Source organism: Aythya fuligula, chromosome 3 (genome assembly GCF_009819795.1).
Source record: "Aythya fuligula isolate bAytFul2 chromosome 3, bAytFul2.pri, whole genome shotgun sequence".
NCBI lineage: Eukaryota > Metazoa > Chordata > Aves > Anseriformes > Anatidae > Aythya > Aythya fuligula.
In genome coordinates this window covers 94,918,533-95,062,711 of record NC_045561.1, presented here as the reverse complement: position 1 = coordinate 95,062,711, position 144,179 = coordinate 94,918,533, and the positions used below count along the sequence as shown (strand labels likewise).

Genomic DNA, 144,179 nt, shown 5'->3' with positions numbered 1-144,179 from the left:
AAGTAAGATACCAGGGTTCTGTTGTTTTATGACTGACTCTGTGACCTACTAATTATCACATCAGCCCATAGCAGTTAAAAAAGGGACAACAGTGGATTTCTGCATTTAAAATTGCATAGTCATTTTATAAAAGCAGTCATGTTTCTATATACAGATTATGTATGGGGTTGTGAATCTCTTCATTGAACATGCAGGGACTGCAACTGTCTAATAGAACATTGTAAATCTGTTTTTCAGTCATGCATGCCTGAGCTATACTATACCTTTTCACAATTTGTTGATTGTCATAGTAAGACAGAATTCCTGTTGTGCTGGCCATTCTAATTTCAAACACAAAGTATTTATGATAGAATGAAGTATATAAAGCTCTTGTCATTTTGTCAAGCTAACCCTCCATCACTTGATTTGCAGAACTAACTATGAAATAAGAATCTACACAACGACATTATACAACATTTCTATGATTCACATTGTGAATCATAGAATCACAGAATGGTTTGTGTTGGAAGCAACTTTGAAGATCACCCAGTTCCAACCCCCCTGCCCTGGTCAGGGACACCTTCCACTAGACCAGTGGAAGCCCCACCCAACCTGGCCTTGAACACTTCCAGGGATGCAGCATCCACAGATTCTCTGGGAAATTTATTGGCTTCCTATACTCAGTACTGTGGTAAGGTTTTTTTTTGTTTGTTTGTTTGTTTTTTTGGGGGGTGGAGGGGTTAAGAACCCCCAAAATGAACCAGCCTGCCACACTGTTAAGTATGGCAGAAACACAAGGAAAAAAATGTCTTCTATCCCAAAGACAAGTGCAAGAGAAAAGGTGACATGCTGGCAGATGGAACTGAGGAGACACATAAGCTGTCTTTTTACATCAGTTTAATCAATGAGAATCATATCTGGAGAAATAGTCTCCAGCTATTGAATAAGATTAGAAATATGGGCATATTACATGAAATCTCAACTAACAGGTTTTACTATTTGATTGGCTTCTGGACAACTACCTACCTGGACCAGTTTCAAAATAACTGGGCAGAGCCAAGAAAACATTTAATCACAACAGCTTTATATACTTCATGTTGCCACACCACACTGAGAGGAATAAATGAGAGAAAAAGAAGAAAGAAGAATCTAAAATCTCTGGAGTCCTTTCAGTAAATCTGTATCTCAGTCAAGCAAATATTTCCTTTTTATTGTCTGCAATTAGCATACAACAAATCCAACGGAGAACAGGATCAATAAGTAATTGGTAAAGTAATCACTGAAAGTAATGACTGAAAGTGAAGCTTTGCAACCTTCTTTGTGTTTCAAATATTTAATTCTTGTCAGTTCCCAAATTCACTAGGTTTAAGCATGTGCTTCCCAAACTCCAAATACCTTAGTCAGTTTTGTAATAATACATTCCCTGAGGAGGCAGGTGAATATATTGTTTCATGATATTATTATTATTATTGTGTGCAGATGCACACAATAAAAATTACAAGAACCCTTACTGATGGCTTTAAAGAAAACCAAGTTTGATTTCATCCTAAGTAATTAAAACACAGAAAGCAGAAATTAAAAAGAAGCACATATACACACATAGAGACTGAAAAGACTTGCAGAAGTAGCTTTCATTAGAGACAACAAAAATGTTTCACTTCTAAGGAAAATTAAGAGAAACTTATAGAGAGATATGGTTCAACAGAACAGGTGAAAACGAACCATCTATTTATGCTTAAGACTTTGTAGGTAATCATTACACCTTCTAAGGGTTAACTTATACAAGAGGTCGCCCATATGCATATAAAGCACAAAAAAGTGTGATACTGCATTTTGACATGTATTCAGATAATATATATAGAAAATGTTGAATAGGAATGACAGTTCCCATGAATTGTTCCTTCCCTTGCTACTAAAATGCAATGTGAATTGGGGCAAGCCCTTTACCTTAAATGATGCTATTTTTCCATTTCTAACATACAATTCTTAGCAGGATTATTCTCTATGAAATTTTACTTAATGCTTCTAAAGCTTTCTGGTATTCTTTAATGAAAAACAAGGCATTAAAAAATTCAGATATCAGTAAACCCAACAAATAAGTGACATCTAACATGAAAAAAATACATATTGTAGGCACATTTAATTTTAAATATTTACGTGTTTTCCTGAATTGGTTCACATTTATTTTGCCATTCTGCATTTTAAGATAATGTTATTTGGAAGTTGTGGGAGATATGTAATATTTAGGAAACTGCATCAGCATATTTTTCTAGATTTATTTTCCTGGAAAAGCCTTTTGGCAGGTAGGTAGATAGTTTATGAAATACTTGTACATAGGAAAAATAGACCATAGAAAAGTTTTTTTCTGGCTAAAATTTTCATTTTTTTTTTCTTTCTTCGTCTTTTTTTTTTTTTTTTAATCATTCAAAGTTTATGAGAAAGAATCCACAATTTTGGTTCATATCTTTAACACTATGGCTTTAAATAAAAACTAAAATCCCAAATAATCCCAAATAACCCCACATTCTTCCTGCCCAAAATGCCAGACAAATTGCTATGCATTTTTGAACATATTGCACACAAGTGTTACAACCTGTATGGATATAACTTCATGGTATCTACAAAATGAAGAATTAATAAGAACAGAAAAATTGCCTTTGTTGTTGTTTTGTTTTATTTTAAAGCTCTCTCATCTGCTACAGCCCACAGACACAGACTCTGTGCCCTAACATTCTTTGAAAACTCATTCTGTATTTGAGACTAAGAAAAATGAATATTTTAAAAATAGTAGGAATAACAGAAAGAAATAATGTATTGCATAGTCCATAATCTTTGTCACCAAGATCCTAACAGTGAACTAACTGATCGAGTTGGCTAGCACAAAATATGATTTGCACTAATCAGCCAGAAGCAAAGGGAGCATAAAATAAATTAGTTGTGGTAATTTCATGTTTTATAACATATATTTACCCACAATACAACAGCAGCAACAACAACAACAACGAAAAGATCTCACAAGATCCATTGTAGTAGTTGTAGTAATAAATTCATGATGATTCCTACTCAATTGAAACACTTTCATTTTCTGCAGAATATGTTAAAATGTATTGCAATCTGGAGTATTTGAATAGCCTATTTATTTCTAGGCAGCCCAGCACAGACTTTACAGAAATACTTAGAGAAACTTGACATGGACCCTTTTTGTGCATTTAATTTTTTCCCCACTTGTACCCATGATTGAAGTATATAAATTATAGCAGTGAATTTTCATGGGCAGAGCTGTAGGCTGATAGAGTCTATTTAATAAAAGGGGCTATACATTTTAGGAAAATTTCACATCACATTATTTACTGGTTGCACAGTTCATTAGAAAATCTAGTTATCTGAGAAATATTTATATAAATTAAAGAAAATGTTGATAATCAACTCTAATAATGTCTAGATGTTTGAAACAGAGACCTAATTGTTTCTTTGTTATTAAATATCTCAGGATTATGTTTCTAGAAGTTAGATTATCAGGACATGCAAATTAATTAGGGTACTAAATACAAATTATTCCTTTTAAATAACACCAAATTGAACACATCCATCATTTCTCTTTAAAAATAAATAATGCAAGATAAACAGATTGGTGTCATTTTTATGTGCTCTTATTTGTGCTAAGAATATTGATGATTCTGTACCATTAAATATGAAAACCTAACCAAAACCAATCACCTCCCCAGATGAGTCCTTTTAGTTTTGATTTGTGTTGAAATTCATCTACCTGACCCATAGCCATATGCTGGAGGTCAGCATCAGTGTTAAAGTGTATGATAAATGGAAATCTGCCAAAGAAAAAGCTGGACAGAGCTATCACTTAAATTTTTAAAAGTATAGATTTTAGAGATTTTCCTGTTCATTAACCTAAACTGAGGTAGAAGTCTATAGTACCACTTCATCAGCTAGAGCTCTCTCCAGTGTTAGGCTGATGCCATTTATCAAAAGAACATTTATTTTAAATAACAGATGAGTATCACTTGCTTACTGCCAAGTTCATAAAACAGTTATGATACCAAATAACACCAAAGCTCAGTCTCCTTTCTTTTCTTTTCCACAACAACTAAGGAAAAAGAATGTCATTTAAAGTTCAAGAGCTCTTATAAAGATTGAGGAAGTGAATAGTCTGCAAATTAGCCTTAGAGAACAGTTTCATCTGTCTAATTCTACTTTAAGCAAAGAATCTCAGATTACCTGCAGTTTATGGAAGCTCAGTTTAAGAAAACAGAAGAGGGTAAATGTTGAATCTGTCTAGATGTTTTTGTTGTTGTTGTTGTGTTTTTTGTTTGTTTTTGTTGTGAACTCAAAAATTTCACATAGTAAGGAGAAGAAAACAACTAGTTAGATGCCAGTGGCCAAAATACAAAATTTGGTATTTATTTTTTAAATAAAAACTGTATTGAAACCAGACTACCAGACTTTTCCAAGCTTATCCCAAACTTGTCTTTTAAAACCCAAATCCCACACTTTGCTAGACAACACTGAAATCGAATACTTTTCAAATGAAGCAAGCACCCAAAGCTTATCAGCTACCAAATAAAATGTGCATCTTCCTTATTTCATGGCAGTTATCATCTGTCAGGAGATTGAGAAGTGTGAAATTTTAATCAGTGATTGCTGTGTGACTGCCACTCTTGAGTGTTTGCAGATCTAGACCAGTTCCTCTGTGTACTTCACGAGGTATGGGAGGGCCATCCCAGATCTCTGGTGCAAGGGTAGAGAGCTTCAGGCTTCAGCTGGCAGAACAGGGAGTCACACCTGGATCCAAGACAATGTATTGATGTTTTTGATGGTATTGATCTGTCCGCAAGGTCTCTGGTTTTGTGCCGCTTACTGTCCTACAAGTCATGGAAGCCTGAAGCTCCCTAACCTCCTAGAGTCCCTAAACTCCCTCAATATTACACGTAGAGAAACTGTGATAGGAATGAAGTGATTTACTCTGAGGCTACAGGAAAGTTCAGAGTCAAAACTTTAATCCAATCATTGCTCTGAGGCCCCAAGACTGTTTGTTAGTGCAAGCTATTCCATGACTGCAGGTTTACACATTTCTAAACAAGACTGTCAGGCCCAAGCAAAGGAACTTTGGATCTGGCTGCCCACAATCTGTTCTGGTCTGGTTGGTCTGTTCAAGATCTGTCATCAGTTCAACACGTTCAACAGAGTAATAGTGAAGTGCATACAATTCTGCCAAAAGAATAAAGAACAGAGCAAGCCAGGTTGCATATCCATCTTTGAAAGCTATGGACACCCACCAAATCAGATCCCTTTCTAAGCAGTCAGTAATGCCACATGGCACTGCACCAGGGAATTCAGCAGTGTGGTCATTCTTTTCAATGACCCAGCAAGAATTTTATGAGCTGTTTGAATCATCTGCTTATCAAGTTCAGCCAAGGGCAAGAGGTTAGACATCAGAGACATCAGAGACACCTGAGACATCAATTACAAACTGATATTTAAAGGGAAAATATTGCATCAAGAGGAAAGGATCCACACAGCATAAAAAATTTAATGCAGCCAGTCCCATTCACAGACCCGCCTCATTCAGAGGTTGTCTCCCAAGACCCTGACAGAATATTTTCAAATGGGTCGACAAATGAACAGAGCACTGTAAAGTTTTCAAAGTAGCAACATTATCTTCAAAGTTTTAAGGGTTTTAAAGGAAAGTAAGCCAACCACTGGTAAACTACAAAGAGTCTTCTATTCAAAACATTTTTAAGACTTGCTATGTGGTTTTCTATTCACAACTGTATGCATGTATATGCCTCTAAGCTGAAATAGATAAAAGTCACAGCTCAAGAGTATTTTTTCAGTAGTAATAAATGTCAGGTGATCTTTAACTTTGAATGTGGCAGAATTTTAAAATCAGAGTAAGATAAACATATATATGCATGCATATAAACAGATTAAATTAAATAGTTGTTACATTATTCATCTGAAGCAAAGTTTGTGTTTTCATTGTGTTGAATAATAAACCCAATTCAGGTGGTTATGGGTTTGAGAGAGCACATTAATACTATTTAAAAGTATTTGCCATAATATTCACCACAAGTAAGCTATCATTACTAATATGCAAATATCTTTCCCACAATTATTCTACAAACAGCATCATAAATGTTAGGATTTTAATGACCTCTGGATCTTTTACAGACATGTTTTAGTAATCTTAGCTCCCAGGCCTATTTTTTTAAATGGTGTTTGAAACACCACAGAAAGAAAATACGACAGAAGTTTTTAAGTTAATATCTGAACTTCTCATGCTATTATCTGGAACATCAACTTATTTCAGCTCTATCTGATTTTTGAAACGATCACTTTTGACAGTGTCATTTTCCATTTTATAACTAGCTTCTGTTGCAGGCAACTGAAATAGATATTATTTCTTCCTTACTTCCTGCTAAATTCAGTTAACTTATAAGCTTATAAGCCTTTAAGTTTCTCTTCTCTTCTTTTTGTTCTCATATTAAAACAATATTTTTTCCCTTGAGTGTTTCCTTTGCCTGCTTTCAGACAATGTTTCTGCTCTGTAAAACCTAACACTAATATTATCATGTATCTGTTCATTTTCTCTTATCATTAACCTTTTCTCGTCTTTTCAATACACATTTATGCACTAGACTTAGTATATTTTTAAGAATTACTGTTTTCTCTCTATGATCCTCCCAGTAATTAACTGTTAAATTAACTGTTTAGGTTATCATTAAGCTAGCAGGAATACTGTAATGTATGCAACGTTTAATAAGAGCATCTGCAGCTTGGCTGTGCCTTTGTCTTTATAGAAGAAGATGCACTTTGCAATGTGCAATGTATACAAACAATAAGCTAATGTTAGCAGATAAAACTAATGCAGTACACAATGGTTTCCAAGTAAAGTGGTATTGTTGGCCTTTTTTGACTCTGGTAAGTTAGCCAGACTTTTTTTTTTTTCTTTTCCCCTAGGCTTTTCCTATGAGGAAGAAAAACTAGTGATGGAAGCAAGTATCTTCTTTGTGCTTATTTTTAAGGTATAAAACCAAGGTTCCTGGAACACAGCAGAAAATAGATGAAGAGGCCTCGCCTTTACATCCTGCCTCTGAGGCAGCATTCAGCACTCACCTCTCAGGAAGATACCTTTCCTGAGAGGTAAAGGAACCATTCGTGTCTCTCACCCCCTCTGGCCTAACTACTGCCAGTAGGAGTGTACTTGAATGTGAGGTTCAGTTCTCACAACCAGAAGACAAATGCTTTTGCCTGGAGAGTGTGAACTTAGTGTGAATTTACAAAAACTAACAATCGATGGGGCAGCACTGAGCAGAGGCAGGAGCAGGCAGACACTAGGGGACAAATTAAACTGGATTTGCCATTCAAGCCAGCTTGACATGGAACAGCCTGAAGTTAACATTCTAACTGCGATCGTTCACATTGTTTAATGTCCTTTAATTAATGCACAGTAGTCTATATCGTTAGCTATTTGTCTTAATTTTCCTAAGTGTTCCCATACAAATAAGTTTTCATTATACCAACCTAAGCAGCAAGATGCGAAAGCTTTGATCATTTGATCATAAGCACAATTCTAGGATGTTGTATCATGATTTTGAATAAAGTCAGGGAAATATTACTTCCAGAGAAAGAATATGAGGTAAATGACAGTGATAGAAAACCAAACCAAACCAAAACGAAACAAAAACCACCAATGTAGCTGAAAAGAAACAACCTAAGTTCCTTTCAAATCAGTAATTACACATGGCCATTAACTGGAATGGTAAGAGGAACTACAGTCAGAAATTTCACAGGAAAATATATTTTGCACAACTAGGTCAAAATCTTTAGAAAAATGCATGGTATAGTATGGTATGGTATGGTTTGGTATGGTATGGTATAATGGTATAATGGTATAATTTTCATCAGTAATATTAAAGTAAATTGATGCTGAATTGTTCACTTTCACTGTTATGATACTGTATTACTCTCAGATATGAAGGACGAATTGTGTCATTTTTGAACATGTAGTTTATTTCTAGCTGACAATATCATTTGTATTGGGTATCAAAAATACATTTGGACTACGGATAACTGTGTGGGGTATTAGTTTCCTGTTCCAGTCTATCCAAGTATAAGAAAGAGACCTTTGAAGGCTGCATAGACTCAGAACTCCTATGTGCAAATACTGCATGGTTCCATGTTTTAATTAGGAACATGATTTTCCCTGTTAGTTAAGGTTTGAGGGAATACATTTTTTTAAAAAAAATGAATATTCCTATAGAGCTCAGAATATATCAGAAAGCTAAATACTAAATGATAGTGCAGGTATGATTGCTAGGGAATATCACCGTATTACCATATTATTCTCTTCCATAAACATCCACCATGTGCAATTGTCAGATACAGATTTAGAAAAAAAAAATTAAAAAAATGATTAAATAGATACTTGATTTGGTCTTGAACTGCCCTTCTTGCTCTTGACTTAGTTAATCGCAATTAATGAGACAATTTTTTTATTGATCTTTACTTAAAGTTATTAAGAAAGCCTGTGGTAGACTAACGATTTCAAGATGACGCAAAATGTTATTGGTGAACAAAGTCTTTCAGCAGCAATACTTTAAATTTTAAACAACAACAAAAAAATAAAATAATAACATTCAAGATAGATGAGATAGATGTCACTCCCTGATTGATATCAATTGACATCTGAACAGATAATTGACTGATGTATCATTTAATTTGCTTTTTTTGGTAAAATATAATATATATACTTTATATATACATTATATATATATAAATAAATATAATATATATAATATAAATATATATAATATAAATATATATATGTTATATATATAATATATATTTTATATATACATGTATATTTTATGTGTATATGTATATGTATATACATATATATATGTATATTATACATATATTTATATATAAATAAATACATGTAACATATATAATATAAATATATATATTATATATAATATATTATATACATAAATATATATATAATATATACATAAATATATATATATTATATACTTTATATATATATAAAACTATATAAAATGATAACAAATCATCAATGGGCAACCTAAATATGCTTACATAAATAGCTCTAATAAACATAGAAGTTTAGGGTTGGGGTCTAACATGGTCATCTAATCCATTTAATTTCTTCAGAGTGCTGCAACATTTTAATATGAAGGGAAGAAATTTTAAAAATGTACACAGCATTTGTTCTTGCCAAACTTTTCTTCCTCGGACAGCCCTTGTGATGCATTAGTAATGTATTCTGTTCAATAAAGCTAGTGCTAAAGATTTAAACACCAGTGATAGGACTTGTGGGAAAGGTGTTAAGCTGAGGCAGGGGAAGTTTAGGCTTGACATCAGGAAGAGGTTCTTCACCGAGAGGGTGGTTGCACACTGGAACAGGCTTCCCAGGGACGTAATCACCACACCAAGCCTGTCTGAATTTAAAAAGCTATTGGACTGTGCATTTAGTCACATGGTCTAAACTTTTCGGTAGACCTGTGCGGTGTCAGGAGTTGGACTTGATGATCCTTATGGGTCCCTTCCAACTCAGGATATTCTATGATTCTATTCTATTCTATGACTTGAAAGTTATATCTTGAATACCGCTAAGCAAAAACTGGCAATTTGAGGAAGAATCTCAGTTTCATGGAATTACTTGGTGTAAGTCAGTTTTAACTCTCTGAAAAGTACATGATTTTGGGACTCTTCCTTTAGCTGAGGAAGCGTACCTCAACCTACCTGCTATCTTCCCATCCTAACATGCTTAAATATTCTACATTAATATAGTGTAAGAATTTATTAGCACCTGAGTTCTGATTGCTGTTGTTACAAATACCAAAGGAGATAGGAGTGGGTTGTATTGTGCTTTAAACTGTCAACACAGTTGTACAGTTACAAGAGCAATCAATAATGCCCTATAATATTTTTTTCAGCAAAGCTGAAACTACAGCAAGAACAAGTTCTTTGTCTACAATTTACAAAATGAAGTTCTTACATATGGCAGAAGAGACAACTTAGGAGGCAATTAATAGTTTATTATGAATCTTTTTTACCTAACAGAGATTTCCATGGATATTTTCAGTATGATTGTTTATGACTGTAATACAATAGGGGAAATGTAACTTTGTTATAAGCAATCACATTCTAAAATTTCAAGTTTGATGACACCACTGTAAGATATTTGGAGTGGGCAAAGCATTAGATAGATCAATACAATCTTCTAGGTAATGGTAATATCTTCTGTTTTCTACTTTCTCATTTTAAGAGAGTTAATTGTCCCCCAGTGTCTCATGGATTTAAGACTTATGTTTTATTGAGGAGTGATCTATGAAAAATTATAGAAGGGAAAAACTTAATGAAGCATAATGAAATTTAGTTAAAACCACGTTTGCTACTTCATTTTTATTTTAAACCTGATTTCAGACTCCAGTTTAGAGTGTTCAATTTCAGTTACCAGAAATCTTTGATTCTTGCTATCAGCACCTGGCAGATAGCTGAAATGTGCAAAGACAGAGATTTCAAAGTGTACAGCAATTTCTTCTGGCAGAGTTAAAAATACATATAGTACAAGGTGAACTGTTTACTCTGTACTTTATTTCATGCATTTGAGCAATAATTCCAAAAGTCTAACACCAGCCCTCTGTTTCCTGTAAGACAACTGCTTTAGCAGAGAAGAGAAGATTGTTCTCTCTCTGGATAGCTTTATATTACTGAGAAATTAAAGAGCACTTTTGTGAAATGAAAGAACAAAATTCCAGGTTAATGTCTAAATTAGCATAGTACCTCCCAAAGCTGTAACTCCCAACCTCTTTTTGGCCTGTTTTTACTGAAGATGTCCTTTTTTTTTTTTTTTTTTTTTTTTTTTTTTTTTTTTTTTTTTCCTTCAAGAAAAAAGGCAGCTAAATATACTCTATCCTTTCAGTAGCATACAGATTTCAGGAAGATTAATTCCCAGTATAGGGAAGGACATGATTTTCAAAGCAAAGAACAGGGTCAGTCTAACTAAATACTTTCTTCTGACCAGTTTTTGCAGCTGCACAAAGTTTTACAAGATCTTATAGAAAATTGGGTGGAACTTTTAATAAACCATTATTTTAAAGGTATAATTCCACTGGTATAAGATTACTTGTCAAGAAAAATCTTATAGTATTTTCATTACAGTAGAACTAACAAGGTCTCTTTTGAATCTCTTCAGAGCAAAAGGCCTATTGAAGAGAAAGCCCTCATGACAATTTTTAAACTACTGTATAGAATGCAAGAAAATGCATATCAGTCCAAACAGAGTCAATAAATCAGTGCTTTGAAGGAGAAAAAATCTGTTGCAGTAAATGGGATTTACTTTGCAGACAGCTGTCTAGAAAAAAAAAAAAAAAAAAAAAGTAAAAAAGTAAGTAAATTTACAAAAATTAAGAAAAAAATCTGAGTCCTACACAGTGCTTTCTCATTATAACTCTTACTGCCTTGGGAAAGGATTTATATCAAGGCAATTAGGGTCCATACTGGCTCACACTGGCATGAGTTAGTCAGCTAATAGCCCAGCACTGTCATATTCTTTTTTTTATTTCTGTAGTTGGTGTCTTTTTGCATCCTAAACATAAGTTTTCCTATGGAGACCAATTAAGCTTTTGGGGTTTGTCTCAGTCCTCAAAGCTAGAGTAGTTCTTTCTCCAAGAAAAGCCTCAGAGAAAATCAAATGTATACTTATTTATTTATTTATTTATTTATTAAGCCATGATCCAGCTGTGGCAGTGAAGACTTCATATTAAGGCAACACTGAGGTCTGAACTTTGAGTGGCATTAAATCTCTAAATATAATTGATTAATAAGAAATAATAATAAAAATGGAATGCAAGAAGTCCATTGGGGACAGTGGAATTTTAAATAGATATTTTACATGTGAAATCTACCTTTTTGCTGAGGGAAAAATTAAAAGTGTTTTTTGAACTCTCTTCATTTCCTTCCTATTTATCGGGGTTCCTTTTACTCTGTTGCCATATATTCCAAGCTTCAGACACACTCCAATATATTCATAGGTTAGTGGCTCTTTGTTATAATTAATCTCATACCCTTAATCAGTTCACTATTCAGCTCTCTCCACACAAGAATTAGCCTACAAGATTTTCTCAAATCATCAGTTAATTTTTCACCCCACTACAGCCATGTATCACCAGCTGCACTCTGTGGACTGCTGGAAATTTAAAGCTCAAGGCAGAAAAATGGGAATCTGTGAAATTACGACTGTGAAAACATGACTTTTGAAAGGAGGAAAAGTCTGCTTATGCTCTTTCCTCCTTTCCTTGTAGTCTTCCTGACTCTTGTGGGGTTATGTTTTTCAGGGGAGATGTGCATCTCTGCATGAAAGCGTTTCACAAACAAAGCTTTCAAGCTCTGTTGAGGAGTAAGTACTTGAGGAAGAAGATTCATTGTCTCAGGATGAATCCTAGCACAATGTTTCATTCCTACTGTCTACCTAACCTGTTCTTCCTATACAGAAACCATTCCCAATAAGTTTTCTGTTGGCCAGGTTTAACTTTCCTACTGAAGCCGGTTAAATTCCTCTAGCATTTTACCAGAACAGGCACATGCATGTGTGTACACTAAAACCTGAGAGTCACATATTTGGAAACAGGTGAAAAGAGATTTAGAATTAAGAAAGGAGAGCCATGGGGATTGGATGTTCTGGGGATTGGATTTAGGATTCTTGCAGCTGGCTTTCTGAGGCAGGAAAAGGAAAGGGAAAGGAGCTCAATGGGCCATGACTGTTGAAGGGCACACAGACAGACTGGCTGTGCTGAAAGGCGCAGTACTTAGCCCAGAACACATTGGTCTAGGAAATGTAGTCTTGTGAGCCAACGTGCAGTGATAAATAAACTGTCTGACCTTGCATTAGTACAAAAGCTGTAAGAAATTTAAGATCTTACAAAGCTGCAGTATAATACTTCATCTAAAAATGATAGAATTTTCAGAGAAAAAACAAACAAACAAACAAAAAAAAACAACAACATAGGATACTCATGATTTCCACATCTACAACATTACAGTATCATTATTTTTAATTACCAAATGTCAGTCCAGCAGCTAAATAGTGTCTTAATTGCCTGATTGCTTAATAAGGAAATAAACAAATAATTTATTTATTTATTTTTACTTAAGATTTCAAGGGGAAAAAATCAATTATTCTAAATTCAATAGTTATTTACTTGGTAATCATCTACCAGTTTTGGAAATATTAGGCTTCAGAGTCAGCTTTGTTTGGGTTAATTGAATATTCTTAATTAAAACAGCTGAACCCAATCCTTATAACTTTAAATGCAGCCCCAAAGGCAACACTTGGTTAAAAAAAGTTCAAAGAAAATTAATATTTGAAGTACAGCGTATACTCTGTTGGTTTGCCAGTTGAATTAGTACAGAGGTTAATAATCACACTTTAGAAAACATTGACATAAGTTTAATTCCCTTTTTTGGAAGAGGTTACTAGTCAAATTAATTGGTGCCATTCCCTAAGAAGGGCAAAAATAGTAACTTCATTATTTATAATAGCATTTCACAGAGATAACTCTAAACGCATGAAAAGATTATACTCTCAGAAAGTACATGTTTTGCTACTGCAGCATGATAAACTTATGTTACGCTTCTTCAGAAGACATGTAAATATTATCTTTTTACAAACAAAAATGCTGCTTCCTACTGCAAAAAATCAAGATGTGTGAAACAAGTAAAAGTTCAAATGTTTCTCAAAGATACTGAATCAGTTACTTTATCTTTTGCCCTTTATTTGATATCTACAAGTACAAAGAAAATTTTGTTTCCAAAAAAGTGCAGGGAAAAAAATACCACGATGATTCATGAGAAAATGCTCATGAAGGCATGTTAAAACATTGTGTGATTTTGAGTCTGGAGGAGAGTATTTGTAAGAAGAGCACAAGAGAGGTAACATGAAAAAAGGTTATGAAAATGCTGCTGTCTGGATATGTTTATTCTTTATGCCAGTCCCTAAGGTATTTATATTTGGCCCACCAGTACAGAATGCGTTTCTTAGCATGTTTCAAAGCAGCAAGCTTTGAAATGCACTTTGAGATCCCAAGAACACAGTGAGACAGACTCTACCTATTAGAGAAAAACAAGTCTGTTTTGTAAATTTTTTGTTTCCTCTGTGCAGAGAGGATCTTTTTTTTTTCTTTCTTTCTTTTTTTTTTTTTTTCCTGGTGTTACAGTAAAAGATCCCAACAATAGCAAGCAAACAATATGCTAATTGTCAGGTTCCAAACTACTGTAATCTTTATGCATTGATTCACACTGTTCAACAAAAAATTATTTGCTTCAGCTAACTCTGAATACAGAAGAGACCCTTAGGTTACCTAACCTGACCTGCAGATTTGAGATAATATAATTTAATCAATTGCATTCAGGTATACCTCTTTGAAGCCTAATAACTGGTATTTGATTGAGGCATATATATGCTGTGAATTCAAGAAAAATCACTTCTGATGAAGTGAATATGAAGATACTTGAGATCCAATATTTTCCTTTATGCTTTTTGTAACTATTGATCACCTTTACAATTTAAAAAGTCTTACTTATCACTCATTTGAATTCCTTTTATCTTTGTATATCAGATTAAAGACACACTTTGTAAACAGGATTTCTCTGGCCTGTAAAGATAAATAATAACCAGAGCACCTTTCAGCCTTTTATTTATAACAGATAAAGAATGAGTATATACAAGTATATATGAGTATATAACCCCAAATTATATTATAATTTAGTTTGAAAGAACGTTATCTAATCCAACCACGTGCCCAAAACAGGGCTATCTTCAACAATGATGATCAGGTTCATCAGGGCTTGTCCAGCCAAGTTTTGGCTTGAATATATTGATATGAAGGACTGAGATTTCACAGCCTCTCCTGGAAGCCTGTTCCAATGTTTGCTATCTCTTACAGTGAAAATATTTTTATACCTATTTTTGAATTCCACCAGAATGCTAGTGTTCTGTTATAAGGATGATCGATACTGCTAAATCATGTAACTGACCATGTCCTTCCTGTCTGCTTCTTTCTTTTTGCCATTATGTCACACCAGGTGCATTTGTTGTGCTCCATGGCCATTATGGCTGTCATATCCTATTTCAGTTATTGTTGTTCAGGGTACATAACACATAACGCACAACAGTCTGCAGTCACTGGTCTTAGATGTATAGTTCTCACTGTTTGAAAACACATTTTGTTTGAAGCCTTGCAATTACTGAAAAAAAATAAAATCATCTGAGATAGTTGATTATGGACACAGATTCATCACTATTTGTCATTTTCTTAATTTTATTCTACCAACACTATTTTAAAATACATTGAATTTGTAATGGCAACAAATATATATTTAGTTCTGCCTTACTCACAAAAGCATTTGTTAACATTTTGCCTAGCACTGACTCCTGAAAAAAACCTCAAGTAGAAGTATATTGTTTGGTGGAAATTGTCAAAGGACATGCTTTAATCCATTAAATGTATGTTCTGTTACTACTGTTCAGTCTTACTTTAATATTGTAATGTCATGGGTTATTAAGTCTTTACAAAATCCCTTCCCATTTATGTAAACCATAACCAATGCATTACTGGGAAAATACAGTATCCAGGCTTTATCTAATACCCTTTTTTCAGTAAAACCACGTTTATTGACATTAATTATGTTCTTGTACTTTAATTCTTTATTGACTAAACCATAAATCAGCATTTTCAACGTTTTCCTTTGGTCTGATGCTAGACAAAGTAATCTGCAATAATCTTTACAAGTGTTCTGTTTAAGAAGTCACAGTTTGTGGTTTTGCAGCCTTCTGAAATTTACCTATTCATCTGTGACCTAATAGTAAAAATGATTTTGTAAATATCAAAACATATTGCCTTTCATGTTACCATAATCTGTGGGTGCCTACTTTATGTAATTGTAATTGAAAATTAAAATCACTTTTTCCAATATTAGAAAGAAAAATAGAATAATAGAATCATAGAACATCCTGAGTTGGAAGGGATCCACAAGAATCATTGAATACTGGCTCCACACAGGGCCATTCAGAAATCAGACCCTATATCTGAGAGTTTTCTTCCTGAGTTCGGTTCCATGACCACTGCCCTTGGGAGCTTGTTCCAGTGCACAACCACCTTGTCAGTGAAGAATTTTTTCCTAACACCAGGCCTGAACATCCCCTGTCACAGCTTCATGTCATTCCCTCAAGTTCTGTCACTGGTTACCAGAGAGAAAAGACCAGTGCCAGTCCCTGCCCCTCTGCTCCCCTTTTGAGGTATTAAAGTACATGAGGTATGAAAGAAATCTATAGCTATTCAGACTGCTACTTTTGAAAAATATGTTGCTATGATAATATGATGTTGAATATAAATATTTTTGCCACATTCATTTAAAGCAAATTGGACATAATTTAGATTATCTTCATATAACATGATTGTATTACATTTATTACACTAGTAAGAATTTTGGTATCATTAAACACTCTATAAACTGTGATACAAGTGATAAAAGGCAGATTGTCCTTTAGTTTATTATTTAATATACATAGTCCATGTTGAGGTCTATAACTTGAAACTATATTAGTAAGAATCAAGTAGACAGAAACATTAGCTAAGCTAATCTGCAGTGAAATTAAAAACAAACAAACAAACAAACAAAAACAATAATAATAATAAAAAGGCTATTTTTTATCTTAGTTGTTTTATATATATTCATTAATTATTTTAATTATGCCAAATAAAGCTCAAAAGGTTTACCTCTGAGTGCCAGCTAGATATTAGTACTTCAAGACAGAAAATCTTTGAACCTTTTGAGGATTTCCCTATGGTAGCTATTTCTTAAATAGCCTTCTGGTTCTTGTTATCATTGGTGAAATCAAATCAGAACTGCATGAAAATTAGAAAATCATCTTTGCAGTGTCAGTGCTTAGAGTTCTATCCTTATAGGTGGATAAAAAATGTCAGTTTGGGCATTTTAGGGTCCCAACTCTTACTAGAAGTTAATATTCTTGAATCATTCAGAAACAACAGAAGACCTGGTGCTGTGATTTTCTGCTTTTTGTTGACATATTTGGCATCGTGGGTAGATCTGATAAGAGCTTGTGGAATGAAAACAAAAATGGAAGACAAAAAGAGTGAGTAAAGGGAAATGGGGAAATCAGATATTTGTAGAGCTTAGAAAAACTTCTTCTTTTATGCTCTTGCTAAAATATTTTGAGAACCAAACATGTGAGTCACCATGCAAGTTGGGAAACCTGAGTGGTTTTCAATGAAATTTGTTTCATTCAAAGAATGAGGATTTTAGCTTTTCATTATGACATTCAGATTGAATAACAGGAACTGAGGATGTGATATATTTGTGCTAAATTCCAGTGATTTCCAGGAATATATTTTTTTTTTTTGTGGTTGATAGCTGTTGCATATTACTGCTTCACGCACTGTTATTTGACTGTTGCTTGATTATCTGAAAGCATGAAACTGCAGAGAAATTATTGAGAGAAGAGAAAAAATATGTTATCCAGGCATTCTTCCACGAGTAGAGGATTGTTCCTAGTTTTTCTTTCTGTAGTTCAGAAAGAGAAGGAAAAAGATTCTTTGGCTAATTGGAAAGACTGAAGGAGTAGCTTGATACTCTGTAAATTGTAAATCTAAATCATTTACTCTGTACAAAAAGAAAGTAAGATAGTACTGCTGGATAAAGACCAAAGGATAGTTGTATGCTAAAAACTTCTGGAAACTAATGGCTGTGTAAACACCTTGAATATTCCAAGTCATTAGACTGTTCAGCTTCAATTATTTAATTGTTCAGCAGGGACAAATACTCAGAAAGAGTCAATACATCTCTATTTAAAGATGTTTTATAACTTGAGAAAATATGAACTTGCATTACAGTTAGAATGTAGCAAACAACTGTTCACCTCCTAATTAGTAATTATGTAGTTTATGTAATAAGAGTAGTTTTTAAGAATCAAGATGCTGGAAAGATGCCGGAATAAAATAAAACATTACTATGAAAATACTGCCAGAGTTGTGGCAAGTAGCAAGCTTAGAAACTAGTTCCCTAGAATAGTGGAAGAGAAATGTGCAATTAATCACCCTTAATTGGCAAATGTATCATTAACATAAATTCAATATCCAAGGTAAGTTCTCACTACCTGGAAGTACTGACATTTACTGAAAAACAAGTTTTGTCTTTCATTTAGTCTACAAAAACAGTAGCTAATGGTTTGTGGTAGAATATATAGTATAGTATGAGAGTATTTTAGGAACAGGATATTTCAATATAAATTAGTAAATGTCCTTTATTAAAAATATTCTCTCTCATAGGCAGATGATATGTTACAAAAATGCACTTAACACAGAATGTATTGGTAACTATACATATATTTCTAATTTAATTAAAAAAAAATCTTCAACTGGGATACTGGTTTCAAATTTGTTTAATGTCTGAGAAACACCTGGCTTTTGAGGTTGATACATGTATATAGATACTCATGGCTTTACATACTCAGTAGAAATCATCAGCACGTGATCTTGCATCTGAATGCTGAACAAAACCAGTATTCAGTCAACCAATAATGAAGGGATATTGCCAGATGGATCCTGCCAGGTGTTAGCAATTAATTATTGATATATTTGGGGAATATTTAAAGGGATATTGAAATATAGAGTAGTCTTCCTGCATGAGATCGCTGCATTATATTGATGGTTGCTGATTATATGAGTTTTCCTTTTCTGCCTAACACAAAATGTTCAAAACAGATCCTTCTGAAGAAACCAAAGACATGCCTTCTGGCAGGCTATTATGTGGCCTGTCAAAATCAGGGTTTGAAGATGATTTCAGGTTGTGTTTTAAAAAGGAACAATAACCACACAGAAATGTATTTTACATTCTCAGCTTATTTGCAAGGTTTTCTCTTCTCTCTTGTTTAAATGTGTATTTCAATATGAACCATGAGAAACTAATATAAACTTAAGATAAAATTTACAAGTGCAACTTCTTGTTAACAATCTGATTATGTTTTTAAAGTGCTGAAGGACAAATGGAAATGCAATTTAACCAACCTATGATTTACAATATATGATGTAATAGTTCAGCTGACACCACTACAGATTGATGCTGTCTGTTTCACAGAGTAGGGACAGCAGTAGAAAAGCCACCATAGAGGCTTTTTCATACTTTACTGGTAATGCAATGTTTGTCAAGCTTGTCCTTGGTACTGTAGTTCATTCTTTGCCAGCTCAATTTCAGAGTCTCGGCTGGATGGAAAACAGCAGTGACAGTGGTTTTTGTGATATGAATATTTGTCTATAACATCTAACCTGTGGTAGCTGGGCATAGACCACCTCATAGGTTTCCAATCAAATTTAGAACTGATATAGTGATGTGACCGAATGAACTTTAACACATTTCATTTTTGTTACTAGCTGGTAAAACCAATGAATTTTATTTTATTTATTTATTGCAAGACCTGAAAGTGCTCTTTGAGCCTATCTCTACTTCAATGTACCTTTGAAAGAATGTTAAAATAGTTAGGGTGAGACACAAATTCCACTTCTTTAAGAAACAATCTTCACAGCTTTTCCTTTCATTGTATCTTCTTTGTGCAGAAGAAGAAAAGGTGGGATTCGTTTCACCTAATCTTGGCATCTAGAATTTGAGAAGGCTAAGCCTAACCTGGTAAAATTTGTGTTCTTTTTTAATAAATAGAGAAAAATAGGCACATCTTATAGATGTAAATAATTAATTAGACCTATCTCATAATCCTCTTTTACACTGAAATGATTTTCCTTCTGGATCTTTACATTGTCTATGTAAGGAGTCCAGGAGATCTTACTTAGTTTTAGTATATTTTTTGTACTTTCATGTGGTGAATTATTTTATCTCTAGATAACTTGAAAAAAAAATCTGTATTACCTCAAAAAGAGCTCACAAAACGTTTTGTCTCATGTTATGCTGCCCATGAAGGAAGGATTGTCTGTCATTTCATCATTTTAAACCAGTTCATACCTTTCTATAATAAATACAACAGAGAGAAATTATGAGGTTCATACTCAAATCATATTCAAATTTGGTGGCTCACATTACAGGGAGGGTCAGGCAAGAGGAAAAATTCAGTTCATCTGTCTACACATATATATCTGCACAGATATCTCCCAATAGAAAGATCTAGGCATCAATTTCTTTGTCCAGTGAGATTTTACATGCCCTAGGGTCTCCTGTGCAGGATCTCTCTACAGTTCTTCAAGGGCATGAGTCTAACATACACCCCATGTCACATCTACAGATATACCTCAGGGTATCTCAAATGACCATAGATGTTTTTGCAGTTAAAATTAAATCTCTAGGTAATATAGCCAGTGGAACCTAAGGAATAATTTATCTAAACCTAATTGTAATGACTGTGTGATTGGTTGCCCTAATGTAGGCATCCAGTAGGATGCCCAGTATTATCCAAGATATCTGCAGGTGGCTAACAGGTAGAAAAGAGGGCTTATGGGAGGGCTGTGACCTTCTGGTGCACAATTCCACTGAGAGGCTGGATATGGTCAGCTGAACTGCTTTCAAGGATCTTCTGAATTTATTGACTTAGCTTCCATTGGCTTTAATGAGGTGTTGAGCTCCCAGCATGGGAGTGAATAATGACATATAGACCCCTAACTCTGTTAACCTTTAGCCAAATTCTACTCTTGAAAAAACTTTTTAAGGGTGCCTATTAATTTCCAGACTTCAGAGCTCATGTTCCACGCTTTCCAAATCACATTAAAACTGAAAAGGGAATGGACAGAATCAGAAATAGTATTGTCCCCTATCTACTTGTTCAAGCTAGGAAAACAATTCATGGGGTTTTATGTTGGTGCATCACAGCAAAGGAGCTAGAAACCCACCAGGCATCTGGAAACTCCCCAGGCATAAGAATTTATCTAGCAGGCACAGAGTCAACACAGCCAGCTTTCTCATCATCCTCCCCTTTTTAAAAATAAATGAATAAATAAATAAATGACCTTGTCTGTGATAAAGTGGACATGGACAGCACACTGCTCTGCTCCAATGATTTCTTGGCAAGATTTTAGCCCTCCGGGGCTCTACCTAACTGTAGCAGCTTGACCAGTCCTGAAGTTCTCTTGTAATTCTGAAAGTTTAATTACATATAGAATGCATACTGATGTCTGTGTTTAAAGCGGCCTGAATATTTGCATCCTAGAGGGCCATTCTGAGTGTCTTTGAAGTCTCAGTGAACATATTTAGAGAGAATAATATAATTCTTCCTATAAGAAAGCCTTCAGCGCTCTCTTTTTGAGCCTCAAGACTCAGAAGGAGAAGGTGTGATATTTGGAGCTATTTAGTCTAAACTAACTTCCGTATGACAACATCTCGAAAATTAGGGATGTGGCATCAACAGGGTGATTCAGAGAGTAGAAATGGAGAGTTTAGTATGGCTGTACCATCAATGGGGAGATTTAGGAGTCCCTGAAAGATACAAATTCCACTCACATACAACAACAAAGACCTTAAATAACTGAGTTTGAGATGTGTCACTCCTTGAAGCCTATGTGACTAAATCAGGATTGAACATTTGCTGCCTGCGTCTATTCCATTGTTTTAATGAATAAAGCTAATTGGATGTTTCCCTTTTTATGGCTGAAGGGGGAAATGAACTTCTGAATAAGTGCTTCTTATCTAGGTTGTATATGAAAGTCACCTGAGCTGAGATCTTTTGTTGCTGCCAGCAGATGCAGTGGTCTCACTCAGCTACTGGGTTCCTCTTCCCTTCCTGCTCCTGTCTCCCATTTTTCAGTTTGCCTTCTCTTTTACCTGAGCTCTGGCACTCAAAATAGGACAGGAACTTTCTTTTCACAATAGCAGATCAAGTCTCTCAATTTTACCTATCGTAAAATACACACACGTGCGACTGTTCCTTCATACTGAGACTAATGGGATGGAAGAGCAAGTTCCATATTATTAAACTCTCTTACTCTCCGAAAGGGTCACATCTAAACAGCTTGCTGGGAATGGCCTTTAGTCTGTGCTAAATTCCTAACTAAGCCAGGCTATAGATAGTCCTTCAATAGTACCCCCCACTACGGCTGTATTCATCCACTGTGCTACCACGTGCAATGAAATCGTGGAAGCAGAGGAGAACAAACAGCAGAGTACAATTCTTCAGCTCATTGACTCACTCTTTCTGCTTGACTTACTCTCTTCTTACAGGCTTTGGCTTTTTTGATTTCCACCCTGGAACTGGTTAAACAAATTCTCAAAGGAAAATCTGTATTACAATTTCTGGTCGCAGGTACATTTCTGAATGACTTACTGAAGCTCAGTCTGCATTTGGCAGATTGCTAACATTGTAAAAATATATAGCTTTATTAAAAATTCCGCTATTTAGTTGTTGTAATTCTTTTTTATTTCTCAATGTCCATGTTTTTATTTCTGTGCCCATGTCTGATTTAATTCTGTATGTATGCAATGACAAAGCAATTTATCATTATCTGTAATATTGTATGAAATGACATTGCACACTCTTAAAGGTACCTGGCAACTGGTCCTGAGAGTGTGGTCATGCCATCACATAGTGAAGGTCATTTGCACTGATTACACAACTTTTTCCTACCTTTGCATACTTGCCTTGATGCAGAGAATAGTGTTCTTACTTCAATGCCCCATAGACCAGTAAATCCACTCTTCATTATCATACCACCCTGAACAGAGTCAGGAACCGAACCTACAGAATCACAGAATCACAGAATTTTCTAGGTTGGAAGAGACCTCAAGATCATCGAGTCCAACCTCTGACCTAACGCTAACAGTCCCCACTAAACCATTTCCCTAAGCTCTACATCTAAACGTCTTTTAAAGACTTCCAGGGATGGTGACTCCACCACTTCCCTGGGCAGCCTGTTCCAGTGCCTCACAACACTTTCAGTGAAGAAGTTCTTCCTAACATCTAACCTAAAACTCCCCTGGCTCAACTTAAGCCCATTCCCCCTCGTCCTGTCACCAGGCACGTGGGAGAACAGGCCAACCCCCACCTCACTACAGCCTCCCTTGAGGTACCCATAGAGAGCGATAAGGTCGCCCTTGAGCCTCCTCTTCTCCAGGCTGAACAAGCCCAGCTCCCTCAGCCGCTCCTCGTAGGACTTGTTCTCCAGGCCCCTCACCAGCTTCGTCGCCCTTCTCTGCACCCGCTCAAGCACCTCCATGTCCTTCTTGTAGCGAGGGGCCCAAAACTGAACACAGTACTCGAGGTGCAGCCTCACCAGAGCTGAGTACAGGGGGACGATCACCTCCCTAGCCCTGCTGGTCACACTGTTCCTGATACAAGCCAGGATGCCGTTGGCCTTCTTGGCCACCTGAGCACACTGCTGGCTCATATTCAGCCGACTATCCACCATCACTCCCAGGTCCTTCTCTGCCTGGCAGCTCTCCAACCATTCCTCTCCCAGCCTGTAGCTCTGCTTGGGGTTATTGCGCCCCAGGTGCAGGACCCGGCACTTGGCCTTGTTGAACTTCATGCAGTTGACCTCAGCCCATCGGTGCAGCCTATCCAGATCCTCCTGCAGAGCTTTCCTACCCTCAAGCAGATCGACACACGCACCTAACTTGGTGTCATCTGCGAACTTACTGAGGGTGCACTCGATGCCCTCGTCCAGATCATTGATGAAGATATTAAAGAGGACCGGCCCCAGCACCGAGCCCTGGGGGATGCCACTAGTGACTGGCCTCCAACTGGACTTGGCTCCATTCACCACGACTCTTTGGGCCCGGCTATCCAGCCAGTTTCTAACCCAACGAAGCGTGCGCCAGTCCAAGCCAAGAGCAGCCAGTTTCTTGAGGAGAATGCTGTGGGAGACGGTGTCAAAAGCCTTGCTGAAGTCAAGGTAGACCACATCCACAGCCTTTCCCTCGTCCACCCAGCGCGTCACTTTGTCATAGAAGGAGATCAGGTTCGTCAGGCATGACCTGCCTTTCATAAAGCCATGCTGACTGGGCCTGATCACCTGCTTCCCCTGCAAGTGCTGCATGATGACTCTCAGGAGGATCTGCTCCATGAGCTTTCCTGGCACTGAGGTCAAACTGACAGGCCTGTAGTTTCCCGGGTCTGCCCTCCGGCCCTTCTTGTAGATGGGCGTCACGTTTGCTAGCTGCCAGTCGATTGGGACCTCCCCCGATAGCCAGGACTGCTGATAAATGATGGATAGTGGCTTGGCCAGCTCCTCTGCCAGTTCCCCCAGTACCCTTGGGTGGATCCCATCCGGCCCCATCGACTTGTGCACATCTAAGTGCTGTAGCAGGTCACCAACCAGTTCTTCATGGATAATGAGGGCCACTTCCTGCTCCCCATTCCCTTCCACCAGCTCAGGGTACTGAGTATCCAGAGAACATCCGGTATTGCCGCTAAAGACTGAGGCAAAGAAGGCATTGAGCACCTCCGCCTTTTCCTCATCTCTTGTAACTAAGTTTCCCCCCGCATCCAGTAAAGGATGGAGATTCTCCTTAGTCCTCCTTTTTGTGTTGATGTATTTATAGAAACGTTTTTTGTTATCTTTAACGGCAGTAGCCAGATTGAGCTCCAGATGAGCTTTGGCCTTCCTAATTTTGTCCCTGCACAGCCTCACTACCTCTTTAAAGTCCTCCTTAGTGGCCTGCCCACTTTTCCAAAGCTTATAAACCCTCTTTTTCCTCCTAAGATCAAGCCACAATTCTCTGTTGAGCCAGGCCGGTCTTCTTCCCCGCCAGCTCGTCTTTGGGCACGTGGGGACAGACCGTTCCTGCGCCATTAAGACTTCCCTCTTGAAGAGCGCCCAGCCTTCCTGGACTCCTCTGCCCTTCAGAACCGCCTCCCAAGGGACTCCACCAACCAGTGTCCTGAGCAGCTCAAAGTCAGCCCTCCGAAAGTCCAATACAGTGGTTTTACTGGTCCCCTTCCTGGCCTTGCCAAGAATAGTGAACTCCACCATTGCGTGGTCACTCTGCCCAAGACAGCTCCCGACAATCACGTCCTACACCAGTCCTTCTCTGTTTGTGAAGAGAAGGTCTAGCGGGGCACCACCCCTGGTAGGTTCACTAACCAGCTGCGTCAGGAAGCTATCTTCCACGCTCTCCAGAAACCTCCTAGACTGCTTTCTCAGGGCTGTGTTGTGCTTCCAGGATATGTCAGGGAAGTTGAAGTCCCCCACGAGTACAAGAGCTGACGATTTTGCAACCTCTGTCAGCTGCCTGTAGAATTCCTCATCCGTCTCCTCATCCTGGTTCAGCGGTCTATAGCAGACCCCGACCAGGACACTAGCCTTGTTGTCCCTGCCGATCCGAACCCAAAGGGACTCGACCTTGTCATTCCCAACCTCGAGTTCTACAACCTTGAAAGACTCTCTAATATAGAGAGCCACACCACCACCCCTTCTATGCTGCCTGTCCCTTCTATAGAGCTTATAGCCAGGCATTGCAGCACTCCAGTCATGAGACTGGTCCCACCACGTCTCCGTGATGGCAACCAAGTCGTAGCCTGCCTGCCGCACAATGGCTTCCAGCTCCTCCTGTTTGTTACCCATGCTGCGTGCATTGGTGTAGATGCACTTCAGCTGGGCCATTGCCTTATCCTCCGGCCTTGCCATTGTTCCCCCTGGCACAGCCCCAACAATCCTAGCTTCAGCCCCATCCCCCTTCCTACCTAGTTTAAAGCCCTCTCAATGAGCCCTGCCAGTTCCTGGCCCAGGATCCTTTTTCCCCTAAAAGATAGGGAGCCGTCTGCGGCCATCAGGCCAGGTGCTGAGTAAAGTGCCCCATGATCAAAAAAAACAAGATTTCTGCGTTGGCACCAGCCCCGGAGCCACGTGTTTAACAGGTGGGCTTTCCGTGTCCTCTCTGAACCCCTCCCTGCCACCATAGGGATGGACGAAAACACCACCTGCACTCCCGCTCCATCTACTAACTGACCCAGTCCCCTAAAGTCCCTTTTGATAGCCTTGAGGCTTCTCTCTTCGATGTTATCACTGCCCGCCTGGACTATTAAAAGGGGGTAATAGTCAGAGGGGCGTACCAGGTTAGGAAGCTTCCTGGCAACGTCCCTGACCCTGGCCCCAGGGAGACAGCAGACTTCCCTACGGGTAGGGTCAGGCCGACAAATAGGGCCCTCTGTTCCCCTAAGAATCGAGTCTCCAACAACAATAACCCTCCTGCCTTTCTTGGTGGAGGCAGTCCTGAGGCGCGGAGTTGACCTCCTCGCCCCAGGCATCCTCCTGGGAACATTTGCTACCTCTTCCTCACACACCGGCCTCTCAATCTCTAGGGCCTCAAACCTGTTGCGTAAGGGCACCTGGGAAGGTGGGGCCGGAAGGGGAGGGCATCGCCTGCGATGTTGAGCAGGGACCTGTTTCCATTCCTCCTCAGCTCCCAGATCCCCTCCCTCTGCCCGACGGGGACAGGGCGGGGGGTCCGTCCCCATTTGAGGAGTCTCACCTCGGCACCTCCCCTTGAGGCCCTGCAGGGAGTTACTCCAGAAGTCTATCTCCCGCTCACACTCCCTTATGGCCCTCAACCTCTCCACCTCCTCCTTGAGCTCCGCCACCATGCGGACCAGATCATCCACCTGCTTGCACCTCACGCACGCAGTTTCTCTGCCTCCCGCCGATGGCAGCAACAGGCTCAGACACTCCTTGCATCCGGTGACCTGAACTGCTGCATTTTTTAACGGGTAGTCGGTCTGCGTGTGTACCGACTTTCTGGAGAGCGCGCTGTGCCTGGTGGCGACCATTATCACCTAGTTACGGCTGTTGTTAAGGAGGTGTTGTTTGTGTGTAGGGGGAGCGCTCTGCCCTTCCTGCGCGCCCTGCCTGCGCGAACTGCCGCGCCACTCCCTTCTGACGCGCCACGCCCTGTTTGCCCGCCCTGTTCGCCGCGCTCCTGGTCGCTCGCGCTCCCTAGGGGCAGCTTTTGAACGGCTGGGGAGGGGGCGCTGCTGACTCCGCCTTCGCCTCGTCAGCCTCCCTCACGAGGGCTGCCGGGTCCTGGCGGCTCCCTCAAGTAGGCTCGATGCCGGAAAAAATTAGCCCTGCCTGGCCCGATCCCCTGCTCCGCTGCAGAACGCGTCTGCCCCGGAGCCGATCGCCTCGGCAAATGAACCTGTGTGATAGTGTGTAGGATGGTATAGAGTCTCTCCAGTTAAAAATCCAATGCATTTTTATCTGACACTGAAATGGGATATAGTCTAATTGAAATCACAGAATCACAGAATTGAAGGGGTTGGAAGGGACCTCAAAAGATCATCAGATCCACCCCCCCTGCCAAAGTAGGTTCCTTAGAGCAGGCTGCCCAGGTAGGGCCTTGAATATCTCCAGAGAAGGAGACTCCACAGCCTCCCTGGGCAGCCTATTCCAGTGCTCTGTCACCCTCACTGTGAAGTTCTTTCACATGTTGGTGCGGAACTTCCTGTGCTCCATCTTGTGGCCATTACCCCTTGTCCTGTCCCCACAAACCACTGAAAAGAGGTTGGCCAAATCCCTCTGTCTCCCACACCTCAGGTATTTATACACATTGATGAGATCCCCTCTTAGCCTTCTTTTCTCCAGGCTGAATAGACCCAGGTCTCTCAGCCTTTCCTCATAGGGAAGATGCTCCAGGTCCCATATCATCTTTGTGGCCTTCCAATCTAAATGATCTAAGTCGCAAGAAGAGTACTGATGAACATGACTGTAAACAGCCAGTTTTGTCTTCCACCTTTTTTACCAAGTGAAAAAATGAGAACAACAAAATAAACAAAATCAAAAACAACCCCCCAACAGTAAAACTGCTTTACTGTGTATCACACAATTGACAAAATCTAAAGGCAGCTTCATATTATATCACACAAGTCACGTCTTTTCTGTAGTCATCATACTCAAGGTGCATTTTCAACAGACGTTTGAACCATGCTCCATGACAGAATCTCTTCTTTTGATACTTTTCCTTTAAATTTCCCCCCAAATTTTAAAGCTTTCATGCTTTTGCAGTTGTGCACAAGTTATTCCAAAGACAAGGAGCCTTCTCAAAATACAGCTGTCCTATTGCACCAGTGTTCTGTCAGACAAGTTAATTGCATAACATTCTATGGTTTTGTGTTGTTGTTTTTTATCCCTGACTCACCTAATACCATGTAGAAATTAAACAGTAAGCAACAAATATCTGAAGCAGTAAATAGCAAATGGAATAATATAAAATTAATTCTTATCACATTTATAATTTGTTCAATGTATGTACATATTGAGAATAATGCCGGTGACATGTAAATGTAGAAGAAGTTTATTTAATGAATGATTAGTAAACAATTCACCACTGTCTCTTTCATTACCTGAACTAAGATTCAACAGAAATATACCACAGGTAGAAATACAGATACAGAGAGCAGTGAAAGAATATTAAACCAATATGCACAAGACTCATATTGAAAAGGCAATTTTAACTTAGGCATTCATTTATTTTTGAGTGCTTTGCTCAGCAGTCAGGCTATTGTTGCTATTGCTCTTTCTACCAAATCGACAAGAAAAAAATGTCTACCTTTTATAATGTAATTTATATACATCCAGTGTATGCATTTTGTGGTAGGATTAAAATATATTTTTAAAATCTGAAAATCCACCTTGAATTATCCATGTTGTCATGGAAAAAAAATGAATGTAGAAAGTCATGTTTAAACCATATTTGATATTAAGTCGTTTGATATTTTTTAGCTGAAAATGCTTTGACTTGTAAGTTTTAGAAACGGACCAATTTTTAAAATTAAGAAAAAAAAAATAGTTTTATCTGTCTCTGATATATACAAGTAGAATAAACCATTTTCCCCCATGTTTTGCTTTTTGTGTTTTATTTCCCCTGCTATAATTTCAAGTTCCACCTGCAAACATATCTTGATATACAGTGTATATCTTGCTATATTCCATAAGCATTGATGTAGCTTTTTTTACTTCAAGGCATTGAATTATTCCTGATGAGAATCAAAACTATTGCATGTAATTGTTTTGAAATTCAAAATTTAGGGGGATGGTTACATCAGATGATCTTTGAGGTCTTTTCCCACCTTAAGGATTCTATGATTCTGTGTAGTTTTATGAAACAGGATATATGTTACTCTGAATAGAGGTCTTAAAGTAGAGTAGAATGAAATAAATTACATTAATTTTGCTTTAGATAGTAGGACAAATGACTACACTTCCACAAAGCATTATTAACAAAATGACCAGATAACAAGAAAATTTAGACTCTCAGGTAGAAGAGAAAATATGACAGTAAAACAAACATGTTATTAAGATAACTTGATTTGGACATACAAAGTTTCCAAAGAAAAGATGCCTGAAACTATAGCAACAATAATTGGGAACCTTTGTGTCATCTTATTGAAATTAATGGAGACACCTGTCTCGTAGATAAAGCTGATTAACTTTCACATTAACTAATGTGAGAGGTTTATCAAGCTATATTTGTAAAGAAGGTTTGCCAAAATAGCATGAAATCAATCAATGCATAAAAACACTCATCAAATGTCCACTGAAGCCAATGGGAAACTTTACAGTGATTTCAGGGAGCTTTACTTCCAGTGTTGAAACATAAAGGTCTTCACAGAGAATAAATACTGGTACTAGAATCCTTATTTATTTATTTATTTGCTTTGCAAGCAACAGTACACAATTACACTGTAGGTTGACTCTGACACTAACTGCTCGTCTGTTGACTGGCATTCCAGATTTTCAAGAAATGGTTCTAATTATGCCAGTACACTCATTTGTACTTTTACCACTGATTCACCTGCTCCTGGTGTGACACTAACATCCCATAGAAATGCATGGTAGCAATGACTTCAATGGCTGCCTCCCTGTTTTTCTTTACAAAATGGATTGTTTAGCATTGCTTGTGTTTGGAAATTCAGCTAATAACAGAAGGGATAGTTAAAGAACTCATGGTTGGCTTGCAGGGATGTTTGCATTTGGTAACACGATTAGTGAAGCATATATATAGGAATCATTGAAAGTGAATATAAAATACAAAAGCTATAAAAATTAACAGATATTTATTGATATGCGTGTATAAGTTTCTTCGGTTTATGTGGCAAGGGCTTGGTAGCAGGGGACTGTAAGGGTGGCCTCTGTGAACAGAGCCCAGCAGCTGCCCCATGTCAGCTCAGAGCCCACTCCAGGTGACTCCAACGGGGACCTGCTGCTGGCCAGAGCCGAGCCACAGAGTGATGCTGGGTGAGACTGTGGGAGAGCTGATTGAAGGAAGGGAAAAAATGGTGTGCTACAGAAGCTGGGAGTCGGGAGAGAGAAAATATGGAGGGAACCAGCCCTACAGCCCTGAAGGTCAGTACAGAAGGAGGGCAGGAGGCGCTCCAGACACGCAGCAGAAGCTCCCCTGCAGCCTGTGGAGAGGCCCCTGGCAGAGCAGGCCGTCCCCCTGCAGCCCATGGGTCCCACATGGAGCAGATCTCCACAATGCAGCGCCCTGGTGGAGGAGCCCCCAGTGGAGCAGGTGGATGTGGCCTGGGGGAGGCTGCGGCCCATGGAGAGCCCCCACAGGAGCAGGTCCCAGCCGGAGCTGCAGCCCGTGGAGAGGAGCCCACGCAGGAGCAGGGTGTCTGGGGGGAGTTGCCACCCATGGGGGACCCGTGCTGGAGCAGTTTGCTCGTGGGGGATGGACCCCGTGGTATGGAGCCATGTGGGAGCAGTTCTTGGAGAGCTGCTGCCTGTGGACAGCCCCTGCAGGCTCAGCTGGGGAAGGATGGCATCCCGTGGGAGGGACGCCATGGGGAGCAGGGGCAGGGAGTGACCATGGAGTCAATGGCTGACCGCAGCACCCATGACCCATTTCCCTTTGCTGCTCGCAAGAGAGGAGGTAGGAGAGGGTGGATGGGAAGGGGTCAGGGGGGAGAAGTATGTTTAGTTTTATTTTAGTTTCTCACTGCTGTAGTCCACAAATGATAGGCAGTAAATTACATTAATCTCCCTATTCTGAGCCTGTTTTGCCCATGACCATAATTGTTGAGTGAGCTCCCTGTCATTATTTCAGCCCTTGAGACCTTTTCATCATATTTTCTCCCCTTTTTTACTTTGAGGAGGGAGAGTGAGAGAGAGGTTGTAGTGGAGTTCAGCTGCATAGCAGGGTAAATCCAGCAGAATAAGATAAATATGCTGCACTAGAAAGAGCAAATCCACTGATACTTAAATAAATAATTAATCATTACTGAAATCTTGATTTTTTTGCTTTATCTGATTTAATAAATTATGTAGTGAGGTCCAAAAGGTCACTTAAGGCAGTATAACTGATGTGTGGAGCTGAGCCTGGGAAACTAAAGAAAATTATAATACATTGTTTGATTAGTTTCTGTCCTGATTTCAGCTGAGATAGAGTTAATTTTTCTCCTAGTAGCTGGTATGGTGCTGTGTTTTGGACTTAGAATGAGAATAATGCTGATAACACATCGATGTTTTAGTTGCTGCAGAGCAGTGCTCACACAGAGCCAAGGACTTTTCATCTTCTCATGCTGCCCTGCCAGCGAAGGGAGTAGGGATGCTCAAGGAGCTGGGAGGGGACAGCCAGAACAGCTGGCCCAGGCTGGCCAAAGGGACGTCCCATAGCATGCAGCATCTTGTTGAGCAATAAAACTGGGCAGGGGGAGCACTGCTTGGGAGCAGTGCTGGGAATTTGTCAGAGAGTGGCAAGCAATTGCATTGTGTATCTCTTGCTTTGTATATTCTTTTATCATTATTATTATTCCATTCCTTTTCTGTCCCATTTAACTGTCTTTATCTCAGCCTATGATTTTTTACCTTTGTTTGTTTGTTTGTTTGTTTTTATTTTGTTTTGTTTTGATTGTCCCCTCCATCCTATGGGAGGTGGGGAGGAGTAAACAAACAGCTGTGTGGTGTTCAGCTGCCTGCTGGGTTAAAGCACAACATTTCCAACCTTAATGATTCTATGATTCTATGATTCTAAATAAACTTTTTTCCTTTGGTAATAGCAAAACCTTCTGCTGCTTTATAGGTAAGTAAAAATAATCCTAAAGTTAAAATTGCTTACATCTCTATCAACTCCTCCTTGTTTTTCCCTAAGAATAACTAAGACATTTCAATTTTGCTTTTATTTGACCTTAACAGAACTGTTCTCTTAGCTCCGCAAACTCTCTTCCATTTGTGTTTCTTAGGCAACATAATTTGCTTCAGTTCACTTCTTATACACATTTTGACATTTGTCAACTGGTAAATAAGACCATCTAGTAAAGGTAAATGAACAATCATTACTGAAAAACTTTCTTTCCTCTTGTTGATTAATCCTTGATTAATATGCTCTGTATTGTAACTCAGGTATCACCATTTTGCTTCTGGTGTCATGCTTCTGAAAACAATACAGATCTGAAGATTGTTTTGCTCTTTCTTGCCATTTTCAAGTTTGCTTTTCTGATTTGCTCATTACAGACCTGTTTGCATTAGTCTGCACCAATGAAAGCAGAATTGTTTACTATTTACAGCAGAGCCATCTCTAGGCTTATCTAAAATTCATTCAGACTAACACTTTGTGGCACTTTCCCAGAAGTTAAGCTGTTTTCTTAAATAGCTTCTCAGGGTAAAAGTGGCCTGTCTTAATCCCAGAGTTATTCTCAGTAACAAGACAGATACTGTGAGAAACTAAATAGAATCCTCTAAACTGTGGATTGTAATGCTTTTGAATACCATCATCACAATTTTGAGACCTAATATTAGCCAAAAAACATTAGAGATTTCTTTTATTATCAAGTACAATTAAAACCTTCCTGAAAGAGTTAACATTTCCTGTGTATAATTTCCTAGTGTATAATTCCTGCCAATTGTTTCAGAAAATAAATAAATAAATAAATAAATAAGGCCAAATGTTGGTATAAGCTTCAAATATCAACATCTCTACATCTCTGAAGTATTCTCTGTAGAAATATAATATTCATAGGAAAAATTCATTGTTTAGAGTAAAGGGATAACTGCTCCCTATACATATGTCTTTCTCCCTCTCCTTAGTCTTGTCATTAAGAGACAGTACTGAGATGCTGAAGAACATTTGCAGCAATGGAAATTACAGTTTATAAATATTTCACACAACCTAATGATTACACTTGATTAATTAGTTTTCAAGAAGTAAGTTAAAAGCCATGAAAACAACAACAAAACCTCACTGAATAATTTCTTGAAGAGAATATCAGTAAGCAGATATCCCTTTCAAAACATCAGTATTACCAATTGCATGGGACACTTACCACAAATACATGTATTAAAATTAAAAGAAAGGTTACTTTACTGGGTATTTTACATAATTTAATGCTTTTAATCCCAAGAGAAAAACACATGAACACATATAAACATGAACACTTTTTGGGCTGAACCATAATTTTAGTTTTAAGTTATTTTTAAAATACTGTCTGCCACATAATGGGACTTTTCTTCTTAAAATTGCATCTGAAATCTCTTAAGCTCACTAAATATTTATGATAGATATCAATATTAATATTTTCCCACATCCATCAGGATCATTCAATATCCAATGAACAATTCCCATGAAAGTCCAGTAGTAGATAAAAGGGACGTTAGAACCCATGCAGTTACTGTAAAGATGTATAGGATCTTTCTCACATGTTTAAAACAGAAATTTCAAGAAAACATTAGACTTTGTTTTTCCTATTAGAAATTTAGTTCTAATTAGGCTTAGCGTATAATCATGTTGAACACACTTCAATCTCCAAATTTTGCTTTCTTATAGGAAAGGCTAAAGAGTCCACAAGTCTGCAGTGAGAAAACAATTCAAAGACAGGCTGTTTGCATTCCAACTGAGCCAGCAGCAGCAACATAAGAGGCAGAACTTTCAATTGCACTAGCTAAAAGATTAAGTTTCCTAACTGAAACACACAGTAAAAGAGGGCAAATTGCATTTTATCCTAATGCAGAGTAAGAGCTGCATTCTTTTCTAATTAATGCATAAAATGAATTTTAAATCTGGTAACACTGAAATGCATTTCTCTGATAGGGAAAGAAATGAAAATGGAACAGTCTGCAGGATGTGCATACATGTAGAATGATTATTTTGAGAAGGAAAAAATCCATTATGGAAGAAAGATAATTGCTGGTATATGTTAAAGTTCAAATTTCAGGGGAAGCGTTTCTACAAGCACAGTCCTACAGCTCTGATGGAACTGAATTCTTGGGAATACAGTTAATTCTAGGGAATAAAGTTACATCTATTTTAATAACACTTTTTTTCTTACCTAGATGATTATAAGCCATGAAACAGAAGTAGATGGTGGTCTTCAAAACTGGAGGAAATGATCCTAACAGAAAGAAAAGAATAAAAGACAATAGTTAAAAGCCACAGACAATCTTCATCTTATATATTTTAATTTACATAAGAAGCAAGACTCAACAGATATAAGCTGGATTTAGCAAAAGCAGTTAGATTTATTTATTTGTGTTTGAATAAATTCTCTCAGATAGCAATACCACTGTGTCTACCACTAAAAATAGTAACCTCTGCCCAAGCTGCAAAACATTAATCTGAAATATTCCAGCAAGACACAATACAATCTTATACTCTCCAAAGCTTTAGAGTCTGTAGTTATCCCTGCAGAGCTGTTGCCTACTGCATATTCTATACACATGCAATGTAAATGATGTGTTTTGATTTTCCATTGCTCTCAGAAAACTGCTTCTTATTTGAGGCCTGCATTTCATCCTTTTTTTTTTTTTTTTTAATCTAAATGGCTTCTGTCTCAGCATGGCTTCTACGCAATTCCTTCAGAAGACTTTGAAAGGTGCCTGTCTTGGCAATGCTACTACTGATCTGATACACTTAAGTAAGACAGATTGCTTCAGAAGGCACTGAAAACATACACAAGCCTAAGTAAGGTAGACTGATCCAGACTTTATCTCTCAAACTGGAAACAAGAAGAGAAATAAAAAATGAAAAGATAAGAACATATACTAGCATAATACGAATGGTATGTTTTTGGTCTTAGCCCCTGACAGTTTCAGAAACCGAGCTCTGATCCTGCCTATTGACAAGTGCCCTGTTGCTGTAGGCTAGGTCTCTAATATTGAACACATATAATCCATCAGTTTTTGTCTAGTCTCCCCTGTAAACTTTAGTAGTCACATTTCAGGCTCAAATGTCCCACATTTATCTATTCTAAATCATTTCTAATTCCACAAAGCAAGGGTTCAACATTGGGTTAACAAGATAAAGTAGTGAAGTGACCTAGAGAAGCATCCAGAGGATGACTTTCATTGGACTCAGACTATTGCTTGGGAGGGGGACATCTTAAGAGCACATGCCAGAGGGAAAGTGTATCTGAGCAAAATAAAGTGTTTGAGGTGTCAGAACTGTTAAAAAGCATTCAGGATAAAGAGCAAGGAAGAGCTGACTGGAAAATGCAAAAGGTGTTCCAAGTATCAAAACTTCTAGTTACAGTGCTGGTTCGTTATTCCTTCATTACAAAGGCTTTTTTATTCTCTGGCTCATAATGTGGGCAGGAGAAAAATCATCAAACAAAACCTAAAACATAATCAGAACAGTCAGCAAGGTAGCGCTTGAAAATAACTTTCTCATCAACCACCGATGCAAAACTCTTCAAGTGAACAAAAAGAAATTATTTAAGAGAGCCATCAAATCCACTATCTTCCCTCAAACGATGTACAAAAATATTTCAATGTTTTTGTATGAAGACATTTAATGGTTAGCTATGCCTTGAAAAATCAAAGTATCTGCCTCCATTACAATGTATTATGGAGTTTAATAAAATCTCTCCCATAAATTAATATCATATTAAAATCAAGATGAAACTTTTTCTTTTACTGAGTTTCTTCTACTGCATTTTTTCCTGGTGCTGAAACCATTTTCTGGTATTATGGGAACGTAAACTGGGACAACCTACAATCCCAGTCTTTCTGGTCCCTGCCCAGAAGGAAACCTTTCCATGTTTTAATTCATGCTTGGACTCTCCACATGACAATTCGATCCACTCTAAGTGGGTTACCATGCCAACCTCCTTAATGTTAACCTTTACAAGAAACCACAGAAAAATTGCCAAAATAATACAGGATAGCTGTTCTAAAATAGCAGCAATGCTTTAAAATGCTACCACCTGGTGGTAACCGAGTAGCAAAACCTTGACACATGCTAAAAACGGATGACCAAATTCTGCCTTTGACTAAATTGCCAACTTTAGAGGGGTTGCAAACCAGTCAAGGGAAGCCAGTGGGATTGTACAACGTTTCACCGACAATGAACTGTGGCTGAGTTCAGGAGGGGTAATATGACACATCAAATTTTGCATGGTCTAGTATCGTGCGTTATACACTTTTCATGTATCACAGTTCACATACATATCTGTGAATAAAAAGCCAAAATTAAAGTTCACTAAAAAAGATGATTAAGGATATGATTCACTACTTGGTATTGAATGTGCAGGCTATTTGTCCTGGTACAGAATAAGAGGCAGAGGTACACAAATAAGGAAAAAAGGATGAGTTTACTACAAGGATAAATCCACTGACTTCAGCAGAGCCACAGTCACAGGAAAACATTTGGAGATCCCCTTGTCAATTGCCTTATGTAACATGATGTGCATTAATCAGTAGCTAAGATCAGGTAAAAGAGACAAATGTGCATTTCTACAAATATCCAATGATTGCTATTAAAATCTTTACAGTTCACACTTTCAAGTAATGAAATCCCTCTTCTCTCGGCAGAGGAGCCAAGAACACCAAACACTTCAAAGATCCCAGTTAGGGAATACTGCAGACTTTTGTAACATACACCATGGGCCTGGGTCAGATCTCACTTACAGTGTTTCAGTACAAGGCTGCCTCTGCTGGCTTCAGCTGAATTATTTCTGATTCATATTGGACAGAGATCAAAACAAAGTCCTCCTCCAAGTCTAATTAATTTTGTTTTTATTCTCACTTGCATTTGAATTAACAGTGGACAATCAATACATATGCATTAAAATTTCCCTGTTAACTCTGATGATAGAAGCATATGTGTGTTTCACAGAGTGCTGTGTGTCAGTGTACCTGGAGAATATGGTTTTGGTTGGTACAGACAGATCATAAGGGAAGATACCCATAGGTATGAGAAAATGCCTGATAATTTGCATAAGCATCTGGCAGTGTGCTAGGAGGGCCAAAAGCTCACACCGCATCTGCAGATCATCATCAGATTGCTTTGCCACTGCTTCTGAATGGCTTTATATATCATAGCCCATGCTTCTGAATGACCTTATATATTTCACTTCTGAAATTACTGCTTCCTTTTCTGCCTTTCAAATTACCATTGAGCTTAGAGGCTTAGAGGTAAATGTGCTAGCTCTTCACCCTTCTTCAGAAATAGAAAATTCTTCCCTGTATGTGAAAGCTTCATTTTTTTTAAAAAGACGAAGAGTTTTGTTGTAGGTTTGTTTTTTTTTTTTTCTCCCCTGCTATGTTCAGTTTTCTAATCCAGAATCATTACATTGATTGACAGATGCATAATAGCCAGAAATGCATGGTAAAGTTGAAAAGGAAAATAACCTTTGCTACAGTATAATATTTCATATAAAAAGCTATACAGTAGCAGTTGATACCTTAAATTTCCTATATTATTTCCTATACTTATGGTAGCTGTATACTTCTATACTTATGGTAACTGTAACATCTATTTACACTTATATTTTATGATGGTCATTGCAGAAACTGACCACTGTGAAGTAGAATACCTTGTACAAAGAAATAAGAAAAAATATCAGATGAGAAGATGCTTTCCTTTTTTTTTTTTTTTTTTTTTCTGCTAAAAAAAAAAGAAGACATTATTTTAGCCACCCTTCTACATGTATCCAATTGGTTCCGTTATATATCACTTGAGATGACATTAGAATACTAGTATCATGTACAAAAGCAAGAGAGCCTTTCAATGACTTAGGTATGTGTTCAGACTGAGTTTTTCACTGGGACTCATAGAAGCTGATTTGCACATTCCGTTTGTTCTTTGTACACTGTAAGTACCTGCTACTAAATTTATGTTGGTAATCAAATATATTTTTTCTGACTTTTTTTTTTTCATATTTCTGCTTATATTTCTGAGGAATGACCAAGAAATAAGAATTAGTTGGGTTTTTTTTTTGGCAATGTCAGTTCTGTCTGAATCCCTAATTATTATTGGTGATCATTTGCACATGAAGGCTAGTAGGCATTTCTTTCCAACACATTTTCCTCTGGAAAATCACAAAATACTGAATATACTTAATGTGCTCAGGTTGCACACATCTTATAAACCTAAGTACTGACCTGACTTTCCCTAAGGTGGCAATATGGTAGTGCTTTAAGAGCCTTGCTGAATTACTAGGGGAGATATAGATTAGAAAACAAAGTCATTTCAGTCACCACCTACACACACACTTCAACTATTAAAGGTATATTACATATTTTCAGTTTGTAGTCCAGCTGGTAAAAGGTCTGATTGCCCAGAGTTTTGTCAATGCCAATAAACAGAAGAAAGTATGTGTCTGGACAGATGAACAAAATCACTGATGGGAGTCTCTGAGCTAGAAATCAGGAACTATGAGGTAAGTGCAGTGTGGTTAAAGTCAAGATAGCTGGCACTAATAAACAAGAGCCTCAGGCTGGACAATCTAAAGGAGCAAGAAAACTGAGGGAGACAAAAAGAATGGAGATAAGAATACCACAATTTCAGAAAGAAAAAAAAATAAGACACGATGTTACATCAAAATTTGAATTTCATGAGCAAATGAAAATACACCAATATACACATGCTTCTAGAGAATTCTATGACTGCCTTGATAAGAAAAAAAATCTGCAAACAACTCAGTTTTTTCAGGCAGAAGAGGACTTAAACACATGGTCAGAGCCCCATGCATTAGTGGAAGGAAGAATCAAGGGCTAAAACAGGTGAAAAACAGAGAGAATGTTTGGAATATGAAGTGAAAGTCTGAAACTAAAAGAGCCAGACACACTGAACACAGCTCCAATCCCTAATATAAGCAAAACCAGAAATCAACCAGATCACTATAAAAATAGAGAATAATAAGCTTAGTAAAAAAAAAAAACTTCTTAGCAGTGTGACTCTTGAAGATGAAGGAAGCTATTCTAGTAATAGAAATGTGTAGTATTTTTAATAGTTTAGAGAGAGTAGGTCACACAATTACAGCTTCATCATGTACATACTGAAACACCAGAATGTTTAAAAGTTTTATAGGAAATTTTATAGCAAGATGAAAAAGAGGAACTAAAGAGTTAAAACAGTATAGAATTTGGCATTGCAAACAAGCTGAATAAATTTAATAAGGAAAAAAGCAGAAATAAAGCTACTTATAGTGGCTTCAGTCTCAACTACCAGGAACACTAGTGCTTCAAAGAACTAAATGCCAAAGTCTCCACTAGCCCTTAACCCTTGCCACGTTTTGTTTTACAGAATGTTCATAGAATGGTGTCTTTTTAAATGATGTTTTCTAACAAAGGATATATTGGTTTTGATTTGTCAACCTATTGCTTTGCACCTGATCTAGTAAAAGTAACAGATCATAAGTGAGATGAGACCCTTTATAATGCTGGCCTATTCTTCTGCAGGGTTTTATATAAAAGAAAACACAGGAGGTCCTGCAGATGAAAAATCTGTAACTAGACCCAAAAAGACTAGACCCAAAAGGTCCTATGCAGAGTGCAGTGTATGACTCGTAGTGATCATCACACAAACAACTAGGCAAGTAACCTGCAATGCTAAGCAACATGGCCAGACTGATCCTTGGTATAACTCCATATATTAGGAGGAATTTGTATCCCAGACGACTGTCGTGTTGAGTCTCATTTGAACCTGATGTAAGCAGGTTCAACTCCCTTGATATCAATGCAATACGACCAGCTTAGTGTAGGAGGCATGGATTTGGCATAACATGTCTCTTGTAGTGAATTGATTTTGCGAAACACCACAGTTTGTCAGCCCTTTTGATATCTCCAGTCTCTGGAGATCTGCCCCCTTCTAGTACTGCATTGATTCATTGCTGAGTTGACCTTTACAAATGGACCAGAATAGAATAAAATTTAGTTTTTATAATGCCTTTCATTCTGACGATGTCTCCAATCACTGATAAACCAATAATAATATGAAGCTAATGTATAGGCAAATAGAAACACAGTTGTAAATTAGGCAGCAGTAAATACTTTTAGCCTTTGATACAAGATTACTAAAACAAAACAAAAATAATAACAACAACAAACACATGGTTTGCTTGTATTTGGGAGTTTTCTCCCTTTACATTTAAATCATAACATTACAGAAAATATTTTGCGTGTTTGGAATACACTAAGCTATTTTATAAATCAATATGTAATGCTTTTCACTGATCCATTCTTTTGGATTTAAAAATATTTTGTTTCTTCCAGATGAAAAATTGTTCTTTTTTTTCAGGCTTAGTTTAAGGCAAATCTATGCAGTTGTTTTTAAGATGTGTGAGGCTGTGTTTTGCATATCTATCTCTGCAAAGCTTCCTGTTGACCATGTGAAAACTTTTTTCAGCTCCATTACTTCCTCTCAATTTCTTGATACTTCTGTGATAGCATAGAGGTAAAGAATTATCATCATACTCTTCATCTGAAAGACTAAAAATGCTTTAAATGCTTTTTAATGCTTCAGAAGTGATGGAGCAATATGCTGATACATTCAAATTTTTTTGTGAGCCTGCAAAGCCATTATCTGCCTTACATGTCTTTATATTCACACAGAATTGTATTATGCTTAATAAGACTTCTAGCAGCTGCATTGCTTGGTATGCTCATGATCACAGGAAGCTACAGCATGGTAACAAAGAGTGCATGAAGCACTTGCTTTGCTAGAAAAGCAAAGGACATGCATAAGGAAAAGCAGTCTATGAGCCTGAAAAGCAATAAAGCCATGGAATAAGGGAATGCAACAAATTCAATGTCAGGAAAGCTTATTTGCAAAGGTTTAGAAGTGCAGACCAGCTTCTTCTTTACTCCGTATTAGCTACAGTTGCCTGACGTCAGATGCTGCCGTTCTGATGCATGTTTTATATTTTCTTGCTACTAGTGTAAGGTAACCCCAGATGATTAATGTATTGTAAAAACATATCTTTGAGGGAGAATGTTGAAAGTCCTCAGAGATACTTGCATTGCTCCTAAATGCAGTTTTGAAAATCTATTCTGTCTGTTTGTCTGACTGGTAAAGGATTTCCTACTCTGCACCAGCTAATATATGGTTATGAAATGCCAAGACAGACATCTGAAATGTGCATACTGACATCTTTGAGTTTAGGGAACTTTTCAAATATAGACTTTTTTTTTCTTTTTTTTTTTTTTTCTTTTTTTCTGAAAGTGGATACAGTAGATTGTAGCAGATGGCTTGTTCTGTCTGGTAAATCCTTCTTAGTTCGTGGCTCATTGAACTACTAGTGTCATTACAGTCTAGCATGTTAATTTGGAATCCATGTGCAAATGCAAATTTTTTATGATGAAAAGATCTGATCCATGTGCACAATAGCTACTCTTTCTCATTCAGTACAACAAAGTAGTTAAAGCTTCCTCTAGATATTTTCTCAAGCTAGATTTTCAACTGTCCTCTACAATTTGATTGGAGAAGCAGATTGTGTCTAGTTGCTAGGAGGTTAATGCAAGAATATCTTTTTCCTAGTGACTTGGAAACCTGAAGATTAAAAAGAAAAATCCATTTAATATAATAATCTAAAATTAACTATAGTCTACATTTACATCTGTATCTTTCACTTCCTTAACCATTTTCTTGGCACAGAAGTTGCTGAAGAACTTCAAATTTCACATGCTGTAGTCTGTTGGTCTCTACAACATAAGGCAATTTTCACTAGAAGCACATGTTAAAGAAACTTAGAAACTAATCTTCAGCATTATGTAGTGGATTTCCACAGGCCTTTTAGTGATTAAAATTTTAATCACCTGATGATTAAAGGTTTCATTACCAGGCAATTAGCACTTAAAGTTAAGTGCCAGGCGTTTAACACTATTGGAAGTGGAACTGCCACTGGTGGGGGATTGCAATGTTGAATGGATCATAACGGAGCAATGAAGTAGAAGCAGAGGAGGCAGACAAGGTCAGAGGGAGGGGGAAGCTTCAGGTGCAAGTGTATGAGCAGTGAGGATCTTTTTCAGAAGGTTTCAGAAGGAGATTTAGGTCTGATGATGGAAATGTCAGGGATGGAAATTCCATGGGGGGTCCAGGAGCAGTGGGAGCTCTCTGCAGCAGCAAGGCAGGGCTTGGAACCAGAGCCCATCCCACCACCTGCCAGGAGCAGGGTAGCTGGGGCATTGGGACAGCTCCAGCCCCAGGCATCATGCTCCTCTCTGGGGATAAAGCCAAGACAAGGCTGGACCAGCCCCAGTGGGGTCCAGGCCAGGGCTGTGGGGAGGAAGAGATAGGCTTTGCCACAGCATTGCATGGTAACATGGATCTTGAGTCAGACTGAAGCCTGTGTGGAAACTGGTCACAAGGAGTATTTGTTCAATTTTCTGTGTCTTTTGAGATGGAAACCACTACAGAAAACCTTACTAGTTCTTGTATAACATTATAATGCGAATTGTTATTGCTTGTGTTTTCCATGAAAAGATATATTTAGCTGGAAACCTTCTCTCTGTTACTCCAAGAAAATTGAACTGCAATTTAAACAAGATTCATTATTTTGTGTTTATTTCAGAATTGTAGATCTTGCATATTGGCAGTGAGTGTTGAAATGCCGAGCTGGAAGCTGATTAGTTCTTTTCTTAGCTCTTGCTAGTTTTAGCAGCCTCTTAATTGTTTTTTTCTTTTTTCTTTTTTTCTTCTCACCAGCAGGAACATTTTAGTCCTAGAAGGGTTGAACAGACTTTTTTCCAGTATAAATATATAGGATTGATTTATCTGTGAACAAACTGCATTTGTTGTTTCAGTATAAAATATGTACAGTACACATTGGAGCTGGAAGATGTTAGAATTCTCTGATCTTCCAGAATAATAAATGATAATAAATATATAAAAAAAAATTAAAAAAAGACCTGATTTTAAAAAAGACCTTGTTCTGACTCAGTTCCATAGCTCACTTTAATATTAGAGGAATATCAGAGTCTAGACTGTGGAGCTTAATATATTCCTTCAGTGTTATTGTGCTGTTTCAAGATAGCATAGGGGTCTGAAACTATAACTAGTCATTCAGAGGGATAGAAAGGTCACTTTCTTTTCTATATTTCTTTTTGTTGTTGTTGTTGGTGGTGGTGGTGGTGGTGTGTTTTTTTTTTTCCAAATTCACCATTTGAGTATCCTTCCAGTGACTACAGTCATTGAGAAGCTGGGCAAACCAGTCCACAATGGTACAAGTCCGAGGTACTTGTTTTAGATTTAGTAAGTATGTTAGGAAAAAGAATACAGTTATAATCCAAACCCTCTCCCATGTATTACCTAATTGTTTTTATTTGGTAGAAGAGAAATGTAGTAAGTATTGGATTAAATTCTATCCTTGCTTCTGCTGAAAAGCTAGATAGCAACTAAAAAAAAGAATCATCAGAATGAATCAAGCACTAACGGAGCTATATATGAGTAGGAATTAGATGGTGTGAGCTGAAATAGGTTTTTGCAGAAATGGAGTTAAAAAAAGCACAAAGCAATGTAAAAATAGTTTAAGAATGAAGGCTTGATTTCAATCTGGTGTTTTGGGAATAGCAAATAGTACACTAAACTGTTCCATCACCTGAAGAAGCAATGTACAGTAACAAACAAAATCCTTTTTGCAAAGCAACTATTAAAGAGATATTCTAACCTGGATTATATCTTTTTTCTTTTCTTTTTTTTTTTTTTTTGAATGACAAAAACCATGAAGACTGCACATTTCCTTTTATACTTTCTATTTAAAAGGTGGTGTTACAATGGTCTCTGCTTGCATGAATAATTTGCATTGAGACAGGCTGAATTTCAGCATGGAAGTGAAGTCTGAATGCTGGTTTTGTTCATTTTTATAAATTTATGATAAAGTCCTGCAAATTTACAGCAGAAAATGCTACAGATATTATAGGCACAGCTGCAGCTTTTCAAAGATAGATCTATAGGGTTTATAGAGTGGGTAGGGTGGGGTTTGTCTCATCTTTCTTTTTAACTGTTGGCAGAAATACAGTTTTATATAGTTTTACATTAGTAGTAGCTACCTTGGAAGAAAAGGGCTTACGTCCTTGAGGTACTTATTTCTGTCCACTAACTGCAAAATGGACTGACTCAGACATGTTTGCATTGTGGATATTTATGCCTGATGCTAGAAATTTTATCCTTAGGAGTATGAAGTTCTTCCTCAGGTGTTCGTGCTCAGCTTTCATTTTTATAAACCCTAAATAAATCTGGATCATCAGCAACTTGTCATATTTCTACTTGGATGAGATGAATCATGCCCTGGCAGTGTTTATCTTTTTTATTTTTTTTTTTTCTTTTTAGCCCAAGCGCATGACTATGCAGATTAAAAATCTGTAGACAAATGTGGTTGTAAACAAATTAGATGGGATAAATTCAGCCTTGAGTATTTTATCCTCTTTAACAGGCAGCCATTATGTTCCTGAGCTGGTAACAAACCATCTCAAAATGAAATGTATACTACAGAATTAACTGCAGATACCAACAAGCCATTTGATGGCAATTTAAGAAAAAGAAATTAACAATCACAGCAAATTCTGATGTTTATACTGGCAACACTGACCTCAGTACCTTAAGGAGAGAGAAGTTTTGTTGGTGGTGGTGGTTGGTTGGTTGGTTTTACCCTTTTTTTGTTTTTAGTATAAGACTAACATGCAGCAGGAAACAGATTTATTTATTTGTAATTCCATGATTGTTTTTATACTTGTTATAAAATGAAGTTACAAATTCAGATGGATTTTGAGTAATGATAGTTATTGAAAGCCCATACTCATGAGTAATTGATGTTCAATGGCAAGAGAAAATCTTGAGACACTTTAGCTAGCATTATCAAGTTAATATTTTTCTGTCTGGCTTTTAAAGAAAAGACTTTTTGAGGAAATTATTTGGAGGCAGGCAAGACAATTTCTGAAGGAAAATACAAAAACACAGCCATAGAAAAGGTCACAGCCAGCTAATTGGATTTAAGGAGGTAGTAGCTGGTCAATTGGATGTAACCCTTTGGTAAACTAAATTAACAGGGGATCAGACTTCTATACAGCTACAGTATGTCTTTATTACAAAAGACCTGGTTGAAAATAATAAAAAGGAGATTGTCAAAAACACTTTGAAAATAGAATTATTACTTTTGTAAGCACAAGCATATGTACTAGAAAATACATGGAAACTATTTAGAGCCTGAAATACATACATATACAGACACATTTATTTAATCTATGAGAATGCAATGAATAGGTCAAAGACGAAATGTAAAATTATCTGTATACTTCTCATTCACCATAAGATGCAGAAGAATTTAGTTCTTCTTAGTGTGTTAGGCTATGAGGTCACCTACATACAGAAAACATGTTCTAGGAGGTTTCACTTCTGGTTGCAATCAAGCTGAATTCAGGTGGTTAAATGATTACAACAGTGTTGCAAGTAACTTCCCATATAACTGGGTGTGATCTCTCAATGAATTAGAAATAAATCAGTGATCCCAGTTACATAACCATAAAGACAACTTATTTGAACATTTAAATGCAGGGAAGATATTAAATAACATTAGAGATAGTGTGCAGGTACCATATAAGAGCCAACTATCGACATTAGAACCTCATAGAATCATAGAATCATAGAATATCCTGAGTTGGAAGGGACCCTTAAGGATCATCAAGTCCAACTCTTGACAACCGCACAGGTCTACCCAAAAGTTCAGACCATGTGACTAAGTGCACAGTCCAATCTCTTCTTAAAGTCAGACAGGCTCGGTGCAGTGACCACTTCCCTGGGGAGCCTGTTCCAGTGTGCAACTACCCTCTCTGTGAAGAACCCCCTCCTGATGTCAAGCCTAAATTTCCCCTGCCTCAGCTTAACCCCGTTCCCGCGGGTCCTGTCACTGGTGTTAACCTCCTTTGGTCCTTCCTTATCTTCAGCAGCCCATGATCAATTCTGATGGGAAAGCACAACATGGTGAAAGGGCAAGACTGTAAAAAGCTGTTTGAAACATAAATGCTACAAGATAGTCATTTCCCCAACTTACTTTGTATTTTTTCTGCTCATATATAATAACTTAATTATATGAAACAAGTCATACTATCATACTTAATCTCATTTTCATTTACTGTAAATGCAGATATCTAAATAGTTTAACAAAATAGTTAATGGAATATTCCAGATGCTACATCTGATTTGATGTTTTCTTATCAAAAAGCATCATGCAGTGCAAGGATGAAAAGTTTAATAAAGTAAATTCAAATGCACAATGCTGGGAATCTGGGAAGCAATGTTGCTTTTGGCTTTTACAGAACTATTGTACTGGTGAGAGGGAAGGCATTAGGACTGTAATTTGAGAGGATCCTCTGAAAATGCTTAACCACTTGTTTTTTGCTAACATTTGTTAACAGATGTTTTTAACCACTAAATACTGAGTTAATCCTCTACCAAACCAAATAAACTGGTTTTGAATGAATGATTCCATTTTGGACCAATGGACACTTTATATATATCTGTATGTACCTTTATTATGAAAGGCAATTAGAAATGTCATTGCTTAACTTCACACCATACACCAGCTGCAAAAACAATTACAATGACTGTAGCAACCACCACTGAACAATAAAACCACATCAATTTTGTTTTTGGTTCATCAGGAGAACCAGTTGTCAGAGTCCCTTGGGAGGCAGTGCTGAAGGGCAAAGGAGTCCGGGAAGGCTGGACACTCTTCAAGAAGGAAATCCTAAAGGTACAGAAGCAGGCTGTCCCCGTGTGCTTGAAAGATGACCTAGTGGGGAAGAAGACCAGCTTAACTGAACACAGAGCTGTGGCTTGTGATCAGTAAAAAAAAGAGGGTTTATGACTTTTGGAAGAAGGAGCTGACCTCTCAGAGGGACTACAAAGATGTCATGAGGCTGTTCAGTGCGAAAATTAGGAAAGCCTAACTTGAGCTCAATCTGGCTACTGCCATTAAGGACAATAAAAGATGTATTTATAAAATACAGAAACAAGAAAAGGAGGACTAAGGAGGATCTCCATCCTTTATTGGATGTAGGGAGAAACATAGTGACAAGAGATGAGGAAAAGGCTGAGGTAATTAATGCCTTCTTTGCCTCAAGTCTTTAGTAGTAAGACCGAGTTGTTCTCTGGGTACCTGGCGCCCTGTGCTGGTAGATAGGAACATAGGGCAGAATTAAGCCCTCATAGAGGAAATGGTTAGAGACTTGCTACTTCACTTAGATGTACACAAGTCTATGAGGCCAGATGGGATCCACCAGAGGGTAATGAAGGAGTTGTTGGAAGGGCTTGCCAAACTGCTTTCCATCATTATCAGCTGTCCTGGCCAGCAGGGGAGGTCCCATTAGACTGGTGGCTAGCAAATGGGATGCTCACCTACAAGAAGGGCTGGAAAAAGGATCTGGGAAAAATACAGACCTGTTGGTCTGCCTCCGTGCTGGGGAAGCTCATGGAGCAGATTATCTTGAGACCATCACACACCACTTACAGGACGACCAGGAGATCAGGCCCAGTCAGCATGGGTTTATAAAAGGCAGGCCCTGCTTGATGAACCTGTTCTCCTAGGACAAGATGACGTGCTCAGTGGATGAGGGAAAGGGTATGGATGCAGTCTACCTAGACTTCAGTAAGGTTTTAGACAGTGTTTCCCACAGCATTCTCCTGAAGAAGCTGGCACTCAAGGTTTTGATGGGTGTACATTTCATTGGATTAAAAACTGTCTGGGTGGCTGGGCCCAAACAGCTGTGGTGAATGGAGTTAAATCCAGTTGGAGGCCAGTCACTAGTGGTGTCCCCCAGGCTCAGTATTGGGCCACGTCTCTTCAATATCTCATCAAATGATCTGCATGATTGGATATAGTGTACCCTCCATAAGTTTGCAGATTTATTTAGATTAGATTTTTTTTTTTAATAAATTTATTAAAAAATATATATATTTTTATTTGTTAGATATTTTTTTTTTTTCTGGTGGCTAACAACATTCACTGAAGGACTGTAGACAGCCAACTAATCTCCAGTACACCCCTCTATCATTCCAAAGGAAGAGTGGGGGGAGAAAATTTGATGGGAAAAAAAAAAAAAAAAGGCTCAGAGGTTGAGATAAGGATAAATTAAAGGAAAAAAAAAAAAAAGAAAGAAAGAGCTGAAAGTGCTGAAAGAGCTGACGGACATCATCGCGGAACCTCTCTCAATTATTTTTCAACAATCCTGGGAATTTGGAGAGGTCCCGGTAGACTGGAAACTGGCAAATGTGCCGATTTTCAAGAAGGGTCAGAAAGAAGACCCTAGCAATTACAGGCCTGTCAGTCTCACGTCAGTGCCTGGTAAAAATCATGGAGAAGATGGTTCTCGAAACTTATTGAGGCGCACCTGGGGGACAAAGCAGTCATTGGTCCCAGCCAGCATGGGTTTGTGAAGGGTAGGTCCTGCCTAACTAACCTGATTTCCTTTTATGATAAGATCACCCGTATGGTGGACCAAGGGAAACCAGCTGATGTGATTTTTTTGGACTTCAGCAAGGCTTTTGACACGGTTTCCCATAGGATCCTACTGGACAAATGTCCACCATAACAGCTAAATAAAAACATCATACGATGGGTGAGCAATTGGCTAACGGGCAGGGCCCAAAGGGTTATGGTAAATGGGGCTGCGTCAGGCTGGCGGGCGGTCACCAGTGGGGTCCCTCAAGGCTCCATTTTAGGGCCGGTACTTTTCAATATTTTTATAAACGATCTGGATGTAGCAATAGAAGGTATTTTGAGCAAGTTTGCTGATGACACTAAACTTGGAGGAGTTGTGGACTCGAATGAGGGTGGAAAGGCCTTACAGAGTGATCTGGATAGGTTGGAGAGCTGGGCGATCACCAACCGCATGAAGTTCAATAAGAGCAAGTGCCGGGTCCTGCACCTGGGACGGGGAAACCCTGGCTGCACGTACAGACTGGGCGATGAGACGCTGGAGAGCAGCCTAGAAGAGAGGGATCTGGGGGTCGTGGTAGACAGCAAGTTGAATATGAGCCAGCAGTGTGCCCTGGCAGCCAGGAGGGCCAACCGTGTCCTAGGGTGCATCAAGCACGGCATCGCTAGTAGGTCAAGGGAGGTGATTGTCCCGCTCTACTCTGCGCTGGTGCGGCCTCACCTCGAGTACTGTGTGCAGTTCTGGGCAACCACAGTATAAAAAGGACATGAAACTGTGGAGGGTGTCCAGAGGAGGGCCACGAAGATGGTAAAGGCCTGGAGGGGAAGACGTACGAGGAACGGCTGAGGTCACTGGGCCTGTTCAGCCTGGAGAAGAGGAGGCTGATGGGAGACATCATCACAGTCTACAACTTCCTCGTAAGGGGGTGTCGAGAGGCAGGAGACCTTTTCTCCATTAACACCAGTGACAGGACCCGCGGGAACGGGGTTAAGCTTGAGGCAGGGGAAATTTAGGGCTTGACGTCAGGAGGGGGTTCTTCACAGAGAGGGTGGTTGCACACTGGAAACAGGCTCCCCAGGGAAGTGGTCACTGCACCGAGCCTGTCTGACTTTAAGAAGAGATTGGACTGTGCACTTAGTCACATGGTCTGAACTTTTGGGTAGACCTGTGCGGTGTCAAGAGTTGGACTTGATGATCCTTAAGGGTCCCTTCCAACTCAGGATATTCTATGATTCTATGATTCTATGAAAGAAAAACAAACAAACAAAACACACAAAGGCTGTGTGGAAGAGAAGAAAAAACATTATTCTCTACTTCCCATCAGCAACCAATGCTCAGGCAGGTCATAGGAAGTGGGGCCTCAATACACATAGCAGTTGATTGGAGGACACAACGAGAGCCCCCTCCCTCCTTCCCTTTCCCAACTTTTATTGCTAAGTGCAACACACTATGGTATGGAATATCCCTGTGGTCGGTTTAGGTTCAGCTGCTCTAGTGATGTCCCCTCCCCACCTCTTGCTGGCTTACAGAGGGTCAGAGGGAGTCCTGATGCTGTGCCAGTATTGCACAGCAATAGCCAAAAACACAGGGGCTGATACCAGCACTGCTCTAGCTACAAGTGCAGAACACAGCACTGCATGAGCTGCTGTGAGGAAAGTTAACTCCATCTCAGCCAGATCCGTACAAGGACACACGTATTATTATTATTTTTATTACTATTATTAATTTTAATTCTTTAGTTTTCTCAAAATCTTCAGGTTTTTACATGGTTTTATCACTAATTTAGAACTAATAATTTCTCTTTTCTTCTTTTGTTCTCTTCTCTTCTCTTTCAGCAGCCTTCTAAAAAATGTAGCTACTGGCTACATTAATTAGCATCAATTAAATAATTAATTAATACAGTATTAGTCTCCCAACTAACACAGGCATCTATATTGCTACTTCCTGTTCCCTTTTTAATGTTGTCCCTAAATGCTTCCCTGTTCTTCCAATCAGCAACTTCACCTATGTTGCACATACCTGTATTTTCACTTGACAGCATTGCAAATGAATTTGTTTGAATGGACCATTTCATCATACTACCTAGATTACACTCTGTTAGTGGCCTTATTTAATCATCATTCATCATTCTTCAAGTCTTTAAATCACTCAGATGTTTTTCTGTATTTAATTCTAGCTCATTTAGATCAATATTAAATGATACCAATATTAAACGATATCAGCATTATTTCTGGTCAACCCAGAGCCCTGCTAGAAATGTACTATTTCATCAAGATCTCAATTACTTTTGAGATCTTCCAGTCAGTTGTAATCCAAATGACCTGAGAATTGTTGGTACTGCATTTTGCTGGCTTTTTAAAGCATGTGACAGGACACTAAAAAAGGTGACTTTCCATGTTTACCTTCCTCACCCAAGTTTTTAATCACAATCCAGTATACAATAGTAATACAGAACTGTGTATCTGAATTTCATCAGAATATTAGAGCTATTATCACCTGAGCTTGATTACAAATTTGCCTTATAGAAAAATAAGAAAGAGATTTTTTAGTCATTTATCAAGCAGGCAGAGGCTGAGATCTCAAAATGTAATTGTTAGTAGAGATTTGTAAATTTGTGGGGCAATATCCCAAGGGACTAGTACTTTGCCAAGTTCTATTCAATAATTTTATCAAGAATGTAAACAACATCAAATGTTGTCTGAGTTTGCAGGTGACACAGTGATGAATAGGATAGTAAATAACAGGAGAGGTTGCCCTTACAGAATGATACGAATTGTTCAGTTAAATGGTTACTCTCCAAATAAGCATGTTTTCAAAGAGCTGAAGATAATGTAATTCATCCAGGGACAATGAATGTTCTAGGTAAAGGATAGGAACACTGTTTTGGAAAACAGTAATTCAGAAGGTACACTAGAGCCATAGTATATGACTGTCCTAATGCGTTGATCCAATTTTTGGATGTATAGAGAGGAGATTATAGAGTAAGAATATGCCACTGCAAATACAGTTGTTCAGACTATTACCGTACTACTATTTGTCATCTCTTAACTGCATTTAAAGAGGATGTTAGAAAAAACAACATGATAACTGTAAAGCAAACCTTCTTAACTGAGCCTTTAGGAACTCAATTTATTCTGTGAATCAAAGTGGGGGTTAAAAGGCGATTTGATTCCCATATAGAGATACTTACTTCTACTTGGAAGTGCAATCTGATCATGAAGGAAAAGGAAATATTTCAATCCTGCAGACAAAAACATAACGAGATATGCACATTCAACCTTGAAATGGTGACAATTAAATGTAATTAACACATATCAGGGAAGGTAATAGATGTGCTGTGGTTTTGAGTCTGTGAAATGAGATTAGATATCTTTCTAAAAAACATGCTTTGACTCAGCATCTGAGAAAATTATATACATTATAGACCAAGTGATCACAACGGTCTGCACACAAACACCATGAATCGTATTTGTCATCTGAGAAGTGCTAGGCAAAAGAAAAACAAGGGGTAATCTGCCAGAATTTAATCCTCTCATGGCATTTGGAAATTGCAATATTTGTGCTGTATTATGCTGGTTGAGAGTATCTGGAGCAATGTGGCAGATCTCCTCCAGCAGGCTCAAGAGGGACCTGTGTTTGGGTATGACAACAAAAATAACCAGCTTACTTCTGGCAGAGAATGGAGGAATATGATGAGTACTCAGAGCATTGTAGGGTGCATAATATGTTGAAAGAAAACTAGTTATAGGTGATCAAAAAGGTTTCGTGACGTGATGACTCCAGAGGTGTACACTTCTGCCTGACAGTGTGTTTGAAAACCAAATTATAACCAAAAAACAGTTAAGGCATATTACTTTGACTTTGTGGTTTTGGGTGCTTTTTGTTTGTTTGTTTGTTTGCTTGCTTGTTTGTTCTTGGATTAATTAGCATGAATCTTTTTAAGAAATGAACAGGAACACTTACCAAAAGTAGCTTGCAAATGTGGTTAGTGGCTTTTGGTAGTCATTTGGTAAAAGCCTGAACAACAGTGTGAGAACTTCAGCAGAACAGCTTGTCGAAATGAACTTTAAGCAGATGGTTCTAAATCACTGGAACTCTACTGCATATGCTGAATGCTCAAAGAGTTCTATGAATAACAGAAAGCTGTCCACAAAACAGGAGAAAAGATCACACAGATGTGTGAGGCTGATGTTACCTGATCTCCATCACATGGAATCCTATCACTGTCAAAAGTGCTGTCTCTTAGCTTGCTTCAGAAAGTCTTTTCTAAGTCACAGTTGATGAAGCTGTTCATAAGAAATGCATCCATTTTCAAATACTGTACCTCAGCCTGTTGCTGTGAAACTGGGGAACTTACTTAGACAGACAAACAACAGCTACAATAGTTCCAAAGGACATTTCAAAACCTCTTAACCTCTGATTTAAATGTCAAACATCAAGTGTATGTCTACTTTCAGTTATCTTACCAAATACATTTCACTTCCACACAACAGATAAGTCCTATTCATAGAAATTCTATTCATGAATCTCTGTCTTCTATGTCCCTGTAGGGTTCTACTCCAATGTAATGGTCAGAAGTAGCAATTGTTTCTTGTTCAGCTTTTGTTTAACATCTCATTCTCTAGAGTCCTGGCCACCTCAGAGAAGGAGACATAAGTTTGGTCCTATTCCCAGTACTGTTCCTTCATTTCATAGCAAACTTAATTACAAAAAAATACTGGCTTACAACGAACTCCTTCTTTCTGTGATAAGTACTAGAAACTTTGGCCTACAGGGCTCTAGTTTTGAGGATTTTTTTTTTTTTCTCAGAGAAGTGAGGGCACCACAGTAATAAGACTATTAATTTTCTGATGAGTACAATAGGGTGATAAACTAAAGCAGAAAATGCAGTCTTTGGTTATGATCTTTCATTCAGTACATATGTAGGGATCAGTCATTACCTGAAGACCTTCAGGCATGAATGCACTTTTTCCTTAGTCTTAACTATTTTTATCTATATCACTCAGTATTTGGTATTGGTGGAAACTTTAGGCAATCTTTCTACTACATTACTAACTGCAGTGTAGTATGGTGGAAATACTGGTGTTCCACAAAACTGTTGTGTTTTGAATTACAACCCTAAAACTGCTTACAGTGGCTTTTCTAAAAAATATATAGCAGAATGCAGATGAGGAAAACATGATACTATTTGTAAAGTGTAAGATATGACAAAAAGTGTACTTTCACCATATTCCAAGAATACATATCAAATGAGATACCTTGATATTCTCTAGTTTATATAATCATACCTTCAGTTTGAGGCATAATGGGAGCCTATGCAAAGTGAGAAGAAAAAAACAAACAAACAAACAAACAAAAAAACACAAAACATTATTTTGGCTATGTTGCCTAAGACTTTTAATGTGGTACCCTTCCAAGTCATTTTGGTATGTGTACTCTGATCCTAGAAACTGGCAGATTGACTAATACCTTCAGAGTCCAAAGGTATCTTTTATTTGAAGCTCAGAAGTCCAAGCCAAAGACTAAGAACAAAGTGCATTTTTAACATACCAGGTGATTTAACATCACTACGTTAGGATGTTCATCCTAGAACTGCAAATTAGGATCTTTTGAGAAGTAATGTTTTTGGTTTGGGGATATTTATTTTTTTATGAGTTAATAGAATGTGTTGTGACACTGAACCCTCTGTTTAGGGTCATTAGGGGCTTTCAAAGGTTAGGGGTCTCCAGGTAAAGCATGAAAGATCCTATTTTCCTCCATTTTTTTTTTAAATGCAATATGTGAAAAGTCTACTGAAACTAACAGAGTTCTCTAGTTCTAGTGATGACAGTAGCTGGATATGTTCATTCTTTCAGATTGTATCAGTAAGAAGCCTTTTTTTCCTTTTTTATTTTTTATTTTTATTATTTGATTATTTATTACCTAAAAAAGGGAACATATTATATTTTTTGGTACTTGAGAATTTGATGAATGTTCTGAATATAACTAAATGTCATTTTATTATTCTGAGTTCAACAGCCTCAGAACCAAGAAATGATATAGTAGAGGCTTCTGTTGGAAAAGTAAAAGCTTCAAACAATATCATTAGGTTTTCCAGAAGCTTTAGGTCCATGATTTGCATAATGTTATGGTACCATGAATAAGGTACAAGAAAGATTGTCAGTTATTTGGATACTGGTAAACTAGGTTGTGCCATTTCTTTCCTTCTCTCTTATTTTGTAGAGGAAAATCTAAAGAAAGGGACAATTACCTTTCGTCTTGAAGACAGTTAAATATAGGTGCCTTTGTATAGTCCATCTAAAGAACTATGTAGCTAAGCCCCCGTTACAATCAGTGGAGATCTGATCTCCATTTAGTCAGTAACCAACAAGGCTGACCTCAGTTAAACACCCCAGGGGCATACAAAAAGGTTCATGATGCCCATGTGTGTGGGTAGCTGAAACTGAACTCCACAAATGTCCATCTGACTCATTCTCCAGATTTCACAGATTTATTTATCTCTGACCATGCCCAACTTTTCTCTTGTGGGCTAGCTTAACTCCCTCCTCAGCAGATTTCAGATAATTTTTACCTCTGGCCTTTCTCACAATTTATAGATAGTAGTATATTATATATATAGTAGTATATACAGTAATATATTAACCTCTGCTTGTTTAAATGACAGCAGCTTCACTAGTACTGCTCAGGATCTTGATGAGAATCTTGACCACATAATTCTGTACCCTCACTTTAGATCATGAAAGGAAATTCCTAGTCTGATAGTTCTAAATCCAACAAGGTACTATCTTATATTACATTTTATATACATACATGTATTTCCTATATAGATTTTATCACCAAACTCTTTGAATGACTTCTAATGTGTATTAAGAAAAGTAAACTAACATCTCAGTCATGACTTCTCTCTCATTTTCTACTCCCTGTGTGCAGTGTGTGGTTTTTGTTTCAGTGAACATCGGAATTTTTTTTATTTAATTAAATTACTTTTATGAAATTTCTATTAAAAATGACTGTCAAAGAATATACCTGGTAGACTGCAGCACAAAATAATCAGGTATGAGACAGTTACTGATCCCTGAAAAGTAGTCCACAAAAAGCCCCTCTCAAAAACAGGTGAGGCATTTCCTAACTGTAGGAAATTTACTATGCCAGTGAAATAAAATTGTTTGGCCACCATTTCCAGCCCACAACTTAATCATTTTATATATATATATACGTGGGTCCACAAGAAAAAAATATAATTTTAAGCTTGATTATTATTCTTAAAAACAGGAACAGCTGTGACAAGTGAGTTTGCAGCACCTGAGTGTGTCAAGGGAATTAATAAGGAACTGATCTATAACTCCACGGTCAGAGAGCTTGAGGACAGATGCGGCTGCAGGTACTGTAGTCTAGCTTCATTTGTAGTTAGAGACCATATAATGCTTTTGTTGCCCTCCAGTGACTTCAGTAACTGTTGGTTAATTAAAATAGAGGAGGTGAGGCACTACCCTGTCTTTCAAAGAATCATATCCTAGTTTCTTTACTGAGGCCCATTTTTTTCAGCTTATCCTCTAATAACTATTGAGCTACCTGCCTGTTTGAAGCTGAATTTGTCTGGAGACTGAAACTCCCAACAACATTAATGTAAGAATTGGCCTCTGTGTACTGGAGGAAGACACTGTTAATGCTTCTACTGGAGGAAAGGCTGCTGTGTAAATTTGTCCCTTAGCAGGCAGCAAGGAAGGTGAGGAGGGGGAGGTCACATCCACCAAACTGCCATGGCCTAGCTTGAATTGTAGTGCTTTACAACTAATTTTATCCACCTCTGAAATTGCTTCAGAAGATACCTAGAGTATATGAGAACCAGATGTAGATGCTTAAAGTTTCTTGTAAAGTCCATAAAGAAACAACTACATTGTCTTGTCCTGCACAAGCCCGGACTGTTAAAGGAAGACAGAGCCACCTAAGTGAACCTTTGAAGGTCTCTTGGGTGATTTGCTTCTCTCTGCTAGAAGTCTCACTGAATTCTCCTCCCTCCCTGGTTCATGATCTTATATTTTCAGTGAAGTAAAGCCTGAACTGGGCACATGAAATGGTGCGTAAAATTCCGCCCTGAAGAATCTGGAAAGGAGAGGAATGTTATGAAAGTTGCAGAACAGAAGTTCCAATCGTGCCTTACGTTCTTTAGACACCAAATACATCAGCCCTGAGGAAACAGGAAATCTGGTTCCTGACCAGTAACTTCAGTATAAATGTTTCTAATTATCTTCTCTTTAGAGTGTGATAATGACAAAGACTTTGGGAGTGATGTTTAAGAAATGTTGCATAAAAGCATTTCTTTTGTTTCTATATCCTTCCTGACTTAATTACAATGCTAATTCATTAGTCGATATTTGTTCAGTGTTTTGAAAATGTGACTGGATATTTTGGAAAAAGCAGCAACCATTTGCACTTGTCTTTGATCCTATGTGAATGAAGACTATTTTCCTGAAAATGTATGGCAAATTTTCCATTTACTTTGGAATTGTGTTATCCAGAATGCTAGGTCTATAAAATACCTATGTCTGGATATTGTGAAGATTATACCAGAGAGTCAGATAAGACTGAATTGACTTATACTGAGGAGAAATCTCCATTTATTTTACGGTTATGATCATTCAAATCTGGACAGCTACCTTCATGGCAGCAGAGTTGTCCTTAGGGGTTACATCCAGTCTTCTCCAACTAAATTTCAGCTGATACTAACTGGTGAAGTCTGGGAGCTTTAGGGATATGTTTTCTCAGTCAGCAATGTGCTTGATTTGTCTGCTAATGAATAAGAAGTATATGATAGACTACCCTAATATCTTATGGTCAGTTTTTCCTTGAAGTAGAGTGGTAGGAGAGATTTGCTAAAGAAACTTCTTAAATTTGACAGTTTTTCAAATTATTTTTACATTGTGTACCAATAGCAGAGGGAATTAATTGTGGTAAAATGATTCCAATACTGTTTGAAGTTTCCTGGTCTGTTTGACTTAAAATGGCTTAGCAAAGTGTTTGGTATACCATGCCTGAACATGGTAATGATAAGATATGTGTCAATTCATAAAAGACTGGAAACCTCTAATGGGAATAAAGTCAAGTTGAACAATTTAATTTATTTGCTTCTTAACAACCTCATCAAGATCCCTAGGATTGCTCTTCTACCAGAGCTTTCAGATGTAGAACTCAAGGTATATGTGGCACCAACAAGATTCATGAACAGGTGCAGCTGCACAGTTGTGACTTCAGTATGTCAGTGATGTTCAGACTTTGGCATTATTCATTCTTCACAGTGTGTTGGAGTAACTAACTTTGTACCTAGCAGAAAATATTGATAACATGAGTATTGATGATAACTAACTTTTTTTTTGAGAACAGCCTAAAAACCATAAAAGCAAATCCCTATGTCTTAAAAACTATGCTAACACTAGCTAATGAAGAATCATTGTCTCCAACTGTTATTACAAGACAACACCTAGAAGTTTTCTTGTGCTCTTCATAGGAGCATTTGTAACTAACTTCTAGCTTTAGCCCACTCTCCTGCCTCCAGAAATAAACAGAAATACCAGATAAAAGAAGGAACATTAAAAATTGCAAATAGGCAGAGCTATTTATCCTCTTGTCTTCAGAAATGCTTTCATGGTTGCTAAGCATAGTTTTTATCATGTGTAGCATTAAGATTTTTTTTTTAAATATTATTAGTTTTATAGCCTCCGAATAAATCCATGCTATCTGTAGAAACCATTTTATTCATTTTGGAAACTAAAGATGATGATTCCACAGCAATCATATTAAAAATCAATAGTTTCCATCTATATGACTTTAGCAATGGAACTAAGCTCAGACACTTAAGCTAAAGTGAAAAGACTTACATGAAGTGAAGACGAAAGAACTTCAAGAGTCTTGACTTCTAATGAGAAATCATCAATTCTGTAATACATTTGTTTTGTTTGGACCTCTTGAGTCCACATTTGGGAACTTTTAGTTTCGTCCTAGACTTGCTTGATTTGGGTCACTGAGCATGGAAGAGCATGTTCGAAAGAAATCTGTGAGATTGGGAAGGGAATTCTGTGTGATAGTAATACAGCCTTGAATTTTGTTCAGGTAAGCAAAAATAAATGTGCAATAACAAATAAATATGCATCAATCTATCCTTCCTAGGAGAACAAATGATGGTACACTAGATTGAAAATATATACAAGAATAAATATTTTGAGTATACAATAATAAGTATTGAGTGCTGCTGTTTTTTAATGTATGTTCCAAAATTCCATTGAAGTATAGTTTTGAAATGAAATACGTTGCTTCATGAGAGGTGACTTCTGAGGCCACCAAGTTTAAGAAAGAATGTATAGTATTCAAATAAAGCAGAAGTGTGAAGTCAGATGTTCAGGAAAATACTTTTAATATCTTTCAAGTGGATATTCCCATCATTTTGGAAAACAAACCTTCCTTGTATTGTGTGAGGCCACAGCCATATTTATGTACATACTCTGAGTCCTGTCTTTAAAAGGTGACCAACAAACTCTGAGTTATAAGAACTCAGTAGCAGGGAAAGGTTCTTTGCGATCATCTCAGCTTCCATTCAGTCTCATAACAAACAAAACATAAGTACTTATAAACAATACTATTTGGGGGTGAATGCTTTTTGAGAGTTTACGTTATTGGATTGGATTTGTTATTTTCAGAAGCTAGTTGGCATGGGTTTATGGGTTTAGTTCCAGCATGTCACAAGCTGTTTTCATTGACAAAATCTTCACACTGGCAATAACATATCTAAGTGTGTTTACCCTGTCTTGGTGCTGGCCTGCCAGGCAAATCAGTAAATTAAGAAAATACAAGCATTCCTGTGCAGCATTTTAGTTTGTTCTCTAACTGCCAATGCAATTCCATTGTTAAAAAATTATTATTTTTATTATTTTATTAATGTGACTATATGAGCCTAGATCTCTAAGAGAGTCCACTAGATCTTCCAGTCTCTGCAGGAGAGTGCATTAGGGTTGCAGACATTTATACAAAGACTCTTAAAGTATTTTCACGGTGTAGCACAGTACTTACTGCTGCTATACTACTTATGTTTTTGTTGCTCCCTTTTCAAAACAATGGACTCCCCTGTTAGCTTAGAGTCGTCTTCAACTTTAGCTTTTTGCTTGATAGATCTTTATATGCAGTGCAATACCTGGATCAAAGTGAACAAATGGAGCTGCAATTGTTTGTGCTGGAAGAGGTATCTGGAAAGTACAAAACCTTTTTAAATTCACACTTGATTCCTTTCAAGAAAGAAAATTCTAGTCACCCATATTTTGGCTGTGAGTCTTAGTCATTGGGGTACAAAAGTGGTGAGGGTCTTGCTCTGCCTCCCTCTGACAGAAAGCAGCAGGAACAGCTATATTTGTTTGCCAGGCATTCATTTGGGCCTTCTCATAAAGCTTTAAGAAGGACTCTTAAATCTTTAGGAAGACAGAGGGAAGGATAAGATGTCTAGAGGTTTTGAAAAATCTTACATATGAGGTATTCCATATGCACTTTGTGTTCCACGTGAGAAAATTCCCGCTTTTCCCAGAACAGAATTAAAAACACTCAGTTAAAATTAATATATAATCTGGTGTACCAATGATGTTTAGCTATTTCCAGGGTAGACAACAGCTTAGCAGGGATTTGGAAATTGTAATTTTTTTGACTTAGTATCCCAAAGTGAGATCTAAGTGGGACTTTGAAGCATAGGCAGTACATAAATCTTTTTTTCCATTGTTCTGGATTTAGTCTTTCTTCCTAGGAGATTGGACTGATATTACGATACCATATCCAACATTAATCAAGTGGTAATAGCTTTCAGTTGTTAATGATCTGTGAGGGATGAAAGGCTGTTTGATGTTTCCTATTATTTATTTTTGCCTTTTTCCAAAGATCTGTCCTGTGTTTTTAAATGTGGCACCAGAGCATCAACTTCAAGTATTTTGTACCATCTACTCACATCAGATATTTGTTTTGAAATTGTTCTGCACATTGATTTACATGTTGTTCACGGATGAAAGCATGGCTCTTTAGATGACAAATGAACACTCTGATTTCTTATGATCCAAAATGGATTGAAGCTCCCAGCCCTCTAAGCTGGATCTTGCCAGCTAGCACAGTGCATGGCACAGTGCTGAAAATGCTTTCTTGACTATGCCAACTACAAAAGAAATACTTAAGAACTGAGCAAATTATTTCCCTGGTTAACTCAAAGAATATGAGTTCAGAGTAACAGATCTGTTTCAAGACAAACTTCTATCTTTGAAATGAGAATTTGATAGATCAAGCAAGTGGAGTTTTGCCTGAATTTGATCACATCCTTATTCTTGCTTCTGAGCTGGTATATGGTAGGGCAAATATTCACTACAGTTAACATTCAATAAAATGCTGGTTTTGACTACTAGAATTGCAGACCACTCAGTCTCTCCCCTGAGAATGCCATGGCCTTTACTGAAACTGGGTAGAAGAGCTGACCAGTACCTTTGCAGGCATTTGGTTGTTATTTCTTACAAAGCACAATTGGAGCAGTAATGGCTAAAGTGAATCACTACTTGCAAAGAGTTACTCATTCTTGTGGATTGCTCAGAAAGTGTGGGTGTTTAGATCTTAAACTTAGGATGAAGAAGTCAGGCAAGCAGGAACACAGGAACCATGGGAACAGCTGGGAGTAAATCTAAACATATATTTTAAAAAGCTGCAGGTGGGCTTCATGAGCAGGTGTAAAAATTATTACTGTGGGGCCGAAATGTCTGTTCTGGGAAAGCAGTGAATGTTTTGATATTAGTCTGTGTGTATGAAGGGGAAATAGCAATTTAGACATAACAGACTATAGTTAAGCAGGTGGAAAAATCCATTCCTAAAATTAAAAAAGGAGAAAGATCCAAACATATACAGACCATAGGTCTGAAATTTACCAAGGTTTAGGATATAAAATTACTTAGGTAGGGAAACATATATATGAAGTTTCCAAATAATAAATGGGCTTATTTTTAACAGTGAAAGCTCCTTTATATTAATATTTTTGCAGTACTATACATTTGAACTATTCTAGTTTATAGTTCTCTTTTTTTATATTTTTTTTTCATGTTGTTGTTTGTTTCTGCTTTTTGTTTGGTTTTTGTTTTGTTTTGTTACTCATTTCCAGACTAAAAGGTGTCCATCATCCTATCAGCTATATGTAAATAGTAGTTGTTGAAATGAGTGGGACTTGCAACAGGTATGGGCACTGCTCGCAAATGTTCAAGTGTTCTCTTTCCCTTCTGGGAAATGTAATATTTAATATGCACACAAATATGAACTTTCAGGAACTAATAAAAGGAAAATGCCTCAGGTTAGTAAACTTACTAAAATATATTTCTCTAACTGTTTTCTGCATATGTGATGCACTTTTGGGTAACTTGAGTTTCTTCATCATACTACACAATGTCTTAGAATGCCTTCTTTTAGGGGCTCATTGGTCTATGAAATCAATTTGGCAGTCTCAGCAGGTGACAGATGTCTACACCACACAAAAAAGCATGTCTGCACTGCTGGCACCAGCATTCTACCTTTGGCCACACTCCTAAAGCACAGGCCAATCAGTGAATCAGATGTGGGCGATGAACTGTCCTAATGGCTTACATAGGTCAGGTTTGAGGCTTATTACCAGGAAAACTTTCACTGACAGTGTTTGCACTTTTAGCATTTTCTTCAAGAGAAAGATCACTCCAGAAAATAGAATATGTTCTTCAAGGCCATGCAGCATAATCCTCAACATGCAGCCTCATTGGGAAATGGAAATCTCTTAAGTGGAATTTCAATAGCTGAATGTTTCCTTAAAAAAATAAGGAATCTTAAGGAAGAGCAACATAAGAACAGTGGACTTTGGTTGTGTTATATATGGAGTGGTAATTCGTGTTGAGAAGATGGTTGATATTAATCAAGAAGGGGGAGATTTGGAAGTGTGGCCATGGGGGTCGGCAAGCCCCGTGGCTAATGATAACATTAGACTCTTAACGATGAGACTATCAGGAATGTAAAAGAGTTTAGAGGGAACAAAGAAGGGTGATTCCGGAGACTCCATTCAGTCTCAGGATTCTTGTTCTCCAGCCATTAAGGCATGGAAGTTTCTGGGTGTTTGCTGTTGTTGTTATATTCAAAGTTGTTTGACCAGTGAAAAGTTGTTTTGAAAAGAACTGCTATGGGGTGAATGGTAAAAGAGGGAAGCCTGTCCTCAAGATTAAAAAAAAAAAAAAGGCAACACGTTAGGTCAGAGGTTGGACTCGATGATCTTGAGGTCTCTTCCAACCTAGAAATTCTGTGATTCTGTGATGAAGTCATGTCATCAATAAAGAAGCAGAAAGAAGGAATGAAAAGGAACAGGCTAGCAGAACAGAGACCAGGACAGGAACAGGCACATTGATCACCTCATGAAGGAAATGAGGTGATCACCTCATGAGGAAATGAGGAATAGGTTCAGCCAAACTCAGCAAACCGCTCAAAGAAGCTCGTACTGAAAGTCACTGGAAATAGGCGCACTGGAGCTGGAAAGAAGCTAAAGCTGAGAGAAGCGGACCTGTGCACATAACTGCCTCTCGCTGGTAAGCAGCTGTTCATTATGGGGTATCATACATCCTTGGAAACAAAAACTGTCCTGGTAACCTGACAGCTTATTCTCCATATTCTCCATATTAACAATCAGACAGTTTATGATCCTGAAGTATGGGACCAAGTTGAGGTCAAGGTGTGGGACTCTGCAACTAAAAACGACAAGGTTGTGGGGGGATTGCTCGGCACCTGGCCTTAAAGAGCCATGTGGGGCCACAGTCAGACACGTGTCGTTTGCCAGACAGTGAGGGAGCTGCGGGCTCGTTCACTGATCCGACTGCTATGCCATCGGCCCCTCTGCTGCTACAGCCATCGAAGGCTTTTGCTGTTTTGCCCTGGTGACCTGGACGTGCCTTTTAACCCAGGACTATTGGCCTTGAAAAGGAGATGGATATGCTTTCCTTCAATCTGAGAAGAACGGGATACATAAGGCCCAAAGACCGAGTTGCTTGACAATCTAAAGCAAGACATATTTTTCAAAAGGAATGGAAAATAGAGACTTGTTTGTAATTAAGAAAAGGAATGGAAAATGGAGACTGTTAATTCATGGAACTTAAAGGATTGTTTGTTGCCTTTTCTGATTGTATAGGCATACTTGGGTTTAGTATGTAAAAGCAATGTTCTGTATATTTAGGAAGTTTGATGTTTGTGTGTGCCTGTTGGTGGAGTGTAGACTCCCTGCACACCCAGCGCTGTTTATTTGCCTTTTATACCTTTTAAAAATATTTCTTTTATAAATATTACAAAATTCAGACTGAGTTAAGACTTCGTTTATAACAGTTGCATACAGTGCAGAATTTATATCAGCTTGTGAAGTAAATCCTCTTTTTCTGAAAAAGAAAAAAATAATAAAAAAATAAAGTTGCAATTTAGAAAGATTGTTTCACTGTGCTGAGAGAATACGTATTCCAAGACCTCGAGCTATTTTTTCTCTGTGTGCAAGGCAAACAATTTTGAACCTTACCAACAAACGTTATTAAAACATCAAGTTCTCATACACCTAGGATCCTTTAAATTACTTTTATGATCTCTCCTCTCCACTAGAATCAATGAACATAACAAATTTGATGTTTGCTTTAGATGTTAAGAAACTTAATACTTTTCTGAACTCCACAGCTACAAAAACAAACTGACTTCTCTATTTTTGTGGTCCATAGCATTAGGAGCCTTAGGATTAGTCTGTGCAAATTTTATCTAATCTCTCTAGGGTAGCAAAACTAAAGGTTTAATTGTTATTCTAATAGCAAACAACAGGCAAGTCATCAGCTGCAGATGAAGAATCCTAGATCTTTATTTATTTATTTGTTTACTAGGATTCCCAAGACTAAGGAATGCAAATAAAATGATTTAGAGGGAGAACACCCTAACAGTATCCCAATTTGCAAATTTAATCATTAAAAGGGGAAACTAAATGAGGAACAATTGCAAGCCCTCAGACACTTAAATGTATAAACAGATATGTCTTTTCCAGAGACCCACAACGAATAAGGCTAATTATTCACTGTAACAGTAACTTTTGATGCAAATATTTTATGTCTCTCTGGTTGTGCTTGGTTTACCATCTGAAAGGACTCCCCTTTTTCAATCCCACTTCTTCCCCTATTATGCATTTTTATCTCTTTTAGAAGATGTGTAACACGTCTTATAAAAGAAACAAATGAACAAACAAACAAACAAAAAACACAAGCATAAATGACAGTGTAAGCAACAACAGTAAAAGATATCCCTTAACTGCTGGCCAGCAGATTATTCATCTTGGTTGTGTAAATCCAAGGTTCAAGTCCCTCTTCGACCAGTAACAGATTTGGATCTCATAGGGCAAGAGAATGACTAAGCTATATTATCTAGTCAATGTGGGATACATTATTAAATATTAATTTGACTATTAGATTTACTCTCTCTACACGTTTTTTCAATCCCCATGTATCTGAGCAAATTAAACTGAAGAAAAATGAATTTTGGCACCATCTGCTTAATAACAGCTTTTTTTTTTCTTTTTTTTTTTTTTTCCTGAAAGAAATATTGTTAGACAACAGTGACTAGTAATACTGTATATGTTCCTGAAAAGTATATGGCTCAACAGTGTAGATGCTTTCTCCATTACTTTTTGGTTTTGTACCAAGTTTGGCTATTTTTCCAACAGGTGTGTATTTTTTTAGGCAAAAATTATTTACAAAAATTAATTAAAGATTTTTCTATTGCCCCTGTTTGAGGGCCAGAAATATGTCCTGATAGTATCCCCTACCATATAAGTCCACATAAAATAAAATACAGTTTTCTAATGATGACTGATTATTTTAAACAGTAATATCTTGCTCATGCAAGCTCCGTGCACATCCTCTCAATGCATAAGAAACCATTAAAGTCCACAAGACTTTACATTAACATTAAGGATATCCTTAACATTGAGGGTGTCCATCCATACAGAAAACCCTGCATAATCCAAGCCCCACACATTTTCTCGTTTCTTTGTTGCTGTGATACCTCTTGCACATCCAGTCAGAGTTGAAAGGTGGGCTGGGATAGGTGAAGGCCTTCAGGATTTTTAAAGTCTTATTGATAGATAGGCAGATGGTAAGTAAAAACAAACTATGTTAGACAGTGTTTAAATGTCAACTACAACAGATCCTCCTAACACAACCATGCAAGGCTTTAATCATTCATTAAATAATTAACCATATTGTTTACCACTTTATTTTTCAAAATGCATATTACATTAGTGTCTATATTTTCTTTTCAGATATTCTGTAAATTGAAAAGCTTGGCTAATAAGGTTGTGATGACAAAATTGACAAGGGTATCAATTTTGTTTTTCATGTTCTTTGAATTAAAATATTGTTAAACTGCATAAAAATATGGCCGCATTATATCAAGATTATCTTGAAGCCAAAATCTATGCCATGAAAAGGCAGAAATTACTTAAAGCATTTATGAAAGGGTGTTTCCACTCTTGTGGCAGATATTGTGTACCTGTGCAATAAGCTTAGTCATATAACCAGGCTATGGGTGTGCTGAACCACTGTTTTGCTGAACGTACCCCTGATTTTGCTAAAGTTGGCTTTGGTAGTTACATGCTTCCCACAATACACTTGCTGCTATGCAGCAGCTGATTTTTTTGTTGTTGTTGTTAATTAGTGAGAGTATGTATGACACAGGTTTAGGATTTGCATCTGTGCGGAAATCTAAAATTTTACATTTTTTAATCCCTTTTCTAAAACTGTTAGTTGAAGTAAGAAAATTTAATTTAGAACAATGCATGTCAGTCCACTAGTTGCATTCAAAACTTGGTATCTTTGATATTTTATAAATTCTTGGCATAAATAAATAAATAAATAAACTACATTTGTATTCAATTAAAAATGAAACAACATTTTTTACTTTGGAAACTCAAAAAAATGTAGAAATATTTGAAGATAATCTTCAGTAAAAATGAATTTGGTATGTGAGGGTATTCAGACTAACATTATTTGTCTCTACTGCTGGACAGGTCAAAATAGAAAAATATTTTAAAAGTCTTCAAAACTCCTTGTTTATAGATGCATGGTTTACATTATATTCCTATGAATCATACTGGTTATGACTCCAGGGGAACAGAAATCTAGAGAAAATCACTCTGTTCAATATATTTAAAAACATATTTAAATGGCTTACTTTCCAAATATTGACTGACTTAATTTCCTAATGGTCTGCTAAGACCTTTGGATAAGCCTATAAAATAAAAACCAGCAGGCTTGGAAACTGTGCAGTTTAGGCTGTCTGTATATGGCATACAGTTTATGATAAGCTATTATTGAACTTCATAACTTACATGAATCTTTAATAAAATAATATATAATCTAAGATATAGTAGCAGACAGCTTGAGAGAAGAGATGAGAAAATGAGAAGCCTGCTGTGTTAGACTGGAAGGCACATTTTTGCAATCTAGCTAAATCTGACGAGCATATGACAGTGCTGCCAACCCTCAAAACAAACAAACAAACAAAAACCTCTTAAGGCTTACCCTCAAACTTTCACATTTGTATCTTTGAACACTATTGTGGGGTGATAACAACCTCCCTGAATTGCAAGCAAATCATCTCAAGTTCATTACCTGTTTTCCTAAAGATAAATATTGACCAGTAAAGTGAATGTACTTCAACATTTCATTTGTACTTCATGTACTTCAACAGTTAATTTGATCCTTAGTGTATAGTAGAGCACTTTAGGTAGGAAGAATATTATAGTAATTACATCAAGATTTTCTATGTGCAAAGTATTTCTTTCCAAACATCAACACCTTACTCTCCAGTCTTTCTTAAGTGGTAATAACTTGTGGAGAGCTTGTAGTCTCAGTGATCAATAAATGTGTTTTCCCACATAGCTAGATTGTGCCTTGTCCAGCACAGTGTATATTATCAATAATTAAGAGATGACAATATTACAGATATTGTCAAAAAAAGTGATTTTAAACACTTAGCTGTCTGACTGTAGCAGCCAGAATCCTTGGGCAAGATCCAATGAGAGTTGCATACAGATCTTTTGGGAAGGTAAACTATGTTGTTGAAAACATCTTGGAGGATATTTTTACCTTTTCTTCTTTTTGTTGACAGGCTCTTAAATCATCCCACCAAATTTTTGATATTTGAATTTGTCTTTCCCCCTTTCTCCAAACCTTATATTTCACTTGTACATTTTCTAGGTAGCTCTGTTGTCAAATAAAGTACTTATTTCTCCCAGAGGTTTGTGATTTAGCTTAGGAGAACTTAAGAGAAGCTAAAATGGTTGTGCCACCAACTGGAGGAGACAAAGCAGAAATATTAATATATATAGCTAATTAGCACCTCATTTAGATCAATTATAGGCCTGAACCTTAAGTCAATTCGACGATTTCCATAAATTTCAAAGAACACTAGATGAAGCCCTATGTGACAGGTTCAAGTAGCTCTTAAAACTTATATCAACAAAAAGTAACATAAATGATATGACATATATTTTTTCTGACCTCCTGCCTAGCCATATCTTTTTAAAAGAAGGATAATTCCTAGTACGATCATCCTCTGTTGTTAATTATTTAACTACTAAACCATTGCATGTTTTTCATAGCAGTTCTTGCCAGAGTTGTTCTGTTTTAATTTTAAATATCTAATATTCTATAATATTCTAATATCACATTTCTCTTTTGTACCGAGCAGTCTGAATGGCATGGCTTAACATGACTAGAATGATATCCTGAAAACTGCTTTTCTTGGTCACATCCTACAGATGATGCTCAGTTTTTCATATGCATAAAAAGGGGAATTTAGGAAGAAAAAAGTCATACCCAGTATTAGAGTTCACAATATATATATAAACCAATAAATAAATACCCTGTATCTGGTGCAGAATTCCACTGAGCTGGATGCAGATTCCAGGGAAGATGGGGATTATTATGAGCAATAGTAAACTGAGTGGATAGAACTGATGCAGTCTACGTGTTTCTCTCTCTCTCTCTCTCTCTCATTTTTTTTTTTTTATTTTTATTTTTTTGTCTATTCATCTGCTAGAGAAAATCTTCACAGCTGGGGTAGCAAAGGAAGTAATGTGCATCATCCTGGTGCACATCAGCCTGGACTGTATATGCCAGAAATATGTAAAACAGGTTTATTCTGGTGTATGAACTGGGGAAGCCTATGCATACCCTGATAAAACTTTGGGAATGCAAGATGCTAATATTTGCTGCTAAAAATAAATAAATAAATAAATAAATAAATAAATAAATAAATAAGCCTACTCCTATTAGGTGTTTGCAGCTGCTGTTCTCTTGTTCTCTCACTGGCCCTGTGTATTATGTACAGCTGCCCACCTATTTGTTGAAAGGAAGCTGGCCACTAGTTTATCAGTGAGAGGAAAGTGGCTGCTGCTGCTGCTACTGAATAGCCTCTAATGCAGGTCTGTGTCAAAGCAGCACATCTGAGTCCTTCAAAATTAACTTCAGTTGTTGGATAAAACTGTACTGTAGACAGCCTAATGACAAAGATGCCCTCCTCCCTCTCCAAAACAGCAAAACAAGGCAGAAAATAAACAACCTCTGATTTGTTTATGGGCTTACAGAGCTAAGCACAGGCAATATTTTCTAGACAACCGTACCCACACACATACTTCTAAACATGTGTGTCCATACTGAATGGCACACACACTCGGAGGACAAAACTATTAAATGCAATGTTTAGAAATGCTGTCACACTTTCAGGGTCTCTGTTCACCAAATGGAATTATTTCTCTCAGTGGGATCTGCCTGTTTAATGATGTTATGCAGCAGAAGTCTGTTTTGATGATGAAATGAGGAATTGTAGTGGGTTTACGTGGCAAGGTTTTGGTAGCAGGGAGCCATAGGGGTGATTTCTGTGAGAAGGATCTAGAAACTGCCCCATGTTTGGGAAGGGCCCCATTGTTTTCCAGATCTGAGCCAATAAGCGATGTTGTTTGCACCTCTGTGAGAGCATATTTAAGACAGGGAAAAAAATGCTGTGACACAGCAGCCGGGAGTGAGAGAACAGCCCTGCAGGTGCCAAGGTCAGTGTAGAGGGAGGGGGAGAGGTGCTCCAGGCGCCGGAGCAGAAGTCCCCTGCGGCCTGTGGTGAGGACCATGGTGAAGCAGGATGTACCCCTGCAGCCCATGGAGTACCACGGTGGAGCAGGGTTCCACGCTGCAGCCCGTGGAGGAGACCACGGTGGAGCAGGTGGCCCTGCACCGACGGAGGCTGCCACCTGTGGAAGACCCCCTGCCAGAGCAGATTCCGGGCCGGACCTGTAGCCCGTGGAGAGGAGCCCACGCAGGAGCAGGTGACCTGGCAGGAGCTGCTGCCCGTAGGGGAGCCAGGTTGGAGCAGTTTTCTCCTGAGGGATGGACCCCGTGGTACGGACCCATATCTGGAGCAGTTCTGGAAGAGCTGCTGCCTGTGGGAAGCCCACGCCGGATCAGTTCATCAAGGACTGCATCCCGTGGGAGGGACCCCACAGCACAGGGGATGAGAGTGACCGAGAAGGAGCGGCAGAGAAGAAGTGCTGTAGACTGACCATAACCCCCATTCCCCCGTTCCCTTGCACCGCTCGGGGGAAGGAGGTGGAAGAGGGTGGATGGGGGGGAAGGTGTTTTTGGTTTGCTTTTTCCTTTGTTTTCTCACTTCTCTCACTTGTTAGTAATAGGCAATAAATCTTACTATCTCCTTATGCCGAGTCTGTTTTGCCCGTTACAATAATTACTGAGTGATTTTCTCGTCCTTATCTCAACCCTTGAGCCCCTTTTCACATATTTTCTCCCCATTCCTCTTTGAGGAGGGGGAGTGAGAGAGCGGCTGTGGTGGAGCTCAGCTGCCCACTCGAGCGGAACCACAACAGGAATGTAAGGATCAACTTTACAGTTAAGAAGTAGTGAGAATCAGAATGTATATGCCTTTTGATAAAGTGAATTTTGTAATTGTAAAATGTTTGATTAATTGAACAGCATATATTTTGTCGAGGAAATTACTTTTCAGCAATGAACTTTCTGACTGCTAATGCTTTCCATAGCTAAGACAGTCCTTTCCAACTTACTTTAATTAGCTTTTACTTTCTTCATTTTTAAAGGAATAATATCCTTATAATATCCTTTTGTTTATTTGGTTGTTTGGTTTGGTTTGGTTTGGTTTGGTTTGGTTTGGTTTGGTTTGGTTTCGTTTTTCTAATCCCTTACCTACAATATCGCCTTAACCTAGTGGGATTGCACATTATCTCTGCTAAAGCTGTAAATGCTCTTTCTCTCTCTGCTGGCACTTGCAAAGGGCATCTTTTCAGAACTGTCTCACTTTCTGGGTTATGCATCGCTTGGTACAGCCATGTGCAGGAGTGCAGAAATTACACCTCCCTGAAGGCCTCCAGCAAGTAGCAAGATGCCTTCCTTCTTCTGTGAAACAGCAAAACAAAGTGGAGACAGCACACCATGTTGTGGGATTCCTGGGCTCAGAGTCACATACTTGGACACAAGATGCAGTCACTCCGTTCAGTCTCCCTTTCCTAGTTTACTGTGGTACTTTTAAGCATGATGGAAGTGTACTTCATCATTCTATTAATTTTGAAGACCATGTTGATTTGAGTCTTCAGCTACTGCAAATTGATTTTAAAATAGCACGTCAGTTGCTTTGGAAATTTCTGCAAACATTACGTGTGAGACTATTTTACTCTGACACTTGAATCCATTGGATATGCTCAATCATGAGAACCAGTCTGCTGGAATAATGAATTCATGCATAACAAACTGCCTAACTGAGCTTGCAAAGAACAATCTCTTCCTTAAGACTGTACTAAAAATTGTATTCAACCTTTGTTTTGTGCCATCACAGAGCAAGACTACATGCATGATTTATGTACTTTGATATCCAGCTTTTTACAAATTTAATAGCACCGAGGAATACATTTCAACATCTACCTAGAGTTTCACTTAATTTTAATTGTCTGATCAGAAACTATAGACCAGACATCTTCATCTTTTGAGTAGTATTATTCCATGACATGAAAAATCCCTGCAAGATTCTTTGTTTGTTTATTTGTTTTTAGCCTTTCCCTTTCTCCTTGACATTCCACTGAAGAAGCAAGTGGTTTGGTTCATAACTTTCTGGGGCTACCAGAGGCATACCAGAGCCTATACAGGGTTGCTGAGCCATTTTCCTCTGGGACTCTTATTGTAAGCACAGCTCTGCAGTACTGATGTAAACCTCATGATATGCATAAGTTCCATCATTCTACTGCTCTTTAAGAGCAGCCATATGGTAATACATCAACATAGGTGAATATTCTGCTTTATTGTCTGCCTGATGCACCATGCACAATTCTACCCAGCTCCAGAAACCTAGTAGGAGAGTAAGCGCTGTTCATTTTTCCAAGCTCTCTTGTTAAAGATCTAGAGAAGACTGTATGCTCTTGTGGAGCAACATTTATTTTGATTAACAACATTTCTTTTTTTTTTTTTTTTTAATGTTATGCTGTTGGATCAATATAAGCAAATTTCACTAAATGTTCTGTCTCTGTAAGTTTAAAAGCAGAGGTTACTTGGTATTCACACACTCGTTTAATGTAGTTTGAAACATCTGCTGTGTTGCCAAACTCTTAACCTGTTCCCAGTAGCCTGGGAGCATCAGGGCAAGATTTCCTTCCAAAGAGAAGAGAATTAGGGGTTTTGCTTTTTAAAACAAAACAAAACAAAATAAAAACTGTCCTTGAGTTTCTCATCTTCCTATGAATGTGACTACTATATAAAAAGAACTCAGCAATGAAAACAAAGTACTCATGGCAATGCACATCACATAAGTGAATGTAATGTGGAATAATGAAATAGCCTCCCAGTGTGAACAGCAGAAGCACCTTTGGTATGATTTATTTAAATGTAGATTGGTCAAAGCAATTGAAAATGCAATAGGGAAATGTTTCTTCATTGCAATGGGGAAACAATTCTTCATTAACCATGAGATGGACAAGATGTCCTAATAGATCCTAAATGTATCATAAAAACTTTGATATTGCAGTAGCAATAATAACTTCACAGTGCAAACTAGAGGCCTCATGAGATACCCATGGACAAAGCTGTGCATATACAAAATTAGAAATAGTCTTCATCTCCAAGGTGCTTGAAAAGTGAGGCAGATTTACAGATGATTGAGTGAGGACTTCATAGCAGCTCAGTGGCCATGCTGACAAATCTAAGAATTTGTCCTACCCTGTGGGACACAAGTCACTGTAAGCCCCCCATTGAAATATAAAAGGGAATTTTAATACTAATAACTCCTATTTATGCTACTAAAACAAGGTGTCTTAGATTTTAATTCATGTTGTTGTATTTTAGGAGTGTTACCCAGTTGAGATGCACCTGCAATTTATGATATTTCAAAAGAAATTGTTAAGAATTCAGGCTGTATTCAGACTCTATGTATTCAGAGAATACTCTCTGTATTCAGAGAATTTATCTGTTCTAAGTGAAGTCAAATGTAAAATCCCCTCAACCTTAATAAGATGTGATTAGGCCTGCATTTCTCTTTGGGCCATTCTGACTCTCATATACCTCAAATTCATCTCAAATTCTCTCAAATTCATATACCTCGAATACCATCTGATAGCAATATGCCAAAGATTAAACAAATCTCTGTGTATTTCTGATTTAGTCAATGTGAAAAGTATTAACTAGTATTATTATCCTTAATTTAGAAATAAAGTGTCACCTCAGAAAAGAATGAGGATCAATTTTCCAACATTAATGATTGGGCATACAGCAGATACTTCACATTTTAAGTGTCACTACTAATTTTTTGTTTTATTTTATTATTTTTATTTTTTTTTTTCTGATTAGTCTTATGATTGGCATGACCTTCAATTAAATAGATCAGACATCATACATTCCTTACAAGCAATTTACAAACTGAAATGCCAGATGATCCCCTCAAAGAAAGTCTATTCCAGATTATGAAAAATGATCTCAACTAAGGGTGTCTCTGCAATGATGTAGCTCATACTTTCCCTCATTTGAAGAACTCTGTTATAATAGTCTGTCTTTAATACTCTGTGAGGGTACTTGGTCCCTAACTGTGATAAATCTTACTATAATCACTCCTTTTAACAAGATCAAACAGCTTAGAACATCCAAAATGCTTAATTCCTTCAGGTTGATTGCATTTATCATCAAAGAATGCAAAGTATATTGCATGACATTTGGAAAATAGCTTTAATTGCCCTGTTATGCATTATCGGAATCACAGTACATAGAGTGAAAAGGAATATCATATATATCACTGTTTTCAATGAACAAAAGCAGTATTAGAATTTGAACCAGATATCCTCCAGATATTTATTCTATTATTCTAATTTATTCTATGATTCTATGATTAGCAAATCCATGTATAAGAACTGCATGCCAGAGAAGGTGTCAGCCAAATCCTCTGTTATATATGCTAACGTGTTTTAAAATTTAAGCATCTTTTTCCCATGAAGAAGCAACAGGGTTAATCAAACAAAGGGTCATATCTGACAGTTTTAATGAAGTGTAATTGGACAGAAAAGAGAAGAGAGGAAAAGCACCTGCTGAAAGTGTAGAAGAAGGCCTTACAAATGGGAAAGAAAACTAGGAAGAGAATGGAAATCCTAAGTTTGATGGGCTAGGGGAAAAGTTATATAAGATATCATTGTGAAAATGTTATAGTAAATATAAGGGGAGAATTTGGAGACACTAAGAATTCTGTGAAAGAAATTCAACAGACTGAGGAGGAGCATCACAGACTAGTAGTGACTGAGATGGAGACTAATGCAATTGGGTTACTTTCAGAAAGACTATTCTGCCAAGGAAAAGACAACTCAGGCTAACTCATGTTGAGCTAAGGTGGTAGATAAGGCTATATTCAAGAAAATGTGGCTATTTAAGCAGGACCTTTGCCTTCAAGTAAGGTGAATAAATAGAAATATTTGCATTGTCCTGCAAAATATTCTTACATCTCAGTTAAAGTGCCAGAGTTATATCCTGCAAAGTAGAGAGCACGGAATCAGCTGAACACCTAACTATACATTGCAAGCATGTGTGGATTCAATGGATTCCTGTGGATTCTTAAGGGTTCTGCTGAACAGAGGTACAACAGAATCCTTTTTTAATGTTTCTTTTCTGAGTGAGCCAGCTTCTCCTCAGTTTGATTACAGCTGGCCAGAGAGGTTGTTTGAGGGGGAAGGGGAATGATATGTAGTAATTATTCATGAAGTTAGGTAAAATATGGCAAGTAACTTCAGCAGAAGAAAAATTAAAAATTTAGAAAAGTCCACTTTTCTTTTTCACAAAAAAAAAATCAATTTTTAAATTTTTTCCACATGACAAAATTTTACAGAATTATGGTAAGAAAAGTCTTGACATAATTTAAAGAAATTTAAGATTTTATTTCACTGTAGGTTAAATATTTTTAATGTTTTTTGTTTTGTTTTGTTTTGTTGTTGTTCTTTGTTCCCTTAAGAAAAAGTAATTACTTTTACACCATGTTGTACTGGGTCTGGCTGGAATGTTAAATTTCCCGGCAGCAGCCCATACAGTGCCGTACTCTGTACTTGTAGCTGGAACAGCAGTGTTATCACACCAGTGTTGTGTCTACTGCTGAGCAGCAGTGGCACAGCATTGGGCCTTTCTCTAACCCTCCTAGGGGGTGGGCAAAAAAGTGAGGAGAGAAACAACACTAGGGCAGCTGACCTAAACCAATCAAAGGGATATTCCATACCATGTGGTGTCACACTCAGCAATAAAAGGTGGAAACAGGAAGAAGAGGGGAGGGGTGGGCTCTCGTTGAGAAGACGTCGGTCCTCCTCTCGAACACGGCTGCGTGCGTTGAGGCCTTGCTTCAAGGACGTGGTCAATCATCGCTTATTTGTGGAAGTAGAGAGTAATTTCTTTCCTCTGCACTTCCATATAGCTTTCATTTATTTTGTTTGTTTGTTTTCCTCCCTTTTTTCCCCTTTCCCTTTTATTTCCCCTTAGTTAAATTGTTTAGTTCATAGTAGTCTTTATTTAATTATTATAATTATTTCCCTTTAATTAAATTATCCTTATCTCAACCCGTGAGTTGTTCTTTGCTTTACTTCTCCCCCTCCGCATCTAAAGGAGGGGGAGTGAGAGAGCGGTTGTGGGGTTTAGCTGCCCAGCACGGTAAAACCACCACACATGTTAACCAGAAGATCAACTTTGCTCAACCTCTCCAGTCACGTTCCAGTCAAACAGCCATTTTCTACTAGGATCTTGTAACAACCTTTTGCATTCTCAGAGTTGCTGTTTTATGCAGAGACCTTGTAGTTTCTACAAGGCCACCATGGGGGCTAGAGGAGCAGAAGATGACAGAAGCATCTCTTTGCCACTTCACTACAACCAACCTGCCAAATGCTCATCATATCAGAGTCAGTCTGAATAACAATCCTGTGTGCCAGTGGACAGTGTATGAGGCTGACCTTGCTAGCTGTAAACACATGCCAACTGGCACTGAGTGGAAATTTGTGAGCAAACTAATGTTGACAGAAAACATTGATTTGTCAAAACTAAAATATTGCAGTGGTAATGTACATATCAATTTCAGCATCCAGATGCTCATCTGCTGCAGGATAATCAGTATCACTGTAGAAACATTCTCCCCTGAAACACCAAGTTCCTGCTCTGAATAAACCTGCAAAGACGAAACTATGTTCTTCTGTACTGAATGTATAGGGAGGCTAGGCAAACTGGTCAGCTAGGTGATGTGTCTAACCTTGGGGTATGTGAATACCTACTTAATGATCAATATTTTCAGCCCATTTACTTCTCAGTCAAAGGGAAAGCTGTTCATAATCTTCTCAATACAAATGAAATGTCAATTGTTCATCAACAATACTCCAGTTCACATGGTGTCTTACAAGCTCAACAACAGAAGTTTGAATGTGAAAGGTCCATGAGAAATTAAGGAGTGAGATTTTTATTTGGTTTTATGACTCATCAGTTGCGCTCTTTACTGGATCTTCCATGAGAAATGAGCAGAAAACACATTTTTCACAGCATTAAAGTTCTGAGAATCAAAACGCTCTTTCAGGTTATGAGATAAAATATGCGAATAAGGCCACGTAGATTGAATTCAGGCCAAATTTTGGATTTGGGCAATTCCAGTCTAAGTCTGCCTGCTTGGAATTATTTATATAAACTGAATCGTATCTCCAAAAGATATTCAGAGGTCCACAACATATAATATCATAAAATAATATTTTAACATATAATAATCTTACAACAGTCAATAGCCTATTCAATAGATTGGAGAATTCACCTCAGCAGCAGTAAGCTTAACCTCTGGGATGAATTGAACAATGAATATACATATTCTAATTGTTCCCAGAGTAATCCTGTTTTCTCTCTACTTGTATTTCCCTAATGGATAGGGTTTCTTCTCTTTTCCCCCATCTGACTTTTTTTTTTTTTTCTAATCACCAGCTGAGTTCAGGAAATTCAGTTCCTAAAAAAATTAATTTGAACAATCAGCATCTTCAATCAGCAACAAAATATATACAATTGAAAAATTCCCTAGTATCAGAGATTCTCTTGACTGTTACGGAATCTTCTTGAATTCCTTCTTACTCTTATGTATAAATTGAACCCCCAGACAGCTCTCTGCACAGTTTATATTCCAACTCAACCTTTACATTACCCGAGTTTGCTGTAAATATAATCTCACACCAAAAATAGGTTATTTGCTTCGCTCAGAGCAGAAAGGATGTCCTATCCATTTTCCTACTCCCTTGTGCTTATATATTGTTAGACCAGATGGTAGAAATTTGCTTTAGCAGTTAATCTCTCCAGTGTTGGTCTCTGTAGGCAGACAAACACCTTAAATTTTACTTTGAGCTTTAGTGGAAAGTAAATTAAAAATATGAAAATAATTCTCATTGAAATTCACAGATTTTATCTGAAACTTCTAATGATTCTCATTCTTCGTGTGACTGTAATCTTTCCTCTGAATACCTGGAATAAATTTAGACAGAGCCAGATTACACCCATCTGTTCTCATCTTAGCCCTTACTTTAATCAGATCCTTTTCTTTTTTTTTTGTCATTTGTCCAACCACTACTACCTTTGATCTATTCATAAGAAAGAGGTAGAGACTTCATTATGCCAGAGCCACTTCATGATATTTTCTTCCATCAACCTGATTTTAGTACTGTTCTATAAAACCCTACTTGCATCTTTCCTAAACATGTGGTATCAGCACTACAGGTAACTATTTTATTTATTGTTTAATATAATCTATCTCTGATAAATTTAAATATTAAGAATATATTTCTGAATATTCTCTTTTTAAGTATCCTTGTATAAAACTACTATGCATTCTTTAGTAAGGCAGAAGCTACTAGTAAAATTCCTTTCTGTTGTAGTTCAAGCATTTTACCAGATGATCTAAGGAAAGATCAATATGTACATATATATACAGAAATATTTATATATCCATGTATCCATGTTTTTTTTTACCTAACAAGATGATCTTCAGCACCATATTTTAATATTCTAAGAGAATTTTTAAAAATATGTTCTACTGTATTGAAATATCATTGTCCTGAATTATATTGCATTTAAGCCTGTAGTATGAAAAGGGAATGAAACTAAGCTGCAGATGTCTAATGTAATGAATCAAGTAATCTGGTAAGAAATTTTCTCTTTTTTTTTGAAAAAAAAAAAAAAAAAGGTTTATTTAGGTTCAGTTCATTCGCTTCTGAAGGACTTATTAGCAATATATCCCCTAATTTTTGCTTCCTGAATCATTTGAACAGTGGGCTTTGGGGGTTGTCAGGAACATATTTGATGACTGTATGCTAATTTGCTATGTTTTTATTTATTTATTTATTTTTGTACTTATTAATTACTTGTTAGTAGCATGTTGATTAAATCTTTCTGACTTGGAGAAGTGATGGATAGGATAGGATAGGATAGGATAGGATAGGATAGGATAGGATAGGATAGGATAGGATAGGATAGGATAGGATAGGATAGGATAGAACAGAATAGTTTGGTTGGAAGGAAACTACAAAGATCTTTTAGTCTAACTGCCTGACCACTTCAGGGCTAACCAAAAGTTTAAGCATATTATTGAGGGTATTATCCAAATGTCTCTTGAACACTGGCAATCATCAACCACCTCTCTAGGAAGCCTGTTCCAATGTTTGACCACCCCCACAGTGAAGAAATTTTCCCTAATGTCCAGTCTGAACCTCCTCTGGTGAAGCTTTGTGCCGTTCCTTTGCATCCTGTCATTGGTGACCAGGGAGCAGAGACTGGCACCTCCCTCTCCACTTCCCTTCCTCAGGAAGCTGCAGACAGTAGTGAAGTCGCCTCTCAGCCAAACTGCTCTTCTCCAAACTAAATAACCGAAGTGTCCTCAGTCTCTCCTCATAGAACATGCCTTCCAGCCCTTTTACCAGCTTTGTTGCCCTCCTCTGGATGCTTTCAAGTACTGTAGATTTTTTATTTTATTTTATTTTATTTGGTATTGTAGAGCCCTGAACTGCACACAAGATTTCAGAGAATCACCTCTTTTGTCCAGCTGTCTATGCTGGGCTTAATGCATCCCAAAATGGGGTTGGCCCTCTTGGCTGCCAGGTCACACCACTGACATGTTGAGCCTTCTGTTGACCAGCACCCCCAGTTCCCTTTCTGCTGAGCTGCTCTCCAGTCACTCATCTCCTAATCTGTACCTATGTCCAGCATTACTCTCTCCCAAGTGCAGAACCCAGCATTTTGCTTTATTGAACTTAATGCTGTTGCTAATCTCCCTGTGCTCCAGTATATCTAAATACCTTTGCAAGGTATTGAGAGTCAACAGCACCTCGCAGTTTATCATCATCAGCAAAGCTGCTGAAGATTCATTCTGGTCCTGCATCCAGACCATTAACAAAAAAGTTGAACAAGGCTGGCCCTAGAATTGAGCCCTGGGGAACACTGCTAGTGACCATCCGCCTGCCGGGTATGGCTTCATTCACTAAAACCCTTTGAAGTCTACCATTGAGCTGGTTCATCACCCATCCAACTTTGCTGCAAAAGGGGATTAGTAAGAATCCATTGAGATAAATTTAAATTCAAAACTTTAAATAAGAATGAAAAATCCTTGGACATCATTTTTGTGTAAATATAAGCAGTATCTCATTCATCATAGGACTGTAAAATATTTGCAGCGTCTAACTTTAAAATAGAGAATGAAAACAAAATGTATCTAATTCTGATTAGATTAAATTTGGTATACTAAAGCAGCTTCTGAAAGCAAACTCTCTCAATGTAGCTTTATATAATAATACTGTATTATTTTAATCCCTGCAGCTTTTAAAGCCACTAAAATTGAACAGCATATATGAGTGATCCAGCTGAATAAACTAACTGCACTGATGAGACCTGACTGAAGGAGATTTTTCAAGCTGCAGTGATGCATACAGTATAAAACTCACTAGAACACAATTTTTGCAAGAGGGACTGCCCCTATTTATATGTATTTAATAACAAATTATATTTCTTCTTAAGGTCTATATTTGTAGAATCTTCAGGGGATGAATAAAAAGAGATATGGATGATCTGACTGAATATTCTTCTGAGAATAATGCAACTTGACTGAAAACCAGTGAAACAGAGAAAGGCTACATTGAACTCTAGACAACAAGAAGACAAGGCTTCTGTGAGTGAGGGTGACAAAACGCCTTGAACTGCATGCTGAATTTACACTACCTAATGACAGATCAACTCACATTTTCAAAACCTGAAATAAAATTTATTTATTTATTATTATTATTATTTAATAGGCTGACCTAGCTCTAGCTATAAGCTAGGCATTTAGAGAATAACATTTCCATCACAGAGAAAAGCACTCATCCATATTTTGGAACATGGAAATTGTAAATTGAGCCTCAGTTATGAATGTGAAATAAAGATCACTTCAGATGTTCAACTTGCATGTTTAAAACCAATGTCAGGATTGCTAAATAGGCTTGCAGAGGTAAAGAAAATAGAAAACAAGGCAAAAGCAACTCCAGTTGAGGACATCTAGGTAGCATGTTGTAGTTAAGCCACCTGGCTTCCCACTGACACATTGTTTTGAGGCTACTGTTAAATAAAAACACTATTTTCATTTTAAATATAAGTTGAACCTTTTTGTCTGTTAACTCTTCTCATTGCCAGTGATCATATGATCACTGGGATCTGCACTGCTGGAGAAAGTAGGTCTTTCAGTTCCCTGCTTGGAATAAACTCTCTACCATAGCTTCTTCTTTTATTTATAAGGAAAACGAGAAATATAGAATAAATATTTTTAGCTCTAATGAAAAAAAAAAAAAAAAAAAAAAAAAGAATCCTCACTACAGACAAAGGGACAATGTAACTGATTGAATGCTTTTATATGGTCCAGATACACTTGTGGCAGAGCTCTTTTTCTTCCTCTCTTTTGGATCTTTCTAGTCATTATTTACTCTCTCCTGCTAAATCCATTCTGAAACCACTTTTCCTGGTGACACCTGCAGCCTACAAATATCAGGAACATTTATCTGCTTTCTATATTTATCCATAGTCTTTGGTACATTTTAGAAATAATACCACTTTCTTTTCCCCTTCAATTCTTTTAGATTTACACATTTTCATTATAATTTAAGCCAATTGCATCCTCTCTTTCTCTAAATTTTAACAAAAAATGCATTTGTTCTGTGGAGAAAACTGTACACTGTAACAAAGGTAGAAGTGTATTCTTTCAGACTAGATTTTCTCTTCCTCTTTCCGTCCTTTTAATTTCATTCCTTTATCCACGGATTTTCATTCTGGGTTCCATTGTAGGCCAAGTCTTCTTTTTAAGCATCAGTTACTGTAAGTATACTGTAATTGAACCCAAAACAAATAACAAGATTTGTAGCTGCCACTGTGTGATATAAGACACCCTAAATCAGATTGGAAGAGGTAAGGAGCGAAGATAGCAACAGTGGAAAGGAATGTAACCACTGGAGTAAGAGGTGGAATTGACTGAATCAAACACAAAACTGGTGAAATTTTGTAGGGAATGGGAACAGATAATCTGTGAATAATTGGAACAAAGAGGCGTTAAACCATATTGAGGTTCCTAAGATTGCCGAGACATCTGACAAACGGGTTGATTAGGGCTTCTTAATGAAACTGTACATCTCTGCTTAATTTTACATAGCTATGCAGATTTCCAATAAAAATGGTCTTAGTGCACAGACTGTCTTTACTTTGGCTGCAGACTGTTCCACTGCCCACAGCCCAAACTGCTCACTGTGACAATCACCTGCCTCAGCAAGGTTGAATTTCAAGTAGTGAAAGGATAAGATTACAATTTACTAAGTTACCCAAATTCCCTCAGCCCTTTCATCAATTCTAGAAGGAGATGAATGGATCATATTCTTGTTTCACACTAACAGACCTCCAAATATTTTTCCAGTTCTATGATGAGCAACGTGAGAAATGATGAATCTCAATGTCTTCAAATAAATTTGATATCTTAAAATGCTATACAAAAGAAGTCCCTCATAATTAAAGAAGACAACACATTTCGCAGAGGCCTAGTTACTCTGAAGTAACTCTTCCACCATAGCAGGTGTTTAGCAATATATGTGTTTGTTATTTGTATCTGCAGTCATTGAAATCATACAATGTGAGAGTTAGGAATCCACAAAAAGAGGAATTGTAATATGACTTAATTCAAATGAGAATTGGATCTTGATATTTTTCTGAACTGGAAGAAAACTGTATATAAAAACATACAGTAAAATTTGTACACGTTTACTCTTTGGAACACCTTAAAGAAGCAAAGGAGATTCAGCTGTGGCCCATTTATTTGTGATTACAGTATTAATTCTAGACATTTCAATCATGAAGGGAAAAGTAGTAAATTAAAGGCTGAACCCATCTGCATAATCCATACACAGTTATGGCATGCCCTTAAAGGGTATCCTTTCTAAATAAGGAGAATGCATACCTGGAAAATATTGTCAGGGCTTAGGTAAGGGCCCTGAAACTGATTTTCTTACACTGTTATATTGTTTGCACACTCCCTGAGGTGCTTATAGCATGTACCAACTAGCATGCTGGTAGTGACCATTCCCAGTGAGCAGGCTGGATCACATTACCCTGGAGGATGGGAGAGTTTGACTGCCGTGATATGGGTAAAGTTTGATAGGCAATTGCCACTGTTTAGTTTAGCCATATAAATATTGCTTCAGTGTCCTACATACATCTCAGAAGAGATGCTCAGCTTTTCATTAAAAAATAAAATAAAATAAAATAAAATAAAATAAAATAAAATAATAAAATAAAATAAAATAAAATAAAATAAAATAAAATAAAAAGTGATTTGGGAGAGGAGACAGACAGCAAATGTGTGGTAAGTCCACAGTAGATACTTATCTTGCATTTTTTAGGGGAAAATTGAGTAACAAAAAGAGTTACAGTGCACTTAACTGCTTCCAGTACAGGTTGTGTGGGGGTGTTGGTTGTGTAAAATAATAAAGCATGAACATGGAATTTTATGAAATTTGGGGTTTTAAATGAAAACAATGTTCTGTGTCAAGCTCTGTGGAATGAAAACAATACTGAAAAGTCCACGTTTCATAACATTATTTCTTTGAGTTTTGACAATTTGCAGCTAGGAATCACTATGCAAATTACAGAAATAGTACTCTGCAAGCTCACAGAAGGGAAGGTGCTTCCAGGCTCACATGTGATGGGCATTTTCCCACCATGCAGAAGTGTTCCCAGCCAACCTGCTCTGTACATCTCCTTAGCCTCACCTCTACCTGTTCCACCACTCTTCGCCTTCCAACAGTGCTCACAGAAAAAGCCTGACACTTATCAGGTTTCTAACAAAGCCAGTAGAGTTTGAACAGTGTAAAAATGATCTTGCAGTCTGATGTCTGAGCTCAACTGTTGACCATATAAGCAGACCACAGAAGTTCTGGCTCGCAAATAGGTGATGAGAAGTTTTCTTTCTTGTAAAGCTGTCAGCAGTAGTGGCACGTTTTCAGCCATCTCTTTAAGGAGAGGGAAGGCTCTGGGCAGAGTGTCTCTTCAAACCTTCTAGACCACATAAAAAGAACAATTTGGAGCTGAAAATTTTCTTGAAAAACACAAGGATTTGTGTTAGTAAAATGGTATCTATTTTTCACAGAGATCATGGAAACAATGAAAGGAACTAGAATACTGGGTTGGAAACTGGGGGAAGAGTTGTTTTGGTTCTTCCAGAGCAAACCACTGCAAATGGCAGTTAGTGGTAAACTACAGTTGTTAGCTTGGCATTCAAGTGTCACTTAGCTGGGCTTCTTTATTTTACCAGTAATATAATGTCTAGACACCAATAACTAAAGTCGATTTAGTAAGGGACAATATAACGATTTCTTTACTGGAGTCTTTGTGAAAGCACTTGAATCTCAAATGCTCAGCATCTGCAGAGACCTCCCACATGCAATACTTCAAATTCCTCATTCCTTTCTCTAAACCAACATCACAAATTAAATTTGTATGTATTATTTTCTACGATTTTTTAAATAATATTTCTTCCCACACCACATCAACTACCGTACTTTTTAACTTCTTATATGATTAGGCAGAGCTGCACTTTCTGGAGGTGCTCTACTTGTTGTTGTGCAACAGTTACGCTTAATCAGTGACCGGAGAGCCCCATATAGCATCTGTTCTGTGTGCTTCCTTTGGGATGGAGGTGAATATTTTTATTTTAGTCTTTCAAAACTATGGTGTATGATTCCTATGAAATCACTTAAACAATAACTGCAGCAATCTGTTTCTGAAAGGGAATAGAGGAGAGGTGAGGAGAGGTTAGGAGAGGACTAGACAGGATAGGAGAGAAAAAGAAAAGAAGGGAGGAAGGGAGGAAGGCAGGAAGGCAGGAAGGCAGGAAGGCAGGAAGGCAGGAAGGAAGGAAGGAAGGAGATGAAAAGGGAAGCAAAGGGAGCCAGAATTTGCTTATTTTGATCAAGAGACCAGAACTCTACATGATTAACTGCCTTTTGTGAAATTTGTATGCATCTAGAAGAAAAGGGTAAATGGCAGACAGAATGAGCAAACGACAGCCACGGTCTCATCCATTAATCCATCCAAATATCTGTCATAACAAAGTGGAGAGTGAGATAAAAAAGTAAGAGTATGACAAAACTAAATTTAGACTTACTGTAATTTTAATCCAAAGATGGCTACTGCCTGAAGGAAAGACCCAATTACTAAGTGCCAGATGTTGTAACTCAGAAAAAAAACAAACAAAAAACAACAACAACAAAAAAAAAAACCATCTGTAGCATGGGAAAATAAGTAGGAAATCCTCTCAAAGATAAAAATGCCAGATGATAAGGCATATCAAAATTGAATTAATTTTATAGCATATGTTTATGCTTTCAGAAATGCTGAATGTGTTTTGAACAACCTACATGTAAGTAGAGGGTGCTCACTATAAATAAATTTGGTTTTAGAGGTAACTTTATCGTATAAATTAAAAGTAAAAATGTTTGTTTATCTGAAATAAAAAGATGGAGAAAACATTTTTAATTACATGAAACATGAGCAAGATCCATCTACTTACTGTGCTTTGACAATACCTAGGAGTATTAGGTAAAACAAGTATTAGGAGTATTAGGTAAAACAACTAGATCTATCTAATGTGCAGTGGAGGCTTAATCGATGACATCTCTGCTAGTAAAGGAAATCCAGAAGCTTCAATTTCCTTCTGTTGCACCTGGAATTCTCACTAGAAAACAATAGATTTTGTAACATTTTCAGATATCTGAAACAAAGGGGAATTATTCTTTGAGGGTCCCAGTCTTAATAACTAAATTGAATGTATCATAAAGATAGATGAAGAATACATTCAAAACCATGGGACTCTTAATCATAGTTCACAGGCAATGCTTTGCCCCTATATATTACTGTTTACATTTAGCTGAAGTGACTGCACATTCTAGTTGTACTCTAGAAGTAGAGAATTGTTTCTTATTATTTCATTATGCTCCATTAATTTCATTTTTATAAGCTATGTATTGTATGAGACTAAGCTGCTGATGTTCTTAAAGGCTCTCTTCCCTCTAATGGTCTAACATTTTCATTAATCATCTGATTTCATGCATAGTGGCCATTTATATTATTTGGCAGAGCTAGGAATGGGATTCACCTTATCCATTCTAATTAATTTTGAAAGACTCTGAATGTCTTCTTTAAAGAAGATAAAACAAGAAGAGGGTGAAAGAGAGATGATCTGTAGAAATTATTTAGTTTTGGAAAGAAGTGCATTGGGCGTGACTAATAAACACAAACCCTAGCATTGCCTGTCCCCAGCTTTTCCTATTTTTGTGATTTTCAGGAACACGTGTCTTGTCTGTTCCTAACTCCACTTTAAATAACCAAATATAGGATGAATGTGGATGAAAACAAACAGAACACTAGTTCTTTTGAAATACTCTGCCAATTGGTCAAGATTGTGTCTCAGGGTTCTGTCTAACTCTAGTGTTAGGCAGTAATGGCAGCCTGAAACATGCTTATATTCTTATTTTCAAATCCATTTTTTTCTGAGCTCATGCTGATCCCTGAGTGCATACATACTTATCACCTGTTAAACAGAATTTCATAATGCCTAAATATGTCCCATAATCTTTTTATTGTTGTTGCTATTAAATATTTGCATATTGATTAAAAAAAACACCATAACACTTTCTTTCTCCCGAGGTGTACCCAAGTTTGCAATACAGTGCACTGGGCATTAGCTGGCTATTCAGTTTTATTTTAGTAAAGTTAATATTTCATACTTTTATCAAACAGAAAAAAAAAAAAAAAAAATTCAGATCATAAGCATTAAGAAAATTCTGTCTTCTGGAAAATTAGAAATATTTCTCCTGTGGCTTCAAGAAAAGAAATTATACCATACCTTCCTCCTGCTCTCACTTTCAGTTCATGCATCCTTCAAAGGCTTTCTGGTTAAAAGAAAAATGAGCTTCCTCAGATTCCAGAGTGTGCATTTCCTTTCAAGAGGGTCCACGTACTGCTGCTTTAAAATTAACTCTCACCTTGTGGCAAATGGAAACCAATGAAGCAATCAGACTCCAGTAATAGAAGTGGAATATGTTTCAACAACTTTCTATTAGGAACAGGAAAACAGTAGCTAAACTGCAGAAAATTTACTTATGGAAAACACAGAAAACATGGGATCTTTGACTGACGTAAGAAAATCTCAAAGTCCTTCTGTTTTTCCTTTGCCTAAAATAAGTAATCAGTGGGATTTAACATAAGTCTCTTAGCTATTTCTGAGAATCTCAACCTTGAAAAAGATCTATTGTTAAACATATATATACATTTCCATTATGTATAGCAGATACATAAATTTTCATAATTAGTTCAGGGTTCACTCCCTACATCCCATATTCACATGAGAATGTCCTTGGAGTTTGAAAGAAGTATCTAAAAGAACATCTTGTTTCCAGTTCAAAAATTACTGTGGAAATGACTTTTCAGACATAAAATATATTACTTGCTACCAACATCTGTTACAATTCTGTACCTTGCAATAACATAACAAAAATAGAAATGAATGAACTAACATAGCCTGTAAAATGATAAATAGATACCAAGCTTGACTATTTGCTGGCAGTTGATGCCAAAGAAATACAGCTTGGCCATTTGGATTTTCTCAAAAATGTGAAATTAATTTATAGCAGTTGCTTTTTATATTGGAATAATGTTCCCTAAGCCTTATAAAAAGTCTTTAAAGTTTAAGGGTGTCTTTGAGTAGGGAATTTAACGGACTGCAAATTATCTGGCTGTCACAGGGGCGAAGGGAAAAAATCTGGTCATTGTGTCCCAGGAGTAGAGTCATCATTATGGAATCCAAATAGATGGTCTGAGAGGAGAGAATAGCTGTCATGTTATGTGCAGATCTTTGAGTGACAATATTTGTATGGATAAGGGTGAGTGAAGGCACCGAAATTTTTCTGACTTTAGCTGTCTCCCTTATATCTAATTTATCATCACTGTTTTTCATCCTTTTCTACCTCCCACTCTCTCTAATAATCTTTTCCCCTGGTTTTGCCTTTTTTTTTTTTTTTTTTCTTCTTTTGGGGAAATTGTTCCACTGGGCTGGTTTCTAGTACAAGAGCTCTTCCAGTAAGCAGAAATATTCAGATAGAAGTACACTGAGAGACACTTCTAACAGAAACATGGCCACTACCAGCAAAAGGAATTTTTTTTCTTGGTATAGTTAAGTCTTCCCCTGGAGTGCCAGATGCTCTATCCAAAGAGAGGCCCCCTTGCTCTTCTAAACTTCACCTAAACAGCACCATATTGGTGCTGAGCAACTTCAGGTCGAGGTAGGCCTTTCATGTTATAGATATGGAGGACAGAGTATGTGTTTGTTAAGTTTTTATTTCTTGGTACTTCCTGAATCCTGTGACTCTCCTGACCACCCAGAATATAATCTCTTCAGGGAAGAGACACCTTTATAGTACAAGGAAGTACATGGGGCAGTGGGGTGCTAATCTCAAGTGATGTGTTTATACCTCCACACAAATAAATTTTTAATGCAAAAGAAATATTTTGAGGAAATACAGATGTAATCCCAGCAAAGTCTGCTTGTGCAAAGCCTTGTAGTTTGTTTTTTTTTTTGTAGCTCATAAAGTCAGACCTCAAAATATTTAATGTTTCTGCACAACAACTATTATTTTCCTTGTATATTATTATCGTTATTATTAAGCTGTTTTATAATATATATATATTTTTAGCACCAGGTTCAATATCTGATACCTAGAGCTGCTATTAGTCAGAAAAAATAACGATCTAGGGAAGTGAGGGGTGGGGATGGGAAGGAGAAAAAGAATGCCCCAGAGAAGGATAAGAGAACAAAATTAAGAAAAACAAGAGAAAAGAGAAAAACAAAAATACAGATAAGGTATGCAGGCCTACAAACTTCCAATGTTCCCTGGTTGCAGATTTTGTCATTGCTTGAAGCACCAGGCTGGTATGGGAATTGCACCTTTTCAAGGTGAGAACACTTAAGGCAAAAAATGGGGGTGGAACAAGAGTGAGAAGAATTCACACCAGCCAGATGTGTGAACTCACCTAGGGACCAGTAGAGACAAAGATTCCTCTCAGAAACATTACAGCCAAGACATAATAAAACTATTAAGGACACAGAAAACCAGAGCATAGTTTAAGTTCAGTGCACATTAAATATTAAGAGCTCATACTGCACTAACTTTTGAAGAGCCTTTCTGTACAGTACCAGCAGCCCTACATGTTTTTGACATTTTTTTAATATGAGTTTGAAGCTGTGGTGTAGAAAGAAAAATGTATGAATAACATTACAAGCTATGAAATAGGGGGATCAATGCATTTTAGCATAGCCTTTCTTCTTTAATTTCAGACAAACATCTCTGTTCTCATTGCTGACAGCTTCATTTATGCTGACTTGACTGAAAGACAAGCACCCAAAATTGCTGCAGCTCTGTACCGTACCTTGCAGCATGAATGTAAAGCAGAAGTGGCAGCTTAAACCAGGAGACATTGTGGGGATGGGGAAAGGGGGACATCTCTCAGAAACGTTTGTCTTTTCACCAACCTATTTTCAGGTAGAAATTATATTTTGAGGTTTTAAAGCTTAGTCTTTACTGGAAAAAAAAGAAAATAAATAAACAAAAAATAATCTTCTATTACATGTAAAAGTAAATGATCACCTGCCCCCCGCACTTCTCTCATCTATCTGAATCCTTCTGCTCTATTCACTATTGTGATTCAATATGTTCTCTGAGACAAATGCAGCAATTTCAAACTCCCTTTTTCCCAGCCACAGACACTGGAAATTGAATTGTCAGTAGTGAAAATGAGGGTGCCTTCTATGTATTAAAATATTTGCTAAGATGAAATGAGCCCTACTTTTCAGTGGTGTTCCATAAGGAATCTGATTGTTGCTCATCCCTATGCACAGAAGCAGAGCTCTTAGGATTAAGCTGCTGCTGGTGTTTGGATTATTTTGTATCTGGAACCTGAAAAAAAAAAGTTCAGTCTACAATTTTTTACAATTTCTGCTATGCTGATTTATCAATATTGTATAAGGCAATGGGGCTATTGCATGTGATCTAGAATGGTTTCTGCTAGCACATTTTATTTATACAAAATATATCTATGCAGAACACTGAGTTGAATTGTTGGTAGCAAGCCATGTTGCTCTCTCAGTAACACCTCATGTTTACCAATATTTTGCTGATGAATTAGATCTTGGGGTTAATAGATAGGTAAAGACCTCAGGGTTCACTAATAGCTTGGAGACACCTAGGTCAAGCATAATGAGTTTTTGAAATCACCAGTTTTAAAGCGTCTGAAATTCTGAATAGAAGATAGTAACTGTGAGAGAGATTACAGGTGAGAGGGAAAGGGAAAAAAAGCTTGCCTTAAAAAAAAAAAAAAAAGCTTGCAGTGGTTTGAAGTTTTTCCCATGGAAACAGTGGGGTTGAGTCAGGCTGAAATAAATGAAGTCTCTCTCCCTTCCAGAAGGCACACATTCCCAATGTTCCCCTGCCTGTAGAGGCACTTCAAGGATAGAACTTTCATTAACTTCATCTACTTCTATCATGGGCTGGAAAAGCAAATCTACTCATGCAGACATGGCAAATGCAAATCCATTTTGTTGGATTCCAGCACATAACTCTCTAGGCAGATTAGTCCTACTGAAAAGCATACCATACTTCCCAGCTAGTCCATGGAGAAGAAGATCCACACTGCTTGATTTAGGTACATAAATTCTGACAGCCAGGATCTCCTCCTTAAGATTATCAAAGACACTAATTTGCCTTAATGCTCCGCGTTGGATGCATGGGCATCCATCTGATGAAGACTGGCTCAGCCAGTCTGGAGCTTAGGTCCCATCCTCAGTCCCAAACACAATTTGATGGGGAACAGTCATCACAGAAAAAGATATGAGTCATCCTGCAGCTGAGAGCGTGCTTACTCTAAAACCCCATCATAAACTGGCTGGCAGAGAGTATCTTGGAGGGCTTTTGCATTCACAGGATGCAGAGATAAATGAGGTCTCTCCCTTTAAAGGTTATTGTCCTTCACCCTCTCCCTGCAGGCAGACCTTTGTATTCTGGAGAGCTTAACTGAAATCAGCATCATTCAACAGAGACAGAGGGCTTCACAGCTCATATTGAATTGGAGGATGATTAAGGAGAAGACACAACAAGTGCATTTCAGACACTGGGAGGCAATAAGAGAGAAGAGATAAGATTGCAAGCAATCCTGCCATTATGTAGGCTAACAGTGTGCACAGCTTGACAGTTCAATATATAGCTTGTAAATTGTATATAATTTTATAGTTCCAAAATATTATACTAAATCAGTACTTCTACAAATCCCACTAATCCTTCCCTTGGATATAACAGCACATCCACAAAAGCATCGAACTACCTTGCTCTTATTAAAGTGCCTGGCATTTTCTGAGTTCTAGGGCAGGCACATTTTCTCACAACAATAACTCCTTAAGATCTCAGTCCTTATCCTTGTTTCACAAGAAGTGGGTCCACACAGCTCCAAAACACTGCAGTGGAGATTCTCTGAGAGCTTCGGGATCACTGTAGAACTGTAAAGCTCACTTTGAACATTGTATTTCTTGGTTACCACTTGTACCAAAGCAGAGATGAATGTGTGAAGGGGTGGGGAAGTAAGCTTTCCATTAGGGAATAGCAGCTGCTTGTGTATAAAAAGATAACAAATTATAAGAATAACTTAGAAAAGGCATAACTTCAAGTACTTGTATTGAAACTACCTATCACTGTCAAATATGTCAAGCAAAATTACTTAGCATTTGCATTTAGTAAAAAATATCGCTGTAGAAGTCTGACATGTTGCTATAGATTATCAGTTCTGATTTAAAAAAAAAAAAAAAAGGTTGATGGTGAGTTAGAGATGTCATCAGACAACAGGGTTCATGGTCATATTCCATGCTTTTCTAATGTGGTAGCCCCTTTCAGAATCCATCTTATCTATCTTTTCTTCCCATTTCTGACAGCTCTCTGGAACAATCCCAGGCTCTGACAGTGTTGACAGCAGGACTTTAAACTGGATAGATGCACTCCTTTAGCCAAGGACTTTAGCTGTGGGATGTTCTATACCTTGGAAAGTGAAAGGCCTTGGCCTGCATGACACATCTCAGCATATGTGTCCTCCTTTTTTTAGCCCCACTTTATAAGTGAGTAAGGAGAAACTGGAAGGACCTCCTACAGCCTACATAGTCAACAACAGATTTAAACAAAGATGGAATGCATATGTTTTACTTTGGCTGACACAGATCTGTGGTCCATGAGAAATGGAAGCCCAAAGAGAAATCCATATATTATGGACTATATATCAGGTGTTGCAGAAGCTACCTACAAGTACCAGAATTGGTGATTGACCTAAGAACATGCCCTTGTTGCTGAGAACTTAATATCTTGATGGAATTGAAGGAGAAATCTGCTATAAAGTTTCAAATTATATAATTTGTGATGACTGCAATTGTATTTCATTCAAGATTTCTATGTATCTTTTTATATTCATGTGTTGTTTTAGTAAGCACGATTATGTCAGATATCTCAGTCACAATTTAATTTAAAATGTAAATAAATTACCTTAAGACTTCAGAGGACATCTCATTATTCAAATAAAATAATTACTAGATAGTCAGTGTAATTTTTTAGAGATAATGTGCAAAATCAAAATGTGCATTTTAAAATCTGAGAATGAAACCCTTGCCCTAGTGAATCATTTTAGATTTAGAGGGGAACAAGGTTCCACTAAGTATTATTTTAATAAAACACATGAGTTCAAGTCATAATAACAAACATGAAATCCTTTAAAATCTATTTTCAAAATCTGGTAATTCTCATTCCAGCAATTAAAAATCCAATTGCTAAATGCTCACATTTTGAATGAACAATTATTGTTTTATTTTAACAATATAAAAAAGGGCAAGGGTAGAGGACTCTCTTCTTCCTGTAACTTAATAAAATATAGTAATAAAATATCTCTACCTTAAAATGATGTTCTAGAAACTCATAATGCACTGTCTTTGCCACCAACAAGCTACGTGTTACCACCTGTTATATGAGTTTTCTCTTCACTCTCTCAATTAGAGGTGGTACCTTGGTTGTGTTATATCAGCTGCCATGATACAAACAATGAAAGAGAATAAATGGATTTTCCAAGGTGTCCAAATCCTGTGTACTATTTTTCCTACATAGTAGTCTATTCATTTTCTGCAATACTGTCACAGTAGCTTGGCACACACTTGTACTCAGACAGCAGTGGGGTTAATGTGGTGTAACAGTTTGCTGATAAATGCTGCTATTCAGATCTGGACACTCACCTTCTCTACCACAAGCATAGGATCAAAGATAAAGATAAATATGTTAATATTTCTTCAAGAATACATATATATATATATATATATACACACACATTATATCCAGTAGTTGTTACAACTTTTCTAATGTCACCCGATGATTTCCAACATCACACAGAAGACAGCATTCTAACTCGCTCTGCCAGAGTTTGCAGTGCTGTTGACTAGAAACACCAGTAATACAAATGTCTCATTCTGGATGGCTTATGGTGCTAACTCACTTTCATTATTGCTGCTGGGTAGATTGGTTATAGGACTGTGCATTGATTAATATGTTAGATATTTCTAAATTCATCTTCTAACCCAGCTGATATACTTCAATCTCTATCAGACCTTATTAGAAGAATGTGCTCTTAAAAAGCATGGAACATTTATGGTTGAAGTGTTTGCCAAACCAGTAAGTTTGATAACAGCTCAAAGAAGGACTCCAGATCATTTTTCTTCAGTTTCTTAGTCACTTACATTAATTAGACAAAACTATAGAGTCACATTTTAATCTGAGGTACAATGACTTCAAGTCCTTAATGACCATTAAGAAACACTGTAGCTGGCACACAACATCCACGTTCTTTCACAAATGCCAGAAGGATTGCTTATATGAATGTCTCTTTGTATCCTGTCTCCCACAGAGCAGCAGTCTGCACAGAGGAGTCATTCAGAGCACATGAATACTAGCAGGGTGCCTGATGCCAAAGGGAGGATGCACCCCCATCTTTCTCCCAAGGGCTCCAGGTGGGACAGAGCAAAAGGGAAGTACAGATCTGTTGGTTTCTAGTGGAGAGAAAGTAAAACAAAATGAGTCAATGGACAGACATGAGATATACTCAGTTTGTATGTGTTATTTTAGGATAAGTGGGTTGCCTCTGTTAAGAGAAAGAAAAGTTAAAATGTCAAGGAAGAAAGATTTAATAATTTTATAAAGGTGTAGAAATGTGGCACAGATAATTTTGTCTAGCTGTGCATTGACTATGCCCTTCATTAAGTCAATCACTTGCCACTTCAGGTTGCAAATTCTTCAGATTTAAAAGCAACAACTATGTAAGAGAGGTCATAGGGGTTTTCTTACAGGTGAAAGCCCCTGTGTACTAGTTGCACTCTTGTTTACAGAACAGAACTTGTTAGCAAAGTTGTGGTGGGCACTGGAAGGGCCCATAAATACCAGCTGGCAGGGCACTTTACACCATGGGGAAGCTCAGCCTTGGGTAAAGCCTCTCTGGCCTGCAGGGTAAACACAAAACCCATGGCACTTCACAGTCTCAAATTAGAGAGAAAGTAGTAAAGCAGAAACTGGTAAGTAGTCAGTTGCCCTAACAGTTGTCTCACCAAGTAGCTAGAGAGAAGAACCATGAAGAGGCAACCATGTGCTCAGTTCCTCTCTTTTTTCCTTTCAATAAAGGGTTGTTCTTCAAGACAACGTTATGTTTGTGAGTAAGGGAATAAAATTAGCTCACTGAGCACGGACAGTTTAGGCTTATCCTCACAGACCTGCTGATGAGGCTCGAGATGTTTTTTTTTTTAATGAACCCAGAAACATTAAATCCAGATTTCCACAATGGCCATCTGAATTTTTGCTAGGTCAAGTAGAAACTTAGGGATGAGGATCCAGGTTTGCATTTTTGCATGTCCAACTCCACTAACTTAACCAATTAACCATTAAAATAAAATCTCTCTAATCACAGCTGGCTTCTCACAAGCTCTGGCACCTCCATGCTGGATCTGGAAGGGATTTGCCTAAACTTGTCATCGTGGCTGTTTAAAATGGTTGGCTTCAATAGAGAAAAATACATCCATTTTCCAGCTGTTTTTTTGTCCCCTAGAAAGGCTAAGATGTTGGCACATCATTTTCCAGCACATATAATCTGAAAAAAATAGAATCAGAGATTAAAAAGAGTTTTTTACCACTACATATTGCAAAACTACTGCACAGGTACACTGCAATTTGAAGCATAATTTTACCTTTAGGTACTGTACTCTGTCATGAATGCTCACAGACTTTATAACGTCATCTCTCAAGAGACAAGAGCTCACAGCATAGGGTTGTGCTAAGGTTCTTCCAAAAATAAATAATCAATAGAGACCTACCCTACTGAGTGAGAATATTGCAAGGAAACAGCATGTTATAGAAAAATACATCATCATTTTATACCTACCAACAAAAAGAAAGGAATGATTGTTAAAACTGAAGATGTACAGCAAGACTGTGATCAGAGCAGGAACTGGTAAGTGAAACTGAAAATGTTAAATTGCCTTTCTTCAGATAGAGTTATGGGGCCTGCACTGCTTCCCTTGCACACCCTCTGAAAGCATTAGGAGTGACACAAAGAATGCAAGATCAGAAGCCTGCAGCAAAAACAGGGCTCAGCTCAGGTGCTCAGGGAATTTATGTTCTTTCTGCTAAGATAAATTAGAATAACAAATATTGGGAGAGACTAGACAGGGAGTTCACCTTGTTAAGTGGTTACTGTTTGTGCCCCAAGTAGGAACATAAACTAACAAGATTATGTCTGATTTACAAACAAGCAATTCTTTACTCAGCTTGGAAGAAATAATGATGCATTTCTGTCATCACGTGCACCTTTAAGTCTGTATTCATTTAGGAGTTAGACTTTTTAAGCCAAAGCTTTCATTGTTTAATTCATTATTTATATTAGAGTTAGCATTAATATTTCATAGCCATTTGCCATCTGTGAGATAAAACAGAAACACAAGTTTTAAAGTCAGAGAAGCAACTATATAAAACCATATTTGCACATATGAAATTACTACATAGAAAAACGAATGTGAGCAAAGTTCATGCTCTCTGTATAGAAACTTCAGTAGTAATTCAAATGCTAAGATAGTAAATCCCAAAGGCCAAGTCTTCCAAATGGTCTGGCTGACTCTGGAATCATTCTGTGGGCCTCTCTCCATGCTCTTAAGCTGAGTATCCTGGGCCTTAGGGATATTAGATCTTTTAAGCCTAGCAGCTCTCATCCTTCTCATTTTTCTCGTGAGTCATAGAGGAACTCTGCCAAGATACACTGGATATATCCACAGCTTCCTTTGCCCATTATGTAAAACTGTAAAGCATCTCATGCAGCTGCCATTATGCAGCAGGTACATATTCAAATTAATAATCTTGTTCTTTGTCAGAACAAGAGGTAGACCATGGTAAATAAAACTGCTGTAATGCAGCTTTCTTATCTGAGCTTCAAGATATCTTCACAATAAACAGCATAGCCACAGACCCATAGACAAGAGCATGACAAAGAAGAAAATACCTGAGATGCTCTGGTCACTGATGCTGCAGCTTCTCTGTCTGGAGCAGACACAGAGGACATGGTTGCAGCAGCTGGTGGGATGCAGAGGGCCAGCTCAGGCAGCATTCCAGATACAAAAACAACTCATTATGATCCTGTACAGACATGTTTTGTTGAGCCCTTATTAAGTATCACAACAATTAATTTTCTCTTTGCTCTAAATTTTATTATTTTTATAGGACTCCAAATTCCCTCTTATTGTTTTATTGACAGAATCTTTCAACTTTGCATCTTCTGAATCTAGCTAATAAATCAGATGAGATGACACAGCAGAATTTTTATTTTTTAAATGGTGGAACAGTGGATATTTTTCATTTGGACATAACAATCTCTCAAAAATGAATCCTAGCTTTCCATTAAATCTCCACTAATCTTTTGTTAGAACAGTACGTAACAACAGCTACGGAGAAAACTAGTAACTGTTATCTTTAAATACAGATGACATACCACTAGTCATATGACATAACATGGTGATATTTACAAGTTGTCTTTAAGTATGTGTGGTGGTTTTACCATGCTGGGCAGCTAAACACTACAACCACTCTCTTACTCCCCCTCCTTAGATGAGGAGAGGAAGAAGTAAAGCAAAGAACAACCTACGGGTTGAGATAAATTTAATTAAAGGGAAATAATAATAATAATAATTAAAGAAAGATTATTATGAACTAAACAATTTAACTAAAAAAGGAAAGGGGAAAAGGGAGGGGGAAAGGAAAAAAAAGGGAGGAAAACAAACAAATAAAACAAATGAAGGCTATGTGGAAGTGCAGAGGAAATTACTCTCTACTTCCCACAAATGAGTGATGCTTCACCACGTCCTTGAAGCAGGGCCTCAATGCACGTAGCCGCTGTTCGGGAGGAAGACCAATGTTTTCACAATGAGAGCCCACCCCTCCCCTCTTCTTTCTGTTTCCACCTTTTATTGCTGAGTGTGACATCACATGGTATGGAATATCCCTTTGGTTGGTTTAGGTCAGCTGCCCTGGTGATGTTTCTCTTCTCACTTTTTGCCCACTCCCTAGGAGGGTTAGAGAGAGTACCGGTGCTGTGCCAGCACTGCTCACCAGCAGACGCAACACTGGTGTGATAACACTGCTGTTCCAGCTACAAGTGCAGAGCACAGTACTGTATGGGCTGCTGAAGGGAAAGTTAACATTCTACCTAGACCCAGTACAGTATGAAAATCCAAAGGCAAAGCTTTCAGAACCATGAATACATGCACTGATTTTTTTTTATTATTTTTTTTCCCTAATGCAGAAATTCCTAATCTATGAAAAGGAGGTTTTCCATGAATATTGTACACTGTTTTGAAGGTTTGAGCCCAGCTTCTCAGAACAATGCTTCATCTTATTTTCACTTGTAAATGCTTCTGATTTCCATTGGGCTTCTGTTGGGCTGTACAGAGTTGGTTAAGTTTTTGTTTGTTTGTTTGTTTGTTTTTTAACTTCTACTGTACAGAGGTTTTCTTAAAAGAAACTGACTTTGAAATAGGACTAACTACTCTATGTTTGCTTCACTGACCCAATTTATTTCTTGGGACAGATCTACGTTGACTTGCCACTCCCAATTAACCTCTTTTTTCTTCAGGTTACTTAACTATAATTTAAGATTTTATACCAAAAGACAGAACAATATGTAGGATTCACCTGACAAGGTGTAGATATCTACCTCTTATTTAACAAATTTCTTAGTGCTCTAATTTCAATCTCAGAGGAAAACAAACAAACAAACAAAAACATAACAACAAGCAATTCTAGGACATAAATAATTTCATTCAAATGTAGATGCTCAAGCTAATGGCGTTAACTGCATTCCCCAAAATACCTTTTCCTTTTATGACTAACAACAAAGGAAATGGGAGATGGCTGGCTCAGGGTGAAAGATCTACATTCTAGACCACTAATTCAGATGTGTAGATTTCCAGAAAGAAAATTAAAATTAAAATTAAAATTAAAATTAAAATTAAAATTAAAATTAAAATTAAAATTAAAAATAAAAATCTTTAAGTTGAAGTAATTTCAATTACTTTCCAATGCCTGTTTTGTTAAATGACCTCTTTTCATTTATGGCCTCTTTTTCATGACAAACCAAAAGCTAAATGGGTATGATCATTGATAAGGTGTTTCTTTGACCAGCTTTGCAGTATTGCACTCCCTTTAAGTGATGGAAAGTTCCCAGTGTAAGCTAGGTACTATTAACCTGGCTTTCTAAATTCATCAACTTAGGTGCAGTTGTACAGTTACTAGGCAAAAGTGTACACTGAAAAGATGCCTTTTAAGTTATGTAACAACATACTGGAGGCTTAAAACTTTATCCATCCCAGAGGATAAATCATAAAGTACATCACTGTATAAATTTAGAAAATGTAAATAGAATTTTAAAGCTCAAGGACTTAGTTGATCAAAATATTTAAGAACAGGAATTAACAGGTACTAAATTGTTCTCAGCAAAATAATATTTAGAATTAGAAAAGAAAATAAGGCAAAGTTGCCTCAAGATTGAGATTATTTTTTCACCTCCAGAATAATGCTATTATTTATTTTATTTTTCATCTTGTCTTTTCTTTCAACAGTTCTGAACTAAAAAGTAACCTGGAAAAAAAAAAAAAAAAAAAAAAAAATATCTTAAAATAAAGTGAAGCCAAGAGATGATAAGATCTGCCTCTAGAAAGAAATAGCTGATTGTGAATTCTACATAAGTACACATAGATAGATCTAGACATATTTTTTTTACTAAGAACATGACAAATAAATCTTATTCAGAATCATGAATTCCTCATGGTATATTTTTTCCAAGGCTTCTCTAATAATGACATATTTATATTGATTTGAGATATATAACCATTATTTTTCTTTCTTCTTATCCTAGAGTTTTAAAAACATGATTTTCACCTATTTTTAAAGTTAGCAAATTAGTTGGTTGATCTTTTAACAAAATCACTGATAAGCTAGAAACAACTTTGGGTTTGTTTTTTGTTATTAAACCATTCATCGTCTTCAGATATGTTTAGTTAATACATTTCTGTGACATAAATAAATGGCAGCAGTTTTATTTGTTTGATAGTATGTCAGCTGCTTCTTCCACTGAGTTGGTGAGAGGTGACCTAATTTCTTTATACTCTCTGATAATGTTTGGAAAAAGAATCATCCTCATGCTTTAGATATGAATATACTTCAGAAAGCAGTGAAGCACTGATTTACCTTGATAGTTAATTGACTAGCAGCAAAGCTAAACGAATGAGTTTAAATGATGAAATATACCCCTAAGCATGCAGTAGACTTGCCTAAGACCAACATTCTCCTTAGATCCTAGGTAAGCCTTATTTTGCAGGCTTATGTAAGATTTAATTATGTATGGCAAACCTGTCAAATATGAAAAAAAGTCATGAGATACTTTAAAAGTGAAATCTGCAAAGTTTAAGCTGAAAATGTGACTCTTAGAAATGAGAGTCATAAACCACTAAGATATCTTAACGGTGAAGGTAATAAATCTTCCATTACATGGACTCCTGATGGCCTTGTTTTAGCAAAGCACTTAAACTTCCATATCCATAAATTCCATTGTCTACGTATAGTCACAAACATTTGTGTCCAGGAAGATGGATTTGTGGACTATTCAGGCTAGAAAGTAAAACTGTCTTTGTAATATACTCAAGGGAGAGCTGCAGAATACAAGCATGATGTTAACCAAATTGCCTAATGGAGCGCTACTCATTTCAGCAGTTCCTGGTATGGAAAAAGTGCCAATGTGACTCCTGAAATGTATTTAACAACAGTGAAAGGGCATCCCTGACATTCAAATCGGACTCTGCACACAACAGCTGTAGACAAGCAACACGATAGAGCTACAAGGTGCAGATAAAGACATAGGATCAAGGTAGAGTGATGTGGGTCTGAAATTCCTTGATTACTTAATTGGAATAATAAAAAGAAAATCAGATTTAGGGATGACTGTGTAATAGTCCACTTCTCCCCATACTTCTACTTAACCGTTAGTAAAGCAGAAATCAGAACTTAACTTTTTTTTTTTTTTTAATAATTTTTCATTTAAACCACTAGAGAAACACAGATCTCTAATACGAGCATGAGAGTTTGTGAGCATGAGTATACCTTGTACCATAAGTCACTCTGCAGAAAAATTTCATCTTAGCATTCTCCAGACAATTCAGGCTCCTGCCACAAAGCAGCCACAAATGTTCTAGCTTTTGTGTTAATGATTAATTGTTGAAAGTAGAAATCCTCTGTTCAAAATGGTACAGTTTCAAGGATCAACACATAACACGTGTATTTCCTGGATCACTGTAGAGTCCAGTTAAATTAGGTAACAAAATGACAAATCAACATGTCATATCAATATGCAACCTCTCTTCTCCTTTGAGAAGGACAGAATTTCAATTTAAAGCTGGCAACTATGCTATCTGCAAGTTTTACTTGTAGGTTTTTCTGGAGACATCTGTTCCTTTCTTACTTATCCTGCTAACATCTGAGTGCCTATCTAAAGCCTTCTCTCTGGGTCTTTCAAACGTGTCATGTCATAATAAGCTGCTCTTTTAGATAAATAAGCATTGACAGCACAAACGCTGATTGAGAGATTAATTTGTCCATAACACCAGGAAGTCTATGGGTAAAAATTGACTCCTGTTTACATGGTTTACAGACTCAAAAATCAGAAAAATTGTGTTCATCAGCGTCTACAATCAATTGTAAATCAGGAGTCATTATGTTTCAAACTATTAATTTTCCATAAACTGAGAAATGCCATCAACTGAGTGTAGGACCTTAGTTCTCACCACCTGTAGCACAGCTCCATGACAAAAGCATTTTCAGCTTTGTTGTTCTACAGCCGCTAACATTAAAAAAAAAAAAAAAAAAAAAAGCCACCAGTGTATTTGCTTTCATAACCAGATACACCTACCAGAAATCTACACCATACTGCTAATCTGAGATAAGAAGATATTTGGTAAATGCTCAGGGTGTTTCAAATAGTTCAAACTACTAGTGTTTGAAATATGTAGTTGGTTCACTGATACAACACAGATCTTCTTCCTGGCTTTAGAAAAGCCACACAAGCTGTCATTATAGATTACTAGTTCTGTCAGTAGAAGACCTAGTTTAAACTCGTATGTCCAGACCCCCTTCCCTTCCACCTCTTTTCTATCAGAGCTTACTTCCCTCTCTGCCCTGCCATTTTAGCTATTTGCATAACTGCATTTCACCCAGCTTTCATGAAAACAGGTTTTGCTTTTCCTGTGCTGGAGTTTGCAGTTTCATAAACCTGATTTAGAGACAGGTTACCTAAGGAACTAAAGAGGTACAGTCAACAGATGTCTCATTATCTGGTGAGAGATTGTAACAATGTGCAATGAAGAGTATGTGGGGGAAGGAGGAGCTGTTCTTCTGCCTACAGAATATTAGGCACATACATAGAATACAGTCTTCTTATTTAAACTTTATGACAGTACTGTCAGTAAACAAGGTATTTTAATCCCAGGATTCCAAGATATTTTGGATAATACCCCACTTTTCTTTAGAACCATATGCACATTTATAATTAACTTAGGAAAAAAAAATGTTCTGTGGACTACATATTGCTTATTTTACAGTAGTCTCACAAGGCACAGTTTGGAAACATGTAAGGAACTTGCTTGTTTCCCCTGCTGTAGTGATCTCTATTAAACTAGAAAGATTGTCTGGGTGGGAAGGGGGCTCAAGAAACTATCCAATGTACAAGAGTCATTACAAATTATTTTAATACATTTATTTTTACAAAATTGCAGTGTTGGTTAAAGGATCGCACAATGGGAAGGCTCTGCAGAGTACATTTAGCATAACTGCTATTACTATATTCACCATTAAATTATTATGATATTTTATTCTAAATTAGAGTAATGAGACCATCAGAACTGGCTTTAAAGCAGAGTTCTGTGAAATGCAGATTTAATGCCCCATGGAATTCCATGCATTTGCATTACAGACTTACATGGTTTCACATATTCCAAATATTGCTTTAAGGAACATCTTCACAAAATCACTATTTTTCCATTGAATGCAAGACAAAAAGCAAAGACACACGAAGAGCACAAAAGAGCAGTATTTGAATTCCACTGCCCTTCTGTGTTGTGTTTTTCTATAGACAACACCTTGGTGACAGAACTCTGTCAAGTAACTGCTGTGTCACTCAGCTTCATGTACATGTAAGCTAGGAGAGAGAACACAGCTTGTTTTGCTCTGCTACAAGAAGTTGAAAGGCTATTGCTGGAGTCAGTTTGGCCACAACTTTACCAACTTTTCTAGAAACAGCACTTTGAGAGAAATGGTTACGCATGGTTTACCCTTCTTTCCATGGTCACTCCCACATACTCTGATACCATCTGAAAGGTGGTGTCCATTAGTTTGAGAAAGTAGTTTCTGTTTTGAAGAAACTTTCTCCTTCAGTCCAGCTGATGTCTAAGGTGAGATCTTCCTCATCTCTCTCTTATCATCTGAAAGGCAGGGGCTAGGGACCCACCACACCCTTTATTGCTACTGACAAGAAAACAGTCCAAAATTTCCAGACTGCACTTTTCTAGCAGTGCCTCTCATGGCATGTGCTTAGCATGGCCAGTCTGATCTGATCTAATACCACAGATTCATGAATAAAGAAGTCCCCTGCCTGAAATATCCCAGCAGTGTTGTGCAACAGCTTAGCAGCCAGGTGTTTATCACACCAGGAGATTTTCTGCTGCTCTCAGTGCCAGTGCATACCTCTTTCCTTTTCTCAACATCCCCATGGAGAACTCACATGCATATGGAAGAGCTATAGCACATCGCACTTGACCCAAGGGGCACCCCTGCAGCTGCAGGTTTCACTGCCTGTCTGAAGCAGCCTGCTGGATTGACACTCCTGGAGGCTGAGGCCCTCTTTATAGGCAGAACAGGTACACTACTGGCAGCAGCCATGCACATCTCTCAGTTAGTGGCTTAGATCTGAACTGGATTTGAACCAATGATCAAAGTCACTGAACCTCCACAAGGAAGTATTGTATTTGCTATTCCTGACAATAGATCATGTATAAGAAATTGCGTTAGTCTCTACCTGCCAGCTGTTGAACTTTACGATTTGGTGGTTAGTCTGTCTTTGAAAAAAAGACACAGTATTTCTTGTCAAAAGCACCATTATTAACAAAAGGGCAAATAGAACTCATTGAGAAAGACATATTATTGATTTTGATCTTTTGTGGCAATGGTACCCCCACAAACAGTCTCCCAGACTCTTTCAGTGAAACTGGTGTAATCTGTCACTTCGAGTAGCAGCAGTGCTTCAGAGTCAGGAACAGAGAGGCACACAGTCAGGTCTTATATAATTTTCCCGTGGTCTGAACAAAATCTATGCGTCTGTGATCTGTATACTGGCCCTTCCCTCCAAGGAGCAGTGGGGAAAGCGCTGTTCCTAATAGCTACATTCTCATTTGCCAAAGGGAAAATGAACATTGCATTTCCACCTTGGGAAGCATTATATTGTTCATTATTTTACCATTAGAAACAAAGTACAAAATAGTTGATTTGCAATGGAGTACCAGGGAAAAATGCCGATCAGCTCAAAAACTGAGATATCACATTAAATGAGTTGATCAATGCATACACGTTTTTATGAAATTTTCCACAAGCTACCAGGCAAAATCACCTCAATTACATAAAAATGCAGTTTTGCAATGTCTGGCTCACTGAACAAAATGATACCACTGCAAGGGCTCTTCAAATTATCAAACCTCATAAACATAAAGAAATAAAATACCAATTAAAGGCAAAGCTATTATAAACTGTAGCTACAAGAAGGGAGGGAAGGGGTGTTCAAACAGAGATTCCCCCTCCTTTTTATTTTTGCAAACCACTGGAATACTGGAATATATTATCATATAATCAGCCTTTTTTATTGTTGTTTTGTTGTTTTGTTTGTTTGTTTGTAAGCAGTAGATAAATGGCTGGTTTAAGTGCTATTTCTTGTATCAGCAAGAATATTTCTCCCTACGAACTTTATTACTATTATTTATCACATTTTAAAATACACAGTTATTTATATTGGGAAGGGATTAACCAGGCAATCACCTGACAGGCAAATTCAGATAATACCCTCTAGCAAATAAAAGCAGTGACCGCCTGCCAACCTCCAATATTATTTTCTCAGCAGAGCAGCAATTCACAAGTAATTCAATCAGGTATTCAATAGAAAATTATTCTAGTTTTACAGACTGCCATCACTAACAGTGGGGCCTGATTTTGCTGCTTTACCACTTTGGCATACAACCAAGGAACGTGAAGTATTGAATTTTCTACCATGCCATTTCAGTAACAGTGATATGAGCAGAGCAAGATAGTATCTTGAAATGTGGATAGAGGCCTTTACATGTTACTATAATACAATCTGCTCATCCGTAATAATATCCAAAGGGTTCTTAAGTGGGGAAGCATTCATAAAAATTAATAGCAAGTCTGTAGTGTATGAGGAGCATGGTGGTAATGCATTTTAACTGTGATAAGTTAATGGGTGCTCTTATTCTGCTCCTCATAGTGATATCCAGGAACAGGCCCCAGCACATAGCAGACATATTGCCTTCCATAGCACCACTGACAGACTGAGCCTTTCCAAAAACAACCCTGATGGGAAACACAGCCAAGTTCCTCAGAAGGTAAAGTTCAAGATCTTCCTTGCTAAATGAGTGCATGGCATAGCAAAGGGTTGCTCTCATTGCAGGGTGGTTCTCTGCCATCCTTCCTCCTGAGCAGCCATGGTTATGTTGTGGCCGATCCCGTGGCATTGGCATCTCACTAGCTTCACTCCTGCCGTGGGTGCTTCTCCCTCCAACCCCTTCTGCTTTGGTCTCCTGTGCCTCTGACTCCTTTTATCTGCAGCACACATCATATTCAGAATTAAACTCTTACTGTTAGCTTCTTAAGCAGCCTCTTCTGTCTTCCTTCTTATATCAAACACTCTATCATGCCATTCATGATTAGTCTGCTTTTTTTTTTTTTTTTTTTTTTTCCTGGAAATGCCCCCCACACAAATATAAGTAACTGCAACAGATTCTTCTCCCCTGATTCCTCTCATCATCTTATCTTCTCCCATCTGTGGTCAACAGAAGGCTCTTCCCCTTTGGTTCTTCTGTGAAATGAAACTCTCTCTCTTATACAGTGGAAGAAGAGCAGTGTCCCGGCATGTGTCCTCTGTGATATATGCTGCATCACAGAGTCTCATTCAGTCTCAGAAGACCGCAAAGTAGGACATTTCAGCTGTAACTGAAAGCCTTGAAAGGTCCTCTGAACATCTGCTCTGTTTAGCACAGGCTGTTAAGCAGTTCCATCTCCTCGGTTAAAAAAAACAAACAAACAAAAAAACAAACAGGATATCAAGCTTCACCAGTTTAAATTGTTCACAACAAACTCACCAAAGTATATTTTTAAATATGTAAGAAGTTTTAAGCCCTGTCCAAAGCATTGTTCACCTAGCCTAATAGATTTGTCTCAGCTTTAGAAACTACCTGGAATACTTCAAGTATTTATGAACAGGTTCTGAATTCTTTCCTATTATTGCACCAAGAGTTATATCAAAATTGATTCTTTTGATTCTCTTTTTACATCCCTGCTTTTGCTTGTCTGAATTCTACTTCAACTATCTCATGAAGGGCTAGTATCTTATTCTCAGCAATGTCATGCTATAGTATCAATATTTTTGTCCTCTAAGGTGCTCTTTGCTATGAGGAGCAACAGCAAAGCTGTGTTCCAAATGATCCTATCTGTTTTGAAATTCCAGAAAATTTTAAGATATTAGAAGTTATTTTGATCTGAAATGTCCTTGCACGATTTCACTGTCAGGAGAATGCACTGTCAGATAGAATCATCCACTGGAAACAATCAGAGAGCAGCCCTTGTCTAATCACAGTCTGTCATTTTTTAAAGTGCAAAGCCTCCAGATGAATGATACTGACCTCAAGACAATAGCTGGGAAAGCAGGAGTTCAAGAAAGCCACCCCAAAGAGATTAGGCTTTCACGGTAACAGACAGCAAGAATTTTGCTTAAGAATTTGTCATGCAGAGTAGACATGACATGACAAATGCATGCACCACAGTAGCACATAGGAGATATATCTTTGATGCCAAATAGGATTAAAAATAATAAAAGGAATTAGAACTGGAAAATCGAGGGTAAACATTCTAAGAAATAATAGTAGCAAAATTATCTTTTGAGAGAGGTATTTCATCTAACATTTTTAAGTTTCAATAAAGGTTTGGACATCTGCAGACAGAAAAATGTGCATAGTTCAGGGCAAATGAGTTCAATTGGTGAGCCAGTAATATTAACTGTCTTGATATATCTTAAGATAATCAGACACAATCTAGCCCGTCTATCTCAAATTAATAATGGAAAAATATGCTCATTGGCTGCTCATTCCTTGAGTTATTTTTCTAAAGTATTTACAAAACAAAACAAAACAAAAGCAACCAGTCCACCCCCCCAACACTATGATGTTTTACATCTATTTGAAAAGAAAAAAAAAAAAAAACAACCACAGAGCAACAACAAAACCAAAAAAAAAACCAACCTACTAAGTAAAAGAAAGAAAGAAAGAAAGAAAGAAAACGCGCACACACACACACACAAACAAAAAAAAAAAAAAAAAAAAAAAAAAGAAGCACTGCATGAGCTAACCCAATAGTTTTACATATGTGCTGAATACCTAAAAGAATCAGGATTTGGGATTATATAATAGGTCTGAAAAGATAACTCTTGAAAGACACTCTAAGGTAAGAGCCATCCAAAAAAAAAAAAAAAAAAAATTACAGTTAATAAAGAACTGTATTCTTTCTTGGGATTCTTTTCAGAGATGATGGATTTTAATTTGCAAATAGTGAGTCTATATCAAGCCAGCTTAAGCTAGTTCCATGCTGGTCTCTAAGGCCAACAGAGTGCAAGGCTGATATCTCACCTGCAGTTCAGGAAATGTGAGGACAAATTTCAATTCAAACCTCTGCAGGAGCAGAGAAGACTTGTTTGGAAGTTTCTGTCTTGGTGGTCTGTACATAAAAGAAAACTCCCTAAAAGAGAATAGATTTTGATTTCTCATTGCAGAAGGGGTCCTTTTAGGCAGTTTTACATTGCAGAATGTATGCTCCATGCAAGCTAACATCTACCAATAAAAAGTAAAGAATCTTCTTTCCATAAAACATGCTTCTCATTAAAATTTACAGTTTGAATATATATATATATATTATTTTTTCCATTGCCACTGTTAACTGACACTGTCTGCTTTGCTCCTGCAGAAAACACCCCTTTTCCCTTCTATCTACGATAAAGCTTTTATATTAAAAGTCTTTATTTTATCAGGCAGCAAAGAGAGAGTTATTAAGGATTCACAGGGGAGGTAGAAGAAAGTCATGGTAAATGTATAAAAGCTGATCATCATGCCCATATAGAGATAGCATAATTACTCAAAAAAATGATGGTTTCCTGCCAGAAACAGAAACTAGTCAGTAATAGGAGCATAAGAAAAATGCAGAATGCAGAACAAATCCCAGAGAAGATTTTCAGAAGCGGGAATAAACTCCTACAGATTTTACATCACATTGGGGTAACTTTTAAAGATTCAGTGTTGTAAAGACAGGCTTGCAGGAGAAGAAATAAAAAAGCATTCAGATTGCTTTGTGCATGTAGACACCTGCTTCTGATGAAAACACACTCTCTAATAGACTGTGAAGGGAGGTATGGTAACAGGTCCCTGCATATTTCTGGAGGAAAATAAGCTCTCATTTTGTATTTGCAGAATGTTGCTGTGGTGACGTTCTGTCAGGTGCCTGGTCCTATGTAATTCTGAGTACTTCCAAACTTTGCAATGTTTTGACATTCTAAGATGGTTGAAAAATGAAAAACTGGTTTTGAAAAAATGCAGTAGAAAAGATATTTTCATTTCAAGAGTTGAAATGAATCCTTTTGTGATATTTCAAGATTTTATTAAAACCATTCTCAAATATGTTTCCAAAATGCCTACCAAAAGTGGTTTTTTAACAGTTAATCAAATTCATTTGAGGAAGGGGAAATAAATGAACAGCGCACATTTGGGGTATTAAATAGTTAAATTATTTTCAGAAATTTAAAATCAAGAACTTAAAAAACCACAACAATCATATAGTAAAAATAATAATAATAATAATTTAAAAAAAAAATTCAATTGAGTCAAATTTATGGGACTCTTTGCCCATAAGTGGCAAAAGAGTTAATAGAAGATAATAGTTTAATAGAAGAGTTCTCTTCTATTAAAGAGAAGTTCATGTGTTCAAACTAGTGTGATTAATTCTAAATAAACTCTACAGTGAATAACCTACAATTTTGTCCATTGTTATGCAGTGGTAGAGGGCTCAATATTTTAGGAAAGGATTATAGACTCATAGTCTTAAGAAAGCAAATTTTTGGTCCAGATAACCCAGTTTGTTCCAGCTACTACATTCACCCAACCAAATCTCAGGCCCATTTCTGGAAAGGGAAAAATAAAATGATGCTGTGGTGATACTCTGTCAGGTGCCTGATACCATGTCATTCAGAAGTCTTTTCAGATTTGGATTCTTATTATTGTGATCCTTCCTGATCAATGGAGTCAAATCTGGCCATTTAAGATCTGTAATACCTGAAGAGGTATTGTGGTTTTTCTGTTGTCTGTAAGTAAAAAGACAAACAGACTGAGGTCCTAATCTACAGACTCTGTTTACTGACAGAAATAAGGAGGGATAAATCTTGACCTCAATTCACAAAGGAGTAAGGCAAGAACTGTGTATTTGGTTCAGTTTTTAGTAAATCTGAATCTAAATGACTAGACTTAAAGTGGAACCTTATAGACACTGAAAGTAAAATAAAAGCTACTGTTCATTTTAAGGTTACCTGAATTTCTCTAAGTCCTTCCTTATTAACAGTTTTATTTCCTGTTTTTAGCAATGTGTTTTATTTTTCAGGGTTTTTGCTTGTTTGTTTGTTTTGTTTCTGTTTTGTTGTTGTTTTCTTTTTTTTTTGTGTAAAGTTTGTCAGAGCTAAATTGGTATGCCAGTTGACATTTATGACATGCAGTACAAAGCCAGTGCAACAAGTCTGGTTTTATGCTAAGTAATGCAGAGAGTAAAATGGAATAATGGGATATCTAAGATCTTAGTTTTAAATGTACCAACACACTTCAGGAGACAAAGCAGCTAGAATTTAATTTGCTATTTGTTTGTTGCTGGCTGGGAAAGGCTGGTTTCTATCAGTTCCCTGATGAGTCTGATGAATCTTATCACATACAGTATCTGTAATTTATAATTTACCAGTGACTTTATTTTTCATTATGCTACAGATAATCCTTGTGGATTTTTTTTTTTTTTTGTATTTTATTTTTTTTAATGCCATTGGGTAGCATCCTCTCCCTGAGGAACCAAGAATCAAGAATACTGAAACTGTACTTTCCAACCTTATTTATCTCTCAATGGGACTTGGATAACCACCTTTTGTTCCATGCTCTTCTCCATAGAATACTTATCCTAGGAGAAAAAGCATTAGTGAACGTTCTAAAAGTAAGTCTCTTATAATGTTATGACTGGAAAAATCTCATAGGATTTATAGTAGAAGATGGCCTTTACTTTTTTTTTTTTTTTTTTGTAACATTCAATTAAAGAAAAATGACAAGTAGCCCCCAAACCATTGGAATAGCTAGTGAGTCATAGTAACCAAGGGTCTATAAATAAATCATATAGTTCAGTGTTTGTACTATACTATATGCTACAGGGTCTATCCAGAGCAATCATTACTCAATGAAAGAATTGCTATTTCAGTTTTTTACTATCCACTGAAGGGTACTTTTGAGAGTATTCATAGACAATACACTGCCAAAATCACTATTTGGCAGCTAGTAACAAAGTGATTGTGATTCTAAAAAAGTACAGTAACTTTCCAAGGGAGTTCATCATGCTATATTAGTGAATTCTTCATTGCAGTAATTTCAACCTGATAATACTACTAATTATTGTCCGTGGTACAGAGTGAATAGTTATTGAACAAAGTACTCAACATTTCCTCTGCATCAAGTGAATTTTGGCTAATGCTAGTATATTTAAATAATGTATTTCAGAAAGATGATCATTTTACTGTAAGAAAAAGGTTTCTAACATGATGAGACTGTATTCTTGCTACGGAATTCTATACATGGAGCCTGTCCAACATCTAAATTTCAAATTATAGATGTTAGTAGTACTTTGTATTTGTATAATATTACTGTTCTGAAAGTGACTTACAGATACTATGGGGTAATCTTCATTCGTAATATTAGTCCTGTTCCACAGGTAGAGAAGATGAGATACAGTACAGATTACAACAGCACCGTCAAATCACTATGCCTAATTTTATCAGACTAAGCATTCATATTTATCCTCCTAAATCAGTGGACTTGATTTCCAAGGAGGCTGAGAGAATTCACTCCTCATTGAATTCCGTGCTTAACACATTATATGTATTAACATATTTAAACATCCAGACTTTAAAAAGTTGGCCTAATTGGCTTGAGACTCAGAAAAATGTAGTGACAGAGCTATAACTAGCGTACCATGGCTCCTGCAGTTTTTTTGAACACTAGAAAAAAAGTTATCTACTTCTCAGTTTTAAAGTATTTCTTCTTTCCCCCCAGTTTATAAAAGTCTGTGTTGAAAATCAAGTTTTCCATGACACCAGTTTTCCCATCTATTTATTAGATTTAATTGCACAGCACTAAAAATAAATAAATAAAAAATCATATGTGACACCAGCAAAGAATAGATATTGAGACACTGGTTTTGATGTGATCGTGTAAACATGTCTATCATTCCTATTGTTTACCTCCTAATGGGACAACTGTTTAGGAAAATCATTGTCCTTTTAAATCTTAAGATCCTAAATACCAGTTTTTCAGAAACATATTACTGTACATACATGTACATATCTCGTATATCATGTACAAAATTGTCTTTTGTAATCGATGTATCTACCTCCAGTTTCTATCAGTGACCTTGACAGAAACTTCCTGAGCATGCAGTACCTTCACTTGTTGGGTATGCTTACACTGAGGAACGAGTGATGCCAAGATGATGACATGTGGTTTGTCTGAGTGCACTGGGGTATCACAGCACAGCTGAACAATGCAGTGCCGTGGGCTTGGCTCTGCATTGAGCTTGTGAGGCAGTCCAGTGACAAGGTTGGCTAGCAACCAAGCTTGGGCTTCTCTGTACCTCACTCTACAGTGCAGTTATGTCTTTATTCTCCTGGGTTTAAAGAGGCTGAATGGCTCCCAGCTCTAGAGTATGTTTGGGCAGGGGCCTTTCTTTCTGCAGCTGTGCTGGCAAGCTTTGGTCAATGGTAATTTCTGTCAATCAACAAAAACCTTCCAGAAAGGCATTCAGACAGCCAAAAATTCCTTTCTGGCTCACTCACTGCTTGAAAGCTGCAGGTCATGAAGTCCCTTCTACTTTTCCTCAGAATTTCTATATATATATTTTTTAATTTCCATCCCCATTTGGGAAACAAGCAAACTTTAACAAAGTAGCATTTTTTTTTTTTCTTTCCAGAAGAATCACCTACTAGTGAAACTGTCCATCCAGCTTCACTAATGAATGCATGAATTTTTGATTTCTCTGGTGACTTTATATGAGTGAAGCAGGAAATTCAAAACATTTCAGCTGGCCTGGAAGGTCTTGGGAATCCACATAACTTGTTCATGCCCTGAGTACCAATGGTACATTGAGATGGATGCAAAATTCAATTAGATTTGAAGGGCTCAGCTGGCCATCATTTTAGAAAAGTATCAAAGGCATTGGAATAAGCATATCCTATTCCTTTTGATGGCTTCTGGAAAAGCAACCAATGAGAGAGTATGAAATGTTGTCCTGGCACTTCTCATATGTCAGTGTGAGACAAGGACCCCAAGAAACCTCTTCTATGGAGTTGTTGAAGAAGAACAAAGAACTTTGCAGAAGCATTGCAATCCAAAATTGAAAACTCATGTTCTTTTGTCAGAGGGAAGTTAAGAGCAACTACCGTTAAAATGATATAAGGTTATGTGGGAAATGTTTAAATGTTTCACAATCCTAGAAATAAATCAGAATCCTGAACTGGAAGAAAATTTTAGAGAGCCTTTGTATGATACTGATGCAAACAAACACCAATGTGTGTTATGTAGAACACAGCTAGGTACAATATTAAGCCAAATTCCTAAAGAATATTGAAGGAAATAGCAGGAAGAGGAGAGATTAGGAATTTAGCAATTGACAGCTGAGAATGGAATGGCTGCAGCAGTAAAAAGTTCTCCAGCTGAACAAAACCAACAGTTTGTCTAACTCAGTAGATTTCTGAAAAAAAAAAAAAAAAAAAAAAGGCATTACCCAGGGTAAAAGGAGAGAAAGAAAAACAAACACATGGAAAGCAAGCAAACAAGCAAGCAAGCAAACAAACAAAATCCAAAGGAATTAGAGTGTTTGTCGTATCTATTTTTATTTGAGAAAAAAAAAAAAAAAAGGAGCTGTTATACATGAAAGTTTAATTTGCAACATATGTAATCTGTAAATTACTTTTCTTGCTTTCTGTTCTAGATGGTCTATAACAACAGACATTTTATGGGACTTTGCTGAGAAGATGGGCCAAGCTGAAATGGAGGTGCCATCATTCTCGGGACTGGTGGCTGCCATTCATTTCAAACATTAATGTTCAGAGCTTTAAACAAACTAAGCTATTCCCCCAGATACTAGCTGCATATATGGTTTCTGCTGATTGAAGAGGTTTGATTTCCTGTTTTCTTGGTGGAGCTTTCAGAGCTTGTTTGTAAATAGAAACAACCCAGGAACCTTCAGAAAAGACTGTGAATTCAGTCTGGAGCCAGAGAGGGACCTGCTGTGTGATACTTAAATGGAGAAAAAGCTTTGCAGATAAACTTCTAGCTGGGAAAGTATCTTGGAGACATGGGAGAGAAGCCATATCTTGCTGTTTTCTTTCTACTGTGTATAGAAAAATGAGAGCTTGTGTATGTTTTCTAAGCATAAATTTTACCCAAAGCATCCAATTCCATATAGGTGTTTTTTGGTGGTGGTGGTGGTGTGGTTTTTTTTTTTTTTTTTTTTTTTTTTGGTTTGGTTTGGTTTGGTTTGGTTTTTTGTTTGTTTGTTTTGTTTTGTTTTGTTTTGTTTTTTCTTTCTAGCTGGTAAAACCTTTAGCACATATGTATTGGGAAATGCTGAATGCAGAAGGAACATCAATAACCATAACTAGTAACAAAACGTATTGTTATAGGCAACTGATGTATAATGCAAGGAGCATTTGGGGATGGAAGGTCAAACCAAGAATTTGTCTAGTTAAGTAAATCACTGTTAAAACTCATCCATGGAGTGTTATATTGGTCTCTAAGAATGCCTGCTTTACCTGTCATTTTCCCTAACTAACCTAAAATATTTCAGATCTAAATTTATTCACAGTCTAATCTAAAGAAAGACAAGAAAAAATTGTTCATGTAGAGGTTTAAGGAAGCATTTAAATCATATTATTTCTAGTAATATATACATATATATATATTATTTTTTTTTGCCTTAACCACCTTACATAATTACATACTGCAAGTAAAGGTCACTGTTAGAAATTCACCAGTCTGTATACTTAGGATATGATTATATTAAATTCATATAGATTTGTATTTCTTTGGTTATTATCAAACCTTAATTGAATTAATATGAGCAGCAATCCACTGTCATGCTTCCTTAGGAAAGTTTTTCTGACTTGTGCCTCCTGCACAAACAGGATCTCACAGCCAACATAAACTAAGCCCTCAGAACCAATTCAAACATAACACAAACTCTAACACTTAAGGGATGTACAATGCCTAACTTTCTGAAAGAAAGTGAGATGCAGTTCAGCTTTTAAATAATGTGTTCAGATCAGACAACTGAGTAAAATTGTCACAGCTACTGGCAGTGAATCAACCCTTTTTAGATTCTGAGGTGGTTTCCTACAGAGTAAGGTTATACTGAGGCATGACAGAAAAGTACAATCTTTGTCCCACTCCTCCATTTAATGCTGGGGTTGGAATTGAAATAATTTCATTCTCTAAGAAAAAAAAAAAAAAGTGAAACTTAGTCATTTTAACTTACTTCTGTCCAAGTTAAGTGAATGTAACTCGAGTAGTCTATGAATATTTATATCGTCAGTTAAATATTCCATTTCCTTTGTTAGTATTTATTCATTTCAGACTACATTGGAGATGCATTTTAAGAAAAATGTGAGAAAAAAAAAAAAGTTAAACTAATATCATTAACAGAGTAAAACATCTTGGTGTGACACAAAATTGAAATGCTATTTGCTATACTAGAGCTTTACATGCTTAATATGTCAACTCCACACCATAGGGTACAACAGGTGCCATAAAGAAATTCTTTCACAGAAACCAATCCTAAAATATAATAGTTTGAAAGTTTACAGGCCAGACTGTTTGGACTTGCTGCCTGTGTGACAAGACTGTATCATTCTGCCATATACATGTAGTTTCTAGACAGCAACTTCTGGTAGTATCAGGCAGAACATCTTTTGAAAGGGAGCCAGGCTCAATGCAAACTCTTTCAGCAATGAATAAGCTACCATATCTTATCTGTTTTAAATCAAGTTATTCTAGTGGTTAATAACTTTCATTCATAGACACGAGAGTTCTTTTGGTTTCCAGCCACTGAGTCTTATATTTTCTAATTAAGAGTGTAATACTAATTAACAGTTTCTACTGTCTGATATCTTCAGTCCATATAAGGACAGAAAAATCAAATTATAACACTTTCTTGAGTAAATTCTGAAGTCTGACTTTCTCTGACTTTCTCCTCCTTCAGACTATAGACTTATGAGCACTTAAAGATAGTATGTATGAGAAATGTTGCTTTCCCACACCTCCTGTCCCTCACCTACTGCTCACTTTTGTGCCACCTCCTCCTACTTATTGGCACCATTTTTATCTGTTTTACAAGAAACCACAATCACCAATTTGGTGGAAAAAAAATAATAATAAATGGTCAGATTTTTGTCTAATGAGCCAGTAGAAAAGCCTTAGAAAACACTATCTTCAGGTTGTACAGGCTAGATGATTTTTGTGTTTTAACCAAAGCCTCCATAATGTATAATTATGCAGATGTTAGGAACGGGAATCCTATGTCTCTCACTTCAGGATACTACCTGAAGATAGCAAATATGTTTTTCCTTGTCTGTTTTTCTTCTGCCCCACTGAGCTCCAGCTGCAGCCCTGATGCAACACATATGTTGGCTTCTGCTAAGTTTTATGCATTTTACATGAACTTGACACAGCTTAAAACCAGGATTGGATCTGTGAGCAGTGATGAGTGCTCAGGATACTCCTCTCTCAATGAAGCATGCTTGTCACTGGCTATTGAGTGAATATTTTGCTTTTTCTCCATTTTCCCTTAACACTTTCATAACATGCATCAAGTTAAACAGGAACAGTGAAGGGCATACTCCCTATACTGGCACAGAAAAAATATAACACAAATACAAGAGCTACCTTAGACATTTGCATTTTCACTTATTCAAAGTCCAGAATAAAAGACGTCAGGTGTTCCTTCCACAAGTCTTTTTGCCTGGTTCAGGTATGCCTGACTACTGTATGTGCTAGCTTTTGTGAATGCCACTAGTAAGGATCTCACCCTTTCCATTCCATTTCCAGGGAATTCACATACCTTCCAGAAATCTGTGAATTTCATTGTGGTTGCCTACAAGTTTGTTGCTGAATGTCATGGTATGTATACACGTTGTGAAAGACAGGCCACCTTCAATGATAACTATTCCATTTGTTGCTTGAGTAAGGACACAATTTATCTTTTTGAGTGCAATGACATGTTTTATTGAGGTTAAGTGCACTGTACAACTTACTGTGACATCTTGACTTGTAGAAGGTCAAGAGGATATAAAAGAGGAGGTAAAGGTTTGCTGAAACTTTATATACAGCATAGGAATTAGGGTCACTGAAAAGAAAACTGAAATGTTCCTTCCAGCTACAACTCTTAGACTTCATGATATTTCTTTCAATTACTGCGAAGTTGGGGTACACAGTGTTCCCTGTCTTAAAGATCTTAATTTTCTGTTTAATGAGAATTAGGGAGTAATAATGGAAACAGAAATGCTTTGTGACTTTCATCAGAATAGTGTGTTGTTTTTGTTTGTTTGTTTGTTTGTTTGTTTTAGCAGAGTTATCTCCATTAATCCTGTCTTAAATCTAATCACATAAGCAGACAAAGAAAAATATCAGGTTTAGACTGAAGCAAGAGAACTCTAAGTAAAGAAAACAATAAAATGGTCAGCGTATACCTCTTCAAACAATCTATTGAACTTTTCATATAGATATTACCCTTAAAAAGCAAACATTACATTAATATTTTATATAATTTGAGAACCATAACTACAGAAAAATCTTGATGTTAAGTGAAAAGCGTTTCTAATGCAGATTCAAGAATGATATAGCATGCAATTACTGAAGTCACCAATAGCAACTGCATAGTTCAATATGCTAAAGGTATCATACTGTTATGCTGTATTCCCTCCTTTTATTTTTCTGAAAGAAATCCTCCTGTATTTGAATTTGTTAGTCTCAGTGTCAGCTACAATTGAATTTATTCTTGAAAACATGACTAACCTCCCATATCCAATAATTATAGCTTTCATTAATTTTAATGTTATTTCACTGAAATAAAAATAGACCCCTCTGTACCTTGTTTAGGCTGCAGTGTCCCTTCATGCATTTCACTAATGAACTTCTATGTCAGAGTCATAGCTAAATTATTTTGTGTAATTAAAAGAAAATTAATTCCTTGATGCCCACAGTCACCATTTCTCAGCCCTTCATCTTCCTGCCAGTAATAGGCTGCAACTGCTAGGAGAAAGGATGTTTTCCTTCTGGTAAAATCACTGGATCAGGACTCAGGAGACCTAGCCCTGCTGCAAACTTATCTGTATGACCTTAGGCAAGTCACTTGATAGATTTATGCCTTAGGGCTATCTCTGTTATCTGGAAATAATACCTGCCAGGTATGGTTGGGATGCATTTCTTTTATAACTAGGGGTCTGGAATATCTCAGAATGCTCCATGAAAAAAGATGAATTTAAGAGTATGTCTAGAATAAGAAAGAAAGGAGTTGTGAATTAGAGAAATGCTATTAACCTACTGAAAAAGAGAAGCGAAGCGAAGCGAAGCGAAGCGAAGCGAAGCGAAGCGAAGAGAAGAGAAGAGGCAAAGAAATGGAAAAGAAAAGAAAAAGTGTAATAAAAATCCTATTTAAAAGTGAATCAATTACATAATTCTGTAAAATATCAAGAAAAGAAACTAATATACTCCCAGAAATTTTGGGGAGAAAATTAAAAATAAATAAATAAATAAATAAATAAAAGCTCCTCTCCAGGATCAATTAAAGACGCAAGTGTTGTTCACAACTCTTTCTTTCTCTCCTGGCCTCACATTTAATTAATGGCAGTGCTTTGTAAGTCTCCTAGGAAAATTATTCCTAGTGTTTCATTGTGACTGTGAAGGGATACCTGGAGAGGAAGGGCAGAAAAGGAGGAAGCAAACTATTAGAGTGGTACCCCCTAGAGAAATTTTGGCTTTTAGCATGCAAAGCAATTCTAGAGCACTGATGATCATAAGGAAAGCCTTAAATACCTGAATTTGATTTTGCTTCCATGGATCTAGGGGATTCAGCTAGCATCAAAAAGCAGTATGCAAAGATGCTATTCTCCTATATGTAGTTACAGTCATTCTTAACATGGGAGAAAAGGGATAGGAAAATCATATTTATCCACTATATAATGTAACTACAATTAAGTTAGCAAGATTCTGGCAACCATACCTTTTACAGACCTCAGACAAGTTTAGCATTCCTGCTGAAAAGAGCTTACACTCTGAACAAACAGCTTGCACTACACAGTCAATGGGCAGGAACAAGGAGAAAAGGCACTAATGAAAGAAAAAGTCAGAAGAATGATCTGGGATGGATCATCTGGCAACAAGAGATTGTTTTAAGTACAGTTGTGTCACAGAAATTAAAGCTTGAGAGAAGATACTCTATGCAAGGAGAAAAGGACAGAAAAAAATATAGACTGGTGATCTACAGCCACAAATCAGATCTATGCCATGTTGCAAACAGTGAAAATGCATTATTAAGCTCAATAGTAATTTCAGTTCTTGTATTTCTCACCTTTCCTCACCTAAGTTCTCTTCTTTCTTCCCTATCCCTGCTACTGGGCACATTGCCTGCCTGGCAGACCTCTCTTTTCTAATCCCATACCCTTCAAAAATCCCCACAACCCACAAGAAACAGCTCAACCACTAAAGACACTGTGTAAACAAAAACCACTAACATACCCCTCAATACAATTCCAAGGACACAAAATAAATCCCTAAATTCAGCAACCACCTACATCCAACAGAAGATGCCAACACTGAACTCACCACCCCATAATAAGGAGAAGGGTTCTATGCTACCCCGGTACAAAACAAAGACCTAGAAAAAATACAAAATAATTGTTAATTAATTCCTACTTGGTTATTCTCCAAGGACTATGGCTTGAAAAGACATCGCTGTTCTCAACTACAAGAACAATCTATTTTTATTTTAGTTCATTTTTCCTAGCATAGAATGATAACTAACCCCTCTCCCCAGGCATATTATCCATGCATAATTGTACATTGATTTATATACCCCATATATGATCTGTGGTGTTCTGGTAATATATATTATACCTATAATCTATATATGTGCTATACCCATCACTATGGACAAGTCTCTTGTGTTACACTCATCCCCATGTGCCAAACAGTCAATGCTCAGTGGACCAGGTCCCTATAAATAACACTATGCCACCTACCAGGGATACAACAAGACACCTATACATGGATGGATCAGAACAATTATACTACAGACTTCCTCCACAATATGGATGTGCTCTACATAATAGGTGGGTTTATTAACCATACTTCTCACAAGAAATCAGCAACCTGCTGCATATAAGATCTGGTATGTCTAGCTTCAGGACCTCTTTTGGATCAGGGGGTAGAAAAAGACAGGCAAAGGAAAATCAAATACAGTGAAAGTGTACTTGTCAGACAGTGGAAGACTTGGAAGACTGACTTCATTGATCATTGAGAGAAGGTAAGAAAAACATGAAAACACAAAGGAAAGTCATGTTCTGAGGCAGTGAATGCATGGGACAACAGCCTTGTCTGTCTGATAAGTCTAGGCTAGAAACCGTGCACTGCTTACCCACAAAACTCATTTGTGTATATGTAGTTACGATAACAGTTTAAAAATCTAAAGTTCACAGTAATGCATGGAAATTTATAAAATATACAGCTAACAGAAACTATTTGAATAATTGCAGTATTTTTGTTTTTGAATGGGATTAAAACCATATACTTGGATAACCTGTGTCTTTCTCACAGTAATAATGTTCAAATCAGCTCTCTGAGCCTGTTGGCTGCTGACACGAACTGCAGTCAGGTATAGAAGTATTAATGCTATTAATATTGGTGAGACTTACTATGAAATCTTGCATGTAGTCATTAAGGCTCAGTACAGGTGATTCAAATGGGATGTGAAAAAGTCCATTAAAATGACCAAGATGATGTAGAATTTATTAAACATGGGGAAAAAAAAAAAAAAAAAAAAAAAAAAAAAAAAAAAAAAAAAAGCTTCTTCTGCCTAGGAGAAGAAAAGGCAGCAAAACCAAGGCTGACTGAGAATATTATTGTTCTCTATAAATACATTAGCGGAATAAGCAGCAGAGAGTTCAGACAAAAGAAGCAATTGTTTAAAATTTGCAAAATAACGTTTTATGTTAAAGAGCAATGCTTGCACAAGTACAAATGGATAAAACCTAGTTGTAACTCAGTTTAGCCTACAACTTAGGATATTTTGAAACACAGAAGAATAAGATTCTGAAAGCATGTTCTAACAGGAGTATTAGACAAAAATAAATAAATAAATAAATAAATAAATAAAAATCTCTAATCAGAGCTTCTTATGATTAGTAAGATATGATTACATGAAACAAATTATAATATTTGAGTAGGCATTATGATCCTCTTGTTTCTATCTGAGATCTTTCAGATATGTAGCCAAAGGAAGCTGCTAAAATTACAGAATAAGCATTTATTTTAGTAACATTCTTAACATTCTTCACTCATATATTCCAAAATTAAAGGTACTACTATTACTTCTCTAACTTTTGTTCTGGAGAAGTAAATTTGTTATAAGAACACAGCAGTATACATTAACACCTGTATACATACAGGAGATACAGAATTCTCGCACGTTTACCTTTCTCTTCCTTATCCCACATGGGGAGACGGAGAGTTGTGTGGTACACAACCACAACTGCTGGCTGTGTTAAACCACAAAATCATGATGGATGTTAATCTCTCCGTTCTTTGCATGGCAGTGGTGTAAACCCTTCAGTTATACCCAAAGAAGTGACCAGGTTTAACTAAAACTTAGAGATGACTCCTCTGACTGAAACCATTAGCAACATCCTGTGAATCGCTGCTAGTCCAGATGGAGCTTGCTGTGATCCCACTGTTGCAGTCAATTTTTTTTCTATTACTGAAAATACATCAATATCGGGTAGTATCTGGAATACAGAACACAAAGAATGACAATGACTGAGGATCTGGCTGCTCTTTGTAGTCCTGCAAGTCATAACCCAGAAATTCTTTTCCTGTTGGTCCTCCTCTTTACAAGATTGCCATCTTGGAAACAAGTCCAATTAGGACAGACTATCATGAGTCTGTTTATTTATGTATATATTATACATATAATTATACATTATATATACATTATATACACTATACATTATATATATAATATGTATATGTGTATATATATATTATATATACATTATACATGTGTATACATTATATACATCATATATGATTTAATTATTATACATGTCAGTTTTCTTATATCTTCTCTTGTGCTTAGCTTATTCTTTCCATATTAATTAGCCCTCATGTATTTAATCTCTCTTTATATGGAAACTCCCATCAAAGGCTTCCACAGAGAACCAGATTTGGTTTTAGAAAAGAAAACTTCTGTTAAACTAATCGAGAATCTCTTTGAGGAAAATGGAACAAACCTATCAAGATAAAGGGGGACAGCATAAAAAATTAAAAGTAAGCTTTCTTTTCTTTGCATACTGAAAATACCTCAGGCTAAGAGCTTATTGAACAGGGCACATATATTATTATCTCCTTCTCAAGGGACTTGCTACCACAGGCTTTTTATCCTCACTATTAGTTATGTTGGCAGGTGTTCCTCGCAGCTCAGAGCTTGGCCATTTGGAAATCATGATTTAAGTTATATCTGAATCTCAGTATCCTGACAGGTGCAATTTAATGTCATTCTGTGCTATACAAAAATGTATTTCTTAAATGCAACACATTGGGCTGCTACTTTTCCTGGCATAGAGCAGAACTTTACCGAACATTGCTATTTGATCTCAGTACATCACTTGTAGCTCAGCTGACTGATTGTTGCTAATGTTCATTTGCTTCTTGTGAACCTGTCTCTGCTATTATATGACTACGGTTTAATATCAATAATAAATTAAATCTGCACTTTTAATTTTTGTAAGCTTACCACTGATCTCTCAGAGTCATATTTTTCATTCCCCGGAATCTGAATGCTTGGATGTAAAGAAAGTGGTGTCCTGCATATTGAAATTCATCAGAACACATTGTGCTATATTGTGCCATACAGAATGTTAACATACAGACGTTAACAATATCTTTTCCATAAGAATTTTAAATTACTTGTGTACCATATGACCTTTTTGTCAAGCATGGAAAAGGACAAGGGTCAACAAACTCCTGCTCCTGCTAAAAAGTAATTAAGTGATGCCAATGGGAACCTCCCACAGGAGTCTGGGAAAATGCATCATCTCACCTGAGCATTCCAAAATGAACATGACTTCTCCACAAGGGGCCATGTCTTTAGTTAAAGGAGCTGAAGCAACCACAGTTTTGTAGAGGGCAAGGGAAACATCAAGGCAATTTGGAAAACCAAAATAACTGAGAGAAAGGAACATTTTCACTCCTGGGCTTTGTTCATTGTCAGCCTGTCCTCTTCCTACAGCTGTCAGTATGTTGGCAGAATGCCCTTCTCCTTCTTGGGCTATTCACCACTCACAGTTTGTTGCCCAGCCTCAGAGAAATCCAACTGTTTGGCACAGTCATTTGCTGTTGTTCCTAAGTGATGTATAGTTTCTTGGGACTCTATTAGCAGCATGATCTGAAGCACTGGTGAGTAAGGAGCACCAGACTTCCTGTCTGAGGCTGCTGTTCTGGGGAACTTCAGCCTCAACAGCTGTTGGATTTGCCCCTTATTCTTGATTGCTGTTCTGAGCCATATGGAGGCATGCTTCTTGTCCTCTTTCAACTTTTCTGGCTACCCATCTCAATAAGCTCTTCAGTGAGTCAGCTTTTGCTTAGGACTCCCACATCAGAAAATTGGCAGACCTCCTGTCCTAAGAATACTGTACATAAATTTATTGTCGATCCATTGCCAGTCAGGAATACAAATGAGGTGTTGAACCCAACTTTACAGTGTAGGCTTCTTTTCTAAGTCATATTGGTCCAAAGTGCTAGCTCATGTGCATGCAAATAATGAATGATGCTGCAGGGATCATCTCTCTTTGTGTGTCAATGCATGCTGGCAGCATACCCCTTCCCTCAGAGGGATGTCTGTCTATCTGAAGTTCTCGGGTCCTATAATACTGCCCCTCTCTCTGTTCCCCAACAGATGTCACAATTGGATCTCGCCTTCAGGCTTCCACCTGGGGTTGAGACATTTCCAAATTACATGAACAGGCCACTAGTACATCACAAAATAATACAAAAATTTAACATAGCCATCTTCTGTGTTTATGTGCATATAAAGTGGAATATAGAAGGTCAATATGGAAGGTCTATATGTATAATAGATGATCAAATATACTTCTAGTTTATCTTCTTTTAGATACAATTTTAGAATATATTCCCTAAGGACAATCAAGCTAATTTTGAAACAGCCACAGTATGTTATAAAAACAAGCATCTCAGTGGTATTTTGATGGAAACATTTCAGGTTTTGAAGTTAGAGATTTTCTCAAAAGTTGGTACACAACACTACAAAGTGTTGACTGGCTGGTAAATGAGATTTGCCAAATCAATTATGACATTGATTTATCTACATGTGTAACTCACCTCCTGCCGTAGCCAGGAAAAGCACTTCCTCAAAGGGATATGCACCAATCTAATAAACTTGTAGCTATTTATGGTGGTTTTTTTTTTTTTTTTTTTTTTTTTTTTTTTTGGGGGGGCGGTATGTTGTCAATCAGAAATAAATATACACGTCTTACCCAAACTTATCGGATGTTAATTATTTTCCCATGGAAAAAATCTGGATGTTTTACTCTCTTGTGAAAAGAATATTTTTAGAAGCCTGCCTTGACAAAGTCTGCAAAAAGTTTGGAATGGATCTGGGAAATAAACCTGTCAAAAATTGCACTCTTTTTCCAAAAATTGCATTGATTTGTACACTATATCAGACTTGTGCCTATATGTCTTATGTCCCTGTATAAGCTTAACATGACCTAAGTAGGATTTGGGTACAACTTCATTACACTCTTCCTTGAGAGAAGTGCAAGAACTTAAGAAGTATGTAAACCCATGTGCATAACCTCTCTTACAGTAGTAATCAGAGATGACTCTTCTGGGAAGCTTGTGAAGATTATTTCCATGCAGTGGAGAAATGGAGAATGTCAGAGAATCTGTGTATCAGAGTCTTTGGGGACTGTTTGTTACTGGGATGATGACTCATGACTCAGCTCTCACAGCTAAGAGTTTGGTTTACTCTAGATGTACATTAGAAATGAAGCGATATGAAAAAAGTACTCTAGATTATACAACCAGGGGAATGGCGGAATACGGAGGGAGAAGAAAGAGAGAGAGAACGAGAGAGAGAACGAGAGAGAGAGAGAGAAAGAGAAAGAGAAAGAGAAAGAGAGAGAGAGAGAGAGAGAGAAAAAAGAGAAAGAGAAAGAGAAAGAGAAAGAGAAAGAGAAAGAGAAAGAGAAAGAGAAAGAGAAAGAGAAAGAGAAAGAGAAAGAGAAAGAGAAAGAGAAAGAGAAAGAGAAAGAGAAAGAGAAAGAGAAAGAGAAAGAGAAAGAGAAAGAGAAAGAGAAAGAGAAAGAGAAAGAGAAAGAGAAAGAGAAAGAGAAAGAGAAAGAGAAAGAGAAAGAGAAAGAGAAAGAGAAAGAGAAAGAGAAAGAGAAAGAGAAAGAGAAAGAGAAAGAGAAAGAGAAAGAGAAAGAGAAAGAGAAAGAGAAAGAGAAAGAGAAAGAGAAAGAGAAAGAGAAAGAGAAAGAGAAAGAGAAAGAGAAAGAGAAAGAGAAAGAGAAAGAGAAAGAGAAAGAGAAAGAGAAAGAGAAAGAGAAAGAGAAAGAGAAAGAGAAAGAGAAAGAGAAAGAGAAAGAGAAAGAGAAAGAGAAAGAGAAAGAGAAAGAGAAAGAGAAAGAGAAAGAGAAAGAGAAAGAGAAAGAGAAAGAGAAAGAGAAAGAATTTCACAGAATTTCACAGAATTTTCTAGGTTGGAAGAGACCTCAAGGTCATCAAGTCCAACCTAACACTAACAGTCCCCACTAAACCATTTCCCTAAGCTCTACATCTAAACGTCTTTTAAAGACCTCCAGGGATGGTGACTCCACCACTTCCCTGGGCAGCCTGTTCCAGTGCCTCACAACCCTTTCAGTGAAGAAGTTCTTCCTAACATCTAACCTAAAACTCCCCTGGCTCAACTTAAGCCCATTCCCCCTCGTCCTGTCACCAGGCACGTGGGAGAACAGGCCAACCCCCACCTCGCTACAGCCTCCCTTGAGGTACCTATAAAGAGCGATAAGGTCGCCCCTGAGCCTCCTCTTCTCCAGGCTGAACAAGCCCAGCTCTCTCAGCCGCTCCTCGTAGGACTTGTTCTCCAGGCCCCTCACCAGCTTCGTCGCCCTTCTCTGCACCCGCTCAAGCACCTCCATGTCCTTCTTGTAGCGAGGGGCCCAAAACTGAACACAGTACTCAAGGTGCGGCCTCACCAGAGCTGAGTACAGGGGAATGATCACCTCCCTAGCCCTGCTGGTCACACCGTTCCTGATACAAGCCAGGATGCCGTTGGCCTTCTTGGCCACCTGAGCACACTGCTGGCTCATATTCAGCCGACTATCCACCATCACTCCCAGGTCCTTCTCTGCCTGGCAGCTCTCCAACCATTCCTCTCCCAGCCTGTAGCTCTGCTTGGGGTTATTGCGCCCCAGGTGCAGGACCCGGCACTTGGCCTTGTTGAACTTCATGCAGTTGACCTCAGCCCATCGGTGCAGCCTATCCAGATCCTCCTGCAGAGATTTCCTACCCTCAAGCAGATCGACACACGCACCTAACTTGGTGTCATCTGCGAACTTACTGAGGGTGCACTCCATGCCCTCGTCCAGATCATCGATGAAGATATTAAAGAGGACCGGCCCCAGCACCGAGCCCTGGGGGACGCCACCAGTGACTGGCCTCCAACTGGACTTGGCTTCATTCACCACGACTCTTTGGACCCGGCTATCCAGCCAGTTTCTAACCCAACGATGCGTGCGCCAGTCCAAGCCAAGAGCAGCCAGTTTCTTGAGGAGAATGCTGTGGGAGACGGTGTCAAAAGCCTTGCTGAAGTCAAGGTAGACCACATCCACAGCCTTTCCCTCATCCACCCAGCGCGTCACTTTGTCATAGAAGGAGATCAGGTTCGTCAGGCATGACCTGCCTTTCATAAAGCCATGCTGACTGGGCCTGATCGCCTGCTTCCCCTGCAAGTGCTGCATGATGACTCTCAGGAGGATCTGCTCCATGAGCTTCCGTGGTACTGAGGTCAAACTGATAGGCCTGTAGTTTCCCGGGTCTGCCCTCCGGCCCTTCTTGTAGATGGGCGTCACGTTTGCTAGCCGCCAGTCGATTGGGACCTCCCCCGATAGCCAGGACTGCTGATAAATGATGGATAGTGGCTTGGCCAGCTCCTCTGCCAGTTCCCTCAGTACCCTTGGGTGGATCCCATCCGGCCCCATCGACTTGTGCACATCTAAGTGCTGTAGCAGGTCACCAACCAGTTCTTCATGGATAATGAGAGCCACTTCCTGCTCCCCATCCCCTTCCACCAGCTCAGGGTACTGAGTATCCAGAGAACAACTGGTATTGCCGCTAAAGACTGAGGCAAAGAAGGCATTGAGCACCTCCGCCTTTTCCTCATCTCTTGTAACTAAGTTTCCCCCCGCATCCAGTAAAGGATGGAGATAAGAGAAAGAGAAAGAGAAAGAGAAAGAGAAAGAGAAAGAGAAAGAGAAAGAGAAAGAGAAAGAGAAAGAGAAAGAGAAAGAGATAAGAGAAAGAGAAAGAGAAGGAGAAAGAGAAAGAGAAAGAGAAAGAGAAAGAGAAAGAGAAAGAGAAAGAGAAAGAGAAAGAGAAAGAGAAAGAGAAAGAGAAAGAGAAAGAGAAAGAGAAAGAGAAAGAGAAAGAGAAAGAGAAAGAGAAAGAGAAAGAGAATTATATAATATAAATATATATATATTATATAATTCAATATATATATATAAACATTTTATGAAAAATGTAGAGAAGTTTTTTTGTTGTTGTTGCTGTTTTTTTTTAGGATGTTCATTTTCTGAGCAGAATGGAAGCCACATGTCTGTGCCTCTTCACTTGAGATGCAGGCAAAGCTCTTCTCCCAAGAGAGGGAACAGAGCAGGATAATCTCAATGTGGCAGAAAGAAAAGGGACAAGAAACAGAATTTACTTCTGTTTAAAAGAATAAGCAGCAGAACTGGGTATTTTATGGTAAAGGAAAATCTTGTGCCCTAGGCTGTTTATAGGGAAGTATGACTACATCCTGCCTGTAATGGAAAGTTTCTTGTAAACTGTCATGAAGTTTTACTTGAACTTTATCTGAGCCACTCTTGATTTTCACCAGCATTACCTTATCCTTAGAGAAACATGTCCATAGATTTTTCTTAATACTCAAAGATTTTATTGATGCAGAATTTCCATGAACTTGTGTATACATGCACATACTAGAAGAAGACAAAGAGGATGAGACAGGTCAAGTTGATATAACTGACGATTACCAGCCCTTGCTGTTCACAGAACCACGAGAGTCTAGGATATTTTCAAGCTGAATGTGTTACTGTGAGCAAGGTTTGACCATGTCACAGTTACAACTCATTGTACTTGAGATAATGGTCTCTGGGGTGAAAAGAGAGAAATATTCTCCTTCTACATGGCCACAATATCCTCCATTTAATAGCTACTTAAAACCTACCAATACTAGTGCTACAATACTAGTGAATCGGTTAACAGTAGACAGGCTGTATGCTGTGAATTCTGTTTATTACGTTAATCAGAACTGCCTCATTGTCAGTTTGGGATTGCTCACGTTTGTTGTTGTGTACACTAGTTATCCCATTTTTATTTTAATCAAGGATCACAACCTGCTTAAAGCATGTTTTCTTTATGACACATGCATACAGCACCTATCAGAATGAGTCCCCAGCTCCTGGCTGGGAAGTACAAGACACTACAACAGAGCACTTAATAAAGACATTGCTAGCAATGAAAACAAACACAACAAAATCAGCAAGAACAATCATTTGTTATTTCACAACAAAAATGAACAGTGTCAATGGTCATGTTATTGTCATTACTACCACTCATCTGTACTTTCTACAGTTTTTCTCAGTCTGATTTCTGGAAACAAATGGAGACTTGGAGATTCAGAGCTGTGCTTTGCTTGAATGCACTCCTTTGTATGTAAAAATGTAAAAAGTGAGACTATACACCAGATCTATTACTGTTGAAAATTGTCAATATTCACTTCCATGTCAGCAAAGTGACTGAAAGTCTTACAAAGTGCTTTGTTAGTTCCCTTCCTGCTATATTTTTTCCAGGACTGATGATTTGCTGTTGTGATCTAAGATTAGCTTTATAAGGGAATAAATAGAAATATGGCTAAGCATAAGGGTGAGATGCCTTGCAAGTGACTAAAAACACACCCACAAATTAGGAAATCGAATTGCCCCATAAAAGGGATGAACTAAAAAAGGAACCCACTTTCCAAAAAGGAGCTGCTTAAACCCATCTGCAGGAAATGTCAAGGAGTGGATGAGTTAATGCTTAGTTCCAGAAGAGAAAGATGTGCTTCCCTCTGCTTGGGATCTGCAGCTGGAAACCCTTTCCTAGAGCTGATTATCCTACATACTCATTATTTTTATTATTATTATTATTATAAAGAAACTGTGGCACTGCTTCTCCCTTCAGAAAATGTTCAACTGTTGGAATACTGACACAGTTTAAATGCGTAATCTAATCTAATTGTAATCTTGACCTGTGCAAATGTACAAAGTACTGGTATCCATGGAAAGGCCTCTTGCTTTTCAAGAGAGGAATTCTTTATTCATGCCTGCTGAGGTGTTTTTAATATGCAAAACAAATTCTGGTGGAAGTATAGTGAAGCTGAGAACAACCTTATAGCCTGTATTTCAGCACTCCTTTGGGAGACTCAAGTTTGAAGCAACACTGTAACCTCCACTTAAAATTTTGGAAAAAACAGAACACTTCTAAGTCAAAGGTATTAAAATTTGTCCTTTCTGCATTGCTACACTGAAGGCATCGCTATTGTCTTCTTCCTGCTTTGGTATGACTAGGACACTTGCTGGGAGTTTCAAATGAAATACATGTACACTAAAAAATGTCCTACTTGTGCATTTGGCTTATACACAGGACTGAGAGACCCTGAGATACTAACCAGTGTCCCAGTTTCCCAGTTTATTTAGTGATGTCTGGATATAGCCAATGAAATCTAAGCATTTGGACTGAGGCTCAAAAAGGTTTCTAAGGTCCTGAATCTGAAGCACTCACCATTTCTATTACTCTCAGTTAGGGACTGACAATTAATTAAAAGCTGGCAGGCTAAATCCCTTTGGGGATCAGCTTTCTAGCAGCTACAGACTTTTACAGGCTTAGGCAGTGGCTGAGTAAGGTCTTATAAATGCTACTGGCACCTAAATTTTAGAAAGCCTTTGGTGTTTGAAGTAAAGAGCTTAATTCAGTCTTGTCAATCTAGCTCCTTCTGTCTATCTTTAATCTCATTTCATCCTGTCAGAGCTGAAGTTTTCTCAAGGATAGATTTACCTTTGTGCTCAGTCTACATTTTCTGGTAATAGTTATTTGGTGTTTGAGAACATACAACTGATACCAAGTGTTGTGATATTTGTTGTCACTAAGATTCTTTGGATGATATACTTCGAAAAATATTACTGTTTTACTGACTATTGCATTATTGTTAATTATAGTCAATGTGGCTTTGTTACCAGACAAACATGGCAGGTGACTACAAGGTATATACTGAACTAGGAATATTGGCCATCTGTACAGAGTAAGACACTGTCACCTGGAAGATAAGGTTTCTAAAATAGTTTGAGCAACTACAGATTAGTAGCAGAGCATGAACCTGCAGGCAACATGGGCAGAAAAAGTTAATGTTCAGACTGGGATTTGAGGAATGATTTCATTTCTGTGTGATGTGCTGCTGGGACTCACTCAAGAAATCTATACATATAGTTCTGTTGTAACTGCTGAAATTGACTTCAGAAATATGTACATGGCTTCATTGTATTATTTTTTTTTAAAGAAAAACAATACTAAAACTTCTGAAAGCATACAGAAAAGAGCTGTTAGAATTATTCAAGAACTAAAGAAAATGCCTTACCAAGATACTTAAAGGAGTCATTTTTGCATATATATAGAGAGAGAGAGATTGAAAGGTAACTTAATTATGGTTTGTTAGTATCTCCACAGGGAGAAAATACTGTGTTTAATTGAATCTTTAATCTATTGAAGAAAGATATAATATCCCTTAATATATATGGCAAGCATTTCACCCACCAGTGAAACACATCTACTTCTGAAAGTAGGAAAGTTAGCAGTGTTCATGAGCAATAGAGAATAATCAAGAGTAGTAATAAAGCAGAATGTTATGGGCAATTGAAACTACAGGAGTAATTTTGCTAGGGAGAATACAATTTTTCCAAATGGATTTTCTCAGAACACAAGGCCTCAAATTCCTATTCTTTGTAAGTCACTTTATAAAGTGTCACAGCTTCTTTAATGACCAAAGTGGTCAGGACTTCCATTTTCTGCTCCACCCTAAACATATTCTTGCAAGTGATGTGTCACAATGAGAAAACAGAACTGTATCTTTTTTCTCACTCGGGTTTATCTCAAGCTGTGCTCAGCTCCCAAGGCACCCATATTCTGTTCATACAACTGTGTAGCCACATCAGTAATGACTTCTCATGGCTGTGACAGGTTTTGCACAGAGAAAACTATTCCCAGTGGTACATTGCATCTCACTATGTATGAACACCATGTCATCAGATGCTCTTGGGGTGTGAAAAAAAAATATGAGTAGCTCCTCATACCTGTCATTTGTTGGAACAAAGACTAAGGTGACAACTGATATAGTGGCCTGTGTTAATTTGACAATGTTCAATTGAAACTGAGACCAGAGCATTTATCTGTTATCTAAGCCAAACTCCCAATACAGATGAACAAGTAGGGCATTCATTGTTTTTGTGCCACTTTGTCTCCTAAGCATTGCAAGGACATAAGAGCAGGTACTATTTTACATCCACTTTCTGTCTCAAGTAATGTTCTGAGTTTGACTCCAACTATTTGGAAAGCAGACACTTTGCTTTTCTAATAGAAAATAATTTTGTGATGAAGTTTAGAAAGTGACAAAAAGTCTTGATGCCTACACACACTGCTTGCTATCACTGAATTAAAGCACAGTCCCTGGGGAGAGGAGAATGTGGAGCAAATGGCTATACAGACTAAATCGTGACAGACAGAGAAGACAAGCTAAAGTTTATAGAGATGTAGAATAAAAAAGGAAGACAAACACTGCCAAAGAAAGTCTTTATCTTTCTGTCTATCTATCTCAGACTGATGTGGAAGTGATGCCCTTCCCATTCTCAGCTCCTGTTTCTAGCAAAAGTACTAGTACGAAAATTGGTACTATAAGCCAAGTAATTCTCCTACTCTCCTTGTAGACAAAAAAAAAAAAAACAAATCTGAAAAGAAATTTAAAAATTTCTCTACCCTGAAGCTCCATAGTTGATGTGTACACGGAAAATTTATGCTAAGCTTTCTCTAAATCATGTGAACTCTTAGTATCTCTCCATCTTCACTTTCAATAAAGCAAATCTTTGATATCTCCACTACCGTCTTTTCAAAGTCTTAGTATCATGATAAATTCATGAAATAAAATTAGAAGCACTTTGAGACCGTTCCATTTACCATTTAGGTTTTTTTCAATTTTAAGTTGAAAGATTTTAATATTTTTTTTTTCAGTTATGATGACTAGAAGTTGTAAAAATATACTTCAAGAAAAACTGAGGATTTGCAGACAGCATGACTCTCAAGGTTGGGGCTCTTGAAAACTCACAACAGTTATGAAACACAGAATGAAGTCATAAGGCTTGCCAGCACAGAATGAGTAAAGTAAGAAAATAATCTTCATATTTGTGTCCCAGATACCTAGGATATCTGCTAGCTTTTGCTTGTAGACTCTGTTAACAATCAGAAATTTTACTTATGTATTTGAAATAACATATTTCTGATTTGTTTATCTGAAGGTTTATACAAGGATTTTTTCTCATCAAAGCAGCCTTGACTTGGGAACTCAATTTGCACAAAAAATAAGCATTAAAGTTGCATAAGAAAATCACATCAGGAAAAACTGACGTTCAGTGAAAAAAGCTTTGGTGATGGAGAGAAAAAATCTATCTTCATCTCTCTGGATTTGTTGAGCTATGTTTTTTGTTTCTTTGTTTGTTTGTTCCTTTACTCTATTTTTTTTCTGGATTTGGCCAAACTCTTCTTGCCTTCTCATTTAATTCAGCTGGTTTATTGTTTGCTTGTTTTTAGTATCTCCATATTTCAGCAAACTGTATCCCACAATGTTATTAACTCAGTATGTTTATATGCTATCTTCTCTACTCATTATCAAGAACTAATCACACACTAGTCATTGTTTTTGTTTCTAAGTTATTATAAGGAAGAGTTATGAAGTTTTATGTCATAAAATTTTTATATACCTAAGCTCATAAACCGATGCAAATCTTTGTTTATCTTACAGCGAGCAATATGTGCATTCAAATTCTATAAACAGGTTTATTTACACTTCAGAGGATCTGAAAAGAAAGAAACATTTATTTGGCAGAAGTCCTGTTTTAAGATGGGTTTTATTTTCTTCCACTGTCTGAACATCACAGAGTTTGGTGCAATACCTTCCTGGTTTTACTATTTGAGTAGTTCGTGGCAGCGTCTTATACACCTCTGAAAAAGCTTACTAAATGGAGGAAATACAGATACCACTGCAAAGCAAAATCAGAGTGAAATGTCATTGGAGATTTCATACTGAAGATAGAAAATGTTGGTTTTAGGCATAATATTGATTCCCTACAATTCACTTTCTAAATATGATTGTTTTCTTGATCATTGCATTTCAACAGTATAAACTGAATTTATTTCTACCTTGAAGAGTCATAATGAGACTGCTGGCAAACTCCAGGCATTTTTATTTCCCATAGAACAACAATCCCAAGACAGGATTACTACTCCTCTCCTACAGTGTTAGTCAACTCAATGTAAATAGAAGCTCTCAATTCAACAGGGCTACTCCACTATTTTGCAATGGATCATTTGGTTTCTGACCACAAGAGACTGTTCTCAGGAAAAGCAATCTCTAATTACATGGATCAGAATGGGCTTATGCCAGGAAATGGCCTGTGCCTCAAAAATTACTCAAATGACAGCTTTCTTATCACTTTCAAATCCTCGTACTTTTGAATTTCTTATTTATCCTAGAGAAAGGTAGAACTGAACATTAGAATGGGAAGGAAATTGTAATATATGTATATTTGTGAACTAGTTTCTTCATAGAAGATGCTTCCTCTCTTCTGTCCATGTCCAAGTGAAGGTGCTCATTACCCAGTACTGACAGGAAAATGGGACTTTCACAACTACTAGTGCTCTCCCAGTGTGATGTAGGTGGATTCAGGAAAGTAAAATTTACTTTTTCTGCCTCTGAGTATTTGCTCATTTCATATTATGATGCTATAATGTCTGCAAAGTTCAAGAAGATTTGTAAAGCTGTTTTCTCAGGCATTATTTTTCAAAATCATTGTGAATGTTTCTTCAGCTGCCACAAATTTTTGAGAGATATGAGCACTCAAAGGGCACAGGACAGTTAAGCTTAAGAACTAGAGATCACAGAAAATATCTGGTTTATTTTGAGTAGCTAGGATAAAGCAATTTCAAAATACAGGGGCTTTATTTTGTTGGTATGAAGCTAGCTGCTAAAGCTTGTCTACATTTTTAATTTTATTATTAATAAAATTTTATTAATAATACATTTTAATAAATAATAATAAAATTTTATTAATAATAAAATTAAATACGTACATGTTATGTGGGAAAATGTATTCTGGAAACTCTGCTGACTTAAGTTCAGGTTGCTTTGTTCCACCCTCCAGGTGAAGGAGGCCATGCTGGCTGAAACCTGATAAAATTGTTTATCACATAATTCTGCACTCCACAAATGCCACGCTCTACAAAGGTAAAAAATCCTGATACCCTAGATTGTTTTAGACAGTTTTTAAAAATGTCATTTTGCTAGCTTTTTTTTTTTTTTTTTTTGCCTCTTCTTTTAAAGCCTTGCTTATTTATGTATCTAGATGTACTCAGGACTATGGTAGAGGGAGCCCAATAATCCTCTAAAATTACTTAAATGGCTATTGTACATTTAAAATGTCATAGTTTTAAAGTATGATGTTGTAAGCTCTTCTGAGATGCAAGTTGATCTTTCTGGGAAATTATGAAGATCTCTTTTTTTGTTCTGCAGTGTTCCTAGAAAATATACGTTATTGTTACCGTGAGGTCTATGTATCTGAAGGCAGTATTTGAAGTTACAATGAAATGCTGCTGTATTCTGTGTCTATGAAAATTTAAATTTTGAAAGAAATTTTTTAACAGGTAGAGTAGAAGAAAAAGGTTTGTGGGGTTGTTTATTACCATTAGACAGAACCACTCTATGGACTGTGAAATTCTAGAAGCAGGTATGCAACAAACCATGAGATTTGAAGCAGAGTTACAAAACTTGAAGGATAGTTTGGACAGAAACAAAAGGCAGTGGTGTGTACAAGGGAATGGTTTGTCTGCCAATGGGAAGTACTGAATGAATCCCTAAATCTTGCTGTGCTCATGCACACAGCTTTTCCTTTACCTATTAAACTGTCTTTACCTTTACTCACAACTTTTCTCACTTTTACCATTACAATTCTCTGCCCCACCCCACTTTGGGATAGTGAGCAAGCTGCTTCATAGTGCTTAGCTGCCTACTAGGGTTACCCCCTCCAAACAATGAGTTTGAGAGCTGTCAACCTTGTTTCCACTTGAATACTTGAATTTCATTAAGTGAAATTTCATGTGGCACATCTACCTTAATGTGACTTGTATTTTCCTCCTCCAACAAAATTTTTGGTCATTTTGAACCAGTCAGGAAGGAATAAAACAGTTAGCAAAGAAGAAAAGCAAATCAAACAAGAAGGTGGTTGTGATGGAAAAAGAAGCTGGAAGACAGGGAGAGATATTGAGGCATGGAACTTAATTAAATTGTGGTGTTCAATAAATTTGTGACTGAAGTCAATGAAGGAGTCATTGAACTATAACAGCTTACAATTATCACATCCAGATATTATAGAAAAATGCATAACACTCCAGTTTTTGACATAAATGCTTAAATTCCCTTCTAGGTGGGATAGGCAAATGTTGACACCCTGTGGATCCCTACCTGCACTAACACAGTCATGCCAGTGTGACAAACTCCCCAAGGAGAACTATTTTGATAGAAAACTTCTCCTGTATGTATGGAAGGTAATGATATATCCAAGATAACTGGTAGTCATTTGTTCTTCTGACTTTTCTAATACCAGCTCTCCATATGGTCTCTGAAACATATATCACAGCACTTTCTGTTATACTTTTGATGCCTTGAAGAATTTTCCAGGATAAGTCCTCACTCATAGCGATTCCCCTTTGTGAAAATTCAGTGTCTTGGTTTGCCCAAATACTTTGAAATCATCCTTAATTTAAACTGGGTTAAATGCAAGTAGTTAGTTGCAACTTAAAAAGAGAAGAGATTTACTTGATTGTCTACCATTAAACAGAAAAGGCTTTTTTTTTTTTTTTTTTTTTTTTTTTGACAGGGAAGACTTTCGTCTTCCCTGACAGCTACCTGTGAAGAATTCTGCCTTTCTCCTTAACGTAGTATTCACGCCATGCTCATAGCAGAGAATTACAGTGCTCAATAATTGAATATTTTTATTAAAACAGACTGCCTTTTTTAAAAAGCCTAGGAAAAACACACATGCACTAGGAAAACACACTGCTAACTTTTGTTTGGAGGTATAAGCTCTCTGAATTTAGGAACTGCTGCAATGAAGGTTGTCTGAACTGCCTTTTGAAGTCTCTCTTACCCTCTCAGATGTTCTTTGAACATCTTTTTCTAAAGGCAATGAAATCCATGTATTGAACAGGACAGCAGATGATATGAAGAAAAATGATAACCTGTTTATGAAAGTTGTTCTCTGAGTTGAATAACACTTTGCAGAGCATTTTATTTCTTCATCAGAATTCCTGCATGCTGAACAAATCACTATAGCCACAGTCATCAAAGGCAACCAGTAAATGTTTGGTTAATCTTCGTTCCATTTAGATGTTTAAAGTGTCTGTAGTCAATGGAGAAACGGGCGCTTCTAGAGGGTGATTCTTCACAGCACTTTTACAAGTTTGAATGGCATGAATAATCCTCTGGAAGTTCTTATACAGCAGACTAGACCAAACTGCTAACTTTTGGAACACCTCCCAAAGAATAAGATATATCTCACCTAACTTCAGTCTACAAGCAAGGTAGATTTTCTCAGCTAGTTAGCTAGGTTTTCTCTGCTGCCAATGGGAGGCACTTCCAAAAGGCAGTTCATTCTGTTCTAAAACTCTTCTCTAACTGATGAAGACACTGGGTCTCTTGAGGTTCCTGCCACTCCATTGACTAGACAAAGTAGAAGCTTAGAAAGATAGTTCAGTTTGGATGCTTAATTATTAAATAGATAAATAAAAATAAAAATTAAATTAAATTAAATTCAACCTAAATGTTTGTTTGTTTGTTTGTTTCAGCTTGAGATTCAGATCTGAATTTGCTGAGGTTTTGAGTACTAATAGCTGCAAATTAAATCAGCAGGAGCCTCTGAACTGAAGAAATGTTATAGAATACTCAGAACTCTGAAAAGTAGGCAAAGAGATAACACAAAGTGGATCTACTACAATTAGTGAATAATCATTAGGATCAATATCAAAATGTTTCAGTTCACTGTTTCTAAAATGGGATAATGCCAGCCTTTCACTAGGCAAATATTTTCTGAAAATAAACCAACTGTTGTCTGAACGTTCTAATAATGTGTATCACAGAATGGCTCCTGAACAAATTAGTAACTATTGTTAGAGCAGGATTTTAATGTTATGTAGTAAACAAGCCCTGAGAGAAATACCAAATATGAAACAGCCACTCACTGAGAGCACTGAGCATACCAGATGAGATAGTTCTCCTTTGGGCAACAAAAGAAGAGTGATCGTACTCTTAAAGGAGAGTGCTTTAAGGCAAAACTTCAGTTGCAGGTCTACTTAAATTTGGATTTCCTAACTTTTTCTTTATTCAATTGGCAATCTTAATAAAGCTTAAATACTGCACTGGTGTGTATTAAATTACACTTTTATATGCAGAGTGCATTTATATTTATGTATACCTGTGTATATATATAGATTTTTATTTGAAGTTGTGCTGAGGTTTTGTAAGTTATCTTAAGTCAGTGGAGATGATTTAGTATACAGCTGGAAGGTGACATAGTAAAGGTGAATGATAAATCATGTTTGGCTTTAATTTCCCAGCAGCTAGAATATCTAAATAAAAATGTGATTTAACATACCATTATTCTAACTAAATAAAACTTTCCAAACTTCCATGATTAAAGAATAATCAAAGGAGTGATTGCTGTATTAATAGTTGATATTAGCATTTTGTAGAAAAAATTACAAATCAAGTCACTTTTAGATCTTCAGTACATTTAGGATTTGATATTTTTGTTGTTAATTTTTCATACAGTTTACATTTACTTGTATGCTCAGATGGTTCTCTCTTCTAGTGTCTAAGTACTTACCCAATAAATAACATTGTAACATGGAAAAAAGAATCACAGACACAAAAGAAGTTTCAACATGGTGAAACAGGTCACCTCTTAAAAGTCAATATTATTTTCAAAGGACAGCAGTCTTTTCAGAAAACATTTTCAGATGAGCTATCTAAAGAGCTGTTTATAATTTCAAAACTACTAATTGCCAAATGGCTCATTAAAATGGCTAGTTAAGCTTCTATTTCTGCAATAAGAAAAACATGTTCTCTCTTCTAGAACTTTGTGGAAGTCTGATACAGGCAAAAGTAACAGCATTTGGAAAGAACAGCTAATATGTACACGCTGTATACACCCACCAGGTATAAACCAACATATAGATTAGCCCTCCCAGCTTTACTATTCTCCATAAACATTTTGGAATTGACAATATTTTAATTAAAGTTTTCATATAAAGTTGCTATGTACCTACAGCATTTGGCTGCTACTCTTCACATTAGGAAGAAAGATAGTCTAATGAGATTCCACTGGCCAACTTGACTCCCTCTCCAGTCAATTATATTTAAATGACAGAAAAAAAAAAATCATGTCAGAGCATGAACTCATGAAAATTACCTTCACCCCACAGTAGAAAAAGGTGTGACATAATTCATGAAAGTTGAAGAACCAGCTCTTAATCATGGTGTAAACCAGATGACCAGTAAGCAATGCAGCCAATAAAGCCTCTTTCTATGTTTGTTAGCAAGAAATAAAAAATAATAGTTCTCCCCATTATTTCAGTGCTCTAGTCGCTTGTGCACATTCTCCTTTAAATTATGAGAAACTCAATTGGAAGGCTAAATAAATTAATTAATTAATTAATTAAATTAAAAATTTAAAAATGGTGCAAATGTAGCAGAACACAGAGAACCATGAAGTCCCAGCAGTTTGACCCTACTCTAATTGAAATTGGTTAAAAATAGTTCCAGTGACTTCAGTGCAGCAGAACCAGCCCCTAACCACTAAGAAGCTGACATTTTTTGCTATCTCTGAATGCTGAATGCTTCATTTGGGATTTAAAGAAATATGTGATTAAAATCTAATTTTGTCACAAGATGTACTCGGACTGAAGCTGAGCAAATAACTGATCATGAATAATTTATCTAAGAAAGTTTATCTCTTTTCTGTGTCCCTGAACAACCATGAATAGATCACCATTTCTTCAAATTCACTTTTGCAGTTTTTCTTAATTCTGAATCAACTGATCACAGTTTTCTTCACACATAGATTACTTGGTCTTCACTGTTTCAGCTGTGTTAATTATTTATGATTATTCAGAAATCTCATGGTTTATCCCACTAATAGCATTTCTGGTACAGATACTCTTGAAAAAAAAAATAAATAAATCTAGTTAAAAAAAAAAAAGAAAACCACTTGCATAAGAGCTTAACAAAATCTCTTTCATTTTCCCATTCCAAAATGCAAATATCAAAAGGTTATAAACCTTTGGGCAAAGCAAAGTTATTTTACTTTGTTTAACTGAGTGATTAGTTGCAGACTTTCCCAGTTTGACCTTCCAATCAATCTCTCTTTTAGGGACTGTATTGCAGTAGAGGATTAAGAGGAAGTGAGTTGCCTGATCCTATGCATGTGATACAGGTGCCATCTTGTAATATGGAATGCTGTCTTTTCTCTGTCTAAAACTTTATGAGGTGACTTTGTAAGTGGTTCAGTTTCTTCAAGAATGTTGGTGTTCATTTTAAAAATTGCATGAGGCGGCTATCACATATACCTATTTCTTTATTGTTTATAAAGTTTAATTTGTGTTTGGGCCAAACATATTGATTAATTTCCTATTGTTTTTCAAATTTCCTTTTAAGTTTCATCTATGAACATTATGGGGAAGTAAAGTAAAGTAAATTGGAAAGAAAAATCGTATTGAGAAAATGTTGTGCAGAAACACTGTTATTACAAACATGGAATGCACATTCTATCCTGATTTGAAACTGAATTAATTAGGGATTCAATTTGCTTGGAAATTTTCATTGCTTTTGTTTTTCATATGAAAGCTAAATTATCAAACTTGAATATTTCTGGAGGAGAGTCTCAAGGAATATTTCATCAGGGAGTATGTCTTAAAATGTAACTGTGTGAAATAAAATGTTATAAAGACACACACATCTCCTCAAACAGCAGGCTATGAGTAATATCACTTCGGTATTAAATGAGGGCACATGCCCTCATTTTGTTTTCTCTGATTCAAATGTATTTCAACATCCCATGGGAATGCCCAATAGCCATGCTAAGCATCTACTTTCCTAAGTCACAGACAGACCAAGTACTCACATTTATTGAGTTTAAGCACCAAGAAAATGAGAACAATTGAGGAAAATTCTGAATGAGGTTATTTGTTTTGTATGTAGCTAACAATGTGTAATGGGTTTACGTGGCAAGGTTTTGGTAGCAGGGGGCCATAGGGATGATTTCTGTGAGAAGGATCTAGAAACTGCCCCATGTTTGGTAAGGGCCCCACTGCTGACCAGAGTTGAGCCAATAAGCGACGTTGTTTTGCGCCTCTGTGAGAGCATATTTAAGACAGGGAAAAAAAAAAACGCTGCACCACACAGCAGCTGGGAGAGTGAGAGGAGTGAGTAACAGCCTTGCAGGCACCTAGGTCAGTGAAGAAGGAGGGGGAGAGGTGCTCCAGGCGCCAGAGCAGAAGTCCCCTGCGGCCTGTGGTGGGGACCATGGTGAAGCAGGATGTCCCCCTGCAGCCCATGGAGTGCCACGGTGGAGCAGGGCTCCATGCTGCAGCCCGTGGAGGAGACCACGGTGGAGCAGGTGGCCCTGCACCGACGGAGGCTGCCGCCTGTGGAAGACCCCTGCCAGAGCAGATTCCGGGCTGGACCTGTGGCCTGTGGAGAGGAGACCATGCAGGAGCAGGTGACCTGGCAGGAGCTGCTGCTCATGGAGGACCCAGGTTGGAGCCGTTTTCTCCTGAGGGATGGACCCCGTAGTACAGACCCATATCTGGAGCAGCTCTGGAAGAGCTGCTGCTTGTGGGAAGCCCACGCCGGATCAGTTCATCAAGGACTGCATCCCGTGGGTGGGACCCCACAGCACAGGGGACGAGAGTGACTGAGAAGGAGCAGCAGAGAAGAAGCGCTGTAGACTGACCATAACTCCCATTCCCCCGTTCCCCTGTGCTGCTTGGGGGGAGGAGGTGGAAGAGGGTGGATGGGGGGGGAAGGGGCTTTTGGTTTCTTTCCTTTGTTTCTCACTTCTCTAGCTTGTTAGTAATAAGCAATAAATCTTACTGTCTCCCTATGCCGAGTCTGTTTTGCCCGTTACAATAATTACTGCGTGATCTCCTTGTCCTTATCTCAACCTTTGAGCACTTTTCATTGTATTTTCTCCCCGTTCCTCTTTGAGGAGGGGGAGTGAGAGAGCGGTTGTGGTGGAGCTCAGCTGCCCACTCGAGCGGAACCACCGCACAATGAAAGCTCACATTTCTTTCAGAATGAGAACTAAATTGTTTTTTGAAAGTGTGAGGAAGACAGTGGAATTTTTATTTATTTATTTTTAAAGGATGAGAGTTTCCTAATATCTAATAGCGTGATAAGGATTCAAAGGGAGAATAAAGAATAAAAACTGGTGGAAAGCTGTGGGCATTCCCTAACTCTTCATGACTTTTCTGGGTTTATTCTGGCAGGTGGGAAAATATTCTGGCATCATTATCCTCACATTTTGTGATTCCTTTCATGTAGCTGGTAAAAAAAATGGAAGTCTAATCATTTGACATTGGAGTCCACGGTGCTTACTTATATCAAATGCTGAACTGGTGGTGCAGGCACCATAGCTTCTGCAAACCTGCTCAGCTACAGATTGAGGAATTAATAAGACAAATCTTTGATCCTGATCAGAGAAGAGACCTGGATTCATGTCTTTCTGGATTCAGTGCTCTGACTGGTAATATATCTTTTTTTTTTTTTTTTTTTTTGTCCTAGTGTGTTATGAAAATAACCTTCAAAAGTTGTTAAAGATGTTGTTTTCCTTTAAATACTTACTAGGTTATCCCTAGACATACACACACAACATACAGTGCTATACTCTTTTGATGGCCTACAAGGTTTCTAGGCATGCCTATAAAATGCAATGGAATTATTTTGTATTTTTTAAAGATTTCTTGATGCTTTATCTTTAACAATGCTAAGCTTGAGGGAAAGTGTAACTGAGAACCAGACATTTTCCACTACAGATGTCTATTAAGGAAGCACATGTCTCTACTATAGCTTAAAAAGAAAGAAAGAAAAAAAAAAAAAAGAGAGAGAGAAAAAAAAAAAGAGAGAGAGAGAGAGAGAACAAACTGTTTAGCTAAACCAGCTGTTTTTTCCCTGTATCATATTAGAAATCCTTCACATTAACCACTCTGCTGCAAAATTGTGGGGGCCATAACTTCCAGCAAAATGACAGCAGCAAACAGCATGGGGACCAGCAATTACTTCATCCAGCACAGACATCTGAGGAGTGAACGGCTGTCTGGAAGGTTGGACTTTGTGCCCTCCTGCAATCTGAAAAGTCTCAGAAGGTGTACTGGCTAGAGGAGATTACAACTGAATGATGTTTTGCTCCTATTTCGCACAGCTCCAATATAAGAAATGAAAACCATCTACACTCTGCTGTTAGCCTCCACTGGTCTGGAATCTATTTTTTAACCATTTCAGTTTGAGCAGCTCCACTGACTGAAGTACATGTCATTCAAAAAAAAAAAAAAAAAAAAAGCAAAGGGCCTTTTTGCAGGCTCACATCTCTAAAACTTTCAGACTCCCAAAAGGCGAATGTGGCTTTAGAATATATTATGGAAATACAAAACCTGAGACATATTGCATTGTAAAAGTATTAAAAAAAAAAATATTTTCTGTAATTCATCCCTTGTGGCCAAGAAATATTAATGAAAATCAAAATATGCCATAGTATCTTTTAAAATATTTTTAAACCATATAGTAATGTGGCAAAAATAATAAAAAGACATCTTCATACACATTCTGATCTCTGTCATAAGGTCAGGTAATAAAATCTAGGATGAATAAAGGCAATTTAATTATATCTGTAGGTCAGCGAGCAGTTAACATTGGTATTCAGATATAAAACTAGATTTAACACAGATGGGATAGGTTAAACGTTTGAGTATATGCATGCCTAAAATCATAAATAACTGTCAGAGGGTTACAATAGATATAATTCACAAAAGCACTTTTGAAAAACAGGAATCTGAGCCCCATTGAAAATCTCATTAAATTTCAAGGTGTGCTCTCAAGATTTATATTCCATTAAGTATTTACCATATGTGCTTCTCTGAATCAGATGGCTAGAATCCCTGTTGAATTGCCAAAGGGGGAAATGAACACATTTGCTAACCTGTAAATGTCTCTTGTTGATTTGGAAGTCACGCGCTAGGTGATCTATGGTTTTGAGGCTGCTACTGGAATGGACATCGATCCATAACATCAAAATGAAGAGGAAAAAAATAACTTTTCTGTCAGTACCTTTGTCATCTTTGCTGACAGCTGTTTCAGGACTGTCAAGAGAAAAAAGAAAAATAAGGTCATTTCCATAGATTGTAATGAAGAAAAAAGGTAACTTTTGGTGATTAGAACTGGCCAAAATCTTTAAACAGAACAATTTCCATGGGAGAGTACCATGTAAGTGACTGGAAAGCTCAAGGGATTTAATCAACTTCACTCAAATGTAATAGAAATAATTAAATCAAAGCAAAATTAAAATTAATCACTCACTTTCAAGTTTCATGCTTTGTCTTTCATATGATAATATTCATCTTGCATTATATGCAACATACCTTGTATTTCATAATATCCTTTTCTAAAACACCATGAAATAGTTTTTCAACATTGAAGGAAAATATTTTAGCATTGTTAGAAAAAAAATAGAAAAATTAGGAAAACAAATATTAGAAATTATTAGAAAAATTATTAGGGAAGAAAACCAAAACAAAACAATAACAACAACAACAAACAAAAAACATTGTTTCAGTATTCCAGAATCAAATCCCAGTATTTCCATTCCTTAAAAACTGGACTTTTTTTTCCAGGGAAACAGAAATAAATTCTGAAAGGCCAGATTTTCTCACAGAATAAAAATCTTCTTCCTTAATATTTTTAATCTCTCTATGGGATTATTAAAGTCTTAGTCATTCTCAGCATTCTTTTCCAAAAAAGTAATCAATAAACTTGAACAATACATAAAATATGCATATTCAGAGTATATCGAAACAGCAGAGTACAATGGCTACATCATGGAATAACATCAAGAAGAGTGTGAAGAATTAAGAATGTGGTTTCAGAGTTGCAACATT

General features: G+C 37.2%; 1 long non-coding RNA gene across 1 annotated transcript; it reads right to left on the bottom strand.

The window, feature by feature from the left end:
• Nucleotides 1–22,706: 22,706 nt before the first annotated feature.
• LOC116488108 lies at nucleotides 22,707–143,378 on the bottom strand. Its single transcript, XR_004253131.1, has 3 exons — nucleotides 143,225–143,378; nucleotides 34,295–34,357; nucleotides 22,707–22,768 (listed from the first exon to the last, which is right to left on the bottom strand). It is a non-coding gene; the product is annotated as an uncharacterized LOC116488108 (long non-coding RNA).
• Between the last annotated feature and the right edge of the window lie 801 nt (nucleotides 143,379–144,179).